The sequence below is a fragment of the Peromyscus californicus genome, unplaced genomic scaffold (assembly GCF_007827085.1).
Source record: "Peromyscus californicus insignis strain IS unplaced genomic scaffold, ASM782708v3 Scaffold_5__1_contigs__length_169319896, whole genome shotgun sequence".
NCBI classification, from domain to species: Eukaryota; Metazoa; Chordata; class Mammalia; order Rodentia; family Cricetidae; genus Peromyscus; species Peromyscus californicus.
In genome coordinates this window covers 24922901-25033218 of record NW_026294573.1, presented here as the reverse complement: position 1 = coordinate 25033218, position 110318 = coordinate 24922901, and the positions used below count along the sequence as shown (strand labels likewise).

The 110318-nt window shown below is 47.9% G+C and overlaps 5 protein-coding genes and 2 long non-coding RNA genes across 7 annotated transcripts in view; 3 read left to right on the top strand and 4 right to left on the bottom strand.

Moving 5' to 3' along the window:
* Positions 1 to 16496: 16496 nt before the first annotated feature.
* On the top strand, positions 16497 to 18840 carry Marcksl1 (MARCKS like 1). Its single transcript, XM_052716340.1, has 2 exons — positions 16497 to 16776; positions 17591 to 18840. The coding sequence occupies exons 1-2, from the start codon at positions 16690 to 16692 to the stop codon at positions 18104 to 18106; spliced, it is 603 nt and encodes a 200-aa protein (XP_052572300.1). The 5' UTR covers positions 16497 to 16689; the 3' UTR covers positions 18107 to 18840.
* Positions 18841 to 18975: 135 nt separating this feature from the next.
* On the bottom strand, positions 18976 to 46085 carry Hdac1 (histone deacetylase 1). Its single transcript, XM_052716339.1, has 14 exons — positions 45969 to 46085; positions 38207 to 38319; positions 34182 to 34299; positions 28287 to 28361; positions 25507 to 25645; positions 24912 to 25053; positions 23910 to 24002; positions 21858 to 21966; positions 21637 to 21777; positions 20946 to 21054; positions 20732 to 20862; positions 20261 to 20413; positions 19762 to 19810; positions 18976 to 19507 (listed from the first exon to the last, which is right to left on the bottom strand). Exons 1-14 carry the CDS (start codon positions 46015 to 46017, stop codon positions 19480 to 19482), a joined length of 1449 nt encoding a protein of 482 aa, XP_052572299.1. The 5' UTR covers positions 46018 to 46085; the 3' UTR covers positions 18976 to 19479.
* Positions 46086 to 46323: 238 nt separating this feature from the next.
* LOC128097349 (uncharacterized) lies at positions 46324 to 62261 on the top strand. Its single transcript, XR_008213844.1, has 3 exons — positions 46324 to 46773; positions 61344 to 61471; positions 62150 to 62261. It is a non-coding gene; the product is annotated as an uncharacterized LOC128097349 (long non-coding RNA).
* Positions 56116 to 67455, bottom strand: Lck (LCK proto-oncogene, Src family tyrosine kinase). The gene is made up of 12 exons (XM_052717783.1): positions 66761 to 67455; positions 66402 to 66483; positions 66139 to 66229; positions 65876 to 65974; positions 65536 to 65639; positions 65161 to 65310; positions 64758 to 64910; positions 64444 to 64623; positions 62412 to 62488; positions 62181 to 62334; positions 61969 to 62100; positions 56116 to 56763 (listed from the first exon to the last, which is right to left on the bottom strand). The coding sequence occupies exons 1-12, from the start codon at positions 66863 to 66865 to the stop codon at positions 56561 to 56563; spliced, it is 1530 nt and encodes a 509-aa protein (XP_052573743.1). The 5' UTR covers positions 66866 to 67455; the 3' UTR covers positions 56116 to 56560.
* On the top strand, positions 65660 to 67877 carry LOC128097350 (uncharacterized). Its single transcript, XR_008213845.1, has 2 exons — positions 65660 to 66039; positions 67449 to 67877. It is a non-coding gene; the product is annotated as an uncharacterized LOC128097350 (long non-coding RNA).
* Positions 67878 to 85339: 17462 nt separating this feature from the next.
* On the bottom strand, positions 85340 to 86963 carry Fam167b (family with sequence similarity 167 member B). Its single transcript, XM_052718773.1, has 2 exons — positions 86528 to 86963; positions 85340 to 85652 (listed from the first exon to the last, which is right to left on the bottom strand). The coding sequence occupies exons 1-2, from the start codon at positions 86780 to 86782 to the stop codon at positions 85422 to 85424; spliced, it is 486 nt and encodes a 161-aa protein (XP_052574733.1). The 5' UTR covers positions 86783 to 86963; the 3' UTR covers positions 85340 to 85421.
* Positions 86964 to 106224: 19261 nt separating this feature from the next.
* The window catches only part of Eif3i (eukaryotic translation initiation factor 3 subunit I), a 10149-nt gene continuing 6055 nt past the window's right edge, over positions 106225 to 110318 (bottom strand). The window contains exons 5-11 of the mRNA XM_052716863.1: positions 109540 to 109689; positions 109333 to 109460; positions 107839 to 107949; positions 107631 to 107720; positions 107288 to 107361; positions 106490 to 106582; positions 106225 to 106388 (exon numbers count right to left, since the gene is read on the bottom strand). Of these exons, the coding sequence (XP_052572823.1) occupies positions 106307 to 106388; positions 106490 to 106582; positions 107288 to 107361; positions 107631 to 107720; positions 107839 to 107949; positions 109333 to 109460; positions 109540 to 109689 (728 nt within the window). The 3' untranslated portion in view covers positions 106225 to 106306. The remainder of the gene's footprint in view (positions 106389 to 106489; positions 106583 to 107287; positions 107362 to 107630; positions 107721 to 107838; positions 107950 to 109332; positions 109461 to 109539; positions 109690 to 110318) is intronic.

Genomic DNA, 110318 nt, shown 5'->3' with positions numbered 1-110318 from the left:
AAGAAGAAGAAGAAGTAGCTGCAGCAGCATCAAGCCTAGACTTTTGGTTCAAGCAAGTATTTCTACTTGAGAACTTGGCTGCCATGAGGTGGGAGCATGGCTGCTGTGGTCACACTCCCCTGGAAGCCACCGGGAGGCAGGTGGGGGTGGGGCAGAGGCCAGCTTGAAAAACACTGAGCATGGGAACTGAGGCTTGGGCTTTCCTGTGCCCAGGAACACCACAGAGAGGGGGAGGCTGAAGATCATGAGCCTGCCACACAGCGACAGCTGCTGAGATAGCAAGAAAAGGAGTGCACAGTGTCCCCAAAACAAGGGCCCCAAGTATCTCAAGCGGGAGGGAGGTTCTGACTGCGTGAGTGTGGAGTCGCCACTGCCGTGGGGTCCAAGTCAGATAACGACTCCGCACACCCCTTGGACTTAGCAACAGGGAGGTCAGTGATGACCTTGGGGAGCTGTTCCCATGGAATGGTACGGGAGAGAACCAGATTGCAGCGGGGGCGACGTAACCAAGTCCACTTCTTCAAGAATGTTGGCCAGGGAGGGAGCTGGAGAAGGGAGTGGGACAGGAAGGCTTTCCGTTCTTGCAAAGATAGGCAGAGATAGGCAAGGGAGAGGCTGAAAGGCAGCGAAGTGAAGGGCTTGGCAGAGGGAGACTGTCCGAGGAGAGAAAAGAGATCCCTAGATAGGGCTGCGCACTTGGGGTGGGGGCAAGTCAGGGCCTGTGTGGACTCTGGGGGCTCAGAACAGCTGCCCACTCTCTCCTGAAGCTGGTGTGAGTCACCACTGGGTAAATAGCCCAAACTGGCCGTGTGGGAAAGGGAGCTAGGCCAGGACATTCCTCAGGATCTCCAGGTCAGGGGGCAGGACCCAGCCTGGGCTCAGAGCCCTAAGCACCATGCTTCCAACAGGACAAGGGCACACGGGCCTCTCACCCTTTTGTTTTTTACTGCCTGCTCCAAACCTCAGTTTCTTCTTCAGCCAAAAGAGTGAATTAGAGCAGATGGAGAAGTTTTAATGATCTGGAGTGGTGGCCAAGGGAGGTATCAGGGGATCCCCCTATTTTTCAGGCCCATGTGTTTGTAACTATGCAGACAGAGAAGGCCTTTGAGATGTGGGTCCCCAGTGAGCATGGCAACAGGGGTGTGGGAGTGGAGGCTGGAGGCCTCTGGGTAGAGTGAGGGGGGGTGTCTCTCTCCAGCACTCCACCCCGCCCTTCCTTTAGGCTCTGGCCTAAGGAGCTGGGGGTCCTTTCTTGGGGGAACTTGGAGAGACTGGTGGGGATTCGATTCCACCAAAGACCAACTCAGACCCAACTCCCTCTGCCAACTGATACCAAAAGCAGCGAGCCCAGGGCAACTATGGCCTTTCAGGCCTCCCCCTCCACACTTAAGCAGATTTTAAATAGTCCAACACTCGGTGGGTCAAGAGGACTGGACATGCCATTCACTGAGACTGCCCACTTCGTGGTGGATTTTCTTGTCCCAAAGAGAACTGAGGGAGAGTGTTGCTGGATAAAACACCCTGACCTGGCCACAGATCTGGGGGCTGGAGGGAGGTGCCCAGGTCCTCGGGAAGAGGCAGGTTGGGATCCTCCAAGTCTCTACCTCTCTGGGTCGACCACAGTGATCTCGACCGGCGAGATCGGTGGGAGAAAAACCCCTGGGTCGTACTCTCCCGAAGTGACCAATCTCACACTGCCTGGACCAGAAACGTATTTCTCGAGCGACCACGGCCGGGCCTCATCGGAGCCGTCTCAACCTGGGAACTACTGCGCCCGCAGCGCCACTGCCTGCCGGGTGTCGCCTGGCACTGGCCCGAGCACAAGCGGCTGCTCTGGCCCGGCCACCCTCCTGGCCACCCGCGGTCGGTGCACCGGCCACTGACTGCGGAGGAGCCCACCAGGGAGAGGGGTAGGGGCTCTCGGGGTAGCCGTGGCCAGGGAGAGCCCGGGCTCCCGGGGGGAAGGAGGGCGGGGCCGGACCGGGGCGGAGCCATCGAGGAAGTAGCCGTGCCCCGGCAGTGGACGGAGGGCCTCGGGGGATTCGAGCCTTTGGGGAAGGGTGAGGCCTGAGCTGGCTACGTGTCCTCCGGAGAAAGGGGTGGGGCCAGATCAGGGGGCGGGGCCGAGGGGAGGTGGGCGGGCAGCCTGGTGCCCACCGTGTCTGCCCAGTGTCGGGCCCCTCCAGGTGGAAGCACTGGTGGAGGAACCTTAACTACCAGTTCCCTGGCAGGAGGAAGACATCGGGTTTCCCCGCGTCCGCTAGGGCGGGCTGAGGGGCGGGGCTTGGGCGGGGCCGGGGGTAGGGTGGGGACGGGCGAGGCAGAAAAGAAGTTCCAGCCTCTGTAGTTTTGGCCTCCACCGAGATTTAAAAAGTAGCTTCAGCCGGGCGCTCGTCTTTAATCCCAGCACTCGGGAGGCAGAGGTCACTTTTTTTTTTTTTTTTTTAAGGAGAGGTAGGTGTGAGCCACACCCCGTGTGTGGAGGTCAGAGGACAACCGGCCGGAATCAGTCTCCTTCCGCCATGTGGATTTTGGGGATTGAATTTAAGTCGTCAGGCTTGTCGGCAAATACCCTTACCTTCTGAGCCATCTTGCCTGCCCACGAACCTTTTATTCTAAAGGTTGGCAAATATGGCTACATTGAAATGCCTATTCACCAAAGAAGAGGCTCAAAACAGTTAACGGGCTGGAGAGATGGCTTGGCATTTACAGCGCTCGCTGCTCTTCCAGGGGATCTGAGTTTAGTTCCCAGTACGCATGTTTGTGGCTCACAGTCCCTTGTAACTCTAGCTCTAAGGGATCCTACACTCTTCTGACCTCTGGGGGCACCTTCACCCCAGTAATACGCACACACACAGACACACATATACACATTTTTTTTAAAAAAACAAAAGAGCCCGGTGTGGAGGCATATGCTTTTAATCTCAGCACACCTTGAGGCAGAGGCAAGCAAATCTCTGTGTGTTCAAGGCCAACCTGTTCTACAGAGTGAGTTCCGGGACAGCCAGGGCTACATAGAAATACCCTGTCTCCAAAAATAAGAGTCCCAAACATAATGCCAGCTGTGTGCCCAGCAAAAGGAATTTAGGGAACAAGATATCCTCAACTATTATCTAGGTAGGCCTCAGAGCAAGAGTGATTCCAGCCCATGGCCTAGTAGGCGAGATAAATGGCCAAAGGAAAGAACAGTTCAGAATTGGCTGGCAGGACACTGTGGAGGCAATCCCCCTGTGTGTGTCTGTGTGTCTAAACTGCCTCTGGTCTCTATGCCGTTTATTTATCGGACCTGTTTTGGCAGCCCGGCAGGCTTTTTTTTTTTTTTTTTTTTTTTTTTTGGTTTTTCGAGACAGGGTTTCTTTGTGTAGTTTTGGTGCCTGTCCTGGATCTTGCTCTGTAAACCAGGCTGGCCTTGAACTCACAGAGATCCTCCTGACTCTGCCTCTCGAGTGCTGGGATTAAAGGTGTTTGTTACCACCACCTGGCTGGCAGGCTTTTTTTCTGTGCTGAGTTCTTGGTGAGACAGTTGAGGTCCCTGCTCCCCAAGAGCTTACACTTCTCAGGGAAACAGACTATAAAAAGGTATCAGAGATAAGCAACATGTGTTGTGTTTGAGAACAGGGATGGGCCAGGTGCTGCTCCATGTGGGCTAGGCAGGGGCCATCTTGCTCACAAGTCTAGACAGAGCCTGACACATCGTGGACTCAGGAATGTTGAGTGAGTGCATCAGTGGGTCAGGAAGTTCTGTCAGCTCGAGGGATGGGGGATCAGCCATTTCTAGCCCTTAGGGAGTGTTCTCTATGGAGACAACAGCATATATCTGGTTGGTGACCCATATTCTGTGGCTCTGCCCCTGTCTGCCATCTCTGTGATCTCAGGGGACATGGATTGGGTTTAAAAAGGCCCCAGAGGGTCCCCAGGACAACTGCCCAGTTGATTTACTCCAGCAGAAGACTGGCCTAGCCAGAAGGACCTGGCTTTTCCCTGGAAGCAGCCCTTCCCGGAAGTGCATAGGTCCCAGGACTTTGGCTGTTTTCCAGAGCGGCGTCCTGCAGCCCTGAAGGAAGTCATCCTGTCCTGGTTAACCACAGCCCCTGCTGAGGCAGCCCCAGCCTTTCCTGTCATGTTTTCTTGTGGGCTGGCCTCGAAGTAGCAGGTTCTGTCTAGACAGAAAGTTCAGGGAAGACCTGGCAAGGCGGGGAGTGACAGTTTCCTGAAACTCCCGGGAGCTGAATCTCGAAGGACAGAGATGATTGATCGCACAAGCATCCATTGCAACCAAGCAGCTCTGTACGGATGGGGACTTGGCAGGGTGCGGAGGGGAAGGGATGACAGGAAGAGACACCGAGGCAACAGCCGAGTTGACTGAGATTTTGTTTCCCTTTTTACCTGTTTCCACTCTCAGCCTCAGCTCTACCTGCAGATGGGACCATCACACCTGGAATGGCCTCATATGAGGAGCCTGAGGCCCATACACACTGAATGACTCATCCAAAGACATCAGCTCTTCTGTGGCAGGGCTGTTTGAGCTCAGGTCACCTGGAATGCTCAACTAGACTCCCTGTGCCTTGCAGTTCCAGAGGAGGGTCACAGGTGTCTGTTTTCTAGAAATTTGGGGATACAGACTTTAGGATGTTTGCATAATGGTTCCAAGGCAGGCCTGCGCCAAGCCAACGACAAACAAAGGTGTCCTGGACGCACCGCACACTCGGGCATCCCCTCTCTGTGATGATTACCCACCTCCTCCCTTCTTCTGAGGACTCTGGGTTTCTGCACCTCAAGCCCCAGTTAAGCAGCTTCTGTTCCCCCTTGCACTGTCTCCACTTTGTGTGTTTGGGGGTGTCGTCTACCTCCATGGGCACCCCATTCCACCTGTCTTACCCGTGCACCCCTACCAGGGCAGGCAGAACTCATGCCGGAAACAGGCCAACTGAGTGAGGGTCTCAGGAGGGTGACATAGCTTATTTGGGGCATAGTGGATTCTCTGAAGAGTCAGGAAGGCTCAGGGTGGGGTGTGGGGGGCAGCACAGAGAGCAGCATTCCAGGCAGGAGGGCAGAGGGAGGGAAGACAGATTGGGCAGTTGTGAGCCAAAGCCTCAGGCCACCAGACATGCAACTAGGTTTGCCTGCCAGCTAAGGTCAGCTGAGGGTCAGAGCTGTGGAGAACACAGAGTTGGACATGATGTAGGAGGAAAATGAGAGCCACGTACAGGTTTAAAGTAGGGGAGGGCCATGGTCCACACAGGTCTGTTCAGTCCATGGCCTTCAAGGTACCCATCTGCTTTCTCATATATACTCTCGCAGGTTCTCTGTGGTAGTGAGGCCAGCAGTACCTACACCCCCGTAAAGACCTGGCTGAAAGGGCCCACGGCCAGAAGATGGAAACCTTAAGGCTGCTACCCTGAGAAAGACACACAGTAGGGGGCCAGGCATGGTGACACATGTCTTTAATCCCAGCACTCAGGAGGCAGAAGCAGGCAGATCTCTGTTCATCTGAGGCCAGCCTGGTCTAAATAGGCAAGTTCCAGGCTGGGAAAGACTACATAGTGAGATCCTGTCATTAAATTAAAAAATTAAAAAAGTAATGACAGTGACAGTGCCCAACTCCCGGGACCAGGCTGTTTCCTCCACTTGCCACGGCCTGGTCCCCACTGGCTGTCTCCAGTCCATCTTAACACTCACCCCACCCCCTCACTCCCCCACCCCCCCCACTCCCATCCCCTCACTCCCCCAGCCAGTCCAACTCACCTCCTGTTGCCTTTCTTCAGACCAGTCCAACTGACTCTTCTCTGAACTTCTTGCTTCTAACTGTCCCTTCCAATCTCTGTTTACCTGGGCCCGGTTTGTCCGTGACCCATAGGTCCCTGTGGGAACATCCAGAATGACCTCTAAAGGCAGCTGGGTCCAAAACAGGTCTGGGTTGGGGACAGAGATCTCAGTTACCACCATATAGTCTCTCACAGACATGTGAGAAGGGGAGAGAAGACACAGTCAGACGGACAGATTATTTCTCTTTCTGCAATGCATATTTTTACTCCAAACTCACAGATCCTAGTGACTTCCCAAAGGCACTTCAAGTCATCCCGACCCAAACTATCCTGCTTCCACACACAGGCCCCTGCTCTGCTCTAGGCTTGCCCCGGGTTGCATTGCAACCCTTGCCCACTGGCCCAACGTCAGGGTCACCCTCAGCCTTCCTCCTCTGTCCTTTCCCCTGGCCTCTCATTGCATTTGGCAAGTGAATAGATCGTTCATTCTTTCCAGAAACTGTCTCTTCCCTCAGACTTGAGGACACCCCTGTCCAGGGTCACTCCCTCCTCGCTGGCACTCTCCCTCCAGATGCCACGCACTGCTCTGCCTTCTGGAGTCATACTTTGTCTCTAATGGGTCCCACTGTGTCCTGGAGCTGCAAACGTGGCATTGCCCCCAGGGGTAACTTGGAGAAAGGCCACCTCCTTTTCAGCTCAGGCTCCTCCATCCACTAACTGCCAGCCTGCTTTCTCCATGGACTTCTCTGGGCATCTTCAAGTTCGGCTCTGAGGTTATGCCCTTAGTTCCAACCCTGAGAGCTGTGAGAACACGGGACTCGGGGAGTGCCAATGTTGGCTGCCTCTCCTGATTGCCTCCTCTGGCTTCCATGATTGCAGCAAGCTCCTTTCAAGACAGTATGGAAAAACAGTCAGGCAGAGGGGATCCTGGTGCAAAGGCCGGGAAAAGAGAGCAACAGGGCTGGGCTGGAAGCCGGAGCATGTGGTAGGGACCAGATAGTGCAGACCTTAATTGCTAGGTGCAGACAGTGTCCTAGAGCAACAGAGAGCCCCAAGAGTGACCAAGCCAAGTGGAGCGTGATTGTTTTGTTGTTGATTCATTGGTTGCCTTTTGTTTGGCGGTTGCTTTTTTGTTTTGTTTTGTTTTGAGAAAGGGTTTCTCTGTGTAATCCTGGCTTTCCTGGAACTCACTCACTATGTAGGCCAGCTAGCCTCAAACCTACAGAGATCCTCCTGCCTCCACCTGCTGAGTGCTGGGATTTTTGGCATGCATTACCGGGCCTGGACTCAAATAGAGCATGTTTGATTTCACATTTCATTAAGCCTTTCATTCTTTCTCTTAATTATTCAGCAAAAATTGGTCATGGGTGTAGATCAGTGGGCTGGGGTATATAGTTCAATGGACACTGGGGTCGCTCAGTGGGCTGAGGTGTACCTCGCTGTGCGTGGGTCTATCACACTGTGCTGGGGTCTATTTCACTGTGCTGGGGTCTATCTCGCTGGACAGGGGTGTATCTCACTGGGCTGGGGTCTATCACACTGTGCTGGGGTCTATTTCACTGTGCTGGGATGTATCTCACTGTGCTGAGGTCTATCTCTCTGGACAGGGGTCTATCTCACTGTGCTGGGGTGTATCTCACTGTGCTGGGGTCTATCTCGCTGGGCTGTGGTCTGTCTCTATGCTGGGGTCTATTTCACTGTGCTGGGGTCTATCTCGCTGGGCTGTGGTCTGTCTCTATGCTGGGGTCTATCTCACTGTGCTGAGGTGTATCTCGCTGGGCTGGGGTCTATCTCACTGGGCTGGGGTCTATCTCTACACTGGGGTCTAACTCACTGGGCTGGGGCCTGTCTCAGTGCTGGCACACATACCTTGAGGATGGGCTCCGGCTGGCTCAAATAAATGGGTTCCATCCCCAACACTGAAAAAGCAAAAGTTAGCCAGGTAGGGATGGCGCACACCTTTAATCTCAGCAGAGGCACCGTTTCAGGCTTAGAAGGCTGCAGTTTAAAGCAATAGGCTCAAGCTAATATAAAAAAATAAGCCACGTAAAGATGGCTACCACACAGAGAATCTGGATTATGTTCTCTTTGATATTCGTAACTGAAGAAAAACATTTGATTACAAAAGCTGTTGAGTTATGCCAAAATGTATATTTTAAAGGTACCTTGACTTCAAAATTTAGATGTAAGGATATGTTGCTTTGGAAAGGAGGCTCTCTTTTGTTTCCACAGAAAGCAAGAGGCTATGGATTTGTTCCAGAGTAAGATACATCAGGTTTGACCAGCCAAGACCACCTGAAAGGTCTCCGATGACACCATGGCCCAGATGATCCAACATCCAGAACCGTTTCAAGGCAACTGGCTCAGATGATACAGCCTCACGGACTACTCCATGATCCTAAAATTTTCTTTGTTTCCCCAGAAGATACAGCGCCCCCCTCCAGCAGGAAGTAGTAAGAGAAGCTACGCCCAAATTCCCAAATATACCAAGCTGACTTTGGAGATGTGTAAAGGTTAAAACCTTCCTTTTTAAGAAAAGAAAAGGGGAGGTGCTGTGGGATGGTCTGTATGTCAAATGTGTTGCTGATTGGTCAATAAATAAATCACTGATTGGCAGTGGCCAGGCAGGAAGTGTAGGCGGGACAAGGAGGAGAATAAAGCTGGGAAGTGGAAGGCTGAGTCAGAGAGACACTGCCAGCCGCCATGATGAGAAACAGCATGTGAAGATGCCGGTAAGCCACGAGCCATGTGGCAAGGTATAGATTAATGGAAATGGATTAATTTAAGCTGTAAGAACAGTTAGCAAGAAGCCTGCCACGGCCATACAGTTTGTAACCAATATAAGTCTCTGTGTTTACTTGGTCGGGTTTGAGCTGCTGTGGGACTGGCAGGTGAGAGAGATTTGTCCTGACTGTGGGCCAGGCAGGAAAACTCTAGCAACAGAGGCAGGCAGATCTCTGTGAGTTCAAGGCCAATCTGCTCTACAAAGTGAGTTCCATGACAGCCAGGGCTACACAGGAAACTCTGTCTCACAAAACAAAAAAACTAAAAACAAAACAAAAAACAAAAACATAAAAAGAAAGAAAACAGAAAAAGAAAGAGTCCAGCGAGCTGTATTGGAAAGTGGTGGCCTGGGGTGGTGGAGAGCAGTTGGGGAACATGGCTGGTGGCAGATGGAATACTGGGATCATGCTGCCCTGGGGAAAGCAGATCTCCTGAGCAGTGGCTGAAGAAAGGTACGAAAAGGCGAAGCTGAGCTGAGCTGGGCAGCGTCTCGGCCCTGTTTTCTGTGTGGAGAGTGCTGAGCAGAAGCCCTAAGCCTGGAATCATGGAAAGAGTTATTCTTTCCCCTTGGTGAATCTAGAAAGTTCCTGGGGAATGCTTTGATCAGGGTGTTAAAAGTAGAGGACCAGAGAAATGGCTTAGCAGATGAAGTAGCTTGTCACAAAGCTTGGCAACCTGAGTTCCATCCTGGGTACCCATACTCTAAACTCCACATGCATACATCACACACAGACACACAGACACACAGACACACAGACACACAGACACACGCAGGTAGACACACACACACACACACACACATATACAATGACACACACAGACACAGACTCACACAGACACACACACAGACTCACACAGACACACACACACAGGCACACACACTCACACATACACACACATATACAATGACAGACACAGACTCACACAGACACACACACACAGGCACATACACACAGACTTACACACACACACACAGGCACACACACACAGACTCACAGACACAGGCACACACACTCACACATACACACACATGTACAATGACAGACACAGACTCACACAGACACACACACACACAGGCACATACACACAGACTTACACACACACAGGCACACACACTCACAAATGCATACACAGACTCACACAGACACAGATACACTGGCGCACACACACACAGGCACACACACACACACTATAAAAAAGAAAAGAGTGGCCGGGCGGTGGTGGCTCACGCCTTTAGTCCCAGCACTCGGGAGGCAGAGCCAGGCAGAGAACTGTGAGTTCGAGGCCAGCCTGGTCTACAGAGCGAGATCCAGGACAGGCACCAAAGCAACACAGAGAAACCCTGTCTCCTCTATTTCGAAAAAAGAAAGAAAGAAAGAAAAAAGGAAAAAAGAAGAAGAAGAGGGGAAAGTCAGAGTGTGCAGGCTTCTCTGCAGGGGAAGGGGCGTGTTCAAACGCCCTGAGGTGGCAGGAAGCGCAACACTAAGGGGGATGAATAGCTGCAGAGTCGACGCTCTTGGGTCTCTGGAGAAGAAGGAAACATTTCTGAATGTCTCCAGGAGCTGTATTTTCAGGCACAGTGCTTCTGGGCTTTCCTTGATGGCCCTAGCTCTTCTAACTCACAATAAACAGCCCTAGGGGGTGGGTAAGGTGGCTATTCCCATTTTACAGACGTGGATGCTGAGGCTCAGAGATCCTGAAGCCACCATTGGCCCAACACCACACCTTATGGCCACCTGAATGGCTCCCAGTGTCCTCATCTGAGAGAGATGGCAGAGCATGGCTTAGGGGAGGGAACTCGCCTCCAGTTACAAAAGTGGAAGGTAGCATGGCTTAGATCACGGGGGTGGGGGGTGGGGTGGGGTGGATGATAGGCTGACTGGGAGAGCAGAGGGAAGGGTGTCAGGGAGGCTATGTAGAGGAAAGGGTACCATTGGAGATGGACTGGGAGTTTCAGTTTCCCTGTTAAAGGGACTTCCCCTTCGTGGGGGGATTTTGGCTGGAAAGTTAAGAGCAATCCAAATTTCACTGTCCAGATAGTCTTTCCTCAAAGGTGCCCAAGAGTTGAAAAGAAACTAAAAGTCATGAAGAGGGAGGGAGTCAGGGCAAGGGCAGGCTCACCACAGCCCAGATAACTGGGTTGAATTTCTGGTGACCTCATCAAGCTTGGGGAATTGAGCCAGGAGCATGAGAGCCTCTGCTATCAGGGCAACCAAGCCCCACAGAATTCAACTGGGCAGAGAATGTGCCAATCCAATCAACTCATGTGCCATCAATCCTGCTCCAGTAACCTCTCCCAACCCCCCACATACACACTTCAAAGGAAAGGACAGGGAAGGAAAATCAAAAGTTCAGGACAGCCTAAAATTCTGAAAGGGAATTTTCAGACCGCCCCTGAGGTGGCCCAGAATCCATAGCAAGGGCTCCAGGCCTAGAATTGACAGGCAGGTTACAGAACTGATACCTGCTGACAATTGAACTGGAACCCAGAGAGCCCAGGTCCATGAAAAGCACCCCTGGGTCCAGAAGCCAGAATTCGAGGGTCTGGGCCCTGTCCCCCATGGGCTCCTCTTTGCCGAGCCCCTGGCCACTCTTGTCCACCACAAGTGTTTTTCTGGATGCTTCCAGCTGAGCCGAGCACCTGGTGCCTTTGTTCTTCAAGCTCCTGGAAACCCCTTCCCCCCTCCCTGGTGCTGGCCTCTTGTCATTATACTCTATGGAAGCTCCGTCACTGGGCTCCAGCTTCCTCCTCTGACCGTGGGAACTATGATGGCTGTACCTCCAGGATAATGTACTCAGTCAACCTCTATAAGCCACCGGCGTGACCATCTGTCAGTCCTGCCCGGCTTTCTGAAGATCTCTCCCGTGTTCAGGGATCTCCTTCACTCTACACTCTGGAAGTTCTTGTCTCTGTCAGCTGGTTTCTTCCCAGGCCTTCCCCGCTGCCTACCCCGCCCAGCAGTGCTCCTGAAGCCTGGGTACTTCCTGGATGACCTCATGCACAGCAGAAATCAGAGGCCCAGCTTTCCCAGGGGTTAGTCCTGCCTTAAAACCTGCCTGCTGTCTCTCTCAGGCCACTAGCCTTTGGCTCAGGAAATATGTGCATCTATGTACAGAAGCATGTCAAGTTCTGGTCGCCTCCTGACGCCCTCCTGGACCTCCCCTGAACCCCTCAAACTCAGCAAGGCAAGATTCAGTCCTGGACCTCCCCTGAACCCCTCAAACTCAGCAAGGCAAGATTCAGCAACTCCCTGAACCCCTCTCTGATGCCAGCATGTTCCACTGCCTGTCATCCAAAACAGGAAAGGAGGGGCCAGCTCTACCCTCTCCCCACTGTCTCTCCACTCATCCCCTGTAGCCTAGGATCCTGTCTCCCAGACTTGTCCCAGGCTAGTCCCTTCCCTCCACCCACCCACGTAGAAAATCCACTGCTGCCCTGGGTTCGATCCTCGCTCAAAAAAAAAAAAAAAAAAAAAGAAAAAGAAAAAGAAAATCCACTGTTTCTACTGTCCCCTGCTCTCTGCTCTTCCTCCACAAGGTCCACAGGCCCCTCATCTAACCTCGAATCTGGCTCTCTCTTCCCTTAAGTCATTGAATGTCTCTTCAACTAGATAGAAAACTCCTGTGAGCAGGGACCCTGTGGCTCAACACTTAACCCTCTCTGGTGTGAGCAGGAGGGATTCTGGTAAGTCTTCATGCGTATGGATCAGGGGCTCACCTTCTCACCATACAGCAAATTGAGGCGAAAGAAGAGAGAAAACAAGCAATAGAGCCAAGCAAAAGGCTGGTCCAGGCTGGAGCCGAGGCCTCTAGTCAGACAGGAGCTTCAGGAGACATGGCCCTGGAGCTGGGAATGGAGGATGCCAAGTACGACTCCCTAGAGCCTCTAGCAGATCCAAGCACCCTCAGAAGTCTCCTCCTGTCCCAAGTCCTTCACATATGCTGTTTTCACTACTAGAAAGCTCACCTACCCCCATCCCCTGGTGGCTACTCCGAGGCCTGCTAGAGGGTGCCTTTTGTTTGTTTCAAGATAGGGTTTTCCTGTAACTGCTCTGGCTGTCCCAAGACTTGCTTTGTAGATCAAGCTGGTCTTGAACTCAGAGATCAGCCTGCTGGGATTAAAGGTGTGTGCCACCATGCCCAGCAAGAGTGCCTTTTTAAATCTTTTTAATTTAATTTGATTTTTATGAGTATGGGTGCTCTGCTTGCTTGTATGTCTGTGCTCCATGAGTATGCCTACAAAGTCCAGAAGAGGGACCTGATTCCCTAGAACTGGAGTTACAGATAGTTGTGAGCTGCCATGTGGGTGCTGGGAATTGAACCCGGGTCCTCTGGAAGATCAGCTAGTGCTCTTAACCACTGAGCCATCTCTCCAGCCCCGACTGCTGGGATTAAAGGCGTGTGTCTCTGCCACCCAGCCCTGGTTCTTTGTTTAGAGAGGACATCCTCTCCTGTCCTCTGCTCTTCATTAGTCCTGCCCTCTGTGTAGGTCCCAGGTTCCTGCCAGGGATTCATTTCCTGCAAGGGTCCCTCACCAGAACTGGGACAGATGGAGGTGTCTGAACACAGGTCTCTAGTTAGGACAGGTTCATGTCCCCATCCATCCCATCACTATTCCTGTCACCCCATCCTGGCAAAGCCCACACCCCAAAGGATTTGACCCTGTTTAAGTTTGATCTCTGTTGCTGTGATAAAATGCTGCCCAAAAGCGATCTAGGGGAAGAAAGGGTTTGTTTGGCTTCTAACTCCTAGATCACAGTCCATCATTGAGGGAAACCAGGGACAGAACTCAAGCAAGGGCTTGCAGGGGGAGCCGCCAAGGAGTGCTGCTGCGTGCTGACCTACTCTGGGGTTCATGCTTAGTTCGCTTGCTTTTTTCCTTTTTAAAAAATATAGAATTTATTTTATGTGCACTGGTGTGTTGCCTACATGTAGGTCTGTGTGAGGGCATCAGAAACCCTGGAACTGGAATTATAGACAGGTGTGAGCTGCTATGTGGGTGCTGGGAATTGAACATGGGTCCTCTGGAAGAGTAGCCAGTGCTCTCAACCACTGAGCCATCTCTCCAGTCTCGTTAGTTAGCCTTCTTACGCAACTCAGGACCACCTACCTACAGGTGCAATCCAGGGACCCTCTCAGAGCAGTCAGATGCAGGCGGTTCTTCAGTTGAAACTCTCTCTCTAATCCAGTGACAGCTCCAGGTTGTATCAAGTGGACCAGGACAGTCCACCATAGTCTCAGTGACCCACAGAGGCACTTAAGCCCCCTGGTAAGAGTTCCACAAAATAGCCACTTCCGGCCGGGTATGGTGGCTCAAGACTTTAATCCCAGCACTCTGGAGGCAGAGGCAGGCAGAGCTCTCAGTTCAAGGTCTACAAAGCAAGTTCCAGGACAGCCAGGACTGTTATACAGAGAAACCCTGTACCCGAAAATAAATAAATAAATAAATAAATAAATAAATAAATAAATAAGCCACTTTTTAGTCTCTACACTCACAGATATTCCAGATATTCCCTCAGCCTCACACACACCCAGCCACATGCCCCATCACATTCAGACATAGTCACCAGCACACAGTCTCAAGGAAGGCCAAGTATCCACACAGAAAGTCTCAAAGTCACCAGCTGTCACCAAAGCTCTCTAACTCTTGAATACGCAGAACCAAACAAACACACATCAACAAATGTACCCACGTAGGGTCTCACGGAGTCACACACAATCACAAAGCCAATCACACAGCGAATGGACACACAGTTGCACACAGATCCTGGGAGTCCCAGAACAATGGGAGCATTGTTTGGATTGGCAGCAGCTGGGCAGAAAGGAGCCACAGTGTGGACAGGAGGCCATGGGGGCTGCTGTACACAGCAGCCCTCCACAGCTCCAGCATAAGTCAGATTCTGCTAGAACCTACATTTGCTGAGGGCCTGGCACCCCCTCCTCAATCTCCTGGGATGTCTGGTAAAGATGCAGCACTTCTGCTGTGAGCCAGGCTCTTAGGGGGTCTGGGCACGCAGGGTCTTTTAGCCCTCATGGTCTTCCTTACTGGATTCTTCCCAGAGACGAGTCTCTATCTCCACCAGGCAGTGCCTGGAAAACAGAAGCCTGGAGATCTACTCCTAACCTCTGAGCTCAACCCCTCCAGGACGCACACACACTCCATCTGAATCCTGCTAGGCAGCACGGGCAGCGCCTGGCAGCACTGTGGGTCTCCTATTGTGGCTGAGACAGAGAGCATGTCAGGACGTCCATCCTTTAGTGCTAGCAGGTGGAGCCACTGTGCCCGGAGTGAGCTGCAGTGGGGACATGGTGCCCTTCCCTGTCCCCAAATCATTCTTCTTGCCTCTCACCCTCGTCCAACTGCCAGGTTCTCAATAGGAAATTATTCAGGGGTTTTTCACCCTTAGCTACTGGTAGCTGCTGTATGCCTTTGGGCACGTCACTTTCCTATTCTGAACCTGGAGTAAAATGAGAGGCTAGTCCAGTAGTGTCAGAGGCAGGGTGGGAATGAAGGGCACAGGAGAAAGGACAGGATAGAAGCCACCTCACCCCTCTATGGTCATATCTGTGGGAAGTTCCTGGATTTCTCAGGTCCTGGGGTGTCTCAATACCTCACAGCTTCTGGTCTCCCAGGAGGTTTCCCCTAGAAGGGAGGCACATGTTGAGCTGTTCAGGACAGCCTTGCTTTTGCAACACTTGGCTTCCTCCAGCCCCATCTTTGTCCCATCAGGGGACAAGAGGAAGTAGCTGTCCACACCTGAACGCATGGCCCCAACCAAGGACTCTGGGGTTCTCACTGACCTACCCAGTCCACAGAAGGAAACAGAAAAGGACCAAGGTCTCCAAACAGGGTGGGTTTTTTTTGGGGGGGTTGCCCCTAATGGTGTGTCACAGATGTGGAGAGGCCTCAATGTGTTCCCTCCCTTTAAGGAACTGGTGTTTGAAGTCTGTGGAGTCTCACTAGGATTATGTTACCTGCATGGGGAAGCCCAGGCTGTGGGCACAGACCTGAGGGAGGGGGAAACCAGGCCTAAGTCAGGTGTGTGTCAACATCTCTGAGCCTCAGGCTCTTCTGCTTACAAAGTGGGATGCAGATACAGTGAGTGCTGGTCAAGGACACAGACACACACGCACACACAGACATACATGCACACACACACACTCAGACACACACACATAGACACACAGACACACACAGATATACATGCAGATATACACACAGAGACACACATAGACACAGACACAGACACACAGACACACACAGACACACACAGACACACAGACACACACACACACACACACTGCCCCGCATCCCCTGCATTGGACTTGGTAATGGATCCAGGCTGCGGGAAGGAGAAATTGGCCACTGACAGAGAAGAGTCACTGTTGGATCTCACCGTTGTGACCAGAGTGACCCCACGTTAGGTCAGACCCCCAGGGACGTGGATGGAACTTGACTTCTGGCCCGAAGGGGCGCGGGACTCAGCGGATTGAGAAGGTGTGGGGTGCTGTGGGAGTTTTGGACAAATTTCTAGAGCGTAACTCAGGACCAGCCGTCTGACGAGTCCGGACATGTGGGCCCTTCCAAGAGTTCAAGGAGCCCGTGTAGAACCGGGGAATGGGGGCCTCTCCACGGTGGAGCAGGAGGATTCAGGCTGAAAGTAAGGCGGTGAGAGCAACGGATGACTGAGTGCTTCTTCCTCGACGGCCCCCTCCCAGTCCATCTCCCGGCGGGACCGGGCAGCTCTCCTTCCCACACCGAGCCCTAACCTGCCCCTAGTAGTGCCTTGTGATGGGGGAACCAGACGGCTGTCTTTGCCCACTGCACGAGAGGGGCCCGGGCCCGACCCCGCCTCCGCCCCCGATTGGGTGCTCATTTAAATGTCCGGCCCCGCCCCGAGCCCCGGGCGCATACATATAGGCAGCTCGGCGGGCGGCGGGCGGCATTCTGGCGCGGAGCGCGGCGGCGGCGGGCGCAGCGAGCAGGTCGGCTGCGGAGTGGGGGTGCAGCGCGCTTGGCCCCCGTACCCCTCCCCCTCGGACGCAGCCCCACCCCTCCGCCCGCCGGGCCGTCCCAGCCGAACTATCCCCTGCGGCGCCAGCGCGGGGCGGCTCCGGGCGCCCCCAGCAGACCCCCATCATGGGCAGCCAGAGCTCCAAGGCTCCCCGGGGCGACGTGACCGCCGAGGAAGCAGCGGGCGCTTCCCCCGCGAAGGCCAACGGACAGGTGGGTGCGCTCGGCGCGGCGGGCCCCGGCCCCCTACCCGCGGGCCTCACCCCCTCTGGGGCCCAGGGCCGGGGCCGCGCGCTTTGTCCGGCCCGGGACACGCGGCGCCCCCTCCCCCGCCCGGTCCCTTTGTTCTCGGCGCCGCAGCCCCCGCGGGCGAACGAGGGGAGGGGCGGGAGGGGGCGCCGGCCGGGCTCGCCGCCTTCTTTGTTCGTGCCCGGACCGCGGGCGCTGCCCCCAGGCCGCCCCGAAGGCCGCGCGCGGAACAAAGGCGCTGCTAGGCCGCGCCAAGGGGGCGTCCGAGGCCGCGGGATCGGTGCTGGGCACCCGGGGCGCCCCATCTGCAGCCCCGACCTAGGCGGCCCGCGGTGGCTTTTGAAGCGGCGGGGAGCAGAGACGTGGGGAGACTGTGGGGTGGGTGGGGGCTGTTCACACAAAGCGGGAGCCTGGGAAAAGAGGCCGTCCAGGTGCGGGGAGGCAGCGCCCCGGGGCCGCTTCCCGCCCAATAGCTCGGGACAAGGCTTGCTCACCAGCCCGGGATCCCGGCCGGGTGAGGTTCCGCGCGGAAAATAGAGAGCGCGCCCCGGGGGAGGGGGGTGGGGGCCCGTTCCCCAGCGCCTCCTGCTGGCTGTGTCGGCCCCAGCGCGCCCGTGAGGGGCGAGGGCGACGTTGGATGGGAGTGAGGCCAAAGCCAGACTTGGGTTGCTGCAGACCCCGGCGGTGGCTTCCATCGCCTGCAAGGGGCCAGAAGCGGCCTGGGGGAGGGAGAGAAGGAAGGGCCCCAGCCCTCAATGCTGTCTCCTCTGCCCCGCAGGAGAATGGCCACGTGAAAACCAATGGAGACTTAACCCCCAAGGGTGAAGGGGAGTCACCACCCGTGAACGGAACAGATGAGGCAGCTGGGGCTACTGGCGATGCCATCGAGCCAGCGCCCCCTAGCCAGGAAGCTGAGGCCAAGGGGGAGGTCGCCCCCAAGGAGACCCCCAAGAAGAAGAAGAAATTCTCTTTCAAGAAGCCTTTCAAATTGAGTGGCCTGTCCTTCAAGAGAAATCGGAAGGAGGGTGGGGGTGATTCCTCGGCCTCCTCACCAACAGAGGAAGAGCAGGAGCAGGGGGAGATCAGCGCTTGCAGCGACGAGGGCACTGCCCAAGAAGGGAAGGCTGCTGCCACCCCCGAGAGCCAAGAGCCCCAGGCCAAGGGGGCAGAGGCTAGTGCTGCCTCCAAGGGAGGAGACACGGAAGAAGAGGCAGGGCCCCAGGCTGCAGAGCCATCCACTCCCTCGGGGCCCGAGAGTGGCCCTGCATCAGCCAGCGCTGAGCAGAATGAGTAGCTGGGTGGGGGCAGGTAGGTGATCTCTAAGCTGCAAAAACTGTGCTGTCCTTGTGAGGTCACTGCCTGGACCTGGTGCCTGGCTGCCTTCCTGTGCCCAGAAAGGAAGGGGCTTGTTGCCCCCTCCCAGCCACGTTCCCTCTCTCCCTCCTGTGGATTCTCCCATCAGCCATCTGGTCTACTGTTAAGGCCAGTTGAAGATGGTCCCTTACGGTTTCCCAAGTTAGGTTAGTGATGTGAAATGCTCCTGTCCCTACCTCTTACCCAGGCCCCACCCCTGCAGAAGGCAATTGCGGGCTTTCTTTTCCAAGTACGTTTTGTTTATTCTACTTCCAAAACCCCTGAGCCAGAAGTGGGGGCTTCTACTCCCACACCCTGAGTGTCCAGCCTTTCCCGTTGAGTTTTCAGTCTCTTGTGCTGTGCCTAGTGGCACCTGGGCTGGGGAGGGCATTGCCCCGTCTGGGTTTTATAAATGTCTTACTCAAGTTCAAACCTCCAGCTTGTGAATCAACTGCATCTCTGACTTGATAAGCAAGTGTTGGGCTTTGGGGTGGGAGGGAATTCTGTAATGTGAAACAACTCTGTTGTCTTTTTTTTTTCTCCCATCGTTGTAAATAACTTTTAATGGCCAAACCCCAGATTTGTACTTTTTTTTCTAACTGCTAAAACCATTCTCTTCCACCTGGATTACTGTAACATTTGGGAAAGAAATAAATGTTGTCCCTTTAGTGGTGATTTAATGAGTGGTCTTCTGGGGCACGGGGTAAGAAGACTACACAGACCAGAAGACGACGAGGTGAGTCTGAGGGGCGATTACCCAGAAGAGAGTTGAGAACCAAACGGACACTGCTGGGAAACAGGCGCGGGAGGTATAGAAATGTGTTGTTTTATTACAAAGTCTCACAAAAGGAAAATATCTCAAAAAGGAAGCCGGGCTAACACCTCCACCTGCAGAGTTGGGGGAAGACAGGGCAACGGAGTTTTTCTGCTTGCCTGAGTCCGATGGGAAGGTACACCAATCTAAAATTGGCTGATAACACCTAAGGGGCCCCAGAAGAGCCAGTCACCCCTTTTAGAAAGCTTCATAAGGGCATCTTAACAGAGCTCCTAAAGCAGGCACTTGGCAGTTCAGGATTTTGTCTTCTGGTTGTTTTCTTTCCACTCAGACCCTACGTGGTTCAAAACTAAGACCTGAGCAGGATGGACAAGGTGTCTTTGGGAAGAATTCCCCCAGCACCACTGCCCTGGGCTCTGGTCCCTGGGGACATTATATTTAATATATTTTATATAAATACACAGAGGAATAGAAAATATAAAATCTGAGAGACTGGGGAGAAGTGAGGAACTTGGAGAGGCCACAGTTGCAGATCTTGCTCAGGCTAACTTGACCTCTTCTTTGACCCTGCGGAGAAAACAGACTCATGAGAAACCTAGAAGGCTGGAAGCAGAAGCATGGCAACTGACCTCCATAGGACCCCGGCTGCCCCAGGTGACTGCTGGCTTCCTAGTTCTGCAGACATACAGACTGGACCCTGAAAGGGGCCTTTGTAAGCTGTCCCAGCTGTCCCTGCTGTCCCTGCGCCTTCCCTGCCCTCCCAGTGCTAGGACACGGGTGAGGCTCCAATGCCAGGGAGATGGCCAACAGCTCCTCCTCACCCTTTGGCTTCTGGCTTCTCCTCCTTGGTTTTCTCCTCTTCCGTGACTTCTAGAACATAAGAGCACAGGGATGGTTGAAAGCCTCCCGAGACCCAGCTCAGGCAGGGGGACTCTTCTATCCTGAAACCCCTTCTTCAACATTACAGTTCACTGGTTACAGAAAAATGAGAAAAGCCCATCCCAGGTCTCTGGTGAGTCTGGCTGAAAACAAACAGGTTAGACCAGTTTCCCAGCCAGTTTTAGCCAGAACACAGGCAGAGGCAGCCCCCTGGGAAACAGGGCAAAGTGCTAGGAAAAGGGCTCCGGTGGTATGTGAGAGCTGGGCCCAGGCAGCCAGCACAGACCAAGAGTCATTGTTCTGTGGGTCTTGCTACTTCTAGGAGCCACTGAAAGGCCCAAGGAACTCAGTTAACTAACGCTCCCCAGAAGCTGGCTGGGCCTCAGTCAGCTCTTTCCTGTGCCCTACATAAACCCAAGTCCTGGTCCAATCCAAACCCACCTTTTTTCTCTTCTGGATCTTTTTCTTTTTCATCCTCTGTTTTGACTCTTTTGGCTTTTTTGAAATTAGAAGAGTTCTTACGACCACCTTCTCCCTCCTCATCTGAATCGGAGAATTCTTCCTCACAGGCAATTCGTTTGTCAGAGGAGCAGACTGGGAGGCAGTGGACAGAGAAACATTTGTATGAGAGCAAGGGGCTATTTGAGGATCTATGCCCAATGTTTGGGTGTCCTTCAAGAGATGCAACAGGGATTGAGTGGTAGAGTATCTGCCTACATATGAGAAGGCCCTGGGTTCCACCCCAGCACCCTTCCACAAAGACATCAAGGAAGATACCAAGACGGGTGGGAATAAGGGGTCAGCACTAAGGTTTCTTAACAGCTGGGCAGAGCTTGGAGGAGATGAGAAATGAAGGGAAGTTTGGAGCTGCCTACTGAGCAGGGAGTACAGGCCCCTGGATCCAGGTCTTACTGGAAATGCGTTTGTCAGGGTCTTCTTCGTCCTCATCACCACTCTCCTCTGGGATGGCATCCTCAGGTATTGCCTGCATTTGGACACCAGGCGCATGGGGCAGCATTCTCAAGTTCTCAAAGAGCCGCTGCCTATGGTTAACAGGATAGGCTCTGGTTAGAGACAAAGCAGACCTGGCCTGTTCAACACAGAGGTGGTTTGGCAATACACTCACTTGATCTTTTCCAGATATTCATTAGTGTTCTGGTTAGTCATATTAGAAGGGCTGATGTGAAGCTTGAAGTCCGGTCCAAAGTATTCAAAGTAGTCATTGTATGGCAGCTCTGAGGGGGCATGGGAGAGGAGTCAGGACAGAGCCCGGAGAGAAGCATATGGAGCTTTCTATGGGTCTGTTTACCCACCTAGTAAAGAGAAGAATGCCTCCAAGACAGTGAAATTAAAAAGGTTTTAATTTTTTTTCTGTTCTATGTTTTTGAGACAGGGTCCTGGGGCTGGGCTGGCCTGAGCTTCCTTCCCAAGGGCTGGGATTACACTTGGGACCCACTCTACCCGGCCAGAATCTTAATCTAACAGCATTCTCTAGTATCAACACTAGTGGAGTATGTGTCTCTAGGAGGGGAAAGGTGAAGCCCTGGTGCAGAACACTAAGCACTCCTCTATTCACTAGCCTAGGCAGTGGAAATCCCCAACATCTAAAAAACCGATAATGTCCACACCGAAAACAAAAGGGAGAGAAGACAAGACTAGGGAAAAACTGATGGTTACAGTCTGCCTATCACGAGAGAATAGGCAGAAGCCTCAATCATGGGTATGACAGGCCTTATGGCCAAATGGGAAACAAGTTGTAAATGAAGGTACACAAGGTCCAGCTCCCACCCAGCCCAACCTGTTCCTGGAGTTAATACCATTAGGGATCTCTGTGTCCAGGGCCACGGCTGTTTCATAAGTCCAACACCGAGCAACATTACGGATGGTATATCCACCTCCTCCCAGCATTAGCATAGGCAAGTTGAAACTCTTAACAAACTCCACACACTTGGCATGCCCTTTGGAAGGAAAAGGAATGTTGGCTTTCAGGGGAACCCAGCAGACCCTGCCCACCCTTGTGTGTGCTACCTGGTCTCACCTTTGATGGTCAGATTGAAGCAACCTAACCGGTCTCCAGATAGGGAATCTGAGCCACACTGTAAGACCACTGCACTAGGCTGGAACATCTCCATTACTTTGGACATGACCTACAATGACACACCTTAGTTATCATCAATCTCAAAAAAAAGCACGTGAGGTTGTGAGGTAGACAGGACAGCACAGCACTTTCTTCCTTTTCATTTCCCCCCTACTGTGTGGCAGACGGGAGTTTTCCAATTGGACCGCATCTGTAAAGACACTTATAGCTCTAACAACTGAGCTTTGGATGATTTCCGGGAAGCTGCTTCCTTTCCGGAGCTTCACAACCTCTAGCTGCATCTGCTCTACCCATTCGACCCTATGGATTTAAGCCTTATCCGGAGCCATTTTAGTTTTGTCTATTGGATTTTCAAACCTAAACATATGTCACTCAGAAGCCCGAAACTGAAGTTTCTGTCCTCTTCACTACTAGGTACATAGTAGGCACTTGGCTGAGTGACCACATGACTTATATTAAATATTGTATTAAGTTTCTGTTTATAAATTTAATACTGCAACATGGCATTCAAGGTCCCTTTGAAAAACAGACCCTGACATGCATCAAAGATCTTTAAAACATGTGGTGAGCTCCAACATCCACTTCCTACCAGTTTTTTCCATTCTTTTTTTTTTTTCCCAATTTATTTAACTTTATGTGCGTTGGTATGAGGGTATCAGATCCCCTGGCACTAGAATTACAGGCAGTTGTGAACTGCCATGTGGGTGCTGGGAATTGAACCCAGGTCCTATGGAAGAGTGGTCAGTGCTTGTAACTACTGAGCCATCTCTCCAGCCCTAGTTTTTTCCATTCTCCCACCACACATTAAGACAGCCTGCACGCCACTCCACACTCCCGCTAGCCACCTCTAGGTTGCAGATATTCCTCTGTCCAATGCCACCCGTCAGTCTCCACCTCCTTCCTTCACACAGGTACCTCCTCATTTAAAAATAAATAGCCGGGCAGTGGTAGGGCAAAATTTTAATCCCAGCACTTGAGAGGCAGAGGCAGGTGGATCTCTGAGTTCAAGGCCAGCCTGGTCTACAAAGCGAGTTCCAGGACAGCCAGGACTGTTACACAGAGAAATCCTGTCTTGAAAAAGAAGCCCCCCAACCACAAAAGAAAAGAACAAATAATCTAGCAGCCGACTCCAAAGGTGTGGAGACATGAAACACCGAGGGCTGCTACCCTCACTGTCCGATCAGTCCGCTCCCATCTTTCTTTGGAGTATTCTCTGCTTTGCTAATAAACTTCTGCTTAAATAGTCAACAACAACAAAAACATCAGTGTGGTGTAACAGACTCTAAGTCCACTCTGCGGGGAAGCTCCTTAAGCAGGAAGGTAAAGGAATTAAAACTGATTTTGAAGTCCCTGAAACTGGGACTGCTCCCTGCCAGAGTAAGCAGTAAAAGCTGCAAAGATTCTCAGACCAGACTAGATGCCTGGAAGAAACAGAAACCAGCTGAACCGCCTGGAAGAGATTTAGACCGACTCAGGCACCTGGGAAGGACACCCTGTTGAGCGGCCTCGAGGCTGTGCAGTGTGCTTCAGGGTCCCAGTTCTACTTGTGAACTGTTACCCCTGCTGGGTGGGCTTTGGTGGTGCAGCTTTGAGTCATTTCTATTCCTGTAAGTGACCCCAAGAAAACTCACTGGTTCATCCAGTGGGACTCTGGTGGTGTCTGTAGGTTGGTCTGTTGTGGGATCCCTATCTGGGGTGAATAGACGTGTTGCCCCCAGGAAAAGTTTTGGCACACAACTGACCACAGACTGTTAGTACATATTGTTTACCTCCCACAAAGACTGTGCCTTACATGTTATTGTACTAAGCAATGGCCAGACTCACAGAAGGCAAGAACAAATCACATAGATGGTCTGTTTCCCACTACTACACAAAGGTCAAAGTTAAATATTTCTCCTTCCCCCATCAGCCACCGTGAGGAGCAATCTCTCAGCTATGGTGGTGTTTTCCTAGCTTCCCAATGGTAGCCCAAGAAGTGAATTAGGCACTTACTGGCTTGAAAATGGCTTCATAGGACTCGTCATCGATCCCATCTCGGAGGGGGTAGTTAACAGCATAGTACTTGCCTTTGCCAGCCCCAATATCCTAATCAAAAGGGACATTAAGATAAAGTTGAAAGACAAGTAGAAGGTGATTCAAAGATGGGGTGGGAAGGCTAAGGAAAGAGACAGTGCTTCTGTGAGAGACAAGATGAGCCCATGAGATGGAAAGGCCACAGGAAGCCCACCTGCCACCTCTCAATACTCCTGAACCTGCACTGGGACAGACCCAATATCCTACCCCACAGCGCAGGGTTTCTGCCTCCAGCTAAGAGCCAGCAAGCAGGTGGTCACAGAAGTAAAGCCGACCCCAACAACTCTGCCCAGAGTTTACTCCTCTCCTGTTCTTCTTTCTAGGAAGCCGTGGAGGGCAACAACAGGAGAAGAAAGCTTCTTCCAACTGACTTCAAACTAGGAAAAGCTACTTCTTTGAATGTTTGCTGTGTCACAACTCAACTAGTGCCATCTTCCACCCGAGGGCGACGGGCAGGGCAGAGACCTCCGTGTATTCATGCTGACAGACACAGATGGAGCAGACTTAGGAAGGGCACAAGTCCACCAACTGGTCTACATTAGAGTCAAGCTTTCAAGAGTGTTCTGGGGAGAACCCACTACTTTCAGTCACATGGCTAAAGGGGAGGGTGACCTAAAAATAGAAAACCTTTGAGAAGACCCCCAAGACCCTAACCCCTCACTCCAAATTCAAGCTCAAGTGATGTAATAGTGTGATGCAACCGGGCTATGGTGAGCAGGGAGGAACAATGAACCAGAGAACCCCAAATTCTGACTCCTTGTGTTCCAACATCCCCCTTCCAGAATAAACAATGAAAGATATTGTAGGTTCCCCAGTGTGGTATTCTGAATGGCAGAAGAGGCAGGAAGTAGTTTTTAGTGGCACAGGACAGGAGAGTTAAAGCTGAAAGGAAGGTGGTTGGTCCCCAAAGGGAGTTCTCACCCGTAGGTCCCCAGTTCCTGGGAAGTACTCTCCGTACTTATGAAAGGACACAGTCATGACCCGGTCCGTGGTATAGAAGGCCTCTTCCACACCATCGCCATGGTGAATATCAATGTCAATATACAGCACCCTCTGGTGATACCTAGGATCAGAAGGTGATCAGAGGTCTGGGGCTCTTTGGGGATGGGACGCGCCAAGGGCGCCAGGTCCCAGCTTACCGGGCTAGCTGCCTCCCTCAGGTATCTCTAAGCACCAGAGACGTGGAAACTGGCTGAAGGAAGGTGGAAGAGCGGCCCGGTGTCTCCAGAGGCCTGACCAAGCCGACCATGTCCGATCTTCCTACTCTACAGCCAGGGTCAACTCCAGTCACACAAGGACACTCTGGAGGCGGGATCTGAGCAGCACCTGCCCCAGATCTTGCCGTGGGCTCAGATCAAACCAAGACCCCGTCAAGGAAAGGATGGCCAGAGACACTCATGGAACACATCCTAGCCAGCACACCATAAGAAAAGCAAACTAGGGAGGTCAGCCCAGGGGAGGGAAGTGGGACCTGGCCTAAGATGCTCCTCCAAGCCACAGGGCCAGGCAGGCATACTTTAGCAGTTCCAGGATGGCCAAGACGATATCATTGACGTAACAGAAACCAGATGCTTCAGACTTCTTTGCATGATGCAGACCCCCAGCCCAGTTCACAGCGATGTCCGTCTGCTGCTTATTCAGTTTCACAGCACTTGCTGGGCACAGAAAGGGAACATGAGTCTGTTACTAACCCATTCCCCTTCTCCCATGAACCCAGAGAGGGACAGTTTTTCATATGATGCAGACTATAAAATTCACTAGTCATCCACTTCTCATTTCAATAGGGAGTACGTTTTTAAATCAAGAATAATCCATTTACACTCTAAAACTAATTTAGTGGGTCGTATAGATTTTATATAGAAAACAAAAAGTATTAGAATAACAATACAGGTAATTTTTTTCTGTATGTACGTGTGTGAATAATTTTGGTGTCAGTGAATGAATAAGTGCATACCTGTGTGTACTGCCTAGACACTTGGGTATCCTCTAATGCTGCACTTGTAAAAGTATTAATTACTGTGGTTCACAGTCAAAAAATGTGGAAAAGATCCTGAAGAAAACTGGTTTATTTATATACTTAGAGGATGTTATACTTGTATATATGGTTCATGGTGGCCTTGAACTAGTTACTCTCCTTCCTCAGACTCCCTAGTGATGGTGGAATTATAGGTATGTGTCACCACACTGGACTCATACATTATATTTCAGAGGGTATACTTTTTTTCTGAGATAGAGTTTATCTGTGTAGCCCTGGCAGTCCTAGAATTGACTCTGGAGACCAGGCTGGCCTTGAACTCAAGAGATCCACCTGCCTCTGCCTCCCAAGTACTGGGATTAAAGATATGCATCACTGGGGTTGGGGATTTAGCTCAGTGGTAGAGCACTTGCCTAGCAAGCGCAAGGCCCTGGGTTCGATCCTCAGCTCCAAAAAAAAAAAAAAAAAAAAAAGATGTGCATTGCCACCACCAGGATAAGGGTACACTTATTTATTTAAAAAAAAAAATCACTGCCGGGCGGTGGTGGCGCACGCCTTTAATCCCAGCACTCGGGAGGCAGAGCCAAGTGGATCTCTGTGAGTTCAAGGCCAGCCTGGGCTACCAAGGGAGTTCCAGGAAAGGCGCAAAGCTACACAGAGAAACCCTGTCTCGAAAAACCAAAAAAAAAAAAAAAAAAAAAAATCACTAAGCAGGGCATGGAGGCGAACACCTTTAATTGTAGCAGGCAGAGGCAGGAGGCAATCTGTGAGTCCAAGAACAGCCTGGTCTACATAGCAAATTCCATATTACATAGGATTACATACAGGCCCTGTCAAAAAAAAAAGCAAAAATAAATTTTAAAAACTCACTATTGCCGGTTGGTGGTGGCAAATGCCTTTAATCCCAGCACTCGTGAGGCACAAACAGGAGGATCTCTGTGAGTCTGAGGCCAGTCTGGTCTACAAAGTGAGTTTCAGGACAGGCACCAAAACTACACAGAAAAACCAACCCCGTCTCAAAAACAAACAAACAAAAAAACACACTGTCTACAGAGAAACCTTGTCTCAAAAACAAAAATCAAAACCAAAATCACACCAAACAAAATAAAGAAACAAATTTAAAAAATTCACTGCTGGGCATGGTGACAAACACCTTTAATCCCAGCACTCCAAGACAGAGTGAATTTCTGAGTTCAAGACCAGCCTTGCCTACACAGAGTTCGAAGACAGCCAGGGCTACAGACAGAAATCCTGTCTAGAAAAACAAACAAATTCACTGTATTCCAGGTGTGGAGGTGCTCACCTTTAATCCCAGTACTAGGGAAGCAGAGGCAGGGGGATCTCTTGAGTTTGAAGCCAGTGTGGTCTACTTAGTGAGTTCCAGATAAGTCAGGGCTACATACTGACTTTGTCTTAAACAATGTTTCAGTACACATGTATATTGTGTTTACTCATACAACACTGTTGCATGAGTGTTTTGCCTGCATGAAGGTATATGCATGCCTACATGGATGTTATATGCACCATGTTAGTGCCTGGTGCCCTCAGAAATCAGAAGAGGGCATTGCACACCTTGAAACTGGAGTTAGTAGTTGTGAGCCACTATATGGGGCCTGGGAAGCAAACCCCTGTCCAAGAGTAATAAGTATTCTTCAGTGCTGGGCCATCACTGATGCCCCTGTATTTTTTTCTGCTATTTGATTTAATCTCACATTATTCTTGTCCCCATCCTTAAGCCACACATGGCTGCATTTGCATATTTAGGGCAATGCTAAGGTAACCCAGAAACCACAGTGGCAATGACTTGTGAGGAATATTATGACATCAGAAGTTAATGACCTCACTTTTTTTAAGACACAGATGATATTGATCCTCCATTTATAGAAAGAACTCTGCCGTTAACAAATTGCTTTTATATACAGTGTCTTAAGAACTCTTTAGGCCTGCAGGAGATTCCTGTATATATGCTCTCCTGGCAGAAGAAGAGTTAAGAACACCTGTCAGTACTGTGTCAAAGATCTAAAGTAAAAACCCACAGCACTGCCGGGCGGTGGTGGCGCACGCCTTTAATCCCAGCACTCGGGAGGCAGAGCCAGGCGGATCTCTGTGAGTTCGAGGCTAGCCTGGGCTACCAAGTGAGTTCCAGGAGAGGCGCAAAGCTACACAGAGAAACCCTGTCTCGAAAAACCAAAAAAAAAAAAAACCACAGCACCACTGTGTGGTCATAGGCCACACTCCCAGGGCCTCATCTAAAAGGCGGCAGATGATCCATCTCACTGAACAGTCCAGCACAGCCCCAGGAACTGATGTTGTTTCCTTACCCACAGAGCCACCAGTAGACAGCTGGCAGAACTCAAACAAGCCATCAAACACTGGACAGTCCTCACCAACGTTGACTTGAAAGAAACACACAAAAGGTTAGTTTCCACAATTCCTTCAGTTTCTTAATTTAGATATTTATGAGCCAAATGAGGAAAAAAAGCAAAACAATTAGACTCAGAAGACTTGGGTTCTAGACCAAGTAAACTTCTTGGAGATTTAGGCTACCAATTATAATAAGCAATAATGATACTCACTTCAACCAGTCATTGGGAAACTTAAGAAGAGTCCTGTCCTTCCCCCATTTTAGGGATATTATCCCACTGTGTTCCACAAGCTGGTCTTCAACTCCGGCTTACGCTATCCTGCTGCCTCAGCCTTCTGAGCAGCTAGCACTACTGTACACTAGCATTAGAAATCTTAGAGGGAAAAGCATTTAGCATCTTGGAAAATGCTGCTGAAGGAGCCTACAGAATAGTGGTTATGGCATGCCGCTCACTTCTAAGCACTTTAAATACCTGATGCATTTATCCTCACATAATCTTCTGAGGTAGAATTCGTTCCGATCTTATAAATGAAGAAACAGACTCAGAAAGATGAAGTGAACAGAGACCTATATAATTATTTGCTTTGTGCCAAAAGCATTCCATATGCTGCTGAGTGCTTTAAATACCTGATGCATTTATCCTCACACAATCTTCTGAGGTAGAATTTGGTCCAATCCTATAAATGGGGAAAGGAGCTCAGAGGTGAACTACTAATAAATACTGGAGGCAAAATTCAAGCCTCACACTTTGCTGCCTCTCCAAAGGCCTGGAAAATGTATCCTGGTCTTTTCCAAAGTGCTTTCACATATATATTCTCATTTGATTCTTGAAACTCCAAGAATTGGCCAAGACAGGACTAGAAGGAGGACATGCAAAGGAGTTACGTGACCTGCTGAAGGCTGGCTGGATAACCAGCTAGTAGCAGAAAGAGAATAGGATCTAGGTGTCTTGACTACCACAGACAGCCCAGTGTTTTCTACTACACCCCCAAGTGACAACTGGAGTTATTTCAAGCCCATGAGGTAAAAGTACAAAGTAGGGCATCATGTAGAGACACATGCAAACACTAATGCAAATGAAACCAAACAGACAGGAAGCACACCTGGAGGGTGGAGTGTCAGAGGAAGCCCAGGCTGTCTCCTCTCATACAAAGGGAAATTATGGAGGTGGGGGCAGGAGTGGGGCTACATTCTTATTTCTTGCTCCAGTGTTTTATCAATAGGGCTCCCAAAGCAGAGAAAGAGGAGGAGGATGGGAAGGGCCAGCCTGGATTATGGCACCGTTGAGACAAAGTCATATTTGCAATATCCTCCAGAAATATCGACTCTGGGCCAATGAGCTGGCTCAGAAGGTAAAGGTGCTTGCCTTGTGAGCCTGGAGAGCTGAGTTCAATCTCTGTAACCCAGAAAGGAGGAAGGAGTCAACTCCTCTTGCCTTCACCCATAAACTGTAACATGCTCCCACCCCCACCAAACACATAGACATTTTTTTCTTTGTTTTTTTTTGAGACAGGGTTTCTCTGTGTAGCTTTGGAGCCTGTCCTGGAACTCACTCTGTAGACTAGGCTGGCCTCGAACTCAGAGATCCGCCTGCCTCTGCCTTCCAAGTGCTGGGATTAAAAGTATGCGCCACCACGCCCAGCTAAAAATTATTTTTTTTTATAACAGAGTCACCAACTCCAGTGCTACTTTACCTTGAAGAGTGCCCCAAATCTGGTGCTGAGTTAGGGAGTGGGCAGTAGATGGCTTTTCCTCACTTTCTTGGTAAACACTGGAAATAGGCTATGTCAATAAGAACTTTGGTTCCTGGGGTCAAGCTATTTATCCAAGGGCAAATAAATCCCCACCTCTGGCTTTTCCCTTGCAGGAGCAGGCCTTAGTTTATACTCCTTTGTAGGATGTGACATTCCCTGACACCCTCATGGGAGGGGATGGGTGGTAAGACATGAGAGGACGATTAACCATCAGGACCCAATTCAACACAGAGCTCACACAGCCAGCCTGCTTCAAGAAGTTACGGTGCTGAGCACAGTGACTCACACTTGTACTCAGCACCTGGGAGGTGGAAAGAGAATGCTGAAGATTTCATTTAGCTCCATGGTTCGAGACCAGCCTGGACTACATGAGACTACTGTCTTAAAAAAGCAGCATCTGGGCTGGAGAGATGGCTCAGAGGTTAAGAGTACCGACTGCTCTTCCAGAGGTCCTGAGTTCAATTCCCAGCAACCACATGGTGGCTCACAACCATCGTAATGAGATCTGGCGCCCTCTTCTGTATACATAATAAATAAATAAATCTTAAAAAAAAAAAAAAAGCAGCATCTTAGAAGGCAGAGCAAGCAGGGAGGGTCATGCCTGTAATATCAGCACTTAAGAAGGTCTCTGTGGGGCTGGAGAGATGGCTCAGCAGTTAGGAGCACTGACAGCTCTTCCAGAGGACCTGGGTTCAATTCCCAGCATCCACGTGGCAGCTCACAACTGTCTATAACTCCAAGATCTGACACCCTCACACAGACATACGTGCAGGCAAAACAACAATGCATATAAAATAAGAACAAATGATTTTTAAAAATGGTCTCTGTGAGTTTGAGATCACACAGCAAATACCAACCAGGTCTAGAGAGCATTAGACACTATCTCCAACAACAACAACAATAACAACAACGTATGGCAGCACTGTAGAAACCTGTATAGGATTAAACACTAACTTTGGGATACGAGTTACACCTTGGTAATAGGGTCACAGAATGGGGTGGGGAGTTGGAAGAGAACCGGCAAAGCACAGAAACAAGAAGCTGTGTCCAGGGGTCTTCAACGTGTCTTCTTTCTTGGGCTGTGAGGAAACATGGATGTTCATGATTTTTGATAACTATTTTTGTTCTGAGACAAGCCTCACACTGTAGTTCACTCGTTTACTATGTTGAAGGTGGCCTTCAACTGGAGGCCGTCCCTCTCCTGGGCCTTTCGACGTCAGGATTACAAGCCGGTGTCGTCACCAAACCCACTGCTCTGTTTTGGTTTCTGAGACAGGGCCTCACTGTGCAGCCCTGGCTGGCCTGGACTCTTGTGTTTGAACTCTGCTAGTGTTCAGTACAAATGCATTCTTTGTTTTGATACATGGTCTTACTCTATATCCCAAGACAGCCTGAAGACTCATCTTCCTGCCTCAGTCTTCCAAGTGCCCAGATGACATCCCTGGCTATCAATGTTTTTTTTAAAGATTTATTTATTTATTATACATACAGTGTTCTGTCTGCAGGTATCCCTGCAGGCCATTAGAGGGCACCAGCTCTTATTACAGATGGTTGTGAGCCAGCATGTGGTTGCTGGGAACTGAACCCGGGTCCTCTGGAAGAGCAGTCCTCTGGAAGGCTCTTAACCACTGAGCCATCATCTCTCCAGCCCCTTTCTCATGATTTTACCATGCGCTCCATGTTCTGACTATGTGCTCCAGAAGTTACATTTATTTAGGTCCCATTTTGATTTACTAACTATGAGCAGAGCAGAACACTGACCAAGGCTCTCAAAGTGTCAGAGCACCAAGAGCACACATACACTCGGTTGGTTTAACACTATTAACCATTAATAAAGAACTTATGGGCTCTGCTTACTGACAGGGTAGACATTTCAGAAAGCACTGCACTAAGTGACATCTACAGTCTTTACTATTTGGATTCCTGAAACACTATGAACCAAGTCCAAGGATTCAAGAGGTTGAGACCTTCATCCTATCCACCTTTTATTTTCATTTTTTAAGATTAATTTTAATTTTATGTTTGTGGGTGTTTTGCCTGCATATTATGAATGTGTGCCAAGTGTGTACAGTGCCCACAGAGGCCAGAAGAGGGCATCACGTCACCTGGAACAGATGGCTATGAGCCACCAAGAAGGTGCTAGGAATCAAACCTAGGTCCTCTGAAGAGCAGCCAGTGCTCTAACCACTGAGTCATCTGTCCAGACCCACGCCACCTTTATTCTCAATGAAAAAATTACAGACCTAATATTTAACACATAACTTTCTAATCTCTAAGAAACCAGAATACTGGCATAGAACCTGTACATTCCTGAAGGCCTTGTATTTTGTCTGCCTTGACAGATTTGTGAATAATAATATGATATCACATAATACTAAAGCTATTGTTCCTTGAAGGTAGGTACGATGAATGCGTTAACCTCAAATATAAGACAGGGAAGGTCACCCTCAGAGAGGCTCGAGGACTTGGTCAAGACACACAGACGAGCAGGAGAGATGGTTCAGTGGGTAAAAGCACCTGCCATAAAAGCCTATGACTTGAGTTCAATCCCGGGAACCCATGATAGGAAAGAACCTACTCCCCAACGATGTCCTCTGACCTTCACCCCTGCCAATGTCACACACACCCCCAACAAAACACCTGTAGAGTTAAAAGAAAACAAAAAAGGACACAAAGGGAGAGGTGAGCAGCTCTTGGTACAGCACCTGCCCAGCAAGCTTGAGACCCGTTCAGCACAGCCACGACCACACCCACACAACACACAAAGTGGACTAGGTGTATTCAAACCAAGACCATCAAGAAAGCTCAACATGCCGGGGCGGTTGTGGCGCACGCCTTTAATTCCAGCACTCAGGAGGCAGAGGCAGGCGGATCTCTGTGAGTTCGAGGCTCGCCTGGGTTTCAGAGTGAGATCCAGGACAGGCTCCAAAGTTACACAGAGAAACAGAGAAAACCTGTCTAGAAAAACCAAAAAAAAAAAGAAAGCAAGCAAGCAAGCTCAACATGCAGGTGCTTGCCAGCAAGCCTGCTGACCTGATTTTGACCCCCAGATAGCACACCATGGTAGGAGAGACTCAACTCCTCCAAGTTGTCCTCTGACCCCCATGTGTGCATAAACAAACACACAAAAAATAAATGCATAAAACCCCGAAAGCTCATTTTCTTGCTGTGACACAGGCTGCTTTTCTAAAAAGAGCGTATTTTATTGACAACTGAGCTCAGTCTTGTCAATGTTTCACAGACACCCCTGAAATCATCTGCAGGGAAGGAATGAACTGATCTCCCTGAAGTCAGCAAGATTTTGTCAATTCAGAAAGGAGACACTTCAATCGCAAAAGAGAACTCAGGTGTGACAATGTAGTCCCAGATTTGAACACTTTCCCATGGCTAAAAGCAATCACAATTCTTACAAACAAGGTATGGCTTTTGAGATGGGATGTATGTACTCTGTCTGCAGTTTCAGGTCCCAGGGGACAGAGGTAGAATCACCTCATCTCAAAGATTGCATCATCTAGCCTGTCCTTTGTAGCCTCTAAACTCTAAATATGAAGTTAGAGCAAATACAACTGGACAGGAATCAAAAGCCACACAGCTCATCCCATTTCACTAATAGAAATCTTAGGGGAAGTGAAGTGCAGGACCAGTGTCTACTGTCTGCTGCTGTTTCTTCTTCTTCTTCTTCTTCTTTTTTTTTTTTAGGCAGGGTTTCTCTGTGTAGCTTTGTGCCTTTCCTGGAACTCACTCTGTAGCCCAGGCTGGCCTCGAACTCAGAGATCCGCCTGCCTGTGCCTCCCGAGTGCTGGGATTAAAGGCGTGCGCCACCACCGCCCAGCTACTGTCTGCTTCTAAGTAGTGCCTTTCCCATTACAGTCAGAGCACGCCTGGACAGCACTGTAACCCTAACTAGAGAAAGTCCAACTCTACTATTTACGATCAGGAGTCAAGGAAAACCAGATGAGATGAGAAAAGAATATGCTGGTACCTTTGGGGGACAAGACAAATCAGTTGTGAACTAAACGGGCCCAAGGTGGGCCTCCCCATGGAAAGAGAAATCCAATAGGGAGCTTTAGAGTGGGGTGGGGATGGAACATACTTACATCTCTGCATCTGCTTGCTGTACTCAGACATGTTATCTGGGCGAATGGAACGCAAGAACTTAATGTAGTCATCACTGTGGTACTTGGTCATCTCCTCAGCATTAGCTTTGTGAGGACGCTGGAGAGTACAGGAAGAAGGCAAGTTAGCCTGACAAGGCAGTCTTCACTCTTCTAGCTGACCACTTGTCTTTTCTCCCAGCACCTGCTGTCTGCTTCTCTGCACAGTGCCTTTCCCATTAGTTACAGTTAGGTGATGGACAAAGCTGAGTGCCTTTTAAATGATTACTTATTATTCAAAACCACAGTCATGGGCCAAAAGGCTCCAGGAGTACAAGGGAAGGAAGGGTGACTAAAGATGATTAAAACATCTAGGAACTTTGGTTTTTATTTTTTTTAGGCAGGGTCTCATGTAGGGTAGAGTGGCCTGGCACTCACAAAATAGATCAGGTTGGCCTGGAGATCTATCTGTTTCTGCCTTCTAGGTGCTAAGATTAGAGATGTAAGCCACCACACCATGCTGGGCATATATACAAAGACACATATATATTATTTATTTAAAATGTTATTTATTTATTTATTTTTGGCTTTTCAAGACAGGGTTTGTGTTTAGTCTTTGCTGTCCTGAGACTTACTTTGAAGACATGGCTAACCTCTGCCTCCCGAGTGCTGGGATTAAAGGCTTGTGCCACTATATATTTACATTTGATGGGGGAGAGGGGTGGTTGTGGTTTGAGAGAGTTTCTCTGTGTAGTACTGACTTTCCAGGTACTTGCTCTGGAGACCAGGCCTTGAATTCAGGGATAGACTTGTCTCTCTGCATTTGTCTCACTGAGTGCTGGGATTAAGGGTCTATGTGATCATGCCCACCTGGAAAATCTTTTATAAACCACTGTACAAAGAATTCTGATCAAGTCCTTCCCAATAACATTGACATGTTAGAAATTTCCTGATGATCCCAACATTTTTCCTCAAAATATTATCTATTTTATCATATGTGTATGAGTGTTTTGCTTCCATGTATGTGCACCATATGTGAGCAATGCCCATGGAGACCAGAAGGGGCATTAGAACCCTGGAACTGGAGTTACAGACAGTTGTGAGCTTCTATGTGGGTGCTGGGAATCAAACAAAGGTCCTCTGGAAGAACAGCCAAGACTCTTAACTGCTGAGCCATCTCTCTAGACCCCAACCCTGCTGTGTGACTATGCAGTTCTAGTTGACCTCGAATCCATATGCCTACCTCAGCCTGAGTATTGAGCTTACAATGTAGACCATGGCCACCAATTCTCCTTCCTTCTTCTCGAAAGGTCTCAACTGAGCATGGCAACCTATGCCTCTACTACAGCACTCAGGAGGCAGAGGAAGACCACAGAGATCAGGACCACACTACACAGTTGCAGGCCAGCCTAGACTGTGTAAGACTGTCTCAAAAACAAACAAAAAGCCCTTGGGAGACAGAGACAGGGGGATCCCACCCAGAGTTAAGAACGGCATAGTCTATGGAGAAGTTCCAGGCCAGCCAGGGCTATACAGAGAAGTCTGTCTGGGAAGGAGGAACAGAGCCTCTTTTCCCTATGCCTTAGAGAAGGATCACCTTGAAAGATGTCCCTCTTCTCTAGGGTTTACACAACATTTATTGTTTAGTCTGTGCCCTTCATGTGCACAAGTTAAAGTTCATAGTATCGTTGGCTTCACTTGCAGTAGAATTTTGCAAATTACAGCAGAAAAGGTTACACTGGTGGTACACTTGACTGGAAACCCAAGCATCTAACTCGAGGCCCCATTTTGGACCTCATTTAATCCTTAATGTAAGGAGAAATAAAAAACCGAAATTAGGTTTCCCCAAAAACACCCAGAGGCCAGGCAGAGTAACTCCTATTTGGAATCACAGGACTCAGAAGGCTGGGGCAAGAGAGGGAGTCCAAGTCCAGTCAGGGTCACACGGCAAGTTCCAGGCCATGGAAGCTACAGAGATAATCATTTCTTAAAATCAAAGATAGCCATAGGGGAAAGTGAGACAAGAGTTTTGCTTTGTTTTTTCCATTTGAAGTTTATTCTGCATGTGTCGGCATGGGGGTGCCATAGTGCACAAGTGGGGGACAGAGAACAACCTCCTTCCACTATGTGAGGTCTAGGGATTGAACTCAGGTCCTCAGGCTTGGTGACAAGTGCCCTTACCCGGTGACCCATCCTGTCAGGGGGTCCACAAGCTGTGTTATAATACATTAAGCCCTTTACCCTCTTCGAAACATCAAGAAAATCTCTGTTTTGGCTATGGCTTCTAAGATACCACTCAAATCCTAATTCCATTATGGTCTGTGTGCTGAGCTATAGAAACAGGTCAGAGATGAAGAGCAACTTACTTGCAACTTGGCTAAAGCTTTTTTTCAGGAATGAGTCCTAAAGCTATCAGGTTCACGACAGAAAATGAAATGGCTCTGTGCTTTGGGGAAAGAGACGCACAGGTCACAGCCAAGAGACAGTGTGGGAGAACAAAACCAGACTCCCACCCAGCAGAGGCAGTGTTGGAAGATAAAAATCATATCATGGAGGACAAGGTCTACAGACTTGAGAAGGAAATTCTATCAGGAGTTTGCTTTAGAAGTTAGAGGATGAATACTACTGGCTCAGTGCTTCAGCACTGAGGTTGGTGCCAGCACCCCGTATCCACGCATGCACAAGGCTAGGAAACTGGGTGTAAGGTCACACGCCTGTAACCCCAGCACCCGGGAGATGGAGACAGGAGGAAATCAATAGTTCAAGGCCATCTCCTCTGTCAACTTTCCCTCCTTGTTTTCTCAGGTGTCTCCTCTGAAAACACAATAAAGGCGTCTGGGAAAGAGACTTCATCTACTTTCAGTCTCTGAAATGCTGAGGATGTTGTTATTGCTGGGTTACTCAAATGGTGAAGATAGCCATCAACAGTCAACTGTAAACCATAAAGTAACATAGGTCTTGAGTTTGTCTTCCTAATTCCAACTGTTGGGATAACCCCAAAGGTAACTGGCCTTGCCATTTTTGTTTGATTTTTTTTGAAGGGGGGTCTGGAGGTGGGGTGTTTCGAGACAGGGTTCCTCTGTGAAACAGTCCTGGCTGTCCTGGAACTCACTCTATACAACAACAGGCTGGCCTCGAACTCACAGAGATCTGCCTGTCTCTGCCTCCCAAATACTAGGATTAAAGGAGTGTGCCACCACCGTCCAGCTTGTTTGATTTTTAAATTTATTTTATTTTTGAGACAAGGTCTCTCTGTGTAGTCTTGGCTAGCCTGGAAGTCTTTATGTATGTAAAAAAGGTTGGCCTTGAACTCACAGAGATCATCATCTTCCACTATGTATTTGGGAGGCTGAGAACAAGACTGCATAAGGTTGGGGCTAGTTGGAGCTGCATACACAACAAAACCCTGCCTAAAAAACCAAAAGAAAACACAACACTCTCCATTTGTTCCTCACTGCCTCCAGAAAAGGTTAAACTAAGAACTGAGCCCAATTTAGTCTACAGACATATTGATGTGTTTTGCTTGCACACCTGCTAAAAAATAAAATCAAGTCTAGGATTATAGCCGATGTGTAAGGCTCTGAGTTTTCACCCAAAAAAATGAAAACAAAGATAAAAACCTTGAGCCAACATTTTAAACTTAGGGGATATTATATAATCCAGCTTTTCTTTTAAAATTGGAAGCTCAGACAAAATTAGTTAGAGCGGTATCTGGAAAGGAGACATGAGTTTACACTGAGGCCGGGGATGTAGTTAGTGCAGCTCGAAGAGTCTTCTAGCATACAAGGACAAAGCCCCTCAGCACTGTATAAAAACAGGCACGGTACCTGTCCCTGTAAACTTGTTATTCCAGACCTTTTAACCCAGCACTCAAGACAAGAGGATCTCAAAAGAGAAAAAAAGAAAGGGAATCTTTATCCATCTGCCAAATAGCCACTGAGTGAATGAGCAGCTGAGAAAGGAAGATGAAGAATGCTGGCAGGGAACAGCTGATGAGGTGAGGCAGGGGCAGCCCTCCAGGAACTCACATAGATTTCCATTTTTCGGTAGAGACCATAGTTGAGCAGCAAATTGTGAGTCATGCGGATTCGGTGAGGCTTCATCGGGTGGCCTTGTCCATAATAGTAGTTTCCAACATCACCTGAAGAAGGGAAGAAGTGTGGTTTTATTTTATTTATTTAGTAAGTTAGGTTTATCGAGATAGGGTTTCTCCGTGTAACACTGGCTATCCTGGAACTCGCTCTCTAGACCAGTGCTGGGATTAAAGGTGTGCACTACCACTTGCAGTTACATATATGTGTGGATATGTGCATGCCAGTGCAGGTGTCTGTGGAGTCTAGTCAATTTCCTATGAATTGCTTGATGTGGATGTAAGGAACTCTGGTCCTCTGGAAGAACAGCTAGTACTCTTAACTGCTGAGCCATCTCTCCAGCCCTGAGAGAAGAGCCTTTAATGACATAGTTAAACACTCTCCCAGGAGAACCTAGCAAACTCCCAGAACACTAACATTCATTTCTAATTTCCATGATTCTTTCCCACTTTGAATAAGAGTAATTCCTGGGGACCCTGCATAAGTCAGCACTTATGGGTGAGTCTAGCCTATGTTCTCCTAAAACAAGGCACTGGATAAAATCTACTAGGACAGAAAGAGCAGCAGGCAGTGGGTGAGGGGACTCATCTCACCACACCTTTAAGGAATTCTTTTCCCACAACAAATAAACCAATCACTAATACTTGGAATTATAAGCCATAGCCTATAGATAAAACCAAACTTTCTTGTTGTGTGTTTCATCTATAGAAATAGCTTTTAACTGGTCTTTGGCCTGTGATTCAAACCATCTGCCATGTTATCACCAGTCATTTTTCGTAATGTACAACTCTAATAACATCTCCCACTTGATAAAACACTTTTTAAGATTTATTTTTATTTTATGTTCATTGGTGTTTCTGCCTACATGTATACCTGTGAAGGTGCCAGATCCCACGGAACTGCGCTATAGACAGTTGTATGCTGCCATGTGGTTGCTGGGAATTGAACCAGAGTCCTCTGGAAGAGCAGCCAGAACTCTTAACTGCTGAGCCATCTCTCCAGCCCCTGATAACACATTTTTAATGGTTCTTCATGCTTATGACTTCAATAGGCTTGGAAGTCAAGATTTGTTCAATCTACCTTGTGCTGGCTGTATCTACATCAACTTGACACAAACTAGAGCCATCTGAGAAGAGAAAACCTCATGAGAAAATGCCTCCAGAAGACCAGGCCATGGGCCAGCCTGTAGATCTTTGTTTTGTTGTTTGTTTTCTTCCAGAGACAGGGTTTCTCTGTGTAACCCTGGCTGTCCTTGAAGTCGCTCTGTAGACCAGGCTGGCCTCGAACTCAGAGATCTGCCTGCCTCTGCCTCCCATAGTGCCTGGATTAAAGGCGTGCGCCACCATCACAACCAGGTAAACATTTTCTTAGTTAATGATTGATGGGGGAAAGCCCAGACCACTGTGGGGCATCTCTGAACTGGTGGTTTTGGGTTCTATAAGAAAGCAGGCTGAGAGTCGTGGCACACACCTTTAATCCCAGCACTCGGAAGGCAGAGGCAGGCGGATCTCTGAGTTCAAGGCCAGCCTGGTCTATAGAGTGAGTTCCAAGATACCAAAACCATCTTGAAAAAAAGAACAAACAAACAAACGAGGGCTCGCTGCAGACATATCAAGTTAAGTTCCAAGAAAATAAAACAAAAAGCAGGCTGAGCAAAGCCAGGAAGCAGCAGCACCCCTCCACGGCCGCTCCATCAGCTCCTGCTTCCAGGCTGTTACCTGTTTGAGTTCTGTCCTGACTTCCTTCAGAGTTTGACTACAATGTGGAAGTGGAAGCCCAATAAACCCTTTCCTGCCTGACTTGCTGTTTGGTCCTGGTTTTTCGTCACAGCAATGGTGACCCTAACGAAGACATGCTTCTCCATCTTCCTCTGCTGCTGCCCACCCACCATCAATCACCCTTGTTGTCTATTACTGTATGGAAATAACACCTAAAGAAACCAGGTATGGTCATCAACACCCGTAATCCTTACACCCAGGACGCTAAGGTAGAAGGCTAGAGAGCTAGCCTCCCATACATAGTGAGATACTGTAGGTAGCTCTCTGTGAGTGGTCTACAGAGGGAATTCCAGGACAGCCAGGGCTAGGCAGAGAGAGCCTAATCAAAAAAAATTAAAATGTATTATTACTAATGTACACGTGTGACTAATACGTGCATGTGCCACAGAGCACATGTGCAGATCAGGGGCCAACTTCTAAGAGTCGGTTTTTTCTTTCCACTTTCACACAGGTTCTAGAATTCAAACTCAGGTCATCAGGCTTTGTGACAAGCACCTTTACTTACCTTTTAATTATTTTTTGAAACAGGACCTCACCATGTAGTCCAGGTTGGTGAAAGACTCGTTATCATCCTGTTTCAGCTTCCTGACTGCTGGGATTATGGGCCTATGCCACCACACCCAGTTTGGTTATCTTTTCTTCTGATGAACTGTATGCTACAAAGACCAGCTCAGACCCCAAACCTCATGGATCCAAGTAATTGATTTTTTTCTCTAAAAGAAATCTATATATAGCACTTGGCTCATTTTGTTTTTACATATTTATTTATATTCATAGGACTTGAAGGCAAAGACTAATATACTATTGACATCATGAGGCTCAATAAGCAATCAATGAATTAAACTAAAACTCAGGAAAATTAAGGGCTAAGAACTGATCTGGAAATAAACTCTTTGATTCCAAATCAAGAACACAAAAAGGCACCTTAGGTTTCTGGGCATCTACCTTCAAGTCTGAATTTAATCTGAAGATCTCTGTGAAACCAGGAATGGTGGTTTGCAAATATAATCACAGCACATAGGCTGCTAAGAGGGGAAGGGAGTTGAGACCAGCCGGGACTACAGAGTAAGACCCCGTCTCAAAGTAACCAGACACACAGAGGGATGACTATGTGGGACAATTTGGTAGGAAGTCCTTCCACAGGGTTCCAAACTCCAGTGGTCATTTTGTTGTTGTTGTTTTGAGACAGGGTGGCACTGTGGATCAGGCTGAGCTTGAATTTGCAGCAATCTTTCTGACTCAGTCTCCCAAGTATGGAATTACAAGTTCAAGTCACCACTCCCAACTTAATGGTTTTTAATCAGGTTACTTTAAAAAAGGAAATTCTTTTTGCAGGGTGTAGTGACACACACCTTTAATCCAAACACTTGGAAGGCAGAGGCAGGCAGTTCTCTGTGAGCTGGAGACCAGCTTGGTCTCACATTGAATTCTAAGCCAGCCAAAGCTACAACAAACAAAATTCCTTCTATTTAGACGGAGTCTTTTTCTTTCAGTACTGGGAATCAAATCAAGAGAATCATGAACACTAAATGTTCTTTCTCACTACTTTCTCAATAATAGAAACTTCTGTCCTTTTAGTTTTTTAGAAAAGTAGCCTATACAGGCGGAATTCGAGGCCAGCCTGGTCTACAGAATAAGTTCCAGGATAGCCAGGACTACACAGAGAAACCCTGTCTCAAGGAAAAAAACAAACTAAATAAAGAAAGAAAGAAAGAAGAAGAAAAGCAGCCTGTAAAAGGTAAGGCGACTTGCCCACTACTGCAATCCTGACAGGCAGCCAATCTGAGTCCCACCGGGTAAGGTGACTGTAAACTCGGGCATCTAGCCCCTTCTCTGAGAACGAGGTCCACTTTTCTCCTAGCTCCCATTTCACAACTGCTGAAGTTCCTGCTCTGTCCTCTATCACTTTCCCGAAAGGAATGTTCATGTATTCACTGCATTGCATAGGCTAGCCTGAAACGCCAAGGTCTTCCTGCCTCTGCCTCCCTCCCTCCCGTGCAGGGCTCTTCTTCCGTGACTGCCCAAGAGCATTCTTACCTCGCCTTCAGGACTTCCTGCCTTTTCTCCCTCTTCTACCCTTCCATGTTACCCTCCACATTTCCTTGTCACTTGTGTCCTGACCACAAACCGACTGATGACTAGGACACCTGGATGGACTTGGGCTTCTTAGCTCACCTGTCTCCTCCATAACCCCAGCACAAGCAGCCTCTTTTCTGTGTCTTCAACTTCTTTGGATTATTTTATGGAAAGACTCTTTCTTTTCTGGGGGAGAGGGGAGTCTCCTCTGTGTAGCCCTGGCTGTCCTGGAACTCGAGATCCACCTGCCTCTGCCTCCCAGCTGGGATTGAAGGTGTGCTATGACCACTGTCTGGCTTATAAAGATTCTTTCAAGGCCACAAAACAAGACTCTGTCTCAAAGATGTGGTGGTGCACATCTTTAATGTCAGCACTCTGAAGGTAGAGACAGGTGGATCTCTGTTAGTTCCAGTCCAGGCAGAGCTACACAGCGGAGACCCTGTCTTAAAAACAATTAATTTCAGGCTAAAGTGTCCTTTTCCCTTCACTTATTCTGAACTTACTACAAGTGAGCCTTTGCCCGGTCCTTGCCAGCAGGCCCCACTCCCCGACCTTCGGGTCCCGTGACAACACCTTCTGGTGTACACTCACTTCTCCAGCCCCTCTCTATCTATTGTCTGTCCACTTCAAAAATGGCGGCGGCCCACACCTTTGCTCCCAGCACTCGGGAGGCAGAAGCAGGGGGGTCTTTGTGAGTTCGAGGCCAGTCTGGTCTACAGAGCGAGATCCAGGAAAGGCACAAAGCTGCACAGAGAAACCCTGTCTCAAAAAAAAAAAGGGCTGGAGAGATGGCTCAGAGATTAAGAGCACTGACTGCTCTTCCAGAGGTCCTGAGTTCAATTCCCAGCAACCACATGGTGGCTCACAACCATCTGTAATGAGATCTGGTGCCCTCTTCTGACCTGCGGTCATACATGCTGTATACATAATAAATAAATAAATCTTCAAAAAAAAAAAAAAAAAAAGCCAAAATAATGGGAGCTAGAGAGATGGCTCAGCAGTTAAAAGAGCTGTAGCTTCTTTTCCAGAGGACCCAGGTTCAATTCCCCGCACCCACATGACAGCTCACAGCTCACAACTATGTAACTCCTGTTCCAGGAGGCCAGATGCTATCATATAGACATACCTGAAGGCAAACCACGAATGTATATTAACAAGATAAATGAAATAAAAATTTATTTATTTATTTATTTTGTTTGTTTTTTTGTTTTTTTTTTCGAGACAGGGTTTCTCTGTGTAGTTTTGCGCCTTTCCTGGGACTCACTTGGTAGCCCAGGCTGGCCTCGAACTCACAGAGATCCGCCTGGCTCTGCCTCCCGAGTGCTGGGATTAAAGGCGTGCGCCACCACCGCCCGGCATTATTTTTGTATATATCAGTGTTTTGCTACATGCATGTCTGTGCACCACATTAATGTCTAACACATGAAGCCTGAAGCAGTCATTGGATCCCTTGGAACTAGAGTTACAAATGGTTGTGACCATGTGGGTCCTGGGAATTGACAAATCCTCAGTACAAGTGTTCTAAAACTGTTGAGCCGTTTATCCAGTCATTCTAGTTCATATTTTAATTATGTGTGTTGTGTGTCTGTGTGAGGTATGTCGGTACACATGAGTGCAGGTGCCTGGGGAAGCCAGAGGAGGGTGCTAGTAACTGAGTTGGTGCTCTGCAAGAGCAGTATGCACTATTACTACTGAGCCATCTCTCCAGGCCCTCCTTTCTTCATTTAACCATCAAGTACTTATTGAACGTCTACTATTGAAAATTGAAAGGGAGGGGGGAATCATGCAATCCTATTATAATCTCAAAAGAAAAAAAATTAAGTCTATTATGAGCTACCCGACATTTTAGGAACCAGGGATACAGAAATTTCTCCAAGAAGCTTATTATCTATAAGAAACAAGAAAGAAAAAGAAAAAAACCAGAGGGGCTGGCGAAATGGCTTAGCAGCTTAAAAGCACTGGCTGCTCTTCCAAAGGACCCGCTCACATGGCAGCTCACAGCTGTCTATACTACAGTTCCAGGGGATCAGGCATCTTCACCCAGACATACATACATGCAGGCAAAACACCAATGCACATAAAAATAAATAAATTAAAAAACAAACAAACAAAACTGGCTGCTGGGCATCATGGCTCAGGCCTTTAATCCCAGCACTCTGGAGGCAGAGGCAGTCTGATCTCTGAGTTCAAAGCCAGCCTGGTCTACACAGAGAAACCCTATCTCAAAAAACAAAACAAAAAAGTAGAAACAAGAACAAGCTAAGGTGTGTCACCCCACCCCGGAACAGGTAAGCCTGAAACAGGAATGTGGCTAACAGTTGGAAGACAGGCTGGCAAATGAGCCATCAGGGCCACTGAATCTTCTTAGCTGACTTCTCAACTAAACTGGTCAGGTGTAGTGGCACACGCCTTCAATGCCAGCACTCCAGAGGCAGAGTAGGGTGAATATCTTTGAGTGGGAGGCAAGCCTGGTCTACAAAGTGAGTTCCAGAACAGCCAGGGCTACATAGAGACCCCATTTCAAAAAATAAAAATAGTGCCGGGCGGTGGTGGCGCACGCCTTTAATCCCAGCACTCGGGAGGCAGAGCCAGGCGGATCTCTGTGAGTTCGAGGCCAGCCTGGTCTCCAAAGCGAGTTCCAGGAAAGTCGCAAAGCTACACAGAGAAACCCTGTCTCAAAAATAAATAAATAAATAAAAATAAAAATAGTAATTTCAACATAGAGTTTCTTCACCTTCTACAACCTGAGTGATCATATCCTTTTCTATGGAAAATTAACTATCTGCATTATTTTATACTAACAATTACCAAAAATAAAAACAACTGTCTTCTAAACTTCAGATGTAAATAGCCAAACGCCTACTGGATGGCTGGCTAGCTATCCCCTAAACAACTCAACAGTTATTCCTAAAACATGAAAACAAAAGCTAGACAAAGTAGTGTAGGCCTGGAGTCAGCAAGATGAGCAAGACTCTTAGTTCAAGACCAATCTAAGCTGCTTGGTAAGACCCTTTCTCAAAGGTGCTGTCCCCTCGACTTTCCTGGGCTTGGTGAGTCACTCCAGTTCTTGGGTCCAAAGCACTGACACACACCTGCTCGTTCAGAGGTCTCTTCTCTGTGCTCTCCCCAACACTGAACATCCATCCCCTTATCCCAGCACAAACACAGAAAGGTACTGGTGACATTGTCTAGCTCCCCCTTCAGACGGGAACTCAAGACAGGAAATGTGACTCGATGAGTCCTCCAGCCCCAACAGACACACAACCCAGGACAGAATAAGCTGCTCCACGCTGGTTCAATGAAAAGTCTTGTTTTAACAAGTTGCATCTTTCCCCCTTGCACCCCCGGGGAGCCCGATATCCCAACTCGCAACTGCAGGCCGTACTCATAGACTTAGGGGTGGGTGGGGGAGGGGGAAGCGGGTGGCCAGTCCTGCAGAACTCATCCAAAAAAAAAGGACAAGGGGACAGTGGGGGACCTTTGTAGTCTCAGCAGAAAAAGATAATCCTGCCAAACCATCTCCATCACATTATGCTCCCCGCGCCAGGTTCAGCCTTCCCTCCAGGAGTCCCAGTCCAACTTCACGTCCGATTCCCTGGGAATCTCCCCCACCGAGATTACCCCAGGCTACCCCTTCCACGACCCCCACTCTCGGCCTCAGCCTCGACTTCCTCTCCCCAACCTCCTTCAGCCTCGACTTTTCCTCAGCCTCCACCCCCCCCCCCCCCCCCCCCCCGGCCAGCCTCGATCTCCTCCCAGGCTCCTCCCTCAGTCGCGACCTCTTCCCAGCCGCCTCTCCCAGTCTTTCCCCGCCGCCCGGCCCCCGCCGCCAGGCCGCCGCTCACCATCGTAGTAATAACAGACTTTCCTCTTGGTGCCCTGAGTCTGCGCCATCTTGCTCACCGCCCGGCCCTCCCGTCAGTCCGTCCGCCCGCCCGCCCGCGGCTCCTCAAGGCGTCCGACCCGGGGGAGGAGCCAGCCTCGACGCCCCGCCCTCCCACCCCGGACTCACCTATAGGCGCACAGCCCGGGCCTCGCTCCAACCAATCACCTTGCGCGGGGCCGGGCCCGGAACTCGGAAGGGGGCAAGGGCAGCCTGGAGAAGCCGCCGCGGGCCCCCTGGGCCTGTACCAAAGTCCGCAGCGGAGGGGTGGGGGAGACCCGGGGCCGTACCATCAAGTCCCGGGGGAGGGATCGGCTCCGAAAACTCTGTAGCCCCGCTTTACAGTTGGGATCGTGGGTAATGATCAGAGGCCAGCTTTCTCATTTTACCCAGACTACGCGGAGACTTCCCAAAGGAAAAGACTTGCGCAAGGTCACTCAGCTAAACGAATAGGTTGGGTCTGGATTAGAACTCGGGAGAGAGAAATAAATGACAAGGAACAGAAAGAAAACAGCCAGAGGCCTACTGTAGTGGATGGGGCAAGAGCTTTTCATATTATTTAGCTCTGATGATGGACTTTTGGGGTTTTTTTAATGAAAAAACTCCATTTTAGTTGAGCGTGGTTGCGCATACCCTAACCCCATCACTTGGAGGCGGAGGGAGACATCGGATCTCTGTAAACTGAGGCCAGCCTGGTCTACATACTGAAACCCTGTAAAAAATAACAGCCACCCCACCCCACTCCCGCGCGCGCCGCCAGTTTACAGGTAAGGCTGAAAAACTTAAGGTTTGTGTGAGTCACTCAATGCTACAAATTAAATTCCATTTCCAATTTACGTTTTTGTTTTTTTTTAAACCTATAGGCCCCAGAACTGTGACAAAGTAGCAGAACTTGGTGCTTTGTTTTGTCTTTAATTTATTGGGAGGGGATGCCCCTATGGCGATGGCATGCACAGGAGGTGAGTCAGCGTCAAGTTGCAAGAGTCAGGAGTTGGCTCTCTCCTTTCACTAATTTATGTCCCGGGGATCGAACTCAGGACCTCAAGCCTGGCAGAAAGCACTTTTGTGCACTGAACCATCTCACCCTCCCAGAACTTAGCTACATGAGCTCAAAGCCTGCCCCACCCTAGGCAATCATCCAGGATGACTTAGGAGTCCAGGCCAGAGGTAATGGGATGGTCCCACCATTAGATTAGAACAGCAACATTTCTGGGGGTTTTGTTGTTAGGTTTTGTTTTCCAAAACAGGGTTTCTCTGTGTATCCCTGGCTGTCCCAGAACTCACTCTGGAAATGGTGGTATTAAAGGCAGGTACAGCCATGCCCAGCTGACAGCAACATTGATTGACTGATTGATTGGGTCTTTCAAAACGGACTTTCTCTGTGTAACAGCTCTGGCTGTCCTGGAACTACATTTGTAGACCAGGCTGGCCTCAAACGCACAAAGATCTGCCTGCCTCTGCCTTCCAAGTGCTGGGACTAAAGGTATGCACCATCACTGCCCAATGACAGCAAAAATTTTTAACCTTGCCACTATTGACATTTTGAAACAGAAATCTTTGTTACAGGTTCTGTCTTAGGCATGGTGGATGTTAATTGGTGTGCTTGGCCTCCTTAGATGTCAGTAGAAACATCCCACACACCCCCACACTGTGAAGACCAAAATTTTCTTTAGACAGGATTGGGGATTTAGCTCAGTAGTAGAGCGCTTGCCTAGCAAGCACAAGACCCTGGGTGTGTGTGGGGGGGTGTCTTTAGACATTGACAAATGTCTGGTAACAGGATGTGTAGGGTCTAGATGCAGGTGAAAATCTTCTCCCATGCCAGGCGGTGTCGCACACCTTTACTCCCAGCACTTGGGAGGCAGAGGCAGGCGAATCTCTGTGAGTTCAAGGCCAGCCTAGGTCTACAGAGTGAGTTTTAGGACAGCCAGAGCTACATAGTGAGACCCTGTATCAGAGAAAAAAGAAGAGGAGGAGGAGAAGGAAGAAGCAGCCTTACTATTTAATTAGTTCTTAACTATACAGCCAATATTATGATGAGTTAGTTACTTATCTACGTTCCTAAGTCAACAAAGCATGTATTTTATGTTTTGTTTGATTTCTTTGTTAGGGCCTTACTCAATTGCTCAGTTTAGTCTTGAAATCTTCCTTCTTGATGTTGTTTGAGACAGGGTCTCAGTATGTATTAAAGATATGTGCCACGACCCATCCTGGTTTTGACATCTTGAATTCAAGGGATCCTCCTACCTTGGCCTCTCACGAGCTAGGATGGACCTGGTGTGAGATGTGTGCACTTGAAACACATGCAGTCAGATCTCTAAGAGTTCCAGGCCAGGTTAGTCAACGTAATGAGGTCTGGAGACTACATAATGAGATTCTGTCTCAAAGCAATACAAACAAAAACCACATTGCCAGGCATGGTGGTGCACACCTTTAATCCCAGCCTTCAGGACACAGAGGCAGGTGGAGCTCGGAACTCAAGGCCAGCCTGCTCTACAGAGCAAGTTCCAGGACAGCCAGGGCTACCCAGAGAAACCTTGTTTAGGGAAAAACAAACAAACAAACAAAAAAAGAGCTGGGACTGAGGCCTGAACACCACCATGCCCAGCCCTTGTATCCTTGTATGCTTCTTTATATAGTGTTTAAGCTATATATATGTATATATATATACATATATATATATGTTTCCCTTGGGAATTTCCTTCAAGCCTTTAGAAATAAGGAAAGAGCAAAGGGCCAGGAAGCAGACCCCATTTCATCTCTGTGTTGCTGCTTGCCTACTGGCTTTAGGTGGGTCTACTTACCCGTTCTAGGACTCCATTTCCATCTTTGCAATATGGAGAGAATAAGACCTCAAAGTTTCCCAGCTCCATGGCCACACACAGTACCTATCGTGGAATGAGATCATGGGTATTGAAGCATTTTGTAAAATGTAGAACAAGGTTTACAACCTTAGATGCCCACAGAGGCCGAGTGGGTGGTATAAATGGATGAGTGCATATTCTTATGACTCAGATATTGTAAGTTTGCATAGTTTAAAACTTGGGAGTTTTTCCTCAGGCTGTGGTAGCACACGCATTTAAACCCAGCTTGGGAGGCAGAGGCAGGTGAACCTCTGAGTTCAAGGCCAGCCTGGTCTACAGAGCAAGTACCAGGACAGCCAGGGCTATGCAGAGAAATTCTGTCTTGAAAAACAAAAGCAAACAAATAAAAAACCGTATATCTAAAATAAAATATAGCCCTTTATTTAGTTTTGTTTTGACACAGGATCTTACTTTGTGTCATAGAATGACCTAGAATTCACTCTGTGGCCCAACCTGGCCTCAAACTCCTGTTGAAACACCCACCTCAGCCTCAGAAAGCTGGGATTACAGGCATGAGCCACCACGCCCTGCTTAAACATGACCGTTCAAATGAGTAGCTGTAAAAAGAGAAAAAGGCTATTACTCTTGTGTAAAAGAGACAAGGGACCTATGACACACTCACACTCTTAGGAGGTGCCGTGTAAGGATGGAGAGGGGGAACGCTGGCCTGGGCTAGTGAGATGAGCTGAGCTGGTAAAGGTACTTGCTCCTGCCGGGCGATGGTGGCGCACGCCTTTAATCCCAGCACTCGGGAGGCAGAGGCAGGAGGATCTCTGTGAGTTCGAGGCCAGCCTGGTCTACAAAGTGAGTTCCAGGAAAGGTGCAAAACTACAGAGAAACCCTGTCTCGAAAAACCAACAAAAAAAAAAAAAAAAAAAAAAAAAAAGGTACTTGCTCCTAAGCCTGAAGACCTAAGTTTCCTGCCCAAGCCCCACGTGGGAGAAGACAGAAGAGACTCTAAAGTCTCTTCTGACTCCGTAGGTATTCCATGGCATGCATGTCCCCACATCTTTGTTCATACAGACATACCCATACACACATTAAAAAATGTAAAAAATGTGTTTAAATGGTGCCAGGCATGGTTGGCCCTTCAAGCATTCAGGAGGTAGTCAGATCTCTGTGAGTTAAAGGGCCAGTTAGGGTTATAATAAAGAGAACTTATGTCCAAAAGAGAGGGAGAAGGAAAGAGAAAGAGCACAAAGGTAACACTTCAATTTTAAGGGATTTGTGGACCTCTTCCCTTAGACTCCTGCATCATAATGGTTGAAAAAACATCCGACATCTGCAGTTGGTCTGTTTGGGGACTGCTAGCTCCCCAGTAATGACCCAGAGACTTAATATTATTTTTTTTATTGTTATTATTATTATTTTTTTTTTTTTTTGGCTTTTCGAGACAGGGTTTCTCTATGTAGCTTTGGCACCTGTCCCGGAACTTACTCTCTAACCCAGGCTGGCCTTGAACTCATAGATATCTGCCTGCCTCTGCCACCCGAGTGCTGGGATTAAAGGCATGCGCCACCCCCCCCCACCATCCCCACCCCCCCCCCACCCCCCCCACCCCCACCCCGCCTGAGACTTAATATTACTAATTATGACAGCTTGGCCTTTAGCTTTGGCTTGCTCTCAACTAGCTCTTATAATTTAAATTAACCTGCTTCTGTTAATCTACAATCTGCCACATGGCTTTTTACCTCTCCTCCATTCTGAAGGTCTGATTCCCTCTGTGACTCACTGGTGTCTCATGTATCTAGATTCTAACCCTTCTGAGTTCGTCTCTCTGCTCAGAAGGCCCGCCTAACCTCTCCTGCATAACTATTGGCCATTCAGCTTTTTATTAAACCAATCACAGTGGCACATCTTCACACAGTATACAAATATCCCACAACATTTCCCCATTTTTGTCTAAATAAAAAAGAAAGGTTTTAATCCTAACACAATAAAACTATATGTAATAAGAACAATTAGCTGGGCAGTGGTGACACATGCCTGAAATCCCAGCACTCAGGAGGCAGAGACAGGTGAATCTCTGTGAGTTGGAGGTTAGCTTGGTCTACAGAGCAAGTTCCAGGACATCTAGGGCTACACAGAGATACCCTGTCGAGAAAAAACAAAAAACATACAAACAAAAAAAAAGGAACAATTATCAGGTAAGTATTACTTTCACAATATCCAGTCCATTTGTTTTTGGCAAATTTGGAGAAAGTACTCTATTATCTATCCTATCTCAGTGAGTCCAAATATTAACCTAAACGAATTTCTATTATAAATTGTATTACCATACTAAAAATATAATTTTAGACCTTAAAGCATTTTCTTAGATTTAAGAAAGCTTTTTAAAGAACTTAAGCTTTTATGTCTTTCAACCTTATAAACTTTAGATTTTTTTGTAAGTTTTTTTTTTATTTGGTAACAAAGAAAACTGTATATCTAGTCTCCAACCCCATCAGAGACCCTAGAAGGATAAAATACTGCCTCAGTAAAAAAAGGAAGTGCAGAGCAAAAAAATTCCCAAACTATAGAAATGACAGAAACATTTGACTGCCTGGACAGTCAACCAAGGTTCCTCTGCAACATTGGGGCATCTATCTCAGCCTATGGGCCCAGAATTTCTGACAGACTTTTCTGTGAAGCAGGAATTTTGAATGACTGTCCTCTCTTGTCTTGGCAAAGTTTGGCAGTTGCTTTCTATTGTGTCCTACTTGTTCAATCTCAACAGCATATTGTCAGCAGTGGAAGCAAGGGCAGATTCTTGCCCAGTGGATAACTTTGCCACAAAGCAAATTCCATATGGAGATTGTTCAGTGTCTATCATCTTCTCTGAAGTAGCTTGGTGCTGCCAGGAGCAGACGTCTCTCACTGTCATGAAAAGCCTTATGTCTTTAGAACATCTTAAATGCCATATTCTGTAGGTCTCTGAAGTGTTTGAAGATCATCTATCTGTCTAAAGTATATCTGTTTGATCTTGAAAACATAGCTACCATGACTATAAAGTTTGATTGTTATAGATGACTAACTACTAACCTGTATTTTTTAATTATACTAAATAGTTTATAATAATAGATTTAAGGACTATAACTTTACATTACATTTAAAATGATCTGTATAGGTACAATACCTTAAACAAGAGTAAAAACATATATACAGTATGTTAAAACAAATAACCTTAAATTTGTATCAATATACAAAAATCTATACCAATGTAAAATACTTGAGATTAATAGTTTCATTTTAGTTCAAGAATAGATTCAATAGCCTACCCTTCTTTATTCCCCCCTTTTTTATGTTTTTAGAAAGAGATCCCCGGCCAGGCAGTGGTGGCACATGCCTTTAATCCCAGCACTCAGGAGGTGGAGGCAGGTAGATCTCTGAGTTTGAGACCTATCTGGTCTACAAAGTGAGTTCTATGACAGCAAGAACTAAACAAAACCCTGTCTTGAAAAACCAAAAATAAATAAATAAATGAATGAAAAAAAAAAGAAAGAGATCCCTGAATCTAACCATCTAGCCTCTTTTGTTTAGTTTCCTCTCTGACCATAACTAATAATAACTTGCAACCAGCCTCCCTAAATGATGATAAATATCCATAACTCACCAAATGACCAAAAACTGCCCATCCCACCTCTTGGGAATGTAGGCATCATTTTCTCAAAATTAATTTTTCTTGTCTAGGGGCAACAACAACCTTAAGGCAACCCGGAGAAAATTGAGATAATGGTCAAGTCCTGGGAGAGCTACCTGTTGTCCAGTCTTGGTGGGATGGGAAAGTACAAAGCTTATCTGAAGTTCAGGCTGGAGTAGTCTGTGAGGCTTGATCATCTTAGCTAACTACTTTGAAGTTGTTTTGGATGTAGATTTTTGAGGAAACTGAAACAGAGGCATTCTGAGAGGCTGTATTACCTGGGTCACTTGTCTTCTTTAGTGTCTGGTCCTTTTGTTTTGAAAACACACACACTTTGAAAGGAAACATACATGTCTACATTAACACAAGTATGGAATGTGCGATGTACACAAGTCAGCTAAAGATGATTCTCTGCTCTATGTTTAAGCAGGTGAAAGGCATCTGTCAACTTTATAAGTCCGTTTGGATTGCATAAGCAAACTGTAATATAAATCTCCATCCATGCCATATGACAGGATGGCAGGTAATAATAAGTCATGAGGACTTTGCAACTAACAAGTTATATCATGTCTCATCCAGTCTCAGGGCTGTTGCCATGTCGAGGGATCAGCTTATATGTCACCTGTCTTACAGTGTTGCTTGTTTGTTGTTGTTGTTCTTGTTTTGGTTTGGTTTGGTTTCTTTATGTCAGTAGCCAAGATTTTCAGGAGGTCTCTCCCAATCAAATCTGGTATTTATTAATTTTGAAAGAATCCATAGCTCTTTGTTTCCTGTGGAAACAAAGGCATAACCTCTTCCCTAATGCAACACATGTCCTGACTTTCATTCTGAAGTTAAGACATCCTTAAAAGATATAGGCTGGTTTAATTCAGTAGGGTTGTTTTGTTTTTGTTTTTTTTGTTGTTGTTGTTTTTTTACAATTTAACATCTCTCAGCAGCTACTGGTTTTTGCTCATTAGTATTTAAAGTCAACAAAACAACATACAGGATCCAGAGACAACCTGTGTATTTCTTATCCTTACGTGGCTTATTTTTTTTATATTACTTTCTTTTTCCTTAAAGACTTTATTTTTATTTTATTTTATTTGGTTTTTCAAGACAGGATTTATCTGTGTAGCTTTGGTGCCTGTCCTGGATTCCACTATATAGACCAGGCTGACCACAAACTCACAGAGATCCGCCTGGCTCTGCCTCCTGAGTGCTGAGATTAAAGACAAGCACCACCACTGCCCAGCAAGACTTTATTATTTTTATGCTATTTATTTTATTTTATTATTTATCATTGTCTATACTCATTTTTTTTAGCACCTAAACATATTTTTGAAGCATACTCTAGTTATTCAGAGTTTTTTGTGGCCTGGACAAGGCCTTTTTTTTTTCTGCATCTGCATCATTTTTCTGACCATGTGAGCCAAATCTTAAATGGCTAGGTGTCAGCTAGGCTATCCACTTCATGGTTCCACTTAGCACATGGTGCTGACGGTTGGCTCTGCCCCCTTCAGGTCCATGAGATCTGAACCTTATTCCTGTGGGTACATCCCACGGGTACTGGCCAGGAGTCACATTTACTTGCCCCAATTCTGGGAAGCTGCTAGGTTCATGCTGAGGCAGGTGTTAGTATCCAGTCTCCCATTCTATCTAGTAGTGAACTAGTTATTCAAGCACTAGACTGTACACCAGGACCTCTTAAAGGAGCCACACCTCTGTACACTGTGAGCACTGAGCCTGACAGGAAGCCACATCCAGCTCCATGTCTGAAACTTTTTTTTCCAGCTTTCTCAGGCCCTTTGTGGATTTATGTGCCCCACGCTGGGCGCTAAATTGGCAATTTTTTGTCAGACTCTTTTTGGGACAGCCAGCTCCCCAGTAATAACATGGAGACTTAATATTATTAATTATTAGAGCTTGGTGTCTTAGTTTGGAATTTTTATTGCTGTGAAGAGACACCATGACCATGGCAACTCTTATAAAGAAAACATTTATTTGAGGTGGTGGCTTACAGTTTCAGAGGTTCCGTCCATTACACACAATGGGGAGCATGGCAGTATGCAGGCAGATGTGGTGCTGGAGCTGAGAGTCCTACATCTTGACTCTGAGGCAACAGGAAGTCGACAAACTGTCACTGAGTGAAGCTTGAGAAAAAGATCTCAAAGCCTGCCCCCACAGTGACATACTTCCGCCAACAAAACCATGATGACTCCAACAAGGCCACAACTCCTGATAGTGGCACTCCCCTTGGGGGTCATTTTCCTTTCAAACCACCACACTTGGCCTTTAGCTTAGGCTTGTTCCCAACTAGCTCTTATAACTTAACTAACCTGTTTCTATTAATCTACTTTCTGCCACATGGCTTTTTACCTCTCTTCCATTCTGCATGTCCAATTCCCTCTGTGTCTAGCTGGCATCTCCCCCATGCCTAGAGTCTAACCCATCTGAGTTCCTCTCTCTGCCCACAAGTCCCACCTAACCTCTCCTGCCTAGCTATTGGCCATTCAGCTTTTTATTAAATCAAGGACAGTGACACATCTTCACACAGTGTAAACAAATACCCCACAACAGACATCCATTTAACCCATCTCTCACATCAACTCAGAGTTACCCACTTTCCATCTTTTGTTTGTTAGTTTTTTAGATGAAATGTTCCTTAGGAATGAAAGACACTCCAGGATCAAGGAAATTAGGATCAGAGAGTCACCAACAATTAACAAAACAAAGGAAATTCCTTACGTTTATAAACTTTCAAGGAGAGGGATGCCTGGCTAGAAGGGATGGGTCTGTGAGCTTATTCAGTAGTGGAAGTACTAGATAGGTTATGAGGCCATAATTTAGGAAATAAATCCTATTGTTCCACCCTACCTTGGAGCTGCTACATGCTAGGAACAGCTTAGGGAAAGTTCTAGATAGGATATAAGCTATGGCTGATTTATGGAGCTCCAACTCCATTTCTGACATCCTCCTCCTTTGACCTCTGAGGGTACCAAGCATGCATGTGATACACATAAACACACACACACACACAAATAAATCTACAAGAGCTGACCTCGTCTAAGAGTTGAGGTGTGTTGTCTTTACAATCCACAAACTATTTTTCTGTTTATCTGTTTGTTTTTTGTTGTTGTTGTTTGCTTGTTTGTTTGTTTGTTCTCTTTTTTGAGACAGGATCTCTCTATGAAGTCCTGCTGTTCTGGAACTCGATCTGTAGACCAGGCTGGCCTCAAACTCAAGAGATCCTCCTGCCTCTGCTTCCTGAGTGCTGGAAATAAAGGCATGCACCACCACAGTGGCACATGAACCGGTTTTATCTGGGAAAAAATGAACTGAGACCTGAGAGTTTAGTGGCAACTGGGACAACAAAGAGGAATAGGTGGGTTCTGACTACTGAGACTGGAGGAGATAGGGAGTTGAAGTTTTTAAGTAGAGTTAGGGTCTCAGGGTTTCACACATGTCCTTCCCATGTTCAGTGGAGGGACTCTTAGACAGATTACAGGTGAAAAATCCCGTAGTCATGCTGGCAATTCACAGCAGGAGCACCTATGGTGGATGATCCAAACAGTAACCCCGGGTTCTATATCTGACCCCCACCTCCCACTACCCCCATAAAAAATGAAGTGTGCAGTAGAAAAATGTACAACCTTAATCAACAGACATTTATTGAGCTCCTGGTGTGTGTTAAGCACCAAGGCAGAACACACAGAGATAGTAGATTGGATTGCAGCCCACAAGGAACTTCTAGATGCCCTCAGAAAAGAAGTGGTAGACAGAGTTATCAATCAATCATAGGCCTTCCCCCTCTGTGGTTTCAGGAAATGGAAGGGTCCAGAAAGAGACACCTTAGATGATATCTAAGACTTAGACTCACATGTTCCATGTGTATAAGACATGTGTAGAACCCACACAACTATAGATGTGTGTATAAGACAAAACTGCATATGTGTTGCACATGCACAGCCTTTCATGTGCAGAGTCAGAGTCCATGTGTTCACAGGACACATGGATATGGCACAAGAACTCCATCTGCCCCAGCCACGGCAAAGGGGTAGGGATGGATGGTCTTGGGACAGCAAGGCCCTGTCAAGGCTGGGGCTGGTACTGGCCCTCCGTGGCTGTGAAGAAGTCATCCAGAACACTTCGAAGGTAGTCAAACGTGGGTCGGTCCTCTGGACGCTCCTTCCAGCACAGCATCATGAGATGGTACAGCTCTTCTGGACAGTTGTCAGGTCTTACCATTCGGTAGCCTCGCTCCAGATTCTGAATCACTTCAGGGTTGGTCATCCCTGAAGGTCGATGGAAGGAAGAACATCAAGACTTTAACCTTTGGAAACCTAAAAGCAAGGCTGATGCTGAATGGGATTTCTCTCTCTCTTTCCTATCTTCCTTTTTTTTTTTTAAGATTTATTTTATTATGTATACAGTGTTCTGTCTGCAGGCCAGAAGAGGGCACCAGATCTCATTACAGATGGTTGTGAGCAACCACGTGGTTGCTGGGAATTGAACTCAGGACCTCTGGAAGAGCAGCCAGTGCTCTTAACCTCTGAGCCATCTCTCCAGCCCTGTGGTTGTTCTCTTGAGGGACATGCTAATACCATGATTCTCCTTTTCCTCTCTTTACTTCCTGCTATGATAGATAGAAAGAAAGAAAGATGGTTGTTAGGAGGATAGACAGGAAAGAGAGAAATCCATAGCGTATGAGGTGAGCGGTTGACTACACCATGTGCCTTCACCAGATCTGCTCCCCCCAAAAATCAGTGAAATAGAATCTCTGAAACTGTAAAAACCTAAGTGAGTCGTTTGCACCCTCCCCTCCTCTTCAAGATTGTCTTACTATGTACCCCTGGCTGGTCTGAAACTCATTATATAGACCAGCCTGGCTTCAAAGAAAGATCTGCCTGTGTCAGCCTCTCAAATTCTGGGATTAAAGGATGTACCACCATGCCCAGCAAACTTCCTTATTTAAAAAAAATAATTTTTTTTTGTTTGTTTATCAGATAAAATTTCTCTGTGTAGCCCTGACTGTCCTGAAACTCAATCTGCAGACCAGGATAGCCTTGAAATTCATAGGGATCTACCTGCCTTTACATCCTGAGTGTTGGGATAAAGTGACACCACTGCCCAGCTTAAAAATATTTTATTAATTTAAATATTATTAATTTTGTGTATTATGTGTGTGGGCCAACACATGGACCAAAGTCCCTGTGTGAAGGTCAGAGAACAATTTTTTTCTTCAGTTTTTCGAGAGAGGGCATGTCTGTGTAGCCTTGGCTGTCCTGGTACTTACTATTTAGACCAGGCTGGCTTTGAACTCAGAGATCTGCCTTCTTCTGCCTCCCAAGTGCTGGGATTAAAGGCATACACCACTATGGTCAGCTTAAATTTTGTATTTTTATGTAAGTGTTTTACATGTCTATATATCACATGTATGCAGTGCCCAAGGAAGCCAGAAGAGGGTACTGAATTCCTTGGAACTGGAGTTACAGGCAGTTGTGAGCTGCTATGTGGTTGTTGACTGAACCCAGGTCCTCTGGAAGAGCAGCCAGTGTTCTTCACTACTGAGCCATTCCCCCCATCCCTGAGAGAAAAACTTTTTTGTTTTGTTTTGTTTTTCGAGAGAGGAGGGTTGTTATGGAATATTTGTTTATGCTGCATGAAGACGTGCCACAGAAAAGTCTGTCAGAAATTCTACTCTTGTAGGCTGAAGATGGATGCCCCAATGTTGCAGAGGAACCTTGGGGTGACTGTCCAGGCAGCCAGATGTCTCTGCCATTTGTATAGTTTTGGAAGTTGCTTGCTCTGCACTTCCTGTTTACTTAGACAATATTATATCCTTCTCAGGTCTCTGATGGGGTTGAAGAATAGATAGTTATAGTTTTACAGTTTTCCTTATCACATTCAGAAAAGAAACTTACAAAAGAGATGTAAAGTTTATAAAGGGTGAGAAACATAGAGGCTTAACTTGTTTATCTAAGAAAATGTTTTAAGGTCTACAAAGATATTTTTAGGTTGGTAGTACAAGTTATGATAGAAAGTGGTTTAGGTATAAAACTTTGGACTCATCAAGATAGGGTAGATAATAGAGTAATTTCTCCAAATTTGCCAAATACAAATGGACTGGACATTGTGAATATAATCTTCACTTGATAAACATTCTTTTTTGTTTGTTTGTTTCAAGGCAGGGTTTCTCTGTGTAGCTTTGGATCCTGTCCTGGACCTCACTCTGTAGACCAGGCTGGCCTCAAACTCACAGAGATCTGCCTGCTTCTGCCTCCCAAGTGCTGGGATTAAATGCATGTACCACCACTGCCCAGCCTTGATAATTGTTCTTATTGTACATAGTTTTATTATGTTAGAGTTAAAACCTTTCCTTTTTATTTAGACAAAAAGGGGGAAATGTTGCGGGATATTTGTTTACACTATGTGAAGATGTGTCTATGTTTTGCCTCACCTGCCTAAGGTACCTGATTGGTTTAATAAAGAGCTGAATGGCCAATAGTTAGGCAAGAAAAAATAGGTGGGATTTCCAGGGAGAGAGAGGAACTCTGGGAGTGGGATTTGCCAGCCAGACACTGAGGAAGTTGGACATACAGAATGGAGGAGAGGTAAGAGTCAGGTGACAGAACATAGATTAACAGAAACAGGTTAATTTAAGTTATAAGACCTAGTTGGGAACAAGCCTAAGCTAAAGGCCAAGTTTTCATAATTAATAAGTCTCTGTGTCATTGTTTGGGGGCTGGTGGTCCAAAGAAAGTCCGACAAGAAAGCCCAACTACACAGGGTTTCTCTGTATGGTCCTGGCTGTCTTGGAACTCTCTCTGTAGACCAGGCTGGCCTTGAACTCAGAGATTCACCTGCCTCTTTCTCCCGAGTGCTGGGATCAAAGGCGTGTGCCACCAGCACCCAGCACAGATAACAACTTTGAAGAGTGGGTTCTCTCCTTGCACCTTTACATGGATTCCAGGGATGGACCTTAAGTTGTCAGGCTTGCTCAGCACATGTTTCTACCCTCTGAAGAATCTCCCTGAATCTCCAACTTTCTTCTTTGTAAGTTGACCATCTCAGGAGATTTTCGTTGTTTTTGTTTTCAGTGACAGAAAGCTGACAGACACAAGTGATGTTCCGAATATGTAACTACCTATCCAAAGTGGGACCGGTCTTCATGACGTCAGAGCACACTGGCGTGTGCTGCTGAAAGTCGATCCCACGCTTAGAGCGCTGATACAGTTACACCCTCAGTAACACATACATCAGCTGCAGGACCTTGACTGCGCCACCTCTTTGAACCTCAGCGTCCTCATCCAGAATATAGAGAAAATCCCCATTCCTCCTCACTGAACTGTGAGGAGGACCGAATGAATCAGTGCATATAAAACAAGCACAGTTGTCTGGAGATGCTTATTTTGTGATGTGTCCCAGGGGTGTTCTTTAGTGGCCACAATCAGGCAGTCAGGGCTCAGGACAGGATGAGAACCCACAGCCAGGCAGTGTTGAGGTGTCTCTAGCGCTGAGACTAGGCACAGAGACACGGTATCCGGGCAGGAGATGAGTACTGGGCCATGAGATAGGACAAGCCCAGAGTTGGGAGATCTTTGCCTCTAACAGGGTCTAACCCGCTTGGAAGTGCCTTTATGTTCCTGGGATCAAATTTCAGCTCACACTGCCTGGGCCTGTGGGAGTTTCTGCCGACCTGGCCTTTGTGCTCCATAACTCCCTACACTTTTCTGTACCATTGCCTTTTCCCAGAGGTTACCAAGTTCGATTTAGGAAATGTCCACCCCTAGGCCTCGAAGGATAGCTCAGTGACAGTGCACCTGCCTTGAATACACAGGACCTGGGTTTGATCCCGAGTCCCTCCAATACCAGGCACATAGGTGCACGCCTGTAAACCTAGTACCTCCCAGTGAGGGGGAAGCAGAAAAATCCAGAGCGCAAGGGGCATCTTCAGATTCATAGAGTTAGATGGCCAGCCTGGACTACATGAGACATTGTCTCAAAAAACAAAAACAAAACAAAATAAAACTCCAATGACTAAAAAAGAAATTTTCAATAAAATCCTACCCGTCTTGGTTGAATGTGGGGTAAGGGCCTTTTCCAGGTGGAGGGCATGTCTACCTGGTTTCTCTCTTTAGCTGTGAAGTTTCAGCAGGAAAGGACCAGTGCCTAGTGAGCAGTGTCAATGAGTCAGACTGCTTCTCAAAGTCTCTTGTGTCACATATCAGGAAACTGAGGCTCAGAGGGATGACATCACTTACCCAGAGTGCTGTGGAATGTTATTTTAACCATGTAAAGATGGGTTACATTTGTTTATGCTACGGAATATTACTTTAACTATGTGAAGGTGTGTTTCATTTGTGTGTGCTGCATTTGTTTAACTATGTAAAGATTTGCTGCGTTTGTTTCATCTGGCCTGCCTGAGGCACCTGATTGGTCTAATAAAAAGCTGAATGGCCAATAGCGAGGCAGGAGGGATAGGAGGGGCTGGTGGGCAGAGAACAACTAAGTAGGAGGAGAGATCTTGAATGAGGGAGAAGCAGAGAATGAGGGAGAGAGGGACATGCCCAGGGCCAGAAGCCAGGCAGCCACCAGACAGACAGACACAGAGGAATCAGGAAAGTAAGACACATAAAAGAAAGAAAGGTAAAAAGCCTGAGGCAAAAGGTCGATAAAGAGAAACAGTTTAGTTTAAGTTAAAAGCGTTAGCCAGAAACGAATCTAAGCTAGGCTAAGCATTTATAACTAACAAAAAGTCTCCCTGTCATGATTTGGGAGCTGGTTGGTGGCCCAAAAGAAAGCCTGGTACATCGGAGTGATGATTAGTAGTGGCTTAGTGTGGCCTAAGCACTGTTCTGATCTCATATTTAAGACACAGGTGGCCGGGCAGTGATGGCGCACGCCTTTGATCCCAGCACCGGGGACCAAGAGGCAGGTGGATCTCTGTGAGTTCGAGGTCAGTCTGGTCTACAGAGTGAGTTCCAGGACAACCATGACTAAGTAAGTAACTCTGTCCAAGAAAAGAAAGAGAGAGAGAGAGAGAGAGAGAGAGAGAGAGAGAGAGAGAGAGAGAAGGAAGGAAGGAAGGAAGGAAGGAAGGAAGGAAGGAAGGAAGGAAGGAAGGAAGGAAGGAAGGAGGGAGGGAAGGAAGGAGGGAAGGAAGGATCTGGTAAAAGTCAACAGAAATCAACCGAGGCCCAACTGGTAAGACAAGGCATGTTTTACACTCTGAGCGAGATCCACTGCTGTCACACTGGGTGGCCTTTGCCAGAACTGAGCGAGGAGCTGGAGTTTCTGAGAGGTGGGGTCTCAGAGACAGAAATGGAAGCCAGTGCTGGGAAACAAGGCATCTAATAGGGGATTCTGGAGTTAGAAGTCCAAGTGGATAGAAGAGAAGCAATCAGGTTCGGAGTCTGAGCCTGGGAAGATGTGAGTGGGAAGACATGGATTTGCTACCCTTCCCTGTAGCCCTTAGAGTTCCTTCCCTTAACACTCACCTGGGTAAGGGATTCGGCCATGGGTGACAATCTCTGTCAGCAGGATCCCGAAAGACCACACATCTGACTTGATGGTGAAGGTCCCATAGTTAATGGCTTCCGGTGCTGTCCATTTAATGGGAAATTTGGCCCCTAGAGGGAGGCAAAGTTAGGTCACCTGTGTGTGTTTTTTCCCCTGCAGGCTCTGAACCCCCTCTTTATCCGGCACCTACCCTCCCTGGCTGTGTATTCATTGTCCTCGATGAGGCGAGCCAGGCCAAAGTCTGCAATCTTGCAGCTCAGTGTGTCGGACACCAGGATGTTGGCAGCACGCAGGTCACGATGGATGTAATTCTGCTCTTCAATGAATGCCATGCCCTCCGCAATCTGCAGGCCAGGAATAGGTCATCAGTCTTTACCGAACTGACCTGTAGCCAAACCCAGCCCTTTGCCATTCTCCTTACCTGGGCTGCCATGTCCAAAAGTTTGTTGATGTTCAACTTGATGCCCGAGGGAGTCTTGAGAAAATCTACAAGGCTTCCTGTGAGCAAAAGCAAGAACTGGTGACCTAAATTGCCCAGGAGGAAGCTCCTAGACCCTTCTACTCCATCTATAGGACTGAGAAAGAGTATGTACCCAAGTGTGGGGGCGGGACGCTCAGCCTATGGGAAGGCCTTTTCCAGAGAGCTAGGATGGGGTCTGGGTGGAGCATCCAAAGGCTTCCTGCCCTCAGTTAAGGTAGAGCCCCTGTTCCACAGCAGCCAGTTCCCTGCATGCTTCACGCCTGTATCTTCTCCTATAGACATGTCTTTCTCGCTCTATCACAGACCATTTTTAGAGCCTTTACACGGGTATCTAGACTCCTTAGTCTCTTTGCTTCATCTTTTGTCTCCTAAAAGTTTCTCCTTTTCTTTTCCAGACCAGCTGGACCGCTCTTCTAGGCTCTTCCTACCAGGCATCGTAAATTGTTTTACCATTTACATCCCCGGGGTATTTAGGAACGTCCCCAAGTCACAAACTCTGCTTTTCTCAGGTCCATTATCGAAATGGGGTTTCAGCTGGGTATGATGGCACACATCTTTAATCCAGCACCCAAGACACAGAGGCAGGAGGACCTCGGCAAGTTTAAAGTCAGCCTGGTCTATGTAATCTAGGCCAGCCAATGCTGCATAGTAAGACTGTCTCCAAAACCAAAAAGTAAATTAATAAAAACAAAACCCTGTACAAGAATGACAATCCTGGGGCTGGACAGTCGGCTCATGGTCTTAGGAATGCTTGCTTTTCCAGAAGACCCAGGTTCAGTTTCCAGCACCCATGTCATGTGACCACCTGTCACTACAGCTCCAGGGTCTGTGATGCTCTCTTCTGGCCTCCCCAGGCACTGGAATACATGTATACACACACACACACACACACACACACACACACACACACACACACACACACACTAATAAAAAAGAAATTACTGCCAGTTGGTGGCAGTGTACACCTTTAACCCCAGTACTTGGGAGGCAGAGGTAGGCGGATCGCTGAGTTTGAAGCCAGCCCCATCTACAGAGAGAGCCCCAGGGCAGAGAAACCATGTCTCAAAAAAAGAGAGAGAAAAAGAAACTACCAATGACAAAACCTATTTGCCATTTCCAGAACTCATTAGCCAATGAACAGTTTGTTTCCCTTCCTGAAAGATGGACAGATTTTGCACTCCAAACAATCTGAACCACATAAAAACAACACAGGACAGGTACTGCTTTCTTCCATCCTTTAGTGCGCCACTACCCTTGAATTACATGTATCTATTCATAGGCAGCGGCGCATGCATGTGCAATCCATGGAGATCAGAGGACAACTTGCAGGAGTCAGCTCTTTACCTCTATTATGTGGATTCCAGGATTGAACTTCTGTTTGCACGTCTTGGCAGCAAGCACCTTTACCTGCTGCCCCATCTTGCTGACCCTAACACTATTTTACAGATCAAAGAGAACTACTTGAAGCAGAAAGAAGTGATGTGATCAGCCCAAAGCGATACAATTACAAAGCACCAACTCTATCCAGGCAGTCAGACTCTTGGATCCTTAGTAAATATACTATATATTGGGGCTAGAAAGATGGCTCAGCGGTTAAGAGCACTGGCTGCTCTTCCACAGGACCTGGGTTTAATCCCCAGCAACCACACAGTGGCTCACAACCATCTGTATTCCAGTTCCATGGTATCCCACACCCTCTTCTGTCCTCTTCAGGTACCAGGCACCATATACTATTTCTTGGATCAAGCATTCTGGGATCCAGGTAGGCGTTGGAAGAAGGCAAAAGAAACTGCAGATCAAAGGAGATCAGAATGAATGCTCTTCCAAAGTCTGTCCCATAGGGGCCCTGGAAAGTTTCCTTGGAAACCCTCAGTAGCAGGGCAGAGGAAAAAGCACATTCCTACCCTGAGTGCAAAAGACAGTGAGACGACAATAGCATCCTCACGCGACTAGACATAGAAGGGACACCCACCGTTCTCCATGTATTCAGTGATGATGTAGATGGGCTCCTGGGTGACCACTGCATAAAGCCGGACCAGCCGCTGGTGCTGCAGCTGCTTCATGAGGTTAGCTTCAGCCAGGAAGGCATCGGGCGACATGCTCCCCTGCTTCAGGCTCTTCACGGCCACCTTGGTGTGCCCGTTGTAGTATCCTGGAGGTGGGTTGCGGGTGAAGGAGTTGCAGAGATCATGATCCTCAACTAAGTCAGCTGCCCTGAATAGGCCAGTGTCTCACATCTTGGAGACATCTCCTCTCTTTCCAATCAGTCCTGAGGGCCACACTCACCCATCCACACTTCTCCGAACTGGCCAGCTCCCAGCCGCTCAACCAACTTCAGTGTCTCCCTGGGAACCTCCCATTCGTCCTCCCACCATGGCTTCTGGGGCTTCTGGGTCTGGCAAGGTCGGCTCAACTTTGTGCACAGCCCATCAGAAGCGTCTGCAAAGACAAAGGAGAGGGTAAGGCATTCACTGCTGGAGACCGTGGGTGCTCCCTCCAGCCCCCACCTCTCTCCACGTTCCACGCAGGGGAAATGGACTGGCATGGAGGGGAGTCTGTCACCCAACATTAGCTTGCAGGGTCGAGGGTCAGGTACTACCGACCGACGGTTGGAGGGTCCCTAGGAAGGACTGGGGGGGAGATAGGCCGCTAGGGTGGGCACAGGTGAGAGCGTTCTGCCAGAGCTCACTGGTGTAATGGCGGACCAGTTCGTGTAGTCCGGGAAAAGTGATACGAGGGGAGATGTAGAAGCCACCGTTGTCTAGGTTACGGATCTTGTAATGTTTCACCACTTCTCCCTGGTTCTGGTCGAAGTCTCTGACCGACAGGGAAAAAGATCCTGAAAAACGATTGGAGAGGGGAGGAAGGAGAAGAGGAGGAGGTGAGAAGTTAAAGAGGAAAAAAGAGGGGGGTGGGTGGGGAGATTGCCTTCGGTAAATCAGGTGGCCACCGCACAGCTTCCTACAGCTCTCCACCCCCCACCCCTCCTCACCGGAGGCCGCAGCCCACAACTCGGAGCCCCGCCCACACGCCGAAGCCCCGCCCACCAGGCTCGGACTCTCACCCGCCGTGCTTTCACTTTCCCGGATCAGGAAGGATCCGTGCGTGTTCCCGGGCGCCAAAAGCTGCCGCTCCGCGTCCTTACGGCTCAGATTCTTGAAGAACCAGCTACATAGGGCAGAAGCAAGACCTTTGGCTGTTGGTTGACTTTTTTTTTTTTTTTTTAAATCTGTGTAACCCTGGCTGACCTCGAACTCAAAGATCTGCCTGCCCCTGCCTCCGGAGTGGTGGCCTTAATGGCCAGTTCTTCCTCCATCACTGTCAACATCCTCCACCCCCATGACCACGCCCAGCTCTGAGATCCCTAGATGTCTTCCCCTATCCCCATGCAGTCCCCTGCTCACGGTTCAGGCTCCAGGCTGTTTGCTTTCGCCACGAAGTTGAAAGGGATGAAGCCTTCTTGGCCGGTGGTCAGAGACTGAGCCTTCCACCACTCACCGCTCCTGTGTGTGCCACAGAGACCATCAGCGTGGTCTACATAGCCGCTGGAATCCCTCAGAGTTCTCGGGTAGGCCAAGCACTCTGGTGCTTCACACACACACACACACACACACACACACACACACACACACACACACACGGCAAGGTGGGTTAGAGGGATACTCACTGCTCCAGGATTCGGAGCTGTTCACCCTTCTCAAAGCCCAGGTCTCCATCATGGGAGGGCTCATAGCTGTGCAGGGCGATAACCAGGTTGTCTGTAAAGACAGGAAGAGTCAAGAAGAACCAGCCCGGGGCTGACAGGAACAGTGGAGATCTAGAGGCGCAGGGCAGGCTGCCGACAAGGTGGAGGGTAGGTGGAGAGGGTTTGGACACCATCAGCCAAGCATACACAGGCTTTATGCTTCACACCCTGCTAGATGGAGTCACCTTGTAGTGGAGAGGCTGGTGGGATGGAGCCCTCATAGGTGACCAGTGGGTCCCGAACTTCAGAGCCATTCCGGATGGGCAGCTGTGGGGTAGGAAATAAGGCTGGGGTCATTTTCTCTGACCCTGGTTCCCTTCCTCTCTCCTCGCTCTCCATTTTTCCAGCCTGACTGGACCTTCTCTTTGGATTCACCAATTATGTGTGCACTTGACCTTAGGAAAGTCTGTTCTCTCCAGACCTCTTCCTTACTGTACTCCAGGGAAGATGGGTGTGCTGTTACTTCCAGGGCCTATAGTTGTGATCATTTATTTTTTTTTCTCTAAAGCCTGCCTTCACCATCCCTTCCCCCATCCCATCTTACCGTAGTCTTGCTATCCAGTGGTACTATGGGATAATGGCAGTTTTCACACACATCAATGTTCTCCATCCAGTCATCTTCAGGGTTTGAGCTGCAGCCACAGCCCATGATCCCTGAAGGAATGGAGAGAGGCTTGAAGGAGCTCCCCTAAGTCGGTTCTCCCAACATCAGACATCCTAGAGCACTGCCCTGGAGTTTACAGAACGCCTTAGATCGTCTGCTCTGGGGCTCCCATGGCCATGTACAGAAGAGCTGAAATGTGGAATTTCAGCTCCTGACTCTTTCACTCTGAGCCCTCAAGCAACCAGTTAAGTTCACGGGAGGCCCAGGCCCAAGGCTGGTTCCCACCCTCCCACCTGGGATGGGTAAACCGCCACAGGCACTTTGTTAGTGTAGTTACCCACTTCCTGCCTCCTCAGCCCGCTGGTCCCCCCCCTTTGGGGGATTACCTGGAAGATATCACACACATTTTGCCAAGCCCTGGGGGAAACCTAAATTTTGATTCCACCCTCCTCGCCAAGGAGGGTTCATGTCCCTTCTAATTACAACTCCCCTGCCTGGATACTGAAACTGAGAGGCTCCTGTTCCTTAGAGTCAACCTTTGACCTCTGCGGCCCCCAGCACCCCACCCCCACTCACAGCACAGGCTCCTTCAGAGGGTTTCTTCTAACATGCTTTTACTTCTCACCAGCAGAAGGAAACCCTTCAGTGGCCCTGTTGCCTGTAACAACTTTTGCTTGCCTGTCTGTCTGAGCTGTGGAAACTTTTTGTCGAATGAAATCAAGCAGGACCTCATAGATACAGCAAGTAAAGTAGAACTGTTCTTAATCAAGTCAGAGTGGGCCTCCCTCCGGAGCCTCTGGAATCCACGTGGACCTCCTTCCCTGAAGCTGTTCCTCAGAACTGCTTGGAAAGCATTGGTCCTCAAAGAAAGATTTACCATGAGGAGGAAATTTAAATGGCTTTTTTCTTTTTAAAGATAAGGTCTTACTTATGTAGCTGTGGCTGGTCTGGAGGCCTGGAACTCACTATGTAGACCACTGTAGACAAGGCTGGCCTCAAGTTTGCAGAGATCTGCCTGCCTCTGAGTGCTGGGGATTAATAAAGGTGTAGAATATCATGCTTTTGACCACTTTGATTGATATTAAGGAAGACCTACTCTTTCAGGATTTTTTTGTTTTTGTTTTTTGTTTTTTTAAGTCTTTCAGCCTCCCTCCCTCCCCCAAGACAGGGTTTCACTGTGTAACAGCTCTGGCTGTCCTAGAACTTCCTTTGTAGACCAGGCTGGCCTCAAACTCACCGAGATCCACTTGCCTCTGCCACACAAGTGCTGGATTAAAGGAATGTGCCCCATCGCCCGGCACAGTCTTTTACTCTATTGTGCTACACACGCGTATACACACACACACACACACACACACACACACACACACACACACACGAACCCAAATACTCACATAACTTATACTTTGAGCTACATTGCCTTCTCCAAACACCCACCATTATTTTCTTAGACCACACCTTTGTATTTATGACTCTCTCTCTCTCTCTTTCTTCGTCTTTTTCTTTGTGTCATATTGTGATCTGTGTGTCAGAACTAATGCCTCTCTCATCTCCCCCTCCTATAGAAAAGGTTTTATTTTCATTAATATTTGCATGTCCCTCCATGTGTGTATGCACACACACGTGTGTGGGTGCCCATGGAGGCCTTGGGATCCCCTAGAATTGAAGTGACAGCCTGTCGAGCTCAGAGCTCCAGTCCAGTGACCGAGCGGCAAACACTATCAACAGCTGAGCCGCCATCTCTCCAGCTCCCCACTACCCCCTTGATGGACAGCGGTGCATCAGGAACAGAAGCTGTGTGTCCCCTGCCTGACAGCCGCCCGCACCTAGCATCGGGGATGTGGGGCTAAGCACAGATTCTCTCACCTGCCGAGGTCTTCAAAACCATCAGATCTAACCCCCGGTTTTATTTATGTATGTGTTTATTTTTCGGACAGGGTCTCACAGCACTGCCCAGGCTGGCCTGGAACTCTTGGCTTCAGCTGGTCCTTCTGCTGAGCATCTTGAGTTTTGGGGCACACGCTGTCATACACAGCTTTGACATCTGATTTTAGACGAAAGCAAGCCCCGGAGAGGCCTGCCTAAAGCCACACATCTGCGGCTGAGCAAAACAAGACTTGCTAATTTATGCTGTGTCCAAGTGGATGTGGGAGCAGGGGAGGTTCCTGGTTAGCAGAATGCAGAAGAAAGACTCCAAACTCCGAAAGGCCTATGTTCAAATAGTAGCTGTGCTCTAGACATAGTCATGCTGGTCTATGATCCTGGTACTTGGAAGGTCGAGAGGCAGGAGGATCAGAAGTTCAAGGTAGTTCCTCTCTACATAGAGTTCGAGACCAGCCTGGGTTCCATGAAATCCTGTCTCAGAAACAAAACAAACGAAGGACAAAAGCCTGAAACAGATACAGTAAGATAACACTGGTGTGCCTGACTGTGTTGAAGCTGTTCTTGGAAGCCTTGCTTTTCCTCATCTGCCACTGAGGCTTGTCATCCCTAACTCATCACCCTACATACTGTTAGCTTAGTTTACTAGAGCTTGGAAAGGCGCCTACCAACACCCTTTCAGCTTACCATCCCTGCCTGGGAGACTGGGGAAATGGGACTGGAGAATCACCCTCTTCAGGCTGATGTTTCTTCAGCTGAGCTACTGTTAGCCTCCCACAGATACCGGAACTCACAAGGTGCATCTTCCTGTGTGTGTAAACAACGTGTGCCTATGATGGAGGAATCATAAAACATCCATGGAACATTAAGCTAAATCCAGAGCCTCCAGAAGGCTTGTGGATATAGTTCGGTGGGCAGCGCTTTCCCTATCAAACAATGAGGTTCAGTCGCCAGCACTGAATAAACTCAGGCCCGATGAGGGGTACACGCCTGTAGTTCAAGCACTGGGGTGGAGTCAGAAGGATCAGGAGTTCAAGGTTAGCTTGGGATACAAGAGACCCTACCTCAGAAACTACACAGAGAGACTCAAGAAACAAGTATACAAACCCATCGCCCTTCCTTCAACCCCGTTGCTGGGAGGCCATGTGGCAGGTGAAGTTTGCTCTGCCAGAGTCGACTCATCACGGCTACAAGTGATGTCTTGTCAGCTCAGTTATTTCATGGTCAGAAACACAGTAGGAACTCCCGGAAAAGGAGTGGGGAGTGAGTGAGCACCCTGTTCGTGATTCACATAGGCCTGGGGCAAACAGGTTGGTTAAGCTGTACCCACAGCGCTCACACCAGAAGGACTGTGCACTTGGAGCAGTACGGTGGGTGCCTCTCAGGCTTGACATTTTTGGAGGCCTTGGGAAAAGGCAGGAGAGACTGGGTGTGATGGTGCCTGTCTTTAATCCCAGCTCAAAGTGCTGAGGCAAATGCAGATTTCTGCTAGGTCGAAGTTAACCTGATCTACATAGTGAGTTCCAATCCAGTCAAGGGTACATGGTGAGGTAGACACTGTGTCTCAAAGGGGGGGAAACAAGAGGAAAGTCTGGGATTAAGAAGAGTGATACAAAGCCAGGCGGTGGTGGCGCCTTTAATCCCAGCCCTCAGGAGGCAGAGGCAGGCAGATCTTTTGTGAGTTTGAGACCAGCCTGGTCTACACAGCGAGTTCCAGGACAGCTAAGGCTACACAGAAAAACCCTGTCTCAAAAAAATCCCAAATAAATAAAGTTAAAAAGGAAGCGTGCTGGGGCTGGAGAGATGGCTCAGAGGTTAAGAGCACTGCTTGTTCTTCCAAAGGTCCTGAGTTCAATTCCCAGCAACCACATGGTGGCTTACAACCATCTGTAATGAGATCTGGTGCCCTCTTCTGGCCTGCAGGGATATGTGCAGATGGAACACTGTATACATAATAAAAATAAATAAAAAAAAAAAAAAAAAAAAAAGAAGCGTGCTGCCAGGCCTGATGGCCCAAGGTTGTAACTTGGGTTCCAGGTGGGAAGCTCAATACATGAGGCTAGCCTAAGCTAACTTACAAAACCTATCTGAGGTAAGAGAGATGGCACACCGGGCGGTGGTGGTGGTGGTGGTGGTGGTGGTGGCACACGCCTTTAATCCCAGCACTTGGGATGCAGAGCCAGGCAGATCTCTGTGAGTTCGAAGCCAGCCTGGTCTACAGAGTGAGATCCAGGACAGGCACCAAAATAACACAGAGAAACCCTGTCCCAAAAACACGGGGGTTTTTTTTGCATGGAACCAGAGTTTAGTCTGGAAGTGGGCAGCTCACAATTGCCTGTAACTGTAGCTCCAGAAAGTCCCTGTGCCGCTGCTCCCACAGGCATCCACACTCTCTGGCTCCCACAGGCATCCACACTCTCTGGCTCCCACAGGCATCCACACACTCTGGCTCCCACAGGCATCCACACTCTCTGGCTCCCACAGGCATCCACACTCTCTGGCTCCCACAGGCATCCACACTCTCTGGCTCCCACAGGCATCCACACTCTCTGGCTCCCACAGGCATCCACACTCTCTGGCTCTCACAGGCATTCACACTCTCTAGTTTCCACACTCTCTGGCTCCCACAGGCATCCACACTCTCTGGCTCCCACAGGCATCCATACCCTCTGGCTCCCACAGGCATCCACACTCTCCGCTCCCACAGGCATCCACACTCTCTGGTTTCCACACTCTCTGGCTCCCACAGGCATCCACACTCTAGTTTCCACACTCTCTGGCTCCCACAGGCATCCACACTCTCTGGCTCCCACAGGCATCCACACTCTCTGGCTCCCACAGGCATCCACACTCTCTGGCTCCCACAGGCATCCGCACGCATGTGCACATCCTACCCCTCCCACACATACACATAGTTCAAAGTAAAATACATAATTTTTATATAGGTGGAGAGTTGGCTCAATGGTTAAAGCACTGGCTGCTCCCGGGGGGATTTGGTTCCCAGCACCTACATAATGGTTCACACCCATCTGTAACTCCAGCTCCAGGAGATCCACCCATTCTGGCCTCCTTTGGCACACAGTGCACAGATATACATGCAGACAAAATGCGAGTACACATTTTAAAAAAAAGTCTCAAAACAGAAGAAAATTTAAGACAATAAAAGGACTGAGAAGGCCTGGACAGATGGCTCAGTGGTTAGGAGGACCCAGGTTCAATTCCCAGCACCCATATGGCAGCTCACAACTGTCTATAACTCCAGTTCCAGGGGACCCAAAACCCATGGCAAAACACTAATGCACATAAAATAAAAATTTAAAAAAAAAAAAAGACTGAGAGCCATGTATAGTAGCCAAGACTCTTTGGAGAGTAAGAGCTGGGCTCTTGAAGTTTGAGGCCAGCCTGGGCAACTTAGAAGGACTCTATCTTAAAATTAAAATGAAAACCAGCATAGAGCCAGGCGTGGAGGTATACCCTATAATTCCAGTACTGGGGAGATGGAAGCAGGAGGTTCAGTAGTTCAGGCCATCCCCTACTACATGGAGAGTTTGAGACTAGCTTGGGCTACAACAGACTTTGTCTTAGGAACCTAAAAACAAATGAAAAAAGAATCATAAGAGGTAAGGATTGACAGCCAGGTGTGGTGGCACAATCCCAGCACTCGGGAGGCAGAGACAGGCAGATCTCTGTGAGTTCCAGGCCAGCCTGGTCTACAGCATGGGTTTTAGGACAGCCAGTATTACATAAAGAGACCCTGTCTCAAAAAGAAAAAAGAAGAAGAAGAAGAAGAAGAAGAAGAAGAAGAAGAAGAAGAAGAAGAAGAAGAAGAAAGAAAAAAGAAGGCTATGGAGTACAGTTCAGAGGTAGAACACCTGTTTAGCATACATGAGGCTTTGGGGTTGACTCCCAGTGCCACCAGGAAAAAGTCTGAGAGAAATTATCAGTTTGACAAACTATATTGTTTCTTCAGTGTTTTCACATTCCCATTTCTGATTAAATTTGAAGCTCTGGGTTGGGGCGCTGGAGAGAAGGCTCTGCAGTTTAGAGTACTTACTGCATTTGCAGAGGACCGCAGTTCAGTTCTCAGCACCCCTGCGGCTGCTCACAACTACCCAAAATTCCTGTCCCAAGGAATGTGATGCCCTCTCCTGGCCTCTGCAGGCTTAGGGTGCACATAAAGTCACCCTGGTGCACATCCTGTCTCGAGTGCATGCTCACAAGCGCGCGCGCGCACACACACACACACACACACACACACACACACAAAACAAAATAAAAACTCCTTTTACAATTTTGATTTATACAGCTAGACATGGTGACACATGCCTTTAGTTCCAGCACTCGGGAGACAGAGCCAGGCAGATCTCTGAGTTTGAGGCCAGCCTGGTCTACAGAGTGAGTTCCAGGACAGCCAGGGCTACAAAGTGAAATCCTGTTTCAATAGAATAAAAGAAACAAATGACACCTAACCTCCGGCCTCCACGGCCACAGGTATGCAGAAGCATCTGCATACACATGTGTACACAATCTGCAAACACATATACCCAGGGCTGGAAAGATGGCTCAGCCTTAGGAGCTCACACCAATTTGGCAGAGGACCCAAGTTCAGTTCCCAGATTCCACAGTGGGTGACTCACACCCCCCTGTAACTCTGCCTCTAAGGTTTTTGATGTCCTCTTCTTCCACCTTTGATAGACACCTGCACACATGTGCTCGCTTGCGCGCACACTCACCATTTAAGAAATGCATACACACCAGCCAATAAATAAACAGTAAGAATGGAGGATCTGTGAGTTCAGAGAGGCTGAGTGATCTTAACAACGCACTGCTGGTTTTTTTTTTTTGTTTTGTTTTTTGCTTTTTGCTTTTTGGCAAAAGCAAAACAAATCAGAGCTGGGTGTGGTGGCCCACGTCTTTAATCCCAGCACTCAAGAAACAAAGGCAGACAGATCTCTGTAAGTTTGAGGGGGCCAGCCTTATCTATACAGCAAGTTACAGAACGGCCAGGACCACATAGAGAGACCATATATATAAAAAAAGATTACAATCACAACCCTCCATCCTTTATCAAAGTATTTTCTTCTACTATTTACCCTCCATATGCATTTATTTGAACCAAACAGTGTAATCATGGGGTCACGAGAAATCACAAAGGAAGCTAGACAAGGAGCCAGGGCTGGAAGAGAGATCCCTCATCCAAAACATGACCCTTGTCAGGTGGGGTGACACACATCTTTATTAATCCCAGCACTTGGGGGTAGAAGCAGGAGGGTCTTTGTGAGTTCTAAAACACAGACACATTCAGGCACTCATACACATAGTATTTTAAGGAGTTTTTAAAAAGTAAATAAGGAGACCAACATCAAAACAACATGAACTCTCATTGTCTGAAACGGAAAAAGAAAAAAGAAAGATGGAGTCCTCAGGGCTCTTAGAATCACGAAGGGCAGATTCTGGCACTCCTTGCTCAGTGGCGAGAGTAGTATGGATTCTACCATCTCTGACTAGGTTGTGGGATGCTCTTGGTCAAATTCAAAGCAGTGTGTGGTCCACAAGGCACTGTGTGCACATTATAAAAGGGCTAGCCCCAACCTCGTGTTTCTAACTTAGAGGGTGGAGTTAGGGCTGGATCTTCCTTTCCAACTTGTTTGCTCTCCTTCAGTACAATGCCCCCCGGCCAGCAGATACAACATAACAAACCAGGGTGTCCAGAGGTCTGAAGTAAGCCCACCCTCTCTCTCTATTTTTCTAGTGTTTGTTTGGTTTGGTTTGGTTTTTCGAGGCAAGGTTTCTCGGTGTAACCGCTCTGGCTGTCATAGAACTCACTTTGTAGACTAGGCTGGCCTTGAACTCACAGAAATCCGCCTGCCTCTGCCTTCCGAGTGCTGAGATTAAAGGCATGTGCCACCACCGCCCGGCCTCTCTCTAATTTTTATTGTTGCTGGGCATGGTACCCCAGGCCTTTCATTCAGAAGCCAGAAGCAGGTTGATCTCTGTTCTTCAAAGCCAGTCTACAAATTGTGTTCCCGGACAACCATGGACAACCATAGTAACAACCTGTCTGAAATAGCAGTAATAATAATAATAATCAATAAGTAATTTGTTTGTTTTTCAAGACAGGGTTTCTCTGTGTAATAGTCCTGGCTGTCCTAGAAATTGTTCTGTAGACCAGGTTGGCCTTGAACTCTGAGATCCACATGCTTCTGCCTCCCTGAGTGCTGGAATTAAAGACGTCAGCTCTCTGCTTTCACTGTGTGGGTCCACAGATAGAACTCAGATATCAGGCTTAGCAGCAAGCACCTTGACCTGCTGGACCATCTTGAGGGTTCCTGGACTAGATTTTGCTAATCCCAGAATTTTCTTTAGGAGTCACACAGACCAAAATGTGTTCTGCTTCTTGTAGACTTGGTCATAGATACCAGCTTCATAGCCACCAGCTCAGGAAGCTGAATCTAGGTATGCGTCTTTTATCTCCTTATAAAATAAAACAAAGGCAGCATTTTTCTGTCTCCAACAACAGACCTATTGATTTATGAACCACTGCTTTACATAGAATACAGGCTCACCAGGGGGTCGTGGCACAACACCTTTAATCCCAGCACTCAGGAGGCAGAGACAGGTGGATCTCTGAATCCAAGGCCAGCCTGGTCTACAGAGGGAGATCCAGGACAGCAAGGACTACACAAAGAAACCCTGTCTCAAAAAGAAAAAAAGAAAAAAGAAAAAAAGAATATAGGCAGGTCATTCTGTGGCAGGCTGTTGATGTGTGCTGGGCCACAGTGAGGCAAAATCTGCCAGACATCACTTAAAACATTTTCTTGCCTTTTTCTTTAGCAGCCAAGATTTGAATATTGTCAAAGGGCACACATTCCATGAAGGGTATATCCCTGACAAACCTTATCATGATACTAAAAAATTAGGCTTGACAGGCATAATAAATAACGTCCTGACTTGGAGATTACTAAGTAAACCAAGCTACCCTCAAATTCACAGAAACCCATCTGTCACTGCCTCCAGAGTACTAGGGTTAAAGGTGTGTACCAATGCTCCTGGTTTTCCCAGTACGTTTAGATTTCTTGTTTCTTGGAAACAGGCCTCACTCAGTTGCCCAGGTGAGCCTCTTGCCTTAGACTGCCAAGAAACAGTGATGACTGTCCTGTGTCCAAGGTTTTATACATGCTAAGTACATAGTCTTCTACTGACCTACCCTCAGCTACAAGATGGATTTATTCTCTCAAACTGGAACTGGTTTAAACACAAAATTAAATCTACTTGGTAATCATTGTCATCAGTAAGGGCTACACTGTGGTTATTGTAATCTGCGTTTTAGTAGTGGACTCCGCCCTGGTTAACTCAGGGTCCACTTTGCATTATGGGAGTTTCAAGACGAAGGAACCTTACGGACAGTCTGTTATTGAGGCTCAGCTCACCATGTCCCTGTCATAGTGACTCAGTTTTGATTCCAGGATCTCTCAGTCACTCAATGACAACAGGTCTTCAGGAAGATCACTAAACCATCCTCTCCACACACTTGACTTTTAAAAAAAATTTCCTGTGTGTTTGCTGACTGTGTGTATATGTGTGTGGGCAGACATCTTACGGGGTTAGTGCACCATAAGGTCACTATGGTCACAACAGGATCCTCCACCACGTGGGTCCTGGGATCCAGTTCAGGTTGTCAGTTTTCAGCAAGAGCCTTTACCCACTGAGCCATCCCCCCCATCCCCCCACCCCTGACACACACTTGATTGTTTTGAGACGAGATCCTTCTACGGAGGCCAAACTGACCTCAAACTAGCAACAATCCTCCTGTTGCAGCCTCCCAAGTCCTAAGATTATAGGTTTGAGCCATCACACCCAGCTGAGATTTCTGAACTCTCAGACCCTCTCCTAATTCCTGAATCAGCAAAATAGGAATCAAACTGAGAACCGCATCTTGCACAGTTATGAGCCTTACCTATGACACATGGAAGACCCTGACGACGTGTAAAATGCTTCACATAACTCTTTGTACACAATGACTCCTTTTGTTGGGGCGGGGCGGGGTGGGTGCAGGGGGAAGACTGACTCCCTAAGTTGCCCAAGCTGGCCTTGAACTTGCTCTGTAGCCAGGCAGGTCTTAAACTTCTGATTCCCCTGCCTCTGTCTCTCCAACAACTGGGATAACAGGCCTGTGCTACCAGGCCGGTCACGTTAAGTCACTAAATAGATGAGAACAGCCGGGCGGTGGTGGCGCACGCCTTTAATCCCAGCACTCGGGAGGCAGAGCCAGGCGGATCTCTGTGAGTTCGAGGCCAGCCTGGACTACCAAGTGAGTTCCAGGAAAGGCGCAAAGCTACACAGAGAAACCCTGTCTCGAAAAACCAAAAAAAAAAAAAAAAAAAAAAAATAGATGAGAACAGTTTTCATTGGAGGCTGGCATGTGTGCCTCCTTCAGCTTCCAGACTGAAGCGGCCTGTCATTCATTCTTCTTCGTGATTCGGGGCATGTGCACTTTTCCTTCTTTATAGGTTTACCTGAAATAGACGCTTTACTACCACAAATGGAAAATCGGTGTCACTGACGGTAAATAGCCGCTCCCTGTCAGTGCACATTAGAGGATATAAATTAGCATTTGTACCCGCTCATCCATCAGCCTCCAAAATTACTCACATAGTCAGCATCTTAAAGGCCACAGTGTGGGAGATACTGCCCTGCGAGGGAGAACTTGGAGCTTAGGTTTCTCTCCATAGGCAACAACCAATCTTCCTTCCTTTCTTCTTCCTTTCTTCTTCCCTCTCTTCTGCCTCCCTCCCTCCCTCCCTCCCTCCCTCCCTCCTTCCTTCTTTCCTTTCTTCCTTTTTCTCTTCCTTTTTGTGGTACTAGAGATTGAACCCAGAACCTCCCACTGAACTATACCCTCAGCCCTAGCTGAAATTTTGCAATTCTGTCTCTGTCTCTGTCTCTGTCTCTGTGTGTGTGTGTGTGTGTGTGTGTGTGTGTGTGTGTGTACTTGAGTGTGGAGAGTTGACATTAGGTGTCTTCCTCAATTCCTTTCCTCCAACTTTTTTTTTTTTTTGTTGCTGTTTTTCCAGACAGGGTTTCTCTATGTAGCCCTGGTTGTCCTGGAACTCACTCTGTAGACCAGGCTGGCTTCGAACTCACAAAGATCCAACTGCCTCTGCCCCAAGAACTGGGATTAAAGGCATGTGCCACCACCACTCAGTTCCTCCCACCTTTTTTGAGGCAGGATCTCTCCCTGAACGTGGAGTTTGTTCATCTGGATAGACTGGCTGGCTAGAGAGCCTCAGGGATCCTGCCACTTCCTCCTTGGCACTGGGATTACAGGCATGTTCTACTACGCCTGGTTTTTGTATGTTGGTGCTGGCGATCAAACTTGGGTCCCCATGCCTGCTCTTCTGCAAGCACCTTAATGACTGAGCTCTCTCCCCAACCCCCTTCGTAGTACAACTTCCTTTTTTCTTTCTTTCTTTCTTTCTTTCTTTCTTTCTTTCTTTCTTTCTTTCTTTCTTTCTTTCTTTCTTTTTTTTTAGTTTTTAGAGCTTTATTGGGGGGGGGGGTAACCAGGCCTGGCGGAGGCAGAAAGATAAAGGGACAGATGTGATCAGGCCTGTGGAAGGACATGTGCGAGTAGTACAACTTTCTAAACTAGCCAATCTATAGACAAAAATTAAGTGGGACTGTCCAATCTTCTGGTCTAGTACCGACCAACAGAGATGAGCAGACCGAGAATGTTCCCATCACATAGCCTGCCCTCTGTGACAGCAAGGGTATCCCTCAGTGGGTCGTTTCATTCTCACCCAAGGCTCTAAGGCCTGCTGTCTGCATCTGATCAGTATCATCCCCAGCTCCCAACAACATATTCTCACAGCAACACTTTCCAGGAAGTAACATGAAAAACCGACATTACTCAGTCACCAAGCTAACATCAAAGCTCCATGTATGGACACGGAGAGACCCCAAGATACATCATGCCAGACACAGACTGTAGTCAGCAAGTTTACCTGCATTTAAATGTATCTAGAGGCTCAGGTGAGGTGGCAATCATTATTTCATATAATTTGCATGATTTGAATGATTTCACGTAACTCTGACGGTAGCCCTAAGGAATAAATGTCACTATCAGCCCCATTTTACAGAAGCAAAACCAAGGCGAAACTGAGTAAAGCAATTTGCCTGAAGCCTCCTAACAAACCAAGGTGTAGGGAGCTCCAAGCTGAACCTTGGTCTGCCTGAGGCTTCAAGCTCGCCACCTCTCCGTGGTGTCACAGGGACAATCTGTCAGGATGTACACCAGATGGCTCCCAGGGACACAGCCCAGAAGTGGGATAGGGGAGCCTGACATTCTGGTATCTTTAGATGCCTCTGTGCTGTTTTGGACTTAAAAACAAAGTAAAGCCAACCATGTGCTAATTTTATAACAGCAAAATTAAAAACAACAGCATCACCACCAACGCAAAAGCGCCATTAAAAACATAAACCTCCTTTTTTCCCCCCTTCAGACAAGAGCTGGCTATGATGCCCAAGCTGTTCTCATACTTCTCGTCCTGACTCCATCTCAAGTGCTAGGGTAACAGGTGTGTGCCCCCATCCTCTGTGAGTGGCAGTCCTTTGCGAATGCACCAACTGTATAGTTCCCCTGCCCTTTCATCCCAGCCCGGAGTAGATGGCAGAGGGAAAAAAATAGTTTTATGTCCAAGAACTTTAGGAAATACTGGATCAGACAAAATGAATCAGGCTTCTTCTCTGGGGGAGACCTGCAGAGATTTAGCAAGCCAGCGTCAACCATGTGGGACAGTTTGTCACTGAGGCTATGTAGGTTGGCTCTAAAGCATTTTCTTTCCAGGTGCATCATGGAACTATTTTTTTTTTCTTTTTTCTTTTCTTTTTTTTTTTTTTGTTATTTTGTTTTTTTTTTCAGGGCAAGCACTAATAATGCAGCATGAAATATTCCAGACCCACACTGAGGTTGGCTGTTAAAGATTACATTTCTAGGGGTTGGAGAGATGGTTTCTGACAGAGGACCTGGGTTCAATTCCCAGAACCCACATAGCAGCTCACAACTGTCTGTAACTCCAGTTCCAGGGCATCCGACACATTCACATAGATACACATTCAGGCAAAACACCAATGCACATAAAATAAAAATAAGTAATTTTTTTTTTAAATTACATTTCTAGGCTTTGGGTGTGGCTTCATGCACTTAGCATGCATGAGATCCTGCATGGTTGAAGGTTACGGGGAGAGGAGAAAGGCCCCTACTTTACTAGATGCTATCTTGGGCCTATCTTTCTCCCACCCCAACACCGTCCTCTGAATTGAACTTGGCTTTGAAACCGTCAGCCTGTGGGTGTGTATAGGAGTTTGTAGGATCCTACCTCTGACCGAATCTGTACACATGTATTTTCCTATGATATATGAGAAGCTTTGAACAGGGAAGGGATGGTGAGTGTGTATGCATTTTTTTTTTTTTAAAGACAAGGTGTAGCTATGTATGTAACCCATGCTGGGCTTAAACTCTCTGTGCTCCTGCCTTAGCATTCGGAATGCTAGGATATTAGACAATGCAAAACAGAGTTTGGCTGAGAAACCCTCTCCTGTGACGACAGACAGACAGACCCCTTTCCTCAGATCAGAATCTAGCCTCTTGAGTTTTCACACTGGACTATATACAGGAAACAAGCACATTTGCAAAGCCATACCACAAGCATGAGAGATTGGGCGGGTTCACTGTCTTGCCAAAGCCCTGAGTAGGTGTAATTCTGGGTGTGAGCACTCTGCAGGGAGAGGAAGTCACCTAGCTTCTCTTAAGCGCCTACTGTGTGTCAGTATTGCCCAGGACACATTGTCATCGCTATCCCTTTGATTTACCAGGCACTCTAGAAGTGAGAGCTTTGTTGGTGGGTCTTTATGAATAAACAGAAATTTGGAGTGGATAAACCACTCACTCGAGCAAATGGCAGACCCAAAATTATTCCTCTCTCTCTCTCTCTCTCTCTCTCTCTCTCTCTCTCTCTCTCTCTCTCTCTCTCTCCCTAGAAAGTGTGGTTTTTTTGTTTTTTGTTTTTTGTTTTTTGAGACAGGGTTTCTCTGTGTAGCTTTGCGCCTTTTCCTGGAACTCACTTGGTAGCCCAGGCTGGCCTCGAACTCACAGAGATCCGTCTGGCTCTGCCAAAAGTGTGGTTTTTAAACACTACACCAGGGTTTGGGGATTTAGCTCAGTGGTAGATCGCAAGGCCCTGGGTTCCGTCCTCAGCTCCGGTAAAAATAAATAAATAAACAAACACTACACCACACCCTGGGCTCTTTAGGCTTTGACTTTACTCTGAGGTCTCTCCATTCATGGTCCCAGAGAGCAACACCAAGGCAAGAGAGGGACCTCAGCTTTAAGTCCTAAGCAATCTCCAAAATGAGCCTCCGCGCTTCCCAGGACTGCCCTGTTCAGGAAGCTTCTAGATCTCCTTGAAGGACGGTCTCTCAGCCTCCATCTGAAGTCTCAGCCCTTGTCCTCTGGGCTCTTTTGAGAAGAGCTGCTATCCTGAGTTCCAAAGTCTAGGGACTCCGTGGGGTTCCTGTCTGTCAGCACAGGACCATTCAGAGGGATTGCTGTTATTGCCTGTTCCTGAGATCCAGGAAGAGCCTGTGCGTTTCCGCCCCTGTAGGAGGCTGGCATACGCTGATGAGATGGAAAATGTGTTATAGGACCATCTCCAGAGAGATACGGAAAACCTGGAGAGTCAGCCGAAGTGAAGACTGCCCCCGAAAGTTAGGCTGCGAGGGGATGGGTGGTGTCTGGTGATGAGTTTCTGGGCCTCTACCCTTTAGAGTCTGAAGCAAGAATCATGAAGGTCACCATGCACACACAAATACGGTTGGGTGGAGGCAGGAGGGGACAAGGGCCAAGGTGAGGACATCCTGTCCTGCCAAGCGTGACTTTCCAGACGGAAATTCAGAAGTCCTTGCCCTGAGCCCAGCTGTACCCCGTCTGGGATAAAAACAGTCTTTCCTCTTCCCCTCTCCCATCATTCTCATTCACTACCAACTTCCCCAGGGAAGACACATCCATCCTGGATGAACCTCCCTCACATATCCATCCATTTCCCTGGAGATGACTCTTTCGGGATGCCGGTTACTAAGACTCAAGTCAATTCTCAGATGTCCGTCTAGATTCCATGAGGTTTTGCCACTCAGGCCTGCCCCGGGGATCAGCGGCTTCCTAGGGCCTGCATTCAAGACGTCCATCTCATCACCCTGTCCACCATAGCAGGAGGAGGAGCCCAGCCCAAGGCATCCGCTCTCTCACAAGGTCCTGCTCTACCACTGTCCAGCTTGAGGAAGTACAGGTTAAATAGATGCATGACCACCTTTGGACCTCAGAAACCTCATCCTAGGAGGACGAGGAACTGGACGGGTGACTGCTGGTGGCCTCTTCAATACTTGACATCGTGCGCTAGATCTCCAAGGAGTATGCTCCTAGTGAGGTGGGCAGTGATGGCCAACAAACCAACAGAGGGGAGATCCACCAACCTAGCCAGCCTCCAGCAAAGGCATTTTGGAAAGGCTGCAGTACAGCCAGGGGGCCTGACCCTCCACACAGATGGGATCCTCAGCTGTCTGGCTCCCACCATAGCCCCTTGACGGTTGTTCCCAATGCCCCTTACCTGCCCAGCCTGGGAGCCTTCTGGCCCATTCACATGATGTTTGTGGCCTGGCTCGGCTGCCTGGACCCAGTCTCAGCTCCCTTGCCTTCGTACTCACCACCTGTCTCCTCGCGCCCACGTTCCACCCTGACTTCCTGCCTCCTTCTGAGGGCTCCGCAGCCAACCCAGCCCCAGCAACCCAACCACAAGCCTCTAGCACCCCAAGCTTCCTGCCGCCATAGCCCTAGACCCTTCGGCCTCTTGGGGTCCCAGACATCTCTAGGCCAGCCCCTACTCATACTGAGGGTGGCACTTAGAGGGGGGACGTTGAGGGGAGGTCCATGTGTGATGCCAAGGGTCCATAAGCCCAGCACTCTGGAGGTGGGGGCAGTAGTGGCTACACACACAGTTTCAGGCCAGCCTGAACCACATGAGTCCCTGTCTCACCAACAACAGTAATAATAATAATAAAAAACCAAGAAGAAGTTTCTGTTTTGTTTTGTTTTGTTTCTAAATGGAGGGTCTTATTGTGTAACTCTAACTGGCTTGGAACTTGCTATGTAGACCAGACCAGTGTGTCCTTGAACTCACAGAGATTACCTGCCTCTGCCTCCCCACTGCAAAGGAGTGGGTCATTATACCTGGCAAGAAAGGATGTCGGATGGAGCCCTACCTTCCTGTCCTCCACGATACACCTAGGTAAGAGATCCAAAGGGAGCCTCTGCCCCTCCGAGCTACATGTTCAGCTCACAGGGAAGGGAAATCGTGCTACAGTCACGCTGTGCAAGAACTAGGTGGCCTTTAATTTAGTCTGACAGCCAAAGGCATCTCTGTTCAGAGTTGAAGCCTAGACAATAACTCTGTGAAATGGTTGGTGACAGGGTTGCATGTATCACAGTAAAAACAGCAACCACAGTTGCTGACAGAGCAGTGTCCATGTCATCTCGGGGCACAGGACAACAGTTGTGTTAGAGTCACAGAGCAGGCCTCCTACAGGAGGAACACACGGACATCCCACGTCCTTAAGACTAGAGTGACAGGCTGGGACGTGGTGGCCCACAGCTTTAGTCCCAGCATTTGAGAGGCAGAGGCAGGCAGATCTCTGTGAGTTCCAGGCCAGCCTGGGCTACAGAGTGAGTTCCAGGACAGGCAGGGCTACATAAAAAAACCCTGTCTCAATATCTAGATAGATAGATAGATAGATAGATAGATAGATAGATAGATGGATGGATGGATGGATGGATGGATGGATGGATGGATGGATGGATAGATAGATAGATAGATAGATAGATAGATAGATAGATAGATAGATAGATAGATAGATGATTAACTGAAGAATATAGTAACATGCAGAAGTCAGGACAACATAGCTAAAGATCATAACTCAAGTAGAGGCAAGGCCACACCCCTGCCATAACACACAGCTTATCATGGGTAGAAGACAGAGCAAGCATATTGTCCAGGCAACAGACACCCTGGTATCCGCAGGAGGTAAGAGCTTTACAGCAAGCAGCAGGCAGCACAAAAATGGGGATGGTGCCCATCCTAGGCGGAGGGCCAGGACACCAGAGATAGGAGGAACCCCCAACGGCCCCTACCAGGGCCAAGAATGGGTCCTGACCTCACTGGAAGGAAAGTGTAAATGTGTCACCTCCCGAGCTAGGCTGAGTGAGCAGGTGGGGGAGGGGAGCCCACAGAGCATTGTTGGGGTTTGTGAGGCGGAAGTTGAAGCAGTATGCACCTCCGCTGCAGAGGGAAGGGGGAACAGGAAATGGGGGTGGGGGGAGGGAGGAAGCCTGAGTTGGAAAGTCAGACAAAGAGAGTAACACAGAAACAAAGGCTGAGAGACACAGAAGAAGAAGAAAAAAACCAAATAACCTCCCCAGCGACGGAGCTAACAGATGTGCTCCCCGGACCTGGTGCAGGGCCCAGCTCCCCTCACTTAGAACCTTAGCATTTCACAACTCACCTCAGCTTGTGTCTGGGGGAATGGTACTGAGAAGCAAGGGCTTTCCAAAGTAAGGAGCACCTAGCTGCCTGTGGAGTAAGAAGTAGCAGCTTATTTTTATTTATTTTTGGATCCTTGTTTGTTTCTTTGTTTGTTATTTTGTTTTATTGAGACAGGGTTTCTCTGTGTAGCCTTGGCTGTCCTGGAATTCTCTCTGTAGACCAGGCTGGTCTCAAACTCAGAGATCCGCCTGCCCCTGCCTCCAGAGTGCTGGGACTAAAGGCGTGCGCCACCACCGCCCTCCTGGCTATTTTGGGATTTTTTTAAGACAGGGTCTCTCTAGGTAGTCCTGGCTGGCCTGGAACTCATTATGTAGATCAGGAGGACCTTAAACTCATAGAGATCCTCCTGTCTCTGCCTCCTGAGTGCTGAGATTAAAGGCACATTATACTGGCTTGATCTCCCCATGGTCTAATAGAGAAGGGTGATTGCTTTTGAATAGAGAACTCTCAGATTCTACATCCTCCTAGCCCTCAATTTACCTAAATCACCTGCCATGAGAGTGACATAGATTTTAAGTTTAGGGTCTGGAGAGGTAACTGGGTAGTCAAGAGCACTTCCTCTTACAGAGGACCTGGGTTCAGTTCCTTGCATCCACATCAAGCACCTCACAACTGCCTGTAACTCCAGTGCCAGCTAACCCAATAATCTCTTCTGGCCTCTCTGGGCACATACACACAAAACTAAAAAAATGCAATAAATCTTTATAAGTTTTCCTCACTTCTGATTTGATAAGGTGGAGAAATAGAGCTGGAGCTATAGGGGAGACTGGGTGCCATCTACCCTCAGCAGAGTCTGTCTCCTGTTGTTAAGTCCCTGGTCCCAGTGGCACAGGGTAGACGTGCAACAATCGCCCTCAGCCTCAGTGAAGGACGCAGAAGAACTTCGAGGGGACGCAGTGGGTTTTTATTCAGAAATTTGGGGGCCTGAGTTCCCTCTTCTCCCCTCGCCCTGGGGCTTTTCCGAATTCAACTTTCGGAAACCTAAGCATGCCCTCTCCCCCAGCAGATGCCGGAGCCTCCGGGGCACCTCTTCCTTCTTCCCAGATAGTCCAGGAGACACCCAAGTGCCCTCAGCAGAGGGTGAAGCGCCTGGCACTGATGTTCATGCGCGTGAGTCCCAGATGCCGCAGTGGCGGGGCCAGAGCCAGGCCAGTCCCCGACTCCAGCTCCAGCTCCAGCTCCGCCTCATCCAGCAGCTCCTGGTGCAGGTGACAGACTTGGTCCACTTTCAGTCGGTGCAGCTGGGCCCGCAGCCTCAGCAGCTGCCCTGCTAGCTGCCGGTCCTGGGCACGCATCTCCTGCTGTGACCAAGAGGGGGCATAAGTGTGCTGGACCAGCCTCCAGCCCCACCAGCCATTGTTCCCTTCCTGTGAACACTCTGCCTAGAACAGCCCACGAGCCCCTTCTCAACTAATTTCATCCTTCCCCATCTCTCAGATCTTGTTCCAGACTGGTGGTTACCAGACCAAGCCAAGGACCCATTAGTACGCAAATACAGACATCTGTTCTGCCGTATTTGCATGCTGGGTTGACAGCCCATATAAGAGTTAAAACTCTTCCCTCCTAAGAATCTACCTGACGCCGCCGGAAGGTGGTGGCGCACGCCTTTAATCCCAGCACTTGGGAGGCAGAGCCAGGCGAATCTTTGTGAGTTCGAGCCTGGTCTACAAAGTGAGATCCAGGACAGGCTCCAAAGCTACACAGAGAAACCCTGTCTCGAAAAAAAAAAAAGAAAGAATCTACGTGATAACACAGTCAGAGTCGACTTTTTCCTTGGTTGTCTCTTCTCTCTACGTCAGTGTTCTCAACCTTCCTAACACTGCGACCCTTTAATACAGCTCCTCATGTGGTGACCCCCCCAACCAAAAATTATTTTCATTGCTACTTCGTAACTAACTTTGCTATGGATATGCAACCCTGTAAAAGGGTCATTCGACCCCCACAAACAGGTTTCGACCCACAGGTTGAGAACCCCTGCTCTAAGACATTTTAATGCAGAGTTGACTCTACATATAACACACAACTGAATTCCTGGCTCCTCTGTGCTCGGGCACAGCAGTGAGGAACTGCTTTGGAGAGTGGTCCGTTCTCACCTCCTCCCAGCCCCACAGACTTGGGTCTTTAAGAAGACTGGCTCAAAGACGCTGTGCAAGTCTGTCTAGCTCAATGGACTCACCAGCTCCCTTCTGAGCCACTGAAGCGCAGAATCCATGGAGTCAAAGCCACAGATGGCTCCAGGTCTCTCCGGCTCAGGTCTGGCTTGGACTCTGCACCAGGCCCGGCTCTGGACCCTGGCAGTCCACTCCAGGTATGAGGGTCGACGGGTCTGCAGCCGAAGCTTGGTGGTCAGTGCCTTCACAGAGTCTAAGCTCTCCTCCTCATCTTCCTCATCCTCACCTACTGCCTGGAACTTCAGTGGCTCTAGGGACATGGTAGGTCTGTGGAGGTCAATGGGGCAGTGAGGGAAAGGCCTTAGAAGAGGTGGAAGAGGTTGAGGGAGAAGAGTGTGCCAGGAATGTGAGGTGGTGAATGCAGACGGTGTGTAAGGGAGGCTAAGTGTGCCAGGGTGAGTGAGCAGATGTGTGTGTGAGGCTAAGTGTGCAAGGGATGGAATTTTCCTGGCTCGCTTACTGGGAGCCACGTGATGCCCATCCGGTTGGGGGCAGGAGGAGCTCTTCGGATGAATTTTATTGTCTTTGCCCAGAATCAGGTTCCCGGTTCCCAGAAAGGAAGTTGCAGCAGGATAAGAAAAGCATCATCCACAGTCGACTTGGCCCTCCTCCCAAGACCCAAGTCAAGGGAGTCAAGAGAGAGAGGAGGTTGACTAGCTCCCTCCTCTCTGTTCTGCCAGCTCTTCGGCAAGGGAGTGGGGTCTAGCTGACTAGCCTGGGAGTCATGAACCCTGGACACTGGGGCTGCTTTGATGGGACTTTGGATAGCTCACTGACTTCTCTGAGCCCCTGTTGGGACAGGTCCGTGATTCCAAGCCTGACTCTAAGGAGCCTTAGGTTCTGTTGGCAAACACTGAAAAGCTTCTGGCAGCTGAAGGAGTTGCCCAGAGCTGAAGGGCAGCGCTGTAGATGGCCGTCTGCCTCCCTGCCATTCACAGGGTTTCATTCAACCTCTCCCTCTCCCGACCCTTCTCCCCGTTCCCCTCATATCTCAAATGTAGCCATGGCTGGCCTAGAGCTCACTATATAGACCATGAGGGCCTTCAAATCACAGAACTTCGCCTGCGTCTGCGTCCCGAGTGCTGGGACCAAGGCATGGGCCTCCATGGCAGCCACAGTGCTGCCCAGTTCTCTTTAATCCTTTGTATTTCTGTCAGCAATGAGAGCTGGGCTGGGGTTTCACTCAGTAAAACCCTTCCTAGCATGCTCAAGGCTCTGGGTTTGCAGCAGCAATTAAAGAGAGAGAGAGAGAGAGAGAGAGAGAGAGAGAGAGAGAGAGAGAGACAGAAGCAATGCCAGGCATGGTAATAGCATAAGTGGATTTTGCCTGTTAGTGTATTCTCCAGTGCTCCTGTATATACTTACAGGACAAAAACCAACCAACCAAAAACTTAATGAAGACATGCATGGTGACACACGCCCATGCCCATAATCCCAGCACTTGGGAGGTAAAGACAGAAATTCATTCTCAGCTCCATGGTGGATTTGAACTCAGCTTGGAATACATGAGACCCTTGCTCAAAACCAAAACAAAGCAAGAAGGAGAAGAGGAAGAGGAGGAGAGGGGAGAAGATAAAAATAGAAAAAAATGTACATATCTAAATATGTAATTTGGAGCCAGGTGGAGGTGGTACACGCCTTTAATCCCAGCACCCTGGTGGCAGAGGCAGGTTCATCTCTGTGAGTTCGAGGCCAGCCTGGGCTACAGAGTGAGTTCCAGGAAGCCAGGGCTACACAGAGAAACCTTGTCTTGAAAAAGATTTAAAATAAATAAATATGTAATTTGTAAATTTTCCCAAATAAACAAGGAAGCAACACCTAGGTCAAATAATGCTTATCATTTCTGGGGAACTTCCTGGCTTGACATTTCTCACATTCCTCACCATGGGATAACAGTTCTTTTTTTTTCCAAACGAACACACACACACACACATACACACACAGTTTTTTTGGTTTTTTTTTTTTTTTTTAGACAGGGTCCTGGCTATCCTGGAACTTACTCTGTAGACCAGGCTGGCCCCAAACTCTCAGAGATCCGCCTATCTCTGCTGGGATCAAAGGCATGCACCACCACTGCCCAGCAATTCTTTTCTTTCTTTTTTTTTTTTTCTTTTTTGTTTGTTTTTCAAGACAGGGTTTCTCTGTGTAGCTTTGCGCCTTTCCTGGAACTCACTTGGTAGCCCAGGCTGGCCTCGAACTCACAGAGATCCACCTGGCTCTGCCTCCCGAGTGCTGGGATTAAAGGTGTGTGCCACCACCGCCAGGCAATTCTTTTTTTCTTTAAGCAGGATCTCACCCTAAACTGACCCAGAACTTATTCTGTAGCACAGACTGACTTCAAATTCACAGGGATCCTCCTGTCTCTGCCTCCAAATGCTAGGATTACATTTGTGACCCACCATGCCTGGCACTCCTTCCATTTCTTCCCCTCCCCCCACCCAATTGCTGGTGGAAACCCAGAGACTTGAGCTTGCTAGGTGTGAGGGACCGAAAACTACTTGACAACACAACTGCCATGACAGTCTTAGAGGCCCAGATACAGCTTCTGTGACTGGCAGGCAACACTTGGATCCAGGAAAAGCCATAAACTAACACCACCCAGAGATCCACCCAGGGATGAGCCAGCATCTAAGGGGAAGTACCAGACATTCCAAAATGTTCCAACTCTTGGATAAGATAAGATCACCAGATGTCCCTGAACCTAGCACACATCTATTTCCCTTTTACAGATACCCCTAGACAAATGTCAGTCAATCAGGGTCCCGAACCCTAGAAATCCCCTCACCCCAACCTCTGTTATGATAAAAACCCTACCACGCCTAGGCTCGGGGCTCTCTTCCCTAACTGCTGGGTCAGACAGGGAGTCCAAGCTCCGAGCTTGAAAACAAAGGCTCTTTGCTCTTATGTATGGGATTCGGTCTCCGAGGTGGTCTTTTGGGGGTCCCTGTGATGTGGGCATAACTCTAGGAAGGGTTTTACTGAGCGGCACCCCGTCCTACTCCCATTTCTGACAACATAAGCGGATTTTGCCATTTTGTATATTTTCCAGAGCTCCTCCAACTTTGGTGTGTGTCAGAGTCACCTGGGGGAAAATTCGTGTGCTAAAACAGATGGCTTCCCCTTCTCCAGTTTCAGATTCGGTATGAGTATGCGGGGCGGAGACTAATCTGCATGTCTATCAAATCTCCAATCTTGAAGCTTTTGCGGGTCTGGAATTTCATAGCCTGTTCTCTTCTGGGTTTTGGTTTTCACAGGGTCTCACTGTGCATCCAAGGCTGACCTCAAGCTCTGTGAGCCTCTTAAGTGTTGGCCATATAGGTGTGAAGCACCCAACCCAGCTGCACTCGGTACCGTCGCGCATGGCTGCTCCAGCTGTGTTTATGTTCCGGGGTAAGCAGCTGGGCGGCTCCCCAGCCCTCCCATAACTCTCCCTTATTCTCTTTCCTCCCTCCATTTGCTCCTCTCCTTCCGACTCACACTCTGCTTTCTACCGTCACATCCTATGTATGTGTGTGAGTTTAAATCTAGACCCCACATACTACGAGAGAAACACATAACATTTGTCTCAGTATGGATCATTTCACTTAACTGTATGATCTCCAGTTCCATCAATTTTCCTGAAAACATTGTAATTTCATGCTCTTTATCACTGAATAAAATCCAATTTTATTTTATTAAAAAATAAGAGCCGGGCAGTGGTGTCGCACGCCTTTAATCCCAGCACTCGGGAGGCAGAGGCAGGTGGATCTCTGTGAGTTCGAGGCCAGCCTGGTCTACAGAGCGAGATCCAGGAACGGCGCAAAGCTACACAGAGAAACCCTGTCTCGAAAAACAAACAAACAAACAAATAAATAAATAAAATTGTGCATATGTACCACACTTTCTTCGTCTGCTTGTCTGGTGATGAACTCTAGGATGATTCCAGACCCTGACTACAGTAACAAATGCAACATTAAACGTCATTGTATGAAATGAGGAGATGACTGCTCCAAGGTCGAGTTGAGGATTAGGTTTTGATTGTGGCTATGAGGGAGAGAACAGCCAGCGGCATCTGGAGGAGTCCAGAGCAGGGAGAGAAAGTCGTGACCTGAACATGGCCAGCAGAATGGACTGGGCTATGATGGGGGAGGGGAGGGGAGGAGACCCCAGAGAGCACATGGCAGACATGGCAGAGTTGTCCAGGAATGAAAGCTGTGGGGAGCGAACCCATGAACTGGAGAAGGTGGAGAGTGGGATGAGAAGAACTGAGAAGAGGCAGAATGCCAGCATGGACTCTGTAACAGGGATTTTCTATACCGAGAGAGCCAGGAGGCCAGCTAATAGGTACCACAGTTAGCCATTTCTTTTGGATCTGACAATTATGTGTGTGTGGGGGGGGAGCATGGATGTGCAGGTGTCTCCCTTATCTGCTGACTTAGAACCTCAGTTGTTTGTTGTTGGGTTTTTTTTTTTTTTTTTTTCCGAGACAGAGCTTCTATGTGTTATTTTGGTGCCTGTCCTGGACCTTGCTCTGTAGACGGGCTGGCCTCGAACTCAAAGAGATCTGCCTGGCTCTACTTCCCGAGTACTGGGATTAAAAGTGTGTGCCACCACTGCCCGGCTAAACTTTTTTTTTTTTTTTTTTTTTTTTTTTTTTTAAGGTTTTTCAAGACAGGGTCTCTGGCTGTCCTGGAACTTGTGCTGTAGACCAGGCTGTCCTCAAATTCAGTGTTCTCCTGGCTCTGCCTTCTGAGTGCTGGGATTAAAGGCTTGTGCCGCCGGGCGGTGGTGGCGCACGCCTTTAATCCCAGCACTCGGGAGGCAGAGCCAGGCGGATCTCTGTGAGTTCGAGGCCAGCCTGAGCTACCAAGTGAGTTCCAGGAAAGGCGCAAAGCTACACAGAGAAACCCTGTCTCGAAAAACCAAAAAAAAAAAAAACCAAAAAACAAAAAATAAATAAATAAAGGCCTGTGCCACCATCACCCAGCTGTAATTTATTACTTTACGTGTGTGGGTATGTTGCCTGTATTGCTTATTCACCATGTGTACACCTGGTGCCCACAGGCCAGAAGAGGATATTGGATTTCCTGGAACTGGCATTACATATAAATCGTTGTGAGCTGCCTGCCCTGTGGGTGTTAAGAATCGAACCCAATTTTAATCCCAGCATTTGGGAGGCAGAGGCAGGTGGATCTCCTAGTTCAAGGCCAGCCTGGTCTGCATAGTGAGTTCCAGGACAGCCCAGGCTACATAGTGAGACCCTATCTAAAACAACAACAACAACAACAAATAACAACAAGAATTGAACCCAAGGGCTAGAGAGATGGCTCAGTGGTTAAGAGCACTGGCTGCTCTTCCAGAGGTCCTGAGTTCAATTCCCAGCAACTACAAGGTGGCTCACAATCATGTATAATGGGATCGGATGCCCTCTTCTGGTATAAAGGTGTGCATGCAGATAGAGCACTCATACATTAAATACATAAATAAATCTTTTTTTTTAAAGATTTATTTATTTATTATGCATACACTATTCTGCTTGCATATATGCCTGCAGGCCAGAAGAGGGCACCAGATCTCATTACAGATGGTTGTGAGCTAGCATGTGGTTGCTGGGAATTGAACTCAGAACCTCTGGAAGACCAGCTAGTGCTCTTGACCTCTGAGCCATCTCTCCAGCCCCCATAAATAAATCTTAAAAAAAGAATCAAACCCAGGTTCTCTGAAAGAGCAGCAAACAGTCTTATGTGTGTAGGGGGGAGGCATGGGTGTGCAGGTGTCTCCCTTATCTGCTGACAAACTGCTGAGCCATCTCCCCAGCTCCCACTTTAGCTTTGTAAGGAGCCTCCATAACCATTTCCACAGTGGCTACACCAGCTCACATTTCCACCTGCACCTGCCGTGGATAAGGGGTTCTCTTTCTCCGCAGCCTCACCAGCATTTGCTGGTATTTTCTCTCCCTCTCTTTTTCTTTTTTAAAAATTTATTTTTATTTTATGAATATGAGTGTTTTGCCTACATGAAATGTATGCACACCACATGTGTGCAGTGCTGAAGGAGGCCAGAAGAGGGCTTCAGATCCCCTGAAACTGTAGTTACAGAAGGTAATTAGGTAGGCCTCAAGTGGGTGCTGGGAATTCAACCCAGATCCTCTGCAAGAGCAACAAATGCCCTTAACTGCTGAGCCATCTCTCCAGACCCTATTGTTATTTTCTCGATGATAGCCAGTCTAGGGTGAGATGGAATCTCATTGTATTTGAGAGTGGTGTGTGTTTGTTAATGTGAAGTGAGGGTGTCTTCAATGTCTGCCGTTATTTTATGCAGACCACAGGCCTCCCAGGATTAGGGGACCATAACGTTCAAATCCAGAGGCCTGACATAGAAGGTATTCCACCTTTATTTTTTGAAACAGGGTCTGGCTGACCAATGAGCTGCAAGGCTTTGACTGTTTGCCCTTCAGTGCTGGGTTTACCTGTTCTGAACTCAGGTGGCCATGCTCCGCAGAAGTGACTTCACTCACTGACCCACCCCTACCAGGGTCTACTTTTGTTTATTTGTTTTGCTTTTCAAAACAGGATTTCTCTGTGTAGCCTTGGCTGCCCTGGAACTCACTCTGTAGACCAGGCTGGCTTCAAACTCAGAGATCTGCCTGCCTCTGCCTCTGGAGTGCTGGGATTGAAGGCGAGGGCGTGCGCCACCACAGCCCGGCCCAGCTCAATGTATTTTTAACTTGAATTTCCCTAATGGTCAAAGATGTTGAACACTTCAAATATTTATGGGCCATTTGTATTTCTTCCTCTGAGAACTGTCTAATCAATTCATTAGCGCACTCATTCATTCGATGATTTTGTGTGGTCTGTTATTATCCTTGTTCTCTAGACTTAGCATCACAAATATATCAGTAAGAATTTAAGAAATATTAAAAAGGGAACTAGAGAGATGGATGGATGGTTCAGTCGTTAAGAGCAACTGTCACTCTGGCACAGGACCCAAGTTTGAGTCCCAGCACCCACATGGTGGCTCATAATCTCTCAACTCCAGTTCCAGGGGATTCAATACTCCTCTGTGGTCACCAGGCAAACACGGTTACCCCGACACATATTTCAGCAAAACACTCATAAACGTAAAATAAATCTACAAAATATTAAAAGTGGGTGCATGGGGCTGGAGAGATGGGTCAGAGGTTAAGAGCACTGGCTGCTCTCCCAAAGGTCCTGAGTTCAATTCCCAGCAACCACATGGTGGCTCACAACCATCTGTAATGAGATCTGGTGCCCTCTTCTGGCCTGTAGGCAGACATGCAGGCAGAACAGTGTATACATAAATAAATAAATCTTTGAAAAAAAAAAACTTAAAAAAAAAAAGTGGGTGCATGGATGAACGGTTGAATGGGTCCTCTAGCAAATCGGTTGAGTTTCCTATTGTAGTTACCAACGGAAGCATGTACTCGGTAGACTGAAACCCTGTGAGCATCGGGTCCTCTTGGATCCCCATATCAAAAACTCGGCTCAGTTCACACTCAATGAAAAGGATGGAGTTCTTCAGGCCCCCACACAACTGAATTGATTTTGTGGGGGTGGCCCACAGGCAGGACTCCCAGCTGTGGAGGGGGAGGGGCGCCAGCTACAAGGCTGTTTGCTTTTAAGGTGGACCAAGGGATTTTCCCCCCAACCCAAGCTTCAAACGTGTGGGAGGAAGAAGGCAGTTCCCAGTTAACACACCCACACTTTCCAGCCCACCCGCTAGGGTACAGGGAACAAATGGGTTTTGTTTTTTTTTTTTCTTTTTAAGTCATCAAGGATGCCAGCACCCCAGGACTTAAAAAAACCAATTGGGAACTTCTGGAGACAGGCACAGAGGTAAGAGCTTTAGACAAGATCTTCACCATATCACCACCGATCACGAAACTTAGATTTCCTTAATGGACTCTGGAGGGCGGTCCTAAGAAAACCTGAGAACCTGGCACTAGGAGAAAATGCCTGTGGAACTGTGTGGTCCCTTCTTCAGGAAGGGCCCTTGTCAATGTCTCCAGCTGCCCGGCCTGTCCCTACCAGAGTCTTTGGGGCTGGGACCCCGGGTCGCGCTAGCAAACTGGAGTTCTAGAAGCTGATCTGAACACGGCTGAGCCCAAGCCTAACTTCGAGCTCCGTGGCACCATCTGCTGCTGTCGCCAAGGCCCCGGTCGGATTTGAATCTGTGGCTGCCTTTGTTGATTCCATCGAGAAAGGATGAGCGAAGGCAGGGACATGCCCCAAATTGAGACCCGGGAGAAGACAGGGTGAAGGGACTACGCAGGCGGAGATGGCGCCCTCCTCCACAGCCGGATCTGTGCAGCTGGATCAGTCTATCCCAGTGTTCCGGTGTCTTAGGTGACCCGGGCACCACCACCCTAAGCTGTAAGGACCCGAGGATGCTGCAACGGAACACCTGGGCGTGGAGACACGCTGGTCTCCGGTTCTATCCCCGTGTCCGGGGACATCCTTGAGGCGCAGACTCTGTCCATGGGTATTTACGGGAGTTTTTAAAAGGGGCACTGTGCAAAGGACTCTGTATGCAGTGTTAGTCCAGGGTACAACCAAGCAGGGAGGCTAGGGGGGAGGGGGCTTGGGATTCAGCAGGAACTGAAAGGAATGACAGAGACCACCGTGACTTTCCCTCCTTGGAATCAGCCTCCGTTTCCTTTCTCTTCTCAAGCAAGGTCCCAATGGCCTGGGATTCGGAGAGCCTGGCACTTCCGTTCGCGATAAGGGGGTAGCAGCTCGCAAGGTGCCAACTGTCTTGGGGGCCTCGGATGAGGAAGGGAAGGACAGGGACACAAGGACAGAGCACTCGGGAAGGTGCCCTAGACCTGGCTTTTGACTCTCCCAGAATGCATTTCGACTGAGGTGAGGCAGAACTTCTGGGCGCTGCCTAGGCTGGCTCTCAGCCACCTTGGTGCTCCCAGCACACCACTGCCCAGTTTCCAGTCCCTAGACCTTCATTATTGGCCCTTTTTAACCCTTGCTTGACTAATTCCTGCTTGACCATGTCCAAGTTGTCCCCATCTCCCCCCCCAACCCCTCTTGAAAAACCTGTCCCTTTGTCAACCCAGGGCAGATGCTTGGTCTCTTCACTGCGTCCTTTCCCATGCCCTTCCTTACATATGCTATTTCCAGCCTGCCCGGCTATCCTTTGCCAGTGCCTCTGTGTAGACTGACCTAAGGCCTCCCTGAGCCCTGTCCTTCAAACCAGGTCAGGGCCCTGTCCTCAGTTTCTACAACTCTAGCCAGCCTGCTTAGAGCTCTTGCTGTCCATGGACACATGGACACATGATTGGCCTAGGTGTCAGGATGAAAAAAGAGAAAGGTGAAGTGGGTACCTTTGGCAGGCCCTGTCAAGGTATGCCACTATGCAAACACGCAAGGCTATAGTGTAAGAGGTTTACTGGGGGAGGGGGAGGCAGAAAGGCCGTGTCAGAGTCGGGATGTGAGAGAGGCAGACAGACAAACGGAGAGAACAGGGAAGAGACAAGCAGGAGAAGAGAGGCAAGAGAGCAAGCTGTGCTTGGCGGGCGGGCACTTTTAAGGGATGCACATGTCACATAGCAGTTGGTAGAAAGGCACCTGGGGACAGCTTTGGCGGCAGAGGCAGGCTGCTGTCACAGTAGAAACTAACACTAGGCACTAATCATGCGTGAATAAACTGGTGTGGATACTGAGGCCAAGACTGCCTATCCTGTCTGAAAGTGGCTGGACCAGCTCTTTACTGCAGGACCCTTCATGGATGAATGAGGATGAAGGAAGGGCCTACCAGGATGCTCTTGCCCACTTCCAAACCCTGTACACCCCACCTCTACATGGAGAGAAAAAAGCATCTTCATACTCAACTGAAACTGACCTTCTGTCACACACACCCCCCTCTGAATGCCTGGCCTGACGAGACGTGTGCTTGCTCCCTGCCTTCAGGTCATCTTGGTGCCAAGCAAAAGTCCTGAAGGAAGTTTTATGCTTGGGGGAGAGTAAACTGCGTTCCTATCCAACACACAGAACTCTCTTTATTCATTTGTTTATCCATCACTGAGCCCAGCAGCTGCCATGGTGGACAGGCCCCGTAGGACAGAGGCTTAGGGGGAGATGAGACTTAGCACAGAGACACTTTCTCTTTTTGATTTTTCCAGACAGGGTTTCTCTGTGTAACATCCCTAGCTGTCCTGGAACTCGCTTTGTAGACTAGGCTGGCCTCAAACTCACAGAGATCCTCCTGCCTCTGCCTCCCAAGCGCTGGGATTAAAGGCGTGCGCCACCACTGCCCGGCCAGAGACACCTTCCTGTTGCCATTTGAAAGACATTTCCAAGGGAATGGAGTGATTTCTAAGACGCAGAGAAGGTAGCTCAGAGGATGAAGGGTGTCACCAGGGGGAACGTCAGGCGTGAGTGCAGAGGGAGCCTGGCTTTCGCCCTGTTTGGAGCTGCATGTGATTCTGGGTGGTAGGGCAGGTGAGGATAAAGGCAGAAACAGAACAGCAAAGGTGTTGAAAGGTCTTCACCGTGAGCCTAAGCTTTGTCCTAAAGACAGACCAAGTCACTGGGGGTGACAAAGTCCTGGAAGTCACTGGTGACCGTGAGCAAAGCAGTTCCTGGAAGGTAGGAGCAGATGCTGATCCCAAGGACATACTTCCTCTTAGCACATTGGGCATTTTCAAGACATTCTATGTCCCCTGAAAGCAATGTACCCCTTCCCAAAAAATAGATTATCCCAAGGGTCCTGGGTGTTTCTCACCGGAATGAGGTGTCCCTGAGGAAACTGAGTTATTCCCATCACATCAGGGGTTCCATGTCTCAATAGACTGGGTTCTCCAGGTGTGCTTCTAGGAGGGCTCTGTCTCTCTCTTTGGGATGGATATTTGATCTGTTCATGGGCTGGGCTCACCCAGAACCTGAGCCAGGGAAGAGATGACAGGTCAGTTTTCAGTTGACTAGGATGTTTAGGATGTGACCCCTCCAGGAGGCTGTTGTGTGCCCTGTGCAGGTTAGAGACACAGAGTAGCATACAGAACGCTGTCTTAGTTGACTAAAATGTGTGAAGCAGGCACCGAGTGCCATCTGCCTAGCAGCCCAGAGCATAGCCCTGGCCCAAACACACACACATATTTATTTATAAATATCTAGTCTAGAACTCAGTCTATTTTATTTCTGACCTGAACACCCGGGCAAGGAAGACTCCAGTAGCCACTGTTGATGAGCCCTCGACCCACTAGGGAGGAGCCTGTATCCTGGCACATAATGCTGAAGGTAGAGACATTGCCTTGTTTGTGACAGCTGGATCAACCATCCTGGGCCCCTTGAGCCAGACCGTGACTGGGTTCCAGGAGTTGAGAGGGTAGAGTGGATCTAGGTCACTGGTCAACTAAATCCTAACCCATTCCCTCTACCCAGAAACCATCTCCTGGCGCCCACTGCTTCTCCCTGGCCCTAGACTGGCCACCCCTTCCAGTTGAGCTATGCCTACTTGGCCTTCTCCCATGCCCACTGCAAATACAAGACAACCACCTTTCTCTTCTGCCTGGACTACAGGGAGCAGTTAAGTTTTCAGTTCCTGTGGTTGGTGCAATTCAGGGAGGGGCTGATGTTAGCACTGCTCGAACATACCCATTCCTCCATCTTTGGAAACTTCCTCTGCAGCGGTGAAGAGACGTCAGCTTGGAGAAGGGGGACCAGGGACAGGCAGAAAATGGCAGATGTCCACTATCTCAGTGCCTCACTTTCCCATCCCAAGAGTTTCTTTAAGAAAAAACCAAGGAACCTTGCCTGTATCACATTTCTCTTCAACTTCTGCAAGCCCAGAAAGATAGTCCATAATGTCCTCTACTCACAGCCAAGAACAAGTGCACCTTAGAAATAATGATTGTGAGCTGGGGGTGTAGTCTATGGGTTGTGCTTTGAATGAGAATGACTCCCAAAGGCTCATAGATTTGGATTTTAGTCACCAGGGAATGGCACTATTTAAAAAGATTAGGAGGGGTGACTGTGTTGGAGCAAGTGTCACTAGGGGTGAGCTTTCAGAAAGCTCATTCCAAGCCCAGTGCCTCTCTTCCTGCTGTCTGTTGACTCCGAACTCTCAACTGCTTCTCCAGCACTATGTCTGCCTGCATACCACCGTGCTCCCAGCCATGATGACAACGGACTAAACCTCTGAGACTGTAAGGAATTAATGCTTTCCTTTATAAGAATTACTGTGTTCATGTTCCACACTGGAACACTAAGATAGAGCTAGAGGACTTGCCTAGCACACACAAGCTCAGGCTCAGTCCCCAGGACGACAATGAAATCATTTTTAACCATATGTGGTGATGTATACTTCCACCACTTGGGAGGCAGAGGCAGGGAGAGCTTGAGGCCAGCCTGGTCTATATAGTGGATTCCAGGACAGCCTGGACTACATAGAGAGACCCTGTCCCCACAACAAACAAACAAACAAACAAGCACCCAAAGAAATACATTTAGGGGTTGTGGAGAGTCCAGTGTTTGAAAAGTTCCTGCTCTTGCAGAAGACCTGGGTTTGGTTTCCAGAACCCACATAGCAACCCACAACTGTCTGTATCTCCAGTTCCAGGGGATCTGATGCCCTTTTGGCCTTCATGGGCACCAGGCAAAAACACAACGCATATATTATAGTGTGTGGTGTGTGCACAGGCACATGTGTCCTGCCACGAGAGAGTCAGCAGACCGCTCTCTCGGGGTATTGATTCTCTCACTCCGGGGGTCACAGGGATTAAACTCAGGTTACCAGGCTTGTGTAGTTTGAGGCAATTCATAGCTGCTCAACATGGGTGCTGGAACTGAGAGCCACGTACTCTATATCCTCAATTTCTTAGCCACATGGCTTTCTGTGGAGCCCCAGAACCTGAGCCTAAGGTGGGGTAATCCCCAACTGTTGCTCTGGAGAATTCTCTCCTTGCTGGGCTCCTTAGTAGTATTTGCTCCGCCCATGACCTTGGGCTATAAGGCCAGAAGGAGGCGGTTCTTCTAGCCTGCCCACGTGACCCCTTAAAAGAAAAGGGAGAAGGGATGCTTTTTTGGCATGATTCGACACCAAAGGCCAGGTACATTCTCTCCCAAACAGAACAGAGGACGACTTCAGCTGTTTACTCAGTTCTATACTCATGAGTGTTATCTCCCCAATTTATATCTTTTTTGTTTTTTCGAGACAGGGTTTCTCTGTGTAGTTTTGGTGCCTGTCCTGGCTCTCACTCTGTAGACCAGGCTGGCCTTGAACTCAGAGATCCGCCTGGTTCTGCCTCCTGACTGCTGGGATTAAAGGCGTGCACCACAACCACCCGGCCCAAATTTATGTCTTAATAAATCCCAATAAACAGACTGATCTTAACATGTGGTGCTAAGGTGGGGCAAACTCCAAATGCCGGAGTGGCCTCAGCAGTCCACCTCCGGGGATGCTGTGGCAGACTTTCCACGCTTCCCTGTCTCTTATAAAATTCCCGCCTCTCCTTCCCCAGAGCCTAGGAGTCGCATTGTCTGCTCCCCGCTCCACAGCTTCCTCCCTTCCAGCTGGGCTCAGCCCGCCAAGGGTCTCTACAGCGGCCACAAAGTCCTAGCTCCCTGCAGTGTTAGCCTGAGGAAATGCCGGGCCGCTAAACCTTGGTACATTGAACTGCGGGTCCGCCCGACCTGGATGTTTATTTAGATAAAAGGGGACCCCCGCGCTAACTCCTCCGCCCCCTCCGAGCTCCTAGTGTCTCCTCCGTGCACCCGAGAGCCGATCGGTCTCGGAAGCCAGCGGCTGCCTTCGGTGGCGGGAGCTCCAAAATGGGAACGCTGCCCGGGTGGCAGCCCCTCACCCACGGTACGGGCGTGTTCCCGCGTGTGCCTGCGCGCCTGCTCGGCAGTCAGGGCACAGCGTTCTGCTTTGCTTAGGCACCAGGCCCCACAGTGGTCCCAACCAGTGCCAGCAGACCGTTCTTTTTCTTTTAAAACTGTTCGGTATGGCTGCCCTCTCAACCCTGCTTAAGCTCACAGGTCAGACACCCGCGCAGCGCAAGCCTGTGTCCGAGAACCTGCTTTGGTGCGACAGCTGCTGGTCGAACATCGTCATTACATCCTATAATCATCAGAAGTCAGCCCTCTGTATCTGCCTAGGACAAGCTCCCAAGGATCTTTTTTTTTTTTTTTTAAATAATTTATTTAACTTTATTTTATGCACAATGGTGTGAAGGTGTCAGATCTCCTGGAACTGTAGTCACAGACAGTTGTGAGCTGCCATGTGGGTGCTGGGAATTGAGCCTGGGTCCTCTGGAAGAGCAGCCAGTGCTTCTAACTCCAGCCCCCGCTCCCAAGGATTTTATCTGAGGTAAATTACTTGATAACTTTACACCTTAAACTGATAAAATAATTAATTAAAATTTTCTTCGTTACAATTTTTTTAGTCTCTTTCACACCAATGGCAGATGATATCACCATTCAAGAATTAAAAAATTTGTTTCTACTACGGATGGAATTTTAGAAGACATATACGACCTACCTGGGACATATACATTCTTGACTGTAGTCACTGTTAGTATGATAATTTATATCACATCCTTAAAATGGTTTGATAACAGTGCCCAGTATGAAATATTAATTAGACTGATACAGACTTTGCAAAGTGGTAATGAGAAATTAACCGACCATATTCATTCCTTGGAATCTGATCATAAATTGTGAAACCCAATTCATTCCATAGAATCTGCTAATGATAAGTTGACTGGCAAAATTAATTTTACAGAAAATGGATATGAAAAATTATCAGGCAGGGGGCTAGAGAGATGGCTCAGAGGTTAAGAGCATTGGCTGCTCTTTCAAAGGTTCTGAGTTAAATTCCCAGGAACCACATGGTAACTCACAACCATCTATAATGAGATCTGGTGACCTTTTCTGGCCTGCAGGCATAAATGCAGACAGAACACTATACATAATAAATAAATATTAAAAAAGAAAAATTATCAGATAGAATATTGTTTTTGAAGAGCAATCTGCATTTAGAAAACATGTTCGGCCAGGCAGTGGTGGCGCACGCCTTTAATCCCAGCACTCGGGAGGCAGAGCCAGATGGATCTCTGTGAGTTCAAGGCCAGCCTGGTCTACAGAGCAAGATCCAGGAAAGTCGCAAAGCTACACAGAGAAACCCTGTCTCGGGAAAAAAAACAAAAAAAAAAACATGTTCGAAGAGGTAATTACAAATTGCTCCTGAAAAACTACAAAGATGAGATTCTATTAATTACTTAATATATAAGATAGGTCTACAAAAAAATTAGATCCCAAAAGGTACAAATCAGGAGAGATTGATTATGGACTCTTTTTTTTAAAATTACATTTACTTTTAAATTTATTTATTTTTACTTTATGTGCATTGGTGTTTTGCCTGCATGTATGTCTGTGTGAGGGTGTCAGATCTGGGATAGTTGTAAACAGCCATGTGGGTGCTGGGAATTGAACTCAGGTCCTCTGGAAGAACAGCATGTGCTCTTAACCACTGCACCATCTCTCCAGCCCCCAATTGCGGACTCTTAATGATTTTCAAAGATTGTTAGGAGACATTTCCAATTTACAGCCCACTATTAGGATAACTAAAGATGAACTAGTAAATTTGTCCAATACCCGGCTGGAGAGATGGCTCAGAGGTTAAAAGCACTGGCTGCTCTTCCAGAGGTCCTGAGTTCAATTCCCAGCAACCATGTGGTGGCTCACAACCATCTGTAATGAGATCTGGTGCCCTCTTCTGGTGTGCAGGCAGACAGAACACTGTATAATAAGTAAATCTTTAAAAAAAAATTTGTCCAATACCTAATTGGGCACAAGGACTTAAATAGTCCAAGAGAATTATCAGCTGAAGCTGAGAAGGAATTGGCTCTAGTGCAAAAGAAAATACAGGAGTGGGTCTTATGGATCAAGAGCTTAACTGCATTCTGGTTATATTACCTTCTAGACAATCCCCTGCAGGGATTTTAATGCAGAGGAAAGATATTATATTGGAATGGATATTTCTACCACACAAACAGTAAGAAATTAAAGACATATGTGGAAAATATTTCTGATCTGACTTTAAAAGGAAAATTAAGACTTAGTCAATTGACAGGAATAGTCCCAGCAGAAATTGTAGTACCTTTAAGTAATGAAGAAATTTCCTCTTTATGGAAGGATAATGAATATTGGCAAAGAGCCTGCAGTAACTTTTTGGGAGAGATTAACAACCGCTATCCCAAAAGTGAGAGAATAATATTCATAAAAAGAACCAGTTGGGTCCTTCCTCACATTGTACATAAAAAACCAATCTCTGGAGTCCCCACATTCTATACTGATGCAAATAAATCAGGAAAGGCAGGCTATAAATCAGGAGATTTAAGTAAAGTTGTACAAAGCCCTTATAGTTCTGTACAAAAGTCAGAATTGTGTGCCATTCTTATGGTACTAATGGACTTTACAGAACCTCTCAATATAGTTACTAACTCTCAATATGCACAGAGTTGTTTTACATATTGAAACTGCTGAATTTATTTCTGATAAAACAAAATTAACTTTGCTATTTATACAACTACAGGAAATTACCAGAAATAGGGATCATCCTATATTTATAAAACACATATCAGCTCCCATATGGGTCTGCCAGGACCTCTAGCACAAGGTAATGATGAAATTGATCACTTATTAATAGGAAATGCGCTAGAGGCCTCAGAATTTCATAAGAAACACCATGTCATTAGCAAAGATTTAAAAAAGGACTTTCCCATCACTTGGCAATAAGCCAAGGAAATTGTAAAAAAAAAAAAAAAAAAAATGTCCTACTTGCTCCTTCTATAACCAAACTCCACAACCTGCAGGAAGTGATCTTAAAGGTATACAAAGAGATGGAATTTGGCAGATGGATGTGTTTCATTTTACAGAATTTGGAAAGTTAAAATATGTACACCATATACAATAAGTATGTTTTCAGGATTTCAATGCACAACTGCCTTAAGTTCTAAAAAGGCTGATTCTGTAATTACACACCTATTAGAAGTCATGGCCATAACTGCTATACCTATACATGAAGACTGACAGTGCTCCAGCATGTCTCCAGTAAAATGAAAGTTTTTATATAATATAAAGCATATTACAGGTACACAACACAATTCTACAGGACAAGCAGTTGTAGAAAGATCTAATCACACTTTAAAAGAAATGTTTTATATACAGAAAGGGGAAACAAAACCCCCCAAAATAGATTGCATAATGCCTTGTTAACCTTGAATTTTCTTAAATGCTGATGAGAAAGAACAGCTGTAGAAACACTGAACTATAGGAAAAACTACTGAGCTAAATCAGCCTGTCTACTTCAAAGATGTGTTGGCCTCAGAATGGAAACCAGGATATGTGTTATGTTGGGGAAGAAGTTTCACTTTTATTTCCACAGGAGAAAAAAAGCTATGATACCATTAAAATAAATAGATTTGATTCGAACAGGAGAAACCCCTTGATGAGGAGAAGTGATAGCTTATCCATCCATGTGACAGTTCTACAAGATGTAAGGAAAACTAATCAAACAAGGGTCAGGGCAGGGTTTTGTTTTTGTCTTTACAGGATAATAGAAATACCCATCTTCAAGAAGTCAAAGGGTGGGCTGGAGAGATGGCTCAGCAGTTAAGAGCACTGGCTGTTCTTCCAGAGGTCCTGAGTTCAATTCCCAGCAACCACATGGTGGCTCACAACCATCTGTAATGAGATCTGGTGCCCTCTTCTGGCCTGCAGGGACACATGCAGGCAGAATACTGTATACATAATAAATCTTTAAAAAAAAAAAAGTCAAAGGGCCTTGGACATCTGGATGTCTAAAGCAGAAGGAAAGGCTATCCAGAAAAAATTTACAAGCAAAGTATAATCGGACCTATTGGTACCAATACTCTCTACAGGGTAATATCTCACTACCTAAAGATCAATATCTCTTTACTTCTAGAAAGGTTGTAGTCCTGACTCAATAAATCACAGGTTGCTTTGGAGTTGGAGTCTGGCTCTCTCCTTCTCTAAACCCAAGCATGTTGTTTAAAAAAAAAAAAAATAAGAAATTCTGTCTTATATGAGATGAGAAGAGCCACCTGGTGTGAGATAGAAAAAAATAAAAAATCTAGGGACTATTGTCAAAATTAGCTTCTTTGGAACCTTTCTTTAGATAGTTAACCAAAAAAAATTAAACTTTTCATTTTGATATTAATGTTTAAGTTTTCCACAGTGAACAATAAATTTTCCTAACAGCAATCTCTGAAGTCTCCAGAAGGAAGATGGGGCCCCACAAGAATGATCTACCTGGTTCAGAATGATGCCACGGAGCCAATAAACAGCACTCACAGGTTGGCTCTGGACTACAAAGTGTTCAGGACAGTTCCAAGGTGGCTAAGATAATCCATCATCTTACACCTATAGGTAGAACTTCAGGTAATTTTCCCCCCCATTTCTCTGAGACTGGCTACAAATGTTACAGCTGGTCCTTATGAGACTTAACCATTGTTTTAGTTTCCTTACAAGATCCCACAGAGATACCGTCACCCCTAGACAGCAGGAAGCAATTTTAAGAAAATGACACCCCTCTCCCAAAAGGTTTTGTTTTCTCAGGGTCATGGATAACTGTTGTCATATGTTAGTGATTGGTTATAAGTTGAAATAGGGTTGGGGGTAGAACAATAAGGTTTAGACTCAAGATTCTCTTTTGGATAAGAAAAAAGAGGGATAGGATAGGATAATAAGGTAAATTATCATATCTACTTGTGAACTAATCAATAACTTTCAGCTTTAGATAATTGCATTGGTATGGATTCTTGTATACTGACACAAATGTAAAATTATTTTTCTATTCCGGTTCAATATAATTTATATTTTTACAACACAAAACTATATTTGTCATATTGTACATATGTTCCTATTCCTGTTTGAAATATTTTGTATATTGATAGAAATGTAAAATTCTATTTGTCATACTGTACACATGTTCTACTTTAGGATATATTGTATATTGATACATACTAAGGATATTGTCATATTGCACTATATACATTTTTACTTCTCTGATTAAGGCATCTTTGTATATTGTCACAACTTCGAGATCATTGTCCCTATACTATAATGTTTACTGGTTTTGTTTTTGTTTTTGTTTTTCAAGACAGACAGTCCTAGCTGTCCTGGAATTTACTCTGTAGACCAAGCTGGCCTCAAACTCACTGAGATCTGCCTGCCTCTGCCTCCCAAGTGCTGGTATATAGTTTGTATTAGGTTTAGAACCTTCTTATTTAGACAAAAAGGGGAAATGTAGTGGTATTTTCTCCACCCATGACCTTTGGCGATATGGTCTGAAATAGGTGGGGCTCCCTGCCTGCATGCATGACCTCTTAAAAGGAAAGGGAGAAGAATCACAGACTCTCGGGGATTTCTCACACTAGGGCTTCCTTACATTTCTGCCTCCTCAGGCCCTTTTCCCTGCTGGTCCTGCCCACCTGAGCCATCAGACAGAAAAGGAAGGGGGAAGGTTCCCAGACTACATCAGCCTGAGCCCCTCCTTAAGCACTGGCCGCATGAAAATGGTGGAGGGCCTGCTACCCAGGCTAGCCCAGAGCAATGCAGAGTCGATGTGCAGAGAGAAGGCCTGAAGAACAGTGTATTCCTTACTGTCAGTCTGCCGGGGGTTGTGAAGAGGGAGGACAGACAGGCTGTGAAAATGTCTGACCAGGAACTATTTTTAACAAACTCATTTATTTCTCAGAGTCTGAAACCCTCTGTGAGCAGCCTCCCCAGTGTGGATGGAGATCCAGCTTCTTAGGCCTCAAACTCAAATTCAAAGTACTGTGGGTCAAAGTAATGGATACGAACATAACCGTCTTCACCACCGCTGCTGTAGCTGGAAAGAGATGGACAGGGATGGTCAGATGCTTCCTCAGAGGGGAAGCTGAGGCAGCCAGACATAGCAAATGGGCAGAGACCCCCGGCCACTGAGAATACCTCTTCCCATCAGGATGAAAGGCAACACTGTTGATAGGTCCAAAGTGGCCCTTGACTCTTCCAAACTCCTCCTCAAAAGCCAAATGGAAGAACCTGGAGGAGAGGGTGGGTAAGAGACCAGTTATTTAGTCTGTATCTCCTTCCGAAACACTTGATGCAGCATTCTGCAAAATGAAGACGGTTGAGGCAGTATTCTATGTAACAAAATTAATAAAGCAGAGAAGTTAGGATAAAGGAAAGAAATAAAATGAAGTTATAGGAAGAGTACCTAAACGTCTGCTTCAGTAGATAGCAAACACCAAGCACTTCCATGTCTGGGCAGTGCTCTAAGGCTTAGTAAGTATTAACTCATTTGCTTAATCTGCACAAATTTCTGAGGTGAACACACTACCCCTGTCCCATTAAACAGTTGAAAATCCTAGGCACAGAGAAAAAGACAGCACCATCTAGGCCCGCAGAGTTCATGATCTCTTTTGTTTAGAGACAGGGTCCTGTGTAGCCCAGGTGAACTGTTGGCTGATGCTAAGCATGATCTTGAATTCATGGTCCTCCACTTCCCAAATGACGGGAACTGTATTACAGGCTTGGGGCCACCACCCATTGGTAGTGTCAGGGACATAACCTGGTGTGCTAGGCGGGCACTTTAGCCAGCTATAGCCCAGCTGAGTTCATGACCTCATCTGCTATGTGAGATATTTGTCGCACTCCCTATGATCCTTCGTGTTCAGGAGGTTGGTGGTTACTCTGAAAGGCATTCTCCATGTGGGTTCAATGTGGAAGAGCTTGCTTCCCCTTTACCTGGCTTCAAACTTGCCAATCCTGGTGGAGGTTGTGGTTACATCCATGGCTTCCTGACCACCTCCCAGCACCACCTAAAGAAAAGGAAGTTCAGGTGCAACCAGGACTTATTGCCCACCTTTGTCCTCTGCCAACAGCTCCCACTCACAGGAGGAGGATCTTCAGGGAGGGATGAGCAGCCATTTCAGGTGCCTCCTGCTCACTTCCCTGGGCTACCCAATCAATCAGCACTGTAACAATGCTAGCAGTCCCCTCTCTGTCTGACACCATTTTCCCCCAACATTACAGCCTAATTGTTGGGCAAACACTCTGAAAGCAGGAAGCCTGAGTGGGGTCTTCTTACGTGGTCATAGTTGGGAGAGAGGGCAGCTGAGTTGACCGGACGTTCTGTTCGGAAAGTCTTCTGATGTTCAAGACTTGTGGAGTCAAAGAGCTGGAGAGAGAAAGGGTGGGCAGGATCTGTGATGGGCACCTTTTTGGGCAGGTCAGACTGGGTGAATGTGCACTAGGAGGGCAGGGAGAGCTCCACCGGACCCCTTACCCAGGCTCACCTTGGCTGTGTTGTCCTTCGACGCGGTGACAAACATGGTCATGTCTCTAGACAACTGGATGTCATTGATCTGCCGGGAGTGCTCCTTAACATTCACCAACACCTCCCCAGACTGGAGGGGCAAGAGGGGGACTGACTCGAGGGAGCCCGAGCCACTAGTCCCCAGAAACCTGAGACAAGCTAGAGTTCCATTTCACCCCTTCCTTACCTCCTCAATCTAATGCCGCCACCCCCCTTACTTTTGGGACTGACTGACCCCAAGTGCTCTATCACTGAGCAGTGGTGGCACACGACATTAATCCCAGCACTTGGGAGGCAGAGGCAGGTGGATCTCTGTGAGTTCAAGGCCAGCCTGGTCTACAGAGTAAGTTCCAGGACAGTCAAGGTTACACTGAGAAACTCTATCTCAAAAAACAAAAAGTAAAACAAAACAAAACAACATGTATATGGATATGTGCCTGTGTATGCAAGTGTCTGTCAGCAGCCACAGGTCAGAGGACATCGATTCCCCTGGCACTGGAGTCACGCGCAGTCGTGAACTGCCTGATGTGGGTGCTAGGAATGGAACTCAGGTCCTTTACAAGAGCAGCAAGTATTCCTAACCACGGAGCCATTTCTCTCTCTAGAACTCCACATCTTCATTGGTACCAACTAGTTCAGCTCTATGCTCCAAGCTGTAGCTGCAGAACCTTCCAAATGGCAAATACTATAAATAACGCCACTGCCTAGAGAAGAATCGGATCCTCACCTTCTGACACTCAAAGATGTTTACTCTCTAATGCCAGTCCATTTTCCAGGACCACAGTCCTGGGCTTTGCTGTATCTCCACTCCTTACACTGGGGATTGAACTCAGGGCCTTATACATGCTAGATAAGTGCACTTCCACTGGGCTATGCTCTCAGACCTTGTTCCTGATATTCCTTTTGCCTGGGAAACTATTCTTCCTGCCAGAAGTTTTTTTTTTTTTAAAGATATATTCATTTTTATTTTATGTGTCATGAGTATTTTGTGTATGTGTGCGTGCTTGTGTGTGTGTGTGTGTGTGTGTGTGTGTGTGTATGTGTACCATGTTCGTGTCCAGTACTCAAGGAGCCAGAAGATATCCTGGATCCCTAGACCTGGAATTAACAACAGTTGGAAGCTGCCACATGGGTGCTGGAACCTTAAGTCTTCTGCGAGAGGAGCCAGTGCTGTTAATCACTGAGCCATCTTCTCTAACCCTTGGAACCTGGACTTATTTTTCACGACTCCACGTACATGCCACCTCCGCTGTAACAAGAGTATACTCTGGATTTAGCTGAAATCTCTATCGTGGCATGAATACAGCATGACTCATGTACTGGCTGTTTGTAAGCTGCTGGCTCAGTCTCCTTGTTTTCCTAGGAACCTCATCCAGGGTCTAGCACTCTCTAGTGACAGGGAAATGTTTATTTGTAACCACTGTTAACACACTTCTGGACACCTGATGTCATCTGGTAACCCGTAGCCCCTTACCTTGGCACTATACTGGTTGAGTTCTCCACTCTCATGGCCTGCGATGATGCACTCCCCCAGGGGTCCCCAAACAGCACTGGTGATCTTGGAGTCATTGCAGGGGATCTTCATGTAGGGCTCATTGCTGTCTGTGCACAGCAGCAGAGGTCAGGCCCTGGGATCTGAAGCCATATCCCCCACCTCAGACCCCCTGGTCCTAGCCCTCACCGATCTGGCTTGGATCCCGTAGATCAAAGAAGCTCACAAAACACTGGTATCCCATCTGTTTGTCTGTGGAGAACATGATGATGTTGCCCCCAAAGTCAAAGCCACAGGTGCGGACAGCTGAGTTGGTCTTCAGTAGAGCCAGCTGCTTCCCTGGGGAGAGGCAGGGTCTAGGTTACTCTGGTCTAACATTATCCCAGGAAGGCGCTATCACACTCACCTACCCAGCCTCACAGGGTTCCTGCCCTGACACCTGCAGGCCAGAACGCTCCTTCCCACTGCTGCTCTCTTTCTAGTCCCATCCTCCAGCACTTTCTCCGGAACCCTGAGAGGAACGCGGCTCTACCAGCCGTGGGTTCCCAGCTGTCTCCCCCTCAGACTCCATTTCTCCTGTGTGCACCAGCACAGAAGCAGACACCAGCAACCACCCAGCAGCCAGAATAATACAATGGCCTCCCCTTTGCTGTCAGCTCTTCAACTGCTTGGACCTTGTTCAAACCCACAAGTCCACTATTCTTCCCTGTTCATCAAATTCCTCAGTGTGCCAAGTTTTTTTGTTTGTTTGACTTTTTCAAGATAGGGTTTCTCTGTGTAGTCCTGACTGTCCTGGAACTCAGTCTGTAGACCAGGCTAGCCTCGAACTCAAAAAAGATCTGCCTGCCTCTGCCTCCTGAGTGCTGGAATTAAAGGAGTGTACCACCACTGCATGGCTCAGTGTGCCAAGTTTTACAGAACAAAACCAAATTCTTTGAAGAACTTAAATCTAGACTAGCTGTTCCTAC

Bases quoted from the DNA above. Each gene is read 5' to 3' on its own strand.
- Marcksl1 (XM_052716340.1), top strand. From the start codon at position 16,690: ATGGGCAGCCAGAGCTCCAAGGCTCCCCGGGGCGACGTGACCGCCGAG. The intron at 16,777-17,590 runs GTGGGTGCGCTC...TCTGCCCCGCAG, and splicing joins CCGCGAAGGCCAACGGACAG to GAGAATGGCCACGTGAAAAC.
- Hdac1 (XM_052716339.1), bottom strand. From the start codon at position 46,017: ATGGCGCAGACTCAGGGCACCAAGAGGAAAGTCTGTTATTACTACGAT. The intron at 25,646-28,286 runs GTAAGGAAACAA...TTCTGTGCCCAG, and splicing joins GTCTACTGGTGGCTCTGTGG to CAAGTGCTGTGAAACTGAAT. The intron at 21,055-21,636 runs GTATTAACTCCA...ATGCCCCCTCAG, and splicing joins GGACACAGAGATCCCTAATG to AGCTGCCATACAATGACTAC.
- Lck (XM_052717783.1), bottom strand. From the start codon at position 66,865: ATGGGCTGTGGCTGCAGCTCAAACCCTGAAGATGACTGGATGGAGAAC. The intron at 66,484-66,760 runs GTAAGATGGGAT...CCTACCCCACAG, and splicing joins CACTGGATAGCAAGACTACG to CTGCCCATCCGGAATGGCTC. The intron at 65,640-65,875 runs GTGAGCAGGGGA...TGCCCTATGTAG, and splicing joins AACAGCCTGGAGCCTGAACC to CTGGTTCTTCAAGAATCTGA.
- Fam167b (XM_052718773.1), bottom strand. From the start codon at position 86,782: ATGTCCCTAGAGCCACTGAAGTTCCAGGCAGTAGGTGAGGATGAGGAA. The intron at 85,653-86,527 runs GTGAGTCCATTG...TCTTGGTCACAG, and splicing joins AGTGGCTCAGAAGGGAGCTG to CAGGAGATGCGTGCCCAGGA.